We start from the raw sequence: 106,202 nt of genomic DNA on the forward strand, positions 1-106,202 counted from the left end.
GGAGATTCCGAAAAGATTAAATACCTGATGAAGCAACCAGGTATCGATGTGAATTCAATGGATCGAAATAAAAACACTCCTCTGCATTTGGCAGCTGAGAAGGGTCATGCAGATGTAGTCAAAATCTTGTTGGAATCAGAAGACATCAACGTAAATGCAAAAAACCTAGACAAGAGTAAACTGGCATACCCGGTGCATCCTGGTGATAATCCAAATCGTAAAAAACTTACAACTGGAAAAACTGCACTTTACTTAGCAGCTTCAAATGGCCATTTCGAAGTGGTTAAATTACTGGCGCTTCACAAAGAAACCGATGTGAATGCCAAGGATAAGTACGGCGAGACCTGTCTTTATTCAGCAGTCAGCAATGGCTTCAATGAAATTGCAAACTTTTTACTGAACCACATAAAAATTGATCCTAATGTACCATTCCCATGTAATGACCATTACACAGCTTTGCATACTGCAATCGGAAGGGGAAATATGGAAATCATCAGAGCCCTCTTAAATCATCCTGATATTGATTTGAATATAAAAGAGAAATATGAAGAATTAACTCCGTTCCACATGGCTGTTAGAAATGGTAAAATACCAGTTGTCGAAATCATGCTACAGCATCCGGGAGTTAATTTGAACTCTACTGACAAATACAGAGATACTCCTCTTTACACCTGCGCTGAAAATAACAATGAAAATATGGTTGAATTGTTGTTAGATGCTGGTGTGAAGGTCCAGGAGAATGTATTAAAGAGATTGACTTCTAATAAATATGGAACCAGCAAAGATTATTCTGCTATGATTCGAATGATTACGGATTATATGGGAGGAATTAAAAAGATAGACCCTAATAGAATTCTGTCGACGAACGAAGATCTTCTTGTAGCTGCACAAAAAGGCGATTTTCTAAAATTTCAAGAATTGTTGAAACGTAGTGATGTCAATGTGAATTGCGAGGACGAAAACAAAAACACTTGTTTGCATTTAGCTGCTGGGAGAGGTCATGCAGAAATCGTTAGAGAATTGCTGAAAAGATCAGATATTGAAGTCAATGCTAGTAACAGAGATGATAGTAAGTATATTTACCCAGTTCATGTTGGGGATGATCCAGGTAAGGGCGAAGTTACTTTCGGAAAAACTCCTTTGTTTTGTGCTGTGATGGGAGGCCACTTGGAAGTGGTGCAACTTCTTGTGAACCATTATAAAATAAATGTTAATGCTAAAGATAAATACGATAAATCCTGCCTTTATCTGGCTGCATTGAAAGGTTATAAGAATATCGTTCAGGTGTTACTTCGCCATCCAAAAATTGACGTAAATGCTAAATATACCTGCTATGATCATTTCACCCCACTTCACATTGCAGTAGAAAAAAATCAGTTGGAAATTGTGGCAATTTTGCTAAGTCATCCAAATATTGATGTCAACATTAAGGATAAGTTTTATGAATATACCCCATTGCATATAGCAGCAAGTTATGGATATACAGCTATTTTGAAACTCCTAATATCTCGTCCCAGAATTAATGTGAATTTGAAGGATAAAGTTGGTCGAACAGCTCTTCAACTGGCAATGCAAAATAAACATGAGATATTTGTTCAAGTCTTATTGAATATTCGAATACCTGCCTGAAATTATTGTCATGAATATTAAAAATCGTTTTTATATGATATAATAATAATATAATAGCTAGTTTTGGCAACATTTCTTATATATATTAATGTCAACATTTATTTCTTATCTGTATATTGAAGTGTTTTAAAATTATTTATAGATTAGAAAAAGATCTTACACGAGATATTCAAGTGATGTTGAATAGGATTCTTTAAAAGTCTTCTGAATATCCAGAATAGGAAAAAAGTTGCAATATTCTTTGTAGAGAAAAACAACAAGAATTAATAATAAACTACCCTTAGTATGCCCTTAAGTAATTTCGAAATTGGAAAACAGGTTACCCGTATCGCTTATTATTAATTTAATTTGTTAAAAATGTCTTTTTTATTATATACTAATAGTATTCGAAAATTTTCCTCTTAAAAGAAATGAAACATCTTTTATTTCTGAGAAAATGAGATCTATCTATTATCTGTATATGGTTTATAAATAATATATAAAAAATTTATTTGAAATTTTCTGCACATGATGAAAAATTTTCTATATACAATATGAATAGTATTTTAGTGATTAAAGTGCATATCTCAGATAATGATAGCATATTTGCTTTTTTTTTCCTCGTAAAGAGATTTTTTTAAACACTTGAATACAGATTTTTAAATATCTGAAATATTATATTCTTAAAAATATCCAAATTCACAAAATAATATTTATTATTTTCTTCCGATATTTTTTATTCAATGAATTTTTTTAAAAAAAAAATTTGTTACTTTCTAATTTCTTTTTTAATTTGTATATCAAAAAACCGTTTTTTGGTATTTATCTTGTTATGCTGATATTTAATTTTTCAAACCTTTTTAAATATACATGAAGTTTATTTCTTAGAAATGTACCTGAAATTCTGAATCCTAATTTTTTGATAAATGATTTATTAATAATTAATATATTTGAAGTCAAATGCATTCTTAATTCTTTTTTTTTTGTTAAAATAACCAATTTCGGTTATTTTATAATATAAAGGATCGTATATTCCTATTTTGATATAACATGAATGTTGAAATTATCAGTTTCTGAGCTTTGAATTTTTCTGATAATTCCAAGACGGTATTTTATCATTATCGCTGAAATTGCGTTACATAAATTTTGTTTACCATTTATTTATTATTTTTTATCTTCCTTTTTTTTGTTGACTGCTATTTTTTAATTTTATTTCTTCATTCGTAAATCTACATTCTGTAGAAGAATTGCATTTCGTTCTTATTTAAAAAGTTTGTTTGTTATCTAAATTTACTGAATCAAATATTAATTTTTCTATGTGGAATTGAGAACATAATTTTTGTTTATCTTTTATTTTGTCTGAAGTTTAAATTTTCTGGAAAATGTGGAAATTTATGAAGTTAATTTTATTGTTAGGATAATTTTTTAATCGAGACTATCTAATTTTCTTGATAATATATCAATATTTTTGATAGTGTTCTTGATAAATAACTTAGAAGATTAATTATGATACGAAGAATAAAATTTGAAATAAATAAAAATTATGTTTAAAAACAAAATGAATTAAAAGGAATAAAAAAGAAGGAATAATGAATCCGGTCTGAAGATTTTATCGTAACAGGCAGATCTCAGGCAGAGATTCAAATTAGAGATTTTTTTCTGTGAGAGTTCTGACTTTCTTCCAAGTATTGACCCCTCTTGACCCGAAAAATCCCAAGAAAGGATTTGAGGATTTGGATTTTCAAGAATTAATAACAATAAAGCAATGACAAAAATTACACAATATTAATAAGCAAAATAATATTTCAAAATTCAAATCTAAGCAAAATCACAGCAAAATTGAATCTAACTAAACCACTATAAGACCATTATCAAACTATCAAACCAAAAAACTTCAATGAAATGTAAAAGCAAATAGCATTGTGGTTTATTATTTTCTTTGGTAGTTTCTTATGAAGAATAAAAGATATTTTTGATGTATAAACATTTTTAACTGTATTTGGTTATTGAAAGTAATATGCAATAAATGCTAAAAATATTTTATTTTTTTGCATTTGATAGGAGAAATTAAAATATTTTAATGCAAATGGCGGCAAAATTTTCAATAATTCTGTACTGATTGTTTTTTACACACCTATAATAATAATTCATAAAATTAATTAAATGTTCCTAGTTTTCATGTGAAATATAATATCGATTAATCTGGTCTTTTTTATGCTATTTGAAAGACGGAAATTAGAGAATGCTAGCATTCTCCAGCGGATGTAGATATATTCCACATAGGTTAGTAAAAGGTCGAATATTTCATTGTGGTCTTTTATATTTCGAGCTACCTCTGGTGTATGTCGACAAGCAAGATCACCAGTGTTATTCCACATAGGTTAGTAAAAGGTCGAATATTTCATTGTGGTCTTTTATATTTCGAGCTACCTCTGGTGTATGTCGACAAGCAAGATCACCAGTGTTATTCCACATAGGTTAGTAAAAGGTCGAATATTTCATTGTGGTCTTTTATATTTCGAGCTACCTCTGGTGTATGTCGACAAGCAAGATCACCAGTGTTATTCCACATAGGTTAGTAAAAGGTCGAATATTTCATTGTGGTCTTTTATATTTCGAGCTACCTCTGGTGTATGTCGACAAGCAAGATCACCAGTGTTATTCCACATAGGTTAGTAAAAGGTCGAATATTTCATTGTGGTCTTTTATATTTCGAGCTACCTCTGGTGTATGTCGACAAGCAAGATCACTAGTGTGAACATACATAGATCTAGTGTATGTTCACACTGATGTGAGAGATAAAATGAGTAGACATGGTTAAAGAAGTGAATTTAACAGTTTAATTTGTTACCGAAAATAAAATTGTATAACGTTAATCACATAATTTTACATGTATTATTGACATTTCTCATTTGTAATTATTTGCTTTAGGTTTAACAGTTTATTTAAGAATGCTGTTGCTTAAACTTTCTATTGTTTTGATAATAAAATCTATTTTTAAAAATTGTAATTATAAAAAGAAACATTTTTATTTAACATTCTGCTTTCCGAATGTCGACATTTTTTCGTATTTAGAATTTATTGTATGAAGATAAACTTGGGTAAGGATATTCCGCAAAAATTTCAAACAATCATCAAACGGATATGAGAATGTTAACATTTGTCTGATATTGGCCTTTCATAGTAATATTCATGTGTTTTTTTGTTTAACAAGATGTGTTTTTGATCATTTGAATTCTATTGTCTCATAAGTATTTTTTTTTAATTTTTAATGGTGAATTTTATTGAAGTGGATGCGACTGCAAAATGGGCGAATTTAAAAGAGATTCAAACTCATTCAAATTAGTATTACAAAAGAACGGAAATAGGCATGTAAACTCTCTGAAAAAAAGTTTAGAAATTAGTGTGAGTTCTTAAACAGTTAAATAGAACCAAGTTGAACTTCGCAACAAAGTACTGCTATGAGGGGGGCCTTGATATATTTTAATGCGCTGTTTTTAAGGTAATCTAATCTTTTAATTTGATTTCATTTATAAAAATAAGGTAATTTCATTTATTTAAATTAAACCGCTTATAAATCAAGTTTTTGTACATTAATTTTACGAATTTTTTTTCCACAAATTTAATCCTAAAATGCATGACTTTTTATTTTCTTACAAAAAATGAATATGAATGCTTTGAATAACTGCATACAATTTAGGGAAATTATTAAAATAAATTTTTAACTTTTTTTTTTGTGAAAAAATTAAAATGTGAAAAATAGTTGCATTATGAATTAAACAATGTTGCAATGACACAAATCAGATTATAACAATTCCAGCGATAAAAATCCCTTTTTACCAATATATCTTTAACAATACAAGAAAAAATATTTTGATAGTATTTTTAATGGAAGAATAATTCACACAAGAGTTTTCTTGGTATTTTACAAAGTTTCCAGTTTAAATCTAATACTAGTACCATTATTGCCATATATTGGTCTTTTCTATAAATGTTTTTTAAAAAAAAACATTTGAAAAAGGATTCCCAATCACTCATTCTTGCCTTTAGAATAGTCATATGAAGCTTATAATTGGGAATAAAATCATGCAGCCAAATGGCTACACGATGAACTGTAAAGTTAACTGTTCCTCAAATATGATCCATTTTTTTATATAGTTGGCTGATTGACTCAAAACTCAAGAGCTATGGTATTAAAATATTTATATTGTGTTTAGAGAAGCTTTATATTTGGCTTAGTGCCTTGTTTAAGATTACATTGAAATTGAAAGCCTCTTTGTATGTGACACACTGAAATAATCTTGAAGGCAATCTGAAATAAAGTTTTTTTTTGTTTTTGTTTAAGTTTATCATAATATTTGTTATTTCAAAACTGCTAACGTGACGGCAAGTTAATTGCTAAAATATAGTTTTTTTTTGTAGTTGAGAAAGAGAAAGTTGACTATTGAATCATACATTGTATCAGATCTAAACTGCCTTCGCAGGTATTCTTCTGCGGTTTTCGCCTCTACTTTTGGGAGGTGCCAGCTCAGGTGTCGTCCTTGACATCTGACTGCGGTTCAAAATTACGAGGTCCGTCCCAAAATAGCCCTAGTGTTGCTTTAGAACGGGGCGTTAATATAACTGAACTAAACTCTCTTTCCTATTATTAGACTTTTTCTCAAAGTTGTGTATTAACTCTTCGACTGCATTTTTAGGAGGAATATTTGAGTTTAAACTGAGACGAAAATGCTCTCTGTGCTACCACGCAATAAAATATACCCAAGTTGCGTTATTTTCTAATACGGTCATGTATGATATATATGCTTTTCGACAAAACGCAACCCATATTTACTTAACTTGAATATGAGTATCAGGATACATATAGAAATATTTTGTCACCCAAAGGGATCTCGTCGCCTATTTTCTACTTAAATTGCCAGTTTTAAGGCACTAAATTCACCCATTTTGCTGCCACTTCTTAAAATATCTTGTAATTCGTAAGCATGTATCAATGCTCTTACTATATCATATAATTTTGTTTCACATATACATGAGTGAACCAAAATAATTTGAAATCAATTTTTAATGTGTCTTTTGTGTTGTTATTTACATAATCTATTGTAATATTTTTGAAAAATAATAGCTTATTAGTGGATTTGGTTTTTAATTTTTCAATACTTATCATTTTTTCTACATCAGTTTAGATAATTGACTATATATTTCTAATATGTTATAATTAATGAAATTCTAATACTAATAAACTAATAGTTAGCTGAATGTGTGTATAATATGTCTTTATTTCTTTTCTTTATTATTGAAAAAGAAATTCGATTAGCAGATTGTCGGTCTTTACTTGATACCTTCCTTAATATTGTGGGAGACATGATATATGACCATGCTGTATAAATAACATGTATGATTTATGGAATATTGCTGGAGTTCTAATAAAATAAATTTCTTTGATTTGATTATTTAGTATTTTGTTTTCATTTCTTTCTCACTTTGTTCGGTCCTTTTGAAAGCATCTTCCTTTTCAGAAAATCTAGACATTCCTAGAAAATCTAGACCATGCTAATTATCCATTTGTAACACGCCTTATTAGGAATTCATCGCCGTCTTATCCATATAGGTATGGACAAGGATTACATTGTTGCATTTTTAATTCGATAGTGAGGAAGATAATGAATTTCGTCAAACTGGCCCCAACAATTCTGGTAAATATCTCTACATGCATTATATGCCTTATGATCCTAAGGACAGGTTATTAGCCTAAGAGTTTTCAATTAAGTTGCTTGACCGCAGTGGCCTGGTGGTAAGATCTCGCCTTCAGGACCCAAGGTTCGAGAGCCAATTCCACCGAAGAACCATCATGTAAACGGGTCTGGTTCATGTTATATCCGTAGAGGCCAAATGTGTTCCTGCTGGTCTGATGTACAAGTTGGAGAGGGGGGGGTGCCAGCTCAGGCATCGTCATCGTCATCTGACCGTTCAAAATTACGAGGTCCGCCCCATAATAGCACTAATGTTGCTTTTAAACGAGACGTTAATGTAACTGAACTGAAGTGAACTCAATTAGGTAGCTGCCTAGGGCTGAAGGAGATTGAAAATTCTGAAAGAAAAGAATGGTTATAGGCAGTGTCTACTAAATAAATAAATTTGCAGACATAACACATTCTCTCGAACACTAGGATAAATTGAATAATAAAATTCAATTCTGAAATGGAACAATACATTTCCGAAAATGGAATGGCAAAATTCCATTCGATTTTTCGGAAATGGATTTTATTATTTTTGGGATCGTTTAATTTTTTATATAATAAAAAATCTACAATTTATTTTAATACCTTAAGGCTTTTTGGTATAAATTTATTGTTTTATTGTTCAATTAATCATATTTATTTTATATTTTGTTGTTTATGTTTGGGACAATTTATTATTTTAAGAAATTCATTCTTTCTTTTATCCCAATCTTGCATCGTGTTTGAATTAATAAAAGTAAAAATCTTTTGTCTTATGTAATATCTGGTTCATCACATACCAAATTTCATTCGTGTAATTCAAAGCCTTTTTTCAATAATCGTATCTACAGATAAACGGATATAATTTCAGAAAAAAAAAAAATGTAAATATCTTTTTTAGAGGCGGGAGTGTTTGAAACGTGGAAAGTCGTCCAACTCTCGAGGTCAAATTTTGCTCTTTGCATACTTGGTATATAAGGCAGTGAAAATCCACAATGAAATTAATCTGAGAATCATATTTGTAGTTTTATTAGTTAGAATAACGGAGTGAAGGATTATCAGGACAGAGTCAAAATATTCCATTTTCATGCTTCCGAAAATTTTAATTGTGAAATTTTTGTTAATGAGAATTACTTTTTTACTTGTAAGTAATAAATGTCATAATTAATGAAAAACACTTTTAAAACTTCAAAAGATATTCTGAAATTGATTTCAACGGTAATGTTCTAATTCATTAACATATATGCTTTTACTTTCGATAATCTACAAATATATTAATGACTATTTCATCGGGAATTATGCAGACTGTTCTAGTATTAGGGTAATTATTTAATAAAGTTTATGTCTTCTGAATAGCAGTAAACAAGTATCAGTGATCGAAAAAAGGTCTTAATTGTTCTCACAAACCTGGTATGGCATGGCACGAAGTATTAAATACAAATCTAGACGGCTTTCCTTCAAATGCTGGTTTAATGATTGTTAATTGCTATCATGATCATCATCAGCAATAAAACATGTTATTATTTCATTTTTAATTGGAAATTCTTGCATGTTTAATCATCAGAATCTTATAATAGCCAAGATTATTGTTTTGATATTTTACAGACTTGTGCTTTTGCTGCTGAGTTACAATAATGGAATTCATATTAACTCGAATATAAATACGCATCATTGTAAACTTCTCTAGGTGATAATTTATTCTTCTGTAAATTATCATTAAGTGACATAAATTCTGTGTCATCTTTTATTAACCATTTCGCTTCTAAATGCTGCTAATGCTTTTCAAGTTTCAAATAATACATTAAGGATCTTTTTTTTTTGAATTTCTAAGTATTAAAATTTGAATAAATAAATCAAACTAATAATGTAATTTGATGAAAAAATAATTTAATTTGGTTGAAACACAAAAAAGCGGAAAAACCAAAAACCCAAATTAAGAAAAACGTGGTCTAAAAATGAGTACAATAGAAGTGAAATAATTTTTTTAAATAAAAATATATTGTTTTATCGAAACGGATTTAAAAAATATACATATGATCAATAAATAAATTTTTTTAATAACTTATGAAATAATAATTAAAATGTAAAGTTGTCCGGCATCTTAAGAGTATAGGACAAAAATATCAAACGTCAGCTTCCAATTAATATCTTTGTACCCAGCAAATATAACATCATGGAATAAAATTTTCAACAAAAATTTCATATCTTCTTTTTTACGTTCCTATTTATACATAATGACAAACTGCCACGTTTCTAACATGTTAGACTGATGCATTATTTTTCTCAGTTATTATTTTTGGAGCGGATAATAATACTAATATGATTAGAATAAATAGAATTTCCATTGCATGATAGTGTTGTAGATTTGATTCGTCTATTTTTTTTAAAAAACTAGTCGCCTTTGTCGACCAGCTGATTCGCCAAGATTAATGCATGCTAAAATTTTCAATTAAATATTTTACATAACTTAATGTTTTAATAACTTCTTCAGTAAAGTGTTCTGAAGCTTCAATTTTTGATAGACATATAACTCATATTATTAAAGACTTACACATTACTGTTCAATATGTTATAAATTTAATTTTATGTCAACTCCCGTAAAATGTGAATTTAGTATCGAAGCAGAAGTGATTATATTTCAATTTATAAAAGAAAATTTTTTGCTGAAACAAAATATTTTTTTGCAAAATTTGAGTACAGTAATCTAATTCTTCAGAATTGAACTTTTTTGTGTACTATAAATTTTTTAAATTATTTATTCATTATTAATAATAGAAGTAAGTATTCAATGCTAATTTCTCCGATTCATTATAAAATCCAATTTTTAGTTTCACTTTTAAAAGCGTTTAAATGAAACAAGTGATCGTTTTTAATTCAATAAACCAATGCATTTTTGGAAACAATTATGAAGTCTTAAATTTTATGCAGTCCCTCGATCCTAAGAATCATATTCAGCGACTGTATCTGATCAAGTTATGAGACTGTATCTGACGAAGTTCATTATTTTAAGAAAACCAACATTTAATTTGAGGCCGTTCAGTCTTGAGAAAACTCAGGGTTCTGATTGGCGTATATCCTTCAATATTTATTATATATTCTTATTGCATATATTGTCGATGGAGAAGTCCAAAATCGCACTTTTCTATCTATAGAATACGGATATTCAAATTTTGATAACTCGGTCAGGTTTGGTCTCAAAAAACTGAGCTTTTTATTTATAATGTTAGAGACTCAAGAATATTTTACTAAATATGGCTCATAAGAACGAGAGCCTGTATAAAAATTTAACCCTTTGCACTCGGTAAAGTAATTCGATGCATAATTATTCTCCTTATACAAAGACTTGTTGATTGCTTCGAAAAATAAATATATAATTGTTTTAAGTTGAATTCTCCCGTGTAATTAACTTGCATCTTCTTGCTACTCTGCAGGTATTTTTAACAGTAAAAAAATAAATAAACAATTAAATAAAACGTCAAAATGAGGCACCGTGAACGGTGAGTAAAAGGTATATAATTTTGCATTTTATGCCTATTACTACCGTTTTAAAAATTAACTGTTCAGCTCTCTTTGGAGTGGATATCTTGTATATATATATTAAATCACGTTTACCTTAAATAAAACGAAATTATTTTATTAATAATATAGATATTTTAGAAGGCTAGATATTTTTTTTTTAGAAAATAGCATATTTCATTTTTTTACAGACAAATACTGAGAATTACACTTTTTAAGGTTTCGTTTGCTGTAAGAGTTAACTTATTCTTTTGATTTGAAACTATTATCATGTTGATTCAAGTTAATTCCCCCCCCCATGATCACATATTGTGCTTTTAGCAAGTTAAATTTTATTTTATTTTTAAATTGTGGAAAATATGCTAATTTTTTTAATTTATTGAAAATAGAAACAAATTTATATGTTAAAAAATTGGCATCAACGAAAAGACATTTTTTAAATTTAATATTCGTAAATTAAAATTAATTTATTGTAAATAAAAATTTCAGGGAAAAAAATAACTACGAGGTACACATTCCCACCCTCTAATATATATATGCCAAGTTTGGTAGCTCTGTGTCAAACGATCAATCAGCGCACGCACAAAGGCCCCTCGCTGATTTTCTTGATGCCAGAACAGAAGTTGGGATGAGTGCATTGTGCATCCAATAAAGTTGCAAATAAAAAGAGTGGCTATATTTTTAAACTCAGTCTAAGACGGCGGAAGTGGGACTCCCGCGGTGTACAATTATATATACAGACTCTCTGTTTTAAAAATCAACCACCATTTCTATAAAACGTTCAGTTTTTTTTCCCCTCACCTCACTTGAATTTACATTGTTTATTTGGCTAGATTTGTTAGGCTGTTTACTTGAATTTTATCACCTTAGGGTACGATTTCAGATTCTTATCATGAATACAAAGCAAATAAAAAGATAAACTTCAGTGGGCATATGAATATATTTTATTTATTTTCATGCAACATCGTTCTAATGATAGTTATTTCACACCACACATTTCGGTGAACTTTTCTTGAAACACCAAAATACTGTTTGAGGATTTTTTTTTTTTATATGACTATAAGCTTTAAAACCATTGGTTTAAGATTTAAGCATCTTTTAAGTCTTTTGATATTGGTGCTGCCATCTACTATTCATTTCTTTAATGATTTGATTTTGACTTATCTTAAGCAAATGCCTTTCATCTTTATTGGTTTGTACAAATATACAAGGAAATTGATCGATTTAGTCCAATTGATCAAAATTTAAATAAAACACAATTAAAACGTATCTATTTCTTCCATATAACTTTGTGCATCTTTATATTTCATGCAAAGAATGAAATTATATTTTTTAAATTAATCCGCATATTGATAAATGGCAAACGCCTAATTTGTTTTTTGTACCAAACATTAATATTACAAGCTATCATTAATGTATTATTGATCAATAATATTTTTAGTTTTTAAATCAGGATTAAACTAGTGAAAATATATTCTACAGATATTTTTGACTGTAAGATGTCTTTCAATTTAAGCTGCTGCTGACAATTTTTAAAACATTTTTATTTAATTAAACTTGTTTTATGGTAGTAACTTTTTTAATTTTATTATAAACTTTACACTGTGGTTGATAATTGATACAAGACTGATATGTTTTGGTACCAAAAATTATGAAATGGTTATTAGTCATTAATCCACCGTGAACTAACATTATTTAAAAATTTTTAGCAAATATCAAACAAGTGAAAATATTTTTTAGCTTGTATTAAAAAATTAAAAATATTTTTCAGTTTAAATTGCTTCTAAGCTTTTTATGCACTTTTATTTAATTTGATTCATTACAATCTTGTAAACTACATTTGTAACTTTGTTCTATGATTAATATGTAGTACATGCCTAATATTTTTTGATGCTAAAAATTTTAAGATAGCGACTGGTTACTAATTTATTATTGTAAAAAAAATTATAATTCTTAAATCAAGATCAATATAGTAAAAATGTATTTTATACTCAATTTTCATATAAAATATTCATATATTATAATTTTTAAATCAAGATCAATATAATAAAAATATATTTTATACTCAATTTTCATATGATATATATTTCAACTTGAATTGCTGCTGAACCATTTTGCATACATTTGCTTAATTTGTCTTCTTTTGTGTATGAAAGTTTCATATCATGATTTTCTTACATAACTAAACAGAATTTTGTAATCGATTTTTCAAAATTTTTCTGATTTACTATATTTTCAAATTTCTGTGTAATTCCAGGTGAAATTGAGAAAAAAATTAATACTTACATATTATACAACTATAGCGAATTAAAAATTATTAGAAACTTAAAAGCTGACAGAATTAAAATAGAAAATGTATAAAACAAAAAATATGTTTTGCAAGTCATTTTTTAAAGCAACACTAGGGCTATTTTGGGACGGACCTCGTATTTTTGAATCACGGTCAGATGACGAGGACGACACCTTAGCTGGCATTCCCTCTCCAAACTTCCGCATCGCATCAGAGGGAGGACGTTTGGCATGGATGGATTTAACAACCACCAGACCCTTTTACACGACTTCTTTTCGGTGGAATCGGGTCTCGAACCTAAAATGTCTCCGGTTCCGAAGCCGAGACCTTAACACCAGGCCAACACGGCCGATATGTTTTGTAAACTAATGATAGTGTGGTTTTATGAAAATGATATAAAAACAAAAATGAGTGATGGAAAATATCATCTTGTTTCTTCACTTTTGCTAGATAAGCATCATCTTACATTAATATCATATCGTTTTATGTTACTCGGTTATCTCAGTTTGTGAGAGAACAAAGCTGTTCTTAAAGCTTTTCAATCATTGAAAAAATAATAGAAGCATTTCAGATAACTTTCAAGATAAATATCATTTATTTCATAACGATTCATGCCTTTGATATGAATTGATATAATTGGTAAGGATGAGGTGAAAAATTGTTCATTAAAAACATTTCCCATGAATGTTTCCTAATCACGGATTTAAATGCATAAGATTTGCCTATTTGTCATGGATTTATTAATAAAGATTTGTCTATTTTTATAAAGAAATAAATAAGTTTAAAGCATTAAAAAATGTGCCCATTAGACGGAATTTAGAATTTTAATTAGAAATTTAATTAACTAAAGATGAAGAGAAACGTTTAGCATTTTCTGCCGTAAATGCTCAAAAATATTCTTGCTCAAAATTTATTTTTACACAACTTTAAAATCTGAAAAATTATCTTCTACAAAACACTATTTTTATTCTACTGAAACATTTTCCTGGTTTCTGACAATTAAAAAAAATTTTTAATATTAGATTTCATTGATGCAAATAGATTCAATTCTTTTTCATTTTGTCTTTAAATATTTGATTTTAGGATATTATTCCATTGTTGGAAGCTAAACGAACTAAAAAAGAAAGATTCTGTTTAATAATCTTGGTCAGAGCTTTTCTCTGTTTACGTTTTGACTAATATCAATTCTCAAAACATCTATACTATGAACGCCATTAAATATCTTATTATATCTTACATTACCCGCAGAGCAATACTTCAAACAAATTCAAAAGTTAAATTGACATGTGTGAAAAGTGTACGAACTAACTCCATTACATAGAGGTCCATGCTTAAAATTTCCTTCACTTAATTAATTTTAAGAGATAAATTAAGAGATTCGAAATTTATTTCACATGAAAAACAATTTTTGTTAATTCCCAACGGATTATATTTTTTTAAAAATATCGAACATCTCCAAATGAGGAATTTTCCGCTTTTATTCTCCTATAAGCAGAATTTTTTAAGCAGAGCCCGAAGGTAGAGGAGGCACTATTGTAATTTTAAACTTCGCTTTTATTCCATCCCTGGAGGCATAATCTATGTGCAAGAAAGGAGGGTGAACTGACGTTTGTTCACAGCACGGCAAAACAGCGAAAAAAGAAAAGAGCCAATGAAATATTTATCCCTATGATTATATACTGTGAGATTTTGGTAGAGGTTTCTTTACAGGGGACGATTTAGGTAAGAGAATTATAAGGATCTTTTAAAAGAATGAGTTAGATCGACATATTTTTATCCCTTCACTCGGAGTGTGCGAACTTGTCGATCTCAGCAATTTTACAGAGATTCTGCTGCATTAATTAAATAAAAAAAATGGAATTGGATCAGGATTGGAGAACATTTTAGAATGAAGTTAATATGGAGTGAATTAAGAAAAAACTTTGGAAATGAATTAGGATTAAATTAAATTTTAAAATATCCTTATATATATAAATATTATTTTGGAAATACACCAAACTTTTGCTTGATTTTTAATTAAAATTTAAACAAAAATTAAAGGATGCTCATTTTTACTCTCCAATGTATATATGTGCTAAATTTGGTATCACTGCGCCAAAAGGTCTGGCGTGTTCAGTGCCAACCCATACAGCCACAGAGAAATACACTCATTCAATTTTGTTTTTAATAAAGACAACAATATTAACTTACGCTTTTAACCACTCACTTTACCGCTTAAACTGAATTTAAAAAGGCCGAAAAGTATTATAAATGACACGGAAACATTAAATTAAAATGCTAAGCAATATTTTACTGCCATATAATTAGTGCTGGTAATTTTTACAACAACCCATTCATCATCACAATTCGTTGCTTCCCCCGATGAATTATCATTCTTATATGACGTTAATTACAGAGATTAAAGATGCCGATTCATTACTATAAATAATTCTCTTTATGTGTCTTTGATTCATTTTCCTTGTTTGACATTCTTATACGGTCCAAAATGGCATGGTAATAGTCGAAATAACTATTTCTAAAAATGCCGTTTATTGTAATTGGCGACTGTTTTATTTTATTTTAGAAATTTTATCTTTTTAAACTTTTCTCTTTATATGCGATTATTTTAATTTAAAAGAATGCTTCAACGAATACTGCACTTTCATTTGTTAATTAGCATGTCTCAGTATATCTAGAATTACTTCTGTGTGATTGAAGTTATTTGTAAGCCGATTAAATAAAGTAAAAGGGTGGGGCAGAGCAGTAATTTCACTTTAAAGGGCAACGGGGCGTGCCACCCCAAGCTATTTTGCTAATGCGATCTTTGAACTATAAACAGCGGACACAGAATTTTGAAAATTTAACATGAATCGTAAAGGTCAGAACTTGAAATAATACGAGACCTCCAATGAAGACGCTGCACGGATATTCGTAAGATTGTAGAAATAGGATCAAATCTAATATTAAATTCTGCATGATATTTACTTATGAAATAATAAATCTAATCAAATTATATGAGTTCTAAATTATTTTTAAGCTGAGCAAGATAATTGAATCCCTATTTCTCATCCACTCAGATCTGATGTTTTTAAGCTACTCCAGAGAAGATTTAATGACCTGTTAATCCAATTTGAAATTCAAATTTGTAAATAAACAGATGTATTTTCTCCATAACAATTTCGAATCATAATAAAGATGTTAGCGTCCTTCCCTTTGCATAAAAAATGTAAATTTTAAGTGAGGCATCTCGTAATTCGTTTAGTTTAGTTATATTAACGTCCCGTTGTAAAGCAACTCTAGGGCTATTTTGGGACGGACCTCGTCATTTGGAACCGCGGTCAGATGACGAAGACGACACCTGAGCTGGCACCCCCCTCTCCACGCCACACCAGCGGGAGGACGTTTGGCAGGACGCATTTAATGTGCAACAGACCTCCTTACACGACGGTTCTTCGCTGGAATCGGGTCTCGAACCTCAAACCCTACCGCTCACAAGCCGAGACCTTACCACCAGGTCACCTCGGCCTTCTCGTAATTCGTAGTATATTAGGGATAAAAACCCCAAGTAATTACTACGCTTTTGTCAACTAATTGAAATCAACATTTTACAAACTATTGCAATTTTAGTAACAAGATCACACTATATAAGTGAGTGAAAGTAATTACGTACAAGAATTAACTGGGAGCAGTCACTATAGCACGCATCGGTGAAGCTTTAGCGAACTAGGGAACATGTGTACTCTTTAACACATTCACTGCCATAAGCATCACCAGTGGGTCACATGTTCTTTCGAATTGTACCGAACCATCCATCTAATTGCCGGCTTCCTTGCATAGGGGTAGCGCATCCTCCCCGTGATCTGGGCGTCTCGGGTTCGAATCCCGGTTCGGGCATGGTTATTCTTCATCTGTATTCTATCTGTGAGGTGTGTGAATGTGTCCCCCTGTAAAAAGGGGTTGTGCAAGCGTTTCATCTTCATATAAGCTAGAAGTCAGACTTCTGCCCTCGGGTACTCGGGGTCTTTACCCTCAGAAGCTACTGCACCCCCTTTCCGTGGTAACGCGCACGCGACATCATCTATCTAATTAGATGACCCCTTATCGATTATAATTAAGGGAGAACAAAGAATGGGTCATTTATATAAATAGATGGTCTGAATATCAGGCTTTGGTCGTGGCAGTGAACAGGTTAAGGCATTCTAGAAGAAGATAATAAACATTTTACGTTTTTTTCCCCATGGAAATTTTCTAACTTCCTTTTATTTTAGTTGCAATCACATTCAAAAAAGTGAAACCATAGTCTTCCTCAAAGTAAATAATTCATTCCTTACATCGATTATTTGCAAGATAAGTTGCAAAGTTCTATATAATTCTCATATCTGAAGGATAAAACAATTAAACAAGATTCAGTTTACACTTTTGGACTTTCTCTTTAGAAACAGAATAGTGTTTTTCAGGTAATTAGAACCATCGTCGGGTAATGAGAATAGGCTTTTAATGTAAAATAAACTAAATTTTTCATGCATCTTGAAAAATATATGATAGAAAGTGATATTAAGGATTATGTAACAGAAAGTGATATTAAGGCTAGGAACACGTTAGTACCTGTTACTCCAAGAATATTTATTATTATAGGATAAATTAACTGATATTTTTAAAGAATATCATGTGATCTATATACGTAATTCTTTTCACAAGTGAAGGCTTGTTATTAATGATGATTTAATATTGATTGATATCGAATACTGAGTGGAACAAGAAAATTAATCCCAATAAACAAACAAAAAAATGTGACGCTGAAAGAGGAATTTCAAGATTAATTTCTTTTCAATATGAAATGGAGTTTTGGAGCAGAAAAAAGTAATCCATGCCAATATATTCATGGTTAGTCATGGTTGGATTTTTAATAAATATGCATATTTTGAAGGTATTACCAAAATAATAATCTTTTGTTTATTTGAGGAACCAATGTAATTGACCCAGATCAGCTGAATAACAGGTTTATAAAGCTGTATAAGACAGGTAATAAATTTTAATAAATTAAAATTTATTTTGGTGATTAAGGCAATTTACAACTGTAGAGAATTAGAAGTTATATACTACCAGTTCCTGAATTTAAGTAAATTTTTTTTCAATGAAGATATCAGAGGAACATTGGTTGGAGATTGAACATTCTACTTGAAATGGTAGCTCTGTTTACTAACAAATCTAATTACTAGTCCTTATCCCTTTTTAACCCTTTAAAGGGCTATTTTTTTCTAGTCATATTATGTTAAAATATTTTTTTGGCTTGAAATTAGAATAAGAAAAGGGATTCATTTAGCTTATTAGAAAAAATTAATTTAATTAATTAATTTTGTTAATTAATAATTAAGTAGCAAATCAAGAGGCATTATTTTGTGTGAGATAAAGAAATGAAGCATCTAAGTTTCTGTTTTTCTAAAAAAATTTATCAGGACTTATGCCAACCTACATAATTTCATACAAAGATTGAAAAATTTGGTGGGAAGCATACTTCCCACGGCCCTAGAAAGGGTTAATTTTCTATATTTTAAATATTTCCTTCTCCCGTTTCATAATGCTCAGCCATTTTTGTTTTTATAAAAGATCATTTCTGCACAATAGTTATTTATAAATTACTAAAAATGGAAGGTATTAAATAATCATAACAGCTTATATGCATATTCCATGAAACAAAACATTTTTATTACAAAAAACAGTAAAAAAAATAAAATAAATACTTTGGTGTGCATGGAAAGAGGAAGAAAAGTTCTATGGAAATAAAAAATAGTTTCTTATAATTACTAATATATTCTCCTCAAATCATTTCGTTACCGTTATCAGAAGCCAAAATAGTTTTCCTTATTATTTTATGCCCTTTGGAGCAATGAAAAACATCCTGAGGTAATTACGAACGCTATCGTATCTAAGACTGATTAATTAATAAATTAAGTTGGAAAAAAGAGCATTCTTTAATGAACTCTTCAGAATATGATTATGCATTTATATAAATTACAGACTTATTCTCTTTCTCTTAATAACATTTTAAATCGAAGAAAAGGAAAACCTTCGACAAAAATTTTTTGTAATTACCTTAATTCATCGCACAGAATTCCATTTATCCAAACATTTGTGTTTACATCCTTACAAATATACAAAAAATAGTCGGTCAACGCTACAGCGGTTTTGTCTCAAATCTTAATATCCTTTAAAATTCTAAAACGGCGACCAATCTTATCCAACTAACACCGAGTTTTTGCAGTTACGTGTTCACTAACTTAGACAGTGTAGTTTAGTTTGGTTATATTAACGTTCCTTTTAAAACACCACTAGGACTACTTTGGGACGAACCTCGTAATTTTGAACCGTGGTCAGATGATAAGGACGAACCTGAGCTAGCACCCCTCTCAAAACTTCCACACCATACCAGCGGGTGGACGTTTGACCCCGACAGATTTAACGTGCACCAGACCCACTTAAACGACGATTCCTCGGTGGAATCGGGTCTCGAACCTTAAACCCTCCGGTTCCGAAATCGAGGCTTTATCACTAGGCCATCTAGGCTCTTACTTAGGCAGAAAGGCATACTTTCTGAAAATGAATTTCGTGCCAAATTGCATATGAATTGACAACTTTTGTGTAAAGACCATGCACCAAATTTCATCCATCTTGTACCAAGTGTTTTTGAGTTATCGAGTTCACGGTTCCAAAAGTGTATTTTCGGATTTAGAGAGATCTGAAACGAGGGGATTCTTTAAAATGTTACATTCAATTCTTTTTAACCGGTTAGAAGACTTTCTTTTTGTATTTTCACATACGACAAGGTAACAAGGTCAAGACAATCCTCGCAATTATTTTTGCTTATGAGTATTCAAGACCTGATTAAAGAAGGTACTGAGAGAATTTTTGCCTTAATAATGCTTTCTAAAGGAACTCTTTTAGGGTCACAATAAGCATTTTCTAAGCTAACAGAAGTAAATCACTAGGCTTACCCCTGACTAATGAAGGTACCGAGAGAAGTGCTGCGACAATAATGCTTTATATAGGAATTCTCACAATAAGCATTTTCTAAGCTAACGGAAGTAAATCACTAGGCTTACCCCTGACTAATGAAGGTATCGAGAGAAGTTTTGTGACAATAATTCTTTCTACAGTATCTCTTTTCGGATCACAATAAGCATTTTCTAAGCTAAAGAGAGTAAATCACTAGTCTTACTCGATTAACATCTCAATCTTTTCTCAGAATATCATTAAAAAAAGATCAAATATATGCAAATTTATCAATCTGGAACATTACTTTCTTTGACGTAATAAGTGGCCAGGACTTAAGAAAAAAAAATAAATAAAAACAAATAAAATTATATTTCGAAGCTACGCCTAATCAATATCAGTAAGCACGCACGCTTACATTAATGATAAAATTATTCAAGAGCCAAGAATTTTATGGTCTGACCATGGCATGTGTACATCCCATTGTGTTGAAAAGTTTTTCCTTTATCATAAATGTTTTTTTCTTTTAAGAGAGAATTTAGCGATAAATGGTGGAAAATCGTAGCAAAAAGACTGCTCAAAAAACTTTTTTCATGTATATGAAAAGAGAGCATTTTTTTTTTTTTAGCTAAAGCATACTTATGCTAAGTACTTACTTCGCTTAATGATTCTGGGTTTATTGACTTTTTGTTCCACGTGAGAATGAAAACACTTTCACTTCCGTCAACAAAGAAAGCCTATTTTTTTAAAACTTGCTTAGAAATAACAAAATAAAAAAAACGCATTTGAATGTCCTTATTTATTGAAGTCTTTCTTGAAAGTATTCGATCTTTTTATATAAACGTCATTTTTATCTTAACATTACTTGATATATCTGATGTTGTTCGAGATTAAAATTATTTTTTATCCATAATTGTTCATTCAAATACTACCTTTGTATAAAATATTATAATGCACTAAGTCCTTTTATCGGTTGAAACGTTTTTCTAAAAAAAAAATTAAGATTAAAATATCATTTAAACCAGACGATTTTTAAAATGATCTTCGAAAGCTTATTTTTTTCCCATGTCAATAAACTAAATGATAGTTTTAGATAAAAATAAATTGGTTTTAGTTTAAATTTCCTGCTAATTTGTCCTAGCAAAAGTTCTTCATATGTATACTTGTTGTTAACAATAAGAACTATTGCACAGATTCTCTTCTAAAAACTAATGAAAAACGTTGCAAAAATGTTAAAAAAATATCCGAAAATATGAAAATAGAGTAGTTAAAAATCTCGCCAATGTTTAACAATGGAGAATCTATAAGTTTCCTTATTTTAGAATCTTCTTTATCTATTTCATTATTAATTAAATTTTAAAAAAATATGAAAATTGTTGGAAAATTGCATAAAAATTAAATTGGTATTATAGAAAAGGTAAAACTTTTATTTTAAAGATGTTAAAAAAATATTTTCTTTGAGATAAATTTCTCCAAAGTTACTGCAGTAAAACAGCAAAATTTCGGCTATCTTCCAATTAGTTGAATATTTGGTTAACTTTTACTCTTTGTAAAATTGACTTCATTCTTTTTCTTATTCTCATAAAATAAATGTGGCTTCAATGATAATTCTTCAGGGATGAGATTTTAAATATATGCGTAATAAACTTATATTTACATGCATACATAACTACAATACCTTTATTTATACTATTAATTCTACACAATATTAGTAATGGCTTTTCCATTATGGCTTCGAACCTGCAATATTCTTTTAAATTTATTTTAAAAAGTTACATTTTTTTATCAATTTTATTTTTCCACTTTCAAATTTTTTTATGAAATGTTTTATCAGATTTTAAGAATTCCCATTAAATTCGTCGTTAAAAGAAAAGAAACAAATTCTATATGATTTGCGCAGTGACTGAAATAATATACAACAGAAATTCCTTAGTTTGATGCAAAATAGCATGATAATTTTCAATCACTAATAGTAAAGACATTCTTAAAGAATTTCAGGAAAAAGTTAAAGTGACAATTTACTGACTTCTAACTCTCAATTATCTCTTTTATTAGAAAAAAAATCCACTTCTAAAAAAATGACAAAAAATTTATATAAAATGTTTTTTTTTTACATCTCACGTTAAATTAAATAGTGTTTTCATACAATTATTATGTGAATTAAGTTTACGATTTTACTTTTTTTCACTGATGCTCCATTTTGGTGTGAAAAATGATTCGCGATACCCGAAATTGGAAAATACATAAGAAATGCAAGCATTATTTGACGGTTAATTACGGTGAAATTCATTAAAAATAAACTTACTAAGAAAATTTTATAAATTCTTTTAGTCAAGATGTTTTTTTTGTGTTTTTGATTACACAAATAGTGAGATATACAAGCCCAATATTTTACTGTGTGGTTTTACAATTAAAAAAATATTATATTACTGAACTCTTAGACTGCCAATCAGAATTTCAATCAGAATAGAACTGTGTTTAAATACTTAGATGCTTGGCATTTTTTAAAAATTTATTTTTTAAATGCATCGTTATTCTTCAGAAGATATGTAACTTATCATACATTCGTACGTTAGCTATTATGTATAATGTTACGGGAAAATCCCAAATCCAGCTGCTGTGGGTACGGTGAAAAAAGTCCAATAAGTTTTATCCTATGGAAACCAGAAAAAGGATATAGCCGAAGAGTACACACACAGACACCAATTGCAGTAAATAGAATCGCATTAGCAATTAACAACTATTATACTACAATAACATCACAAAGCGTTTGGAAAGAACTCACAGAAGATCAACACTCTTGAGCTCAACTCAATTCATTGATTACATACTCCATTGTGTATGCGCCTTCCTTTTTATAGCTTCCGGAAAAAAAGCTTTGAATATTCCAGAACATATGTTAGAACTCCAATTCTAACGGTGATATAACCAAGATTTTCAAATATTTGAGATCCTTCATTTTTACTACCACGGCCAGAGGTCACTGATTCGTTATTTTAGCATCCGTTAGAGCTATCTGCAAATCCCTATTCCTTAACAAGAAACTAATTGCGAAGTGAAAAAATATTACAAATTCGTAAAAATACGTAGTATTAATAATATAAATTTAGATCAACTTCCCACGCAGCGTTTGCAAGAGTTTGGTGCATTAATAGGCCATCCATAGATACTGCATCGTTTAGTCGAAAAAGATTTAGATAAATAAATAATTCATAATTGATTCTGTTTTTTTATTTTTATATTAATTTAATAATTAAAAATAAGAAAAGAATATATCATCTCTCTTTTATCTGAAAAAATGTATATATCTCTTTCTGCATTGATAAATTAATAATTCTTATTAAGTATTTAAGATCAAAGTACCAAAATTTTGATTAAGTTCAATTAATGTAAAATTATGCATAACCGAATGTGGAAAGCAGGCATTTATTTAAATATCACAGAGAACTTATTTATTGCAAGAAATGAAATGAATTTAATCGTATATCTAATACGAAAACCTTGTTTAAATTTAATAAAAACTATTTTACATTATATAACATTATTTATATTATTTATTATTTTTATTTTATATTATTTATTATTTTTATTTTATATTATTTTATTTATATTATTTATTATTTTTATTTTATATTATTTTATTTATATTATTCTATATTAATTAACCATTTTAGGTAACGAAAAAAATTTGTGAATATCATTCGCCATTATAAACTTGATCTGAATATTTGAATAGCATTGTTTCGTTTAAATTTTCTCATTATTAATAAGAGAAGACTCAAAACAATTATAGAACAAAAAGTCTCAAGTTATAATAGCGCGTCATCGTAATTTGAAACTTTTTTCAAAACTAATAAACTTCTTTCACAACAGTTTCGAAACGAAAAATAAATCCTAATGATGGTAATTATAAGTTTTCAGTTTATTTAAGTGTGCTCTGGTATAAAAGGAGTTCTTCTATCAAACTACGAAAATAACAATGTTAACACCATCACTAAAATAGGAAGTGAGCTAATGAGTGAAAAATGAGCAATCGATGTTCAACTCTAGAGAACAGAGGATAAAAATGTCTGGACTATTCTCATCGATAGATTTTAAAGTATCTTTTATAGCATTTTTTTCTATAATTAAAGAATAAAATTCGTCTATGCTATTGTAGAAACTCGTCTATAGAATGACAATGATTTTCATCGTTATATCCGAAAATTTTTATTTAATTATCATAGTAGAGTGGAATGAAATAAAAAAAAAATCGTATTCATAAGGTTGAATGGTTGGTTAGATTTTATTGGCGCAAGAGCCATGTTTTGGCTCAACTGCGCCATCATATTGATAAGAAAAACATATCATGTAAAATATGTCACAACTATTAGCTTTTAAGATCAATTTACATATCACACATCTTTACGTAAATATAATATAGTATGAAATAAACTTTGTGAGGTGTGTATCAATCAAAACAACTATATCCACCAATTTTAACATTAATTTTTGTCTACAGTGTCTGTAACTTCATAAAAAGATATACAGATCACCTTTCAGTTAAGTTTAAGACGTTGACTGCATCATTCACATTTGCGTGACAGCAAATGTTCTCAGTCAATGTAGAATTTGATGCGAGTAGAACAAGCATATGTTTAGTTTATATCTCCTTGTCTTAACACTTTGCTTAACACGTGAATCACCCGTGATTCAAACATAATATCTAATTATATATTGTCTTTTCTACTGCAATTAGGAGAGAGGAAATAAGTAAGCATCTTATTAAACAGTTGTCCGAATCACGGGCATCAATCATAGCAATGAACGTGTTAACCAGTTTATTTTTCATATTTTCATAGGTCTCGTTAGAATTACTTTAACCCTTTCAAGGGCCGTGGGAAGTATGCTTCCCACCAAATTTATCGATCTTCGAACAAAGTTATGAAGATTGAGATAAGTTCTGACATATTTTTCAATAAGACAGAAACTTGGATGGTTCAGTTCCTTATCTAACACAAAATGCCGTGTTTTGATTTATTACTTAATTATTAATTAAAAAAATTAAGTAATTAATCAAATTAAATTTATCGAATAAGTTAAATGAATCTATTTTCTTAAGCCAATCTTAGTTCTAAAAATATTTTAATATATCCCAACTAGAAAAAAATGGCCCTTTAAAGTGTTAAAAAGACAGATAGATATGAGTTATGAGGAATCTGAAAAGGGAAAATTCGTTAAAATCTCGAATTCGAATTCTTCAACAACTGCAATCCTTTCTCTTTGTTTATATTGTATTCGAGAAGTAAAAAAAAAAAAGTTATATTTATTATTGTCATTTGCTATTTTGATTTCAACTATCGAAGATTTGTTTACATGAAAGATGTTTAAGGAATGCATGATCGGAAAGTGGTTTTATATTCAATTACCTGAAACTGCAATAAAACAAGAAAAATAGCAGCGTATATTACATTTCACAAAACTTTCATTCTATTTAAGGGCATGAAGAAGATTAGTAGACAAGATGATGTCATGTCTATTGATGGTGTCATCGGTGTGGTCCGCTTTTTCTGCAACTGATGACATCATCTTTGGTGACATTTGAGACATTCCTAAGCCTTTTCAAATGCATTTGCAATTTAAATTGAGATAATTATGATGCATCATTCTGAATGGTACTAAACTTTACATGATATTTTAAATGCACTATGTTAAGAAGGATAATTAAAATGCATTCTATGATTAGAGCGTAAGTCCCAGATCTAATTACTCTATGAAAAAAATGCGTTTGTATGGAATTGGTGGCAACTCATTATTAACTTTTACTTGTTTAATTTATAGCCTTTTAAGTTGTAATGTTAATTCCATTCAGTATTGTTTTTTTTTGTACTTTTTAAATGAGAATAAAGAAAAACAGTAAGCCAAGTAAAAGCCTGAAAGGGCGTGGCTTCTAAAGTACCACGCCTTATTTTAATTTACTTATTTTATTGCTGTGATCCAATTCATTCCATTAAATACAATCTAGTTTTTCGAGGACTTTAATCAGGTTTCACTTTCATTTGTTACTACGTAAGTACTGTTTTCAGGTTTATAAAATAAGAAGTTCTTCTATTTCTCCGAAGTTGACACGAACATTTTTTAGGACATGAAAATCTGAATCATGTAATTCACAGTAGCCTGCTTGCCTCATACACTATTCGACTTCATCATTTGTACGTCACTTTCATTCAGTCAAAAATTCTTGCAACGATTTGAATGTTTTTGGCTGAAAAATTGCTCTGGCTTTAAAAACCTAATTGGATGAAGTGGTCTTCCCAAAACTTTCTCGCATACTCTATAATAAACTTGTCTTACATGGCACTGGAGAACGAATAATAACTTTTGAAATGAATGTAACCTTTTTACTAAATTTTTTGTGTGATCCTTAGTGAGGGTTTTGGCATTAATTCTTGGCATGTGTAAAAAGTATCCAAAAATTGAATTTGTATTTATTTATTTGTATATTATTTATTGTAAAATTGAATTTGTATTTTAGACATTTTTCCAAACAGACTGAAACCAAAATTTGACACAAAACTACACTTGTAGTCACAAAATCCAATTCAAAATTTGATGTATTTAAGTCACTGAGTATTTAAGTTTCTGAGTATCGTGTTTACATGTTTCTCAAAGTACAAACCGACAGACAGTCAACCTATAGTTGGATTTGAATAAAAATTTGGCAGGTATGTACACTATAGACGTTAAATCTGCGCACCGAATTTTAGCAATCTAGCTCTCTTTGTTTCTTAATTATCGTGTTAAATTATATTAGAACAACCAGACAGACGGATTTTCTCAGAACATATTTTACACAAAATTTGATAGAAATCTGGGCATTTGATTTAGAGACCATATCCCAAATTTCAACCGTCTAGCTTAAAGAATTTGAGTTATCTTTGTCATATATAGACAGGCGAACATTTTCCAAAAAATAATTTTCGATCTCAGGGAGGTATGAAACATTCATCAAAATCTCGAGTTCGAATTCTTTGATGATAACTATACTTTCTCTATATTTCGAATACGAGAAAGTAAAAAGGGTTTGATTATCCAACATGAACAACAGAGCCACTTAAAGCGGTCTCTGACGATTCCATTACGTCATTTGAGGCTTCTGTTTGCCGACATAATTTACAGTGCTTCTATAAATCCTTTTTTCCCACTCCAGCTGTTATCGGGCTTAAATGTTGCACAATCCATTATAAAGTTGCGCCCTACTGACGTCCTAATCGCCTTTTAGGTGAATCCCTACAACGTCGTTTACTTAGCGGGAGATATGGACCCCACACGGAGTGGCAGATAACTGGAATTACAGTGACATCGTGAGCTCGCAAAAGAGGATATTCTTAATCGGTATTAGAGTATTAGAGACGGTAAAATCTGAATTTTGGATTCCCGGCGCCTAGAGGTCCTGATTCTGGTCAGCACGATCGATACAGAGTACAGCCGCGGATTTCTGACAAGGCAAACTAGGCAGTTACCTAGATGCTGGCAGATCTGGCTAGCTCATTGGATTAATTGCAAATAAACTAATTTGTGCAAAATCATGTTCTCTTAATTATAAAATATTTGGATTACAATCTATTTTTATATTTAATTATTGAAAACTTTATTAAATAAATTAAAGAAATTTAACAATATTAAATTCATAAAAGAAAAAATGATTTGTAATAGAATAGGATACTAATTTTTCATTAAATTGGTTAGACTACATTTCGCTTGACAAATCCAGTAAAATAATAATTTTTAATGTTATATTTGACTGAAATTAGATTTTTTTTAATTCATAGCATAATAATTAAATGCTTTAATTTGATGACATTAGTTAATAATGATAGTTAATTTATCATTTTAATAATTCATTATTGTTTACTTGCTCGAATACAAAAGTACGAAGTGTAAAATGGTATAATTGCACACAAACCATATACAAAAGTGGAGAAAAGACTACATACCGAATTTCCTCAACTCGAAATATTTTTGAGCTATCATGTTCAAAGACAGATAGACATAATTGCAAAAATGTATTTTTTTGATTCAATGAATTTCGAAATGCGAATATTTACAAAAATCAGGAGGTTGAATTTTTTGATGATTAGAATAATTTTTTGAGATAAAAAAAAAAGAAGAACTAAGATTTACTGATGTTAAATCCCCAGCTTAGTGGATATTTGCTAACATATACAAGGATATGAAGTGTAAATAAACTGGAACACAATTTTAAATTCAAACAGTTGCACTTAAAATATGTATTAAAATATATCTATTACATGTATAAAACTAATATGACTTTTTTTTGCTTCGTTTTAATTTCATTAAAAGGAAGCAAAAAAGGAAAAGAGTTATTCAGATAACGTCATTAAAAGAAAGTTCGATTAAAGATAATATCAAACATAAGTTTCACATAATAAAAAATTGAGAAATTGAAAAGTTGTCAACAGAGATATGTAATAACCTAAATTTTTATTATGTATTCTCTAAAGCCTAACTCCTTTATGATATAGACGTAAACCGTGGCTTTTGAGTTTAACATACTTTAGGGATAAAATTCAGAATGAGATTTTAATCGTTTTTAAGTCTTTTCACGTAATTCTACTTCGCTTATGATTCTGCATTGATAAAATTCACATAATTATTCTCTTATAACTATTTGAATAAAATCTCTGCACGCTCGTCAAACTCCTGGCAGACTTCAGCAAGCATTGTTGAGGCAACATCATTAATTGATGTCAAACTAATCGATTAGGCAAGGTCCGACTTTCGCCTCGTATTGGCTAATTATTAATCCATTATTTTCGATAGAAATGTTGAATTTAGGAATGAGGAATTCTTATAAGAAGAAATCAAGGAATTCTGCTGTGGAGTTTGCTCATAGTGTATTGTGAATTAGTTTTTAAAGATTTCTATCAATAATGGGAAGGGAGACAGCCCATTAATGACGACACATCTGAAATCATTAAATTTCATATGAAACAAAAATGATGAAGTCAAATCAGTGGTTGGAGTTGGAAGACTAGTTTTCTTAATCATTTTAAAAATATAGATTTCTTATAACGATTTTTTACTATCAAATTTATTTTGAAAACTTATGATCATTTTTTTGTTTTTTTGTTTCTCCAATTCAATTGCCAGATGGCTCTTTTTAAAACATAATCAACATTTAATTATGATTAAGAACTTAATTATCGGTTAATTGATTAATCTGGTAAAATACTGAATTGTAACCAGGAACACACAAATACACAAAATTTCTTTATTCTAATTCACAAGGAAATCATGAAATTTCGATAAAAATTTCTTTTCAACCACAAATTAGTGAAATACTAGCATATTAAACCGGCGATATAACAATTTAATTTTATAAAAAAAACTTGTAAAACGTTCATCGAATACTTTAAAACAGTATTGCCATGAATTAAAGTATTCAAATTAATGAATTAAAGAAAAGTAGTTCCCCTTTCTTCATAGTGTCTATCATCTTTCTTTATTTGCTGTTCACGTTAATTTGTAGCCATCAATTTTTTTTTAACCTTTGGCCCTAAACCCTATCATCTTGACACAATGTAATATTCATTGCTCTGAAGTAACAACTGAGTCAGTCGTACCTGAAATTCTAAGGAGCGAAAAAACAAATCGGTAGAAACTTGTTGTTTAACTGGTCACGCAACTGAGTATGTCATGGAATCATAAATTAACTAGTTATAGAAAAGAACGACTGGAATAAAAATGATAAATACTAGTCTACTGAACTAGTGCATATATTAAGCTTTTTATTATTGCGACTGGAATTTAGCATATTTGAAAAGGAACGAAAATCGTTTGTTTCCGTGCGGAAAAGAGAAAACTTTTAGTTTATAAATCGAACTGCCGAGAGTGGACTCTCTGACATCATTGTTAAGAATTCAGTTAACCACGTGATCTTCCTGGGCGGAGCTAGCTGCCAATCATGTATCACGTGGTCTCCCTGTTGTTGTTTAGTATATATACTATATTTTTTTCCATAGAAGGGGAACTTGACTCCTGTACTAAAGGGAGTGTGATCTCGGCTCTTTCTCTCCCGAGAAGTTTTATGTGTAGTTCTCTAGGTCAACTACACTATGGCGTACTCATGGGCCTTTTGTTGTTGATGTTACCATTAAACCCCATAAAAGACAACCTGTGTCTTCAAGTCATTTCACCCAGACCACAATCTTCACTATCACATGAATTATTGTGTAATCAAGAAAAGCAATAGTTTATTTGCAATCATTCGCATACTCGACCTTGAGTAAGTGAAGAACTCGCATTTTTGATGCCTTTTTATCGATCGACACCAAAATTCGATGCAGAACTACAATATTAGTATGTAAATCATATACTAAGTTTCATTTTATCTAAGCCTTTTCGTTTTGGAGTTCATTTTATCTAAGCCTTTTTTCACGTTTGTAAAGATGGCAAACCGACCCATGGTCAAAACTTTGACAAATTTGGTACAAAATTTGATACGAATCTACACTTCCTATGGTAAAGCCAAATTTTATCTATCAAGCTTTTCACATTTTGTAGATACCGTGTTCATTTATGCTGTCTTAGACAGAGTGACAAACTTTTTATGAATGAATTCGATTCAAAATTTGATAGAATCTATTACTTTCAAGTAAAGACAGCATACAAAATTTATCCATTTACCTCAAAGAGTTTGAGTTATTTATTCTATAGGCAATATATATAATTCCAAAAATGCGATTCATGGGAGATTTAGGGAGATCTGAAATGCGGCAAATCGATAAATCTCCAATTCGAATTTTATTATTCGAGTATAATATTTTCTCTTTGTAATATCTCGTAAATTTCACACGAAAATGTAAAAAAAATATACACAACAATTGTATCTCGATTTTCGCTAATTATTATATGCGACTTAACAGCATTATTACGGAAAATTCAAATTCCGAATGTGAGAATCAACAGAACAAGAGAAGTGGATGTACGGCGAAGCAGTCCGACAGATTTTATAATAAAGAATGACGCTTTGCTCCACACGATGACACAAACAGACAAAGCGTGCATAACAAGAGCACTTACAGTAAACAGTAGCACACAAGCAGAAAATAAGTAGTAAGCAACCCTAAACCGCATAATGTACTTTAGAGAGAGCTCCGCAGAAGAGAGACTTCAGACGACTATTGATGCCTCTTGAAATTCTGCTGTTCTGCATTCTCTACTTGACTGAGCTGAACTCGATTGGCGACTCGTTGCTAATGTTGTACTCAAATCAAAATAGGCTGACTACTCAACACACAGCTCATTATCTAACTTCATGTTGTCTGATTACAGTTCTGTGTTCAGCCATTTTATACTTTTTATGAAAAAGCAAGGAAGGTTCTCGAAAGATCAAAATTTTTGCTCTAATAGGCCTATCGTCAAGACTTTTATAACTTCTGGTATCTTCGATTTTGTCACTAAATTGTTACAAAGGACGAAGGTCACTAATTCCGAGCTTAGAATAGTTTTACAAATTCCAAGCAATATTATTTACTTTGCAGTATACAAAGTCTACAAGAATATATTTTATACTATAATTATTTAAAAATTTAAACCTCGAGATTTTGCAGATTTTTCACGTTTTAGCTTTCCCCTGAATCTGAAAAAGAAATGTCCTGACTTTTGCCGTCTTGTCTTTCGAATTCGATAACTCCAAAAGATAATGATCCAGGTGAATGAAGTTTGGTTTGTTTGATCTGAATACGAAATCTGAAATTTTATTCCAAAATCATAGAATTTTTCTGATAGTGGCCAAAAATTCTTTGTGGAGAAGTTTTGCCTCCCAACTTCCATGTGTATACGGTAATTTAATAGAACAACAAAATATCGATTTTAAGAGCCAAAGATTGAAAAAAAAACTTTTTTCTTCATAGATTTATTTTCAGTGTATATCAAATAATAATATAATTCGGGTAAAACTAAAAACATTCAAGTAAATATATTAAAAATTAATACCTTTCTAAAGTTCTAACTTGCTTTAAAATTTTTCATAAAATAAATGGTTCACCATATATCATGTGGACAATTTACTTGATAAGATTATATCGGCAATGCGTCCATTTTCATGTAAAATGACTCATTGGCAATGATTAACTAAATGACTCTTCTTCTTTCGGGTAAAGAATTACATACCATCCTTGCCCCCTTTCATTTTTTTTTCTTAATATCTCTTTTGAATGACATCCTCTGACTCAGAATCATGTCATGCATCTCTTCCCTTTCATATAAAAGTGAGAGAGGGGGTAAAAAAGATAGCCCACCCTTAAGCTTCAGATGCAACAGACCGAGACCAATTGGAGGTTTCTCTTAGATGACCTAGTGCCAGAAATGATCCTCTGCAACCAATTTATACCGTTGTAAAGAAGATCGTATAGAAAAAACTCAAAATGCCTGTTGAATTAGTAATCTTCAACATTTTCTACAATCTTTTCTCCTTTTTTCGAATGCAAATTATACAAACATAAAATATTCATAATCGTAAAACATTCGAACTCGAGATTTTGACCAACCCCCACATTTGACTTCTCTTTCATAAAAGACTTATTAAAATTATTCGCGTTTGTCTGCCAGTGAAAAGAATGATTCAAAAAGTATACAGCTAGATGAATGAAATTTGGTAAGCGAAATTTGGCATTTTAAAACTATAGCATTGGTGAATAAACAATATATATTGGATATAAAAATACTCGGATGCATTATGGAGTGGGCAAGGTAAAAGTAATTAGATTGTCTACTATATTATAATGGGCTAATATGCCACTGCCAAGATCCATATTGCGTGAAAAAGTATTCTATCCCCAGCGATCGCTATTGCTTGCCCCTTAGCCGAAGCACTCCAGCTTCTCCGTTAGTAGTGAAATGGTTTAATCAAACTCATCCTGTTTGGATGAAAAATGAATGATATAAAACTATCAACGTAAAAATAATTTTTGCGAGTAAGTATACTATTGAAAGTGTCTCTTAAAAAATATTTTATTAACCTTTTGTATTCGGATGGTGACTCTCACTCACTATTCAAGACAGTGCATCATTTTGACGTTTCATTTGTTTACTTAATTTTGCTTGTTAAAAATACCTGCAGAGTAGTAAGAAGATGCAAATTAATTAAACGGGAAAGTTCAACTTAAAAATATATATATATATATATATATATATATATATATATATATGTGTGTGTGTGTGTGTGTGTGTGTGTGTGTGTGTGTGTGTGTGTGTGTGTGTGTGTGTGTGTGTGTGTGTGTGTGTGTGTGTGTGTGTGTGTGTGTGTGTGTGTGTGTGTGTGTGTGTGTGTGTGTGTGTGTGTGTGTGTGTGTGTGTAATGATATTTTAATTCTAATTTCAATTTAATTAATTTCCAAGATTTTATTTAGCCCATAGTAACTTCATTCTAAAATATTCTCTTATTTCGTGATCCAATTCCAGTTTCGGTTTAATTCATTCCTCTGTAAAACTAAAGCGCCATCAGTACTACGTCTCAAATGAAAGTGAACCCTTCGGTGCCCTTGAAAAGGTATCAAAGGTCACCAATTGTATTGAATTGGCGTGTGGCCGGATATCCTATGTTATATAAGACTAGTGATCATTTGTTTCGCGCTTCTTTCTTACTTCTGCTTTTGTACCGCGCTGCGTCTGCTTGTAAATAAATTGCTTTCCCGAGATGGATATTAAAGAGAATTAAAAATACAACGTCTCGTCTATGTCTTCAAACCTGCACTCTGCTTCAACCAAACATTATATTATATATATATATATTCGGAGCAAAAAACAAGACTTTGCATTAGGTGAACAATTATGCATTAAATTACTTTTCCGAGTGCAAAGGGTTAAATTCCTTTTAGCGCGCATTTTTCCTCCACTGATTCCTTTTATGTGTTTTATTCATCAGCAGAAAATATATAAAAATGTAAAAGCAATGACCTTAACAAAAATATTCAAAGAAATTTGTTTCCATTATATTTCCACCATAATAACTGATTATCCTTCACTCTATCACAATCAGTACATTGATCCCATCGTCATTAAATAACAGAATACTCCTGTTAATATTATTTGTGAAACAGCACATGAACGATCATTATCGGAACCACAAGAAAAAGACTCATTTCCAAAATTTACCAACACTGTGGTTTTCATATTTGTCAAGATTTGGGGAAATTCAATTAAGAATGAAAGCAAGATCCACATGAACTTGCGACAGCAGATTCCGAAGTGACCAAAACGATAAAATGTTTCCGCTATTCAACCGAGCTTCCGTGGCAGTGAAAAATTTTCATTTCACTTCACGTTCAAGACATTTCCCGCTTGAGTGGATTTCCTCTTTTGTTTTGTGAGATACAAAACAAATAAAGGACAACGGCCACTAAAATAACGCAATTTGTGAACCGTTCACGGTTGTTTACAGAGATACGGATGGAAACCGTTTAATGGGAGGAGTTATTGAAGGATAGGATGCATTTGATATTGTGCATTCTTAAAGCCATTCTACGTGTATCTATTTTCCAAGAATCTATTAACTATAGCTATCTCTACTAATAATAAAGGTGTGTGTGTGTGTGTGTGTGTGTGTGTGTGTGTGTGTGTGTGTGTGTGTGTGTGTGTGTGTGTGTGTGTGTGTGTGTGTGTGTGTGTGTGTGTGTGTGTGTGTGTGTGTGTGTGTGTGTGTGTGTGTGTGTGTGTGTGTGTGTGTGTTGGCACTTTACAGGGCAAAGCATTTAACTTAGAGCTACTAAGCTTGGCACTTCATTACTTTGAAAGATCGAAATATGCATTTCAAAGCGATTTTTTTTTCAAATTTTAATTATAAATTAAGCTGAATTTTGGCGTTTTCTCGAAATAACTTCCTGAAGCATTATAGTTACAGTATCGTATAGTAAATTATTTCTATAACGTTAAAATGTTTAAAAAATCCCTTTCTCAGTGATGCTAAATATTCCGCCATATAATTTTTATTTTATTTTTAGTTAATTTTCAATAAATATTTTAAGCGTATTTTAGAACAATATATTTCTTCGTTGAAGTGAAGCTCGAATTATTCACATTGTTGCTACTAACTTTTCATTTTAACTTTTTTTTTCACTGCTGCGATCAAGATATGGAGGATATATTTTCCCATGTTTAATAGCTTCAGTGTAAGGCATACATTTAATAAAATTTTTGTTATACTTAAAACTAAAGCAAAAATTCAGAATCAAGTATTACAAAAAAAAAAAAAAAAAAAAAAAAATGTGTCTATTTTTAAACACTGCTGCTTTTTCTTGTGATATTTTGTTGTGTAAAGACGTAAGAGGAAAATTAAGGGGATGCAAAGCCTGATGAACAGAAAGGAGTAAGATTTTTGAAATAATATAAGTTATATATCGATCAAAATTTAAAATTTAAAAATATTTTGCTGCAGAAACTGTTGAAATTTAAGTGATCTTTAATTCCGGTGAACAAAAATATCGCCAAAGACGGTCGTTTAAAGACGGAATAATATAGCTAGAAAATAATGCATAACGAAGTCAATTTCAGCGCCAATTGAATATTTCGTTTAGTGCAATTAAATCAATAAAAATATTTTCGAATTTATTTCTTCAATTATATGCCAAACAACAATAAATGAATGAAAATAATAAACTTTAATTTCTGGATTGCAAGTACAGAATAAAACTAGTTCAAATACTCTACCAGGCAGATTCATGTAAACTCTGAAATAAAAATGTTATCCCCCTTCCTTTCGCGAAAAAATGCATACCTCGGATAAAGTCATGACCGTCATAAGAGCTCAGATTTTTGTTTTTAGAGTACTGCAGATAAAAATCTAAGGAAAATCGAATATGGATTTTTTTTCAACTTATTGAAACCATAACTGAGCACAAAATAACAATTTAAGCAACAAGATCACATACCAAATTTGTATTTAAGTCGTAGTGTTTTTGAATTATCAAACGGTCAAAACTTTTAGGGAATTTTTCGTAACTTTTTAAGTGTCTACACTTTAAATGATTAAAGTGTAGTACGCAACTATCGATCCAGAAATAAACAGTATGAAAATTATCTATATAAAATTTCCTGAATCTAAATAATAAAATATTCATTGTATTTAGAGAGTGCAAAATGCTGCTACAACTAAAACACAAATGAGGCTTAACCAAAATAGAATTAGAAATAAATCTAAATATTAAGTTTATAGTCAAAATTCAACAAGAAAGATAAAATGAATCCGGCCCGAAGACGTTTTCAAGAGTCACCCTCAGGCAAGGATTCAAACCAGGGGTTTTTTCTGTGAGGGGTCTGACTCTCGTCCAACAAACTGACCCCTCGTGACCCAAAAATCCCAGAAAATTGAGGTTTTGAAGACAAAATTAGTATCACAAGAATAAAAAATATACCAAAACAAGTAAAATTAATCCAGATAAGAACACAGCAAATCAAACCACAAAATACCATGAAAATGGAACCAAAATCATTTAAACAAGAAAGCAAAGTACTTACTACTTTTGGTAAAGTGTAGTACCATATTATGTACGAAATTCAATTTATCCAAATTGTTTTATTTTTAGCTACCACGTTCATATGCATGCGAAATTACAGACGAGCAGACAGACAGCCACTTGATAGATTTGCTTCAAATTTTAATACATATCAAGATTTTTTGTTAAATTTGTGCACCAAATTTATTTATCCAATTCTTTTAGGTATTGTGTTTACTAGTACTCGGGCAACCAGATACTTTCTGTGAATGCACTACGTTAAAATTTTGTGTAATGATCATATACAAAATTTCATTCGTTTAGATCAAAGTATTGTGAGTTATTTTTTATAGATAGATGGAGCGACAAACATAATTCAAAAATTGAACTCAGGTAAATTTAAAACGTAGATAAGCATCAAAACCTCCAATTTGAATTTTTTTGCAATTATTATACTTTATCTTTGTATATTTCGTATACGAGAGAGTAAAAATGAATGAAGACTGAACGCTACCTCTACAAAACTTCTGAAAAGTTAACTGAAATCTAGTCATCTAAAAATTTAAGCAACTTCGGAAAATGTCACATTTTTAAAGTATTATTTCCAAGTTTTTTTCTCCCTTTTTATGGTTGTTCAGTTTTATTTTTTTAGTTGATTCTTCCTCAAATGTTACAGCAGTTATTAGATAGCAATATGAAAAAAACAATTCTTTAAAATATTTTTATATAGCTTTTAAAAGTCTAGATTTTTTCAAGTAAATTATTCAGCTAGTACATTAATTATATCTTTTGAAATTTTTTCGTTTGAAGCAATTTAACACAAATTGCTGAAAAATTCCTGAATACTTGCTTAGTTCGTTTAATAAAAGATTTTCCCTTGGCTGCTCATTTAAAACATAGATCCATTCATTTACGATAAGTGGCTTGCAAAATCCTTATTCAGCGAAAAATAATCGAATTTCACATCATTTCATTGTTGTCCGCCGCGCATACGAATGAGGACAACTGCTATTATCCGGTCATAGGATTCCCACGATGAAACAAAAAATATTTTGCCTAATTTCACTTTTGAGACCTGTACGTCGTTTCTCTTAAATTAATGTAATGAATATAACATTTTCCTTGGAATGATTTCCATAGTAACGTTAATTTTGTTAAATGGCAGTCATTAGTTTTATTGGCGTTTCACAGATTGCTGAAAGTAATATAATTTCACGCATATTAAACGAATTTGTTTAATTTTATTAATTTTCTAACGTGATTTTAGTAATAATTAAAGTAAAAGTAAAAGATGCTGTTTCATTTCAAAAACAAAATTAAAATCAAGTAGACATTTTGAAGTTTGGAAATGATAAGAATATGTGCCAAAAAATTGAAAAACATAATAAAAAATGAAGTTCAATATTTAAATATCTAATGAAGTATTTTTATAAGGTGGTAAAAGAGAAAATGCTCTAATTATAAAACCTTGTCTTATAATCTCTTCTTTATATCTCTTATAAGACCATGTGAAATGGTCACTATTACAAAATAAATTCGTTGGGCCTTTTATAAATGTTAGAAATGCCAAGCGAAGTAGCAAGCATCTCCCCCCCCCCCGACTACACTCATTCTATCATTTCGGGTACCAAAAGAGATTTCATGTTGAGGCTGAATTAAACACGCAAATACTGTAAATGCGAGATATGTGCAAAAACATTTTTGAAATTACTCAAAATTTTTACTTTCACCATTTACTACTTTTCCCATATTTAGTCATTGTTTCCTGAAGTACGAATTTGTATTTGATCTGTAGCATTAATATCGCAATAAGTACAGTAGTACGCAATTAGTGCAACCGTAAACGTTGTTTTATAACACTGTAGAGCATTCTGTTATAATACTGTATTGCGCACAGATGTCATTCATTTTGGGACTCATTTCTTGAATCTTCCGTGAAGCTTACTAACTTAAAAACGTTCGGAATACGATCTTAGTTAATGATTTTAATAAATCTTTCAAGAATATTTTTGATAATATTTAAGAGAAAATATTTAATTATAGGATGCAATAGTCACATATATTATTTAATTCTTTTACTGTAGGGTTTACCTCGTTACTTAAGTAGATGACATCTTCTTGTTTGGGAGTTATTTTTGTGTTGATTCCATTAAGAATCCATGGAATACTTGCTATTTTATGGCTCCACATAAGTTATATCGAAATATGGCGGGTGTGAGAATGGCTTAGTTTTAGTTGAACTGTTTTTTTTTTAACTTAGTTTAATTTAGCTAACTCGCTTTCATTACGCTCGGTTTCATTTTGTTCAAAAATACAGTTATTCGATGCACGTATTACGATCGGTTAGCACGATTAAGTTCAGATTGATCTTAGTTACGAAAATGATTTTAATGTAATTTTTTTTCTTAATGTGGGATTGCGATGGTCTTTCAACGTGATCAAGGTTTCAGTTTGGAATTGAAGGGCTGTTACAGGTTCATTACCCAATTCTATTCAAAATCTTTCGTATTAATAGGTCATATGTATATTGAATCTGATGTGGAAAGCTGGACAATCTAATGCAGCGGAGAAGCTTAAAAACTTTGCCGGCTAAGATGTTGATCTAGGCAACAACCAGCTAAGGTGCAAAATTACAAGAATCCTCCAAATCAGACTTCGAGATGGTTTAAAATGGGAGATTTAATCCTCTTGCTGGGACATCTTTTAAACGCCTATTTCTTTAACATGTACTTTAGTGGTTCGATTAATGATCAATAGTCAGGCTAGAGGGTTAATATAACTTAATTACATTTGTTAAATATCACTTTATCTAATCCATGAGATTTTCAAACCCTTGAACACCTCTTTAACCCCTTCGCATACAATGACATGTCTCACACGCTCATCTAATTATTGAATTTTTAATTTTAAATCTGCAATTAAACAGCATAATTAAGTATTTAAAAATAAAAAAAAATCACATAGAAATGCTTTATTATGTCATGTCCCTTATATTGTTATAATAACAAATAAGATGCGTCTAAAATAGGATGTGCCATCTAATTAGGAAGTTAAATAAACTCGTATGTCAAAGGGTTAAAATAAAATGGATTTATTATATCTGAAATGCGTGTAAAGTTGGCGCCACATAATACTACAGATACCTTCTAACACAGGACACTAAATAATTTGAAGTCTCGGGTGGTAAGATTTCGAGTTATGAACTTCCAATGTCAAGAGTCGCACATTCTTGTTGGAAGATGGCCCGATTATTGTCAATTGTCTTTTATACCCATAACTCAAAGAAATAAATAAAACGACGGAAAGATGAGCCATCTTGAATGGATGGTGACCTAGAGGAGACATCCGAGTGCAAAGGGTTAATTGGCATGCAATAAAAACAGCATCAAATATATCCCTCAAAAGTGGCGGGCCGCGGTGGCCTGGTGGTAAGGGCTCGGCTTGTGAACAGTAGGGTTTTCAGGTTCGAGACCCGATTCCACCGAAGAACCGTCGTGTAAGGGGGTCTGTTGCACGTTAAATCTGTCATGCCAAACGTCCTCCCGCTGGTGTGGTGTGGAGAGGGGAGTGCCAGTCAGGTGTCGTCCTCGTCATCTGACCGCGGTTCAAAATTACGAGGTCCGTCCCAAAATAGCCCTCGTGTTGTTTTACAACGGGACGTTAATATAATTAAGCTAACTTAAGCCCTCAAAAGTGGCTACAAATATTTTTCTCACAAGGACTTGAAAAGAGTGCACTTTCTTGCTTCTGCTAGAATAAGTCGCTTTTGGTTTCATCCATTTATAATTTAGCCTCCAATGTTCCTTTCCAAAAACTAATTTTTATTTACTGGTCGTATTCGCCTCTTAAATTCTTTAAAAGGCAATGCAATTACTTTGAGTAACAATAAAAAAACAGTTGTGGTGATCTGAGTAATGATTTCTCTATATTGCTTGAAGAAAAAATTGCATTATATGTATTTTAAACATGAAGTATGATTATAACCTCACATCTCCACAGCGGCTACATTGAGTACTAAAGATTAAAAGAAAAGCAAAGTTAGATCATAATCACCAATTCATTTGGATATCTTTGAGTTTGACAGCTTAATAAATTGATACAGTTAAATTTTAAATCAAAAAGTAACAAAATTAGATAATTATTTTCCTTTTTATTTTCATCAAAAAGCATTGATAAATAAATGATAGTTATAAAGACTAAGTTGAAAATAGTACATATAATAACAAACCTTACTGCAATTATCTCATATTCAGTATCAACTAGAAATCAACTTCCTTACCTTTCTTTGTTTTTAAGATTTATTTCCTTCACGTCACATTCAGTACCATTTTACGCTCTTGTGTTTACTTTGAAACTTCGAAGAAAGTGTTTGTTTAATCGTATCATTCATATTTACCGATAAATTCTTTGCTCTTACAACTCAAGTCAGTATCAATAGATTCCTGTTATTAGCTGAAACCTCAACAGAAGTAGGAAGAAATACGAAGTATTTAAGGAGTAACTGATTTTGCTCAGCTGCTCGGGTTTTGAAAATTACAATAAACTTATCAGCTTATAAAATCTGATAAATCATTACAACTTATTTGCTAGAGATAAAGTGAATTCCATCTCCGATTGCATATTATAATGTATCAATAATTCTTTGAAATACTTACATTTGGAGGTGTAATAAATTCTTTCAGGATTTTTCTAAAAATTTCAAATAGATAACTTCTGGAATGTATTAACAAGGCTTAGTCAGCAATTCTATGCATTTTCCGAATTTTGATCTACTTTGTGTTACACTCAGCAAATCAGAAACAATGTGTAATGTCAACTTAGAGTTATGACGGGTTTACACTAGGCCAATTATAAGTTATAAGGCGGACAGTAGGCAGCACATGTGTAGAAAAGTTGAAAAAATACTGTTCGGTCCATGGCAAGTAATTGTCCGGACGAGACAACAACATGCCGCTGTATTGTATTTTTTTTCTCTTACTGAGCATGCGTTTGTTGAATTTGGCGGGGTTTTTTGGCGTGAAAAAATTCATTATTTAGTGATTAATTCCGACTTTTTTGCTCTTTGTTCTTTCTGATGCGAGGTTATTTGTGCGTGTGTGTGTATCTGTGCGTGTTTTTTTTTCTTTTTATTTGCCATTTCTTTTCTATAGTTTTCCAAATTTAGGTATGTTAACTTTTTATTTTACCATGTTTCTTTGTGTAAATATTCATAATTTTAATACGACATGCAGAGAAAGAGAGAAATCCAGGGATGCCAAAATGGCAATTTATAGCCAAACGTGGAATGTCTGAATCTATCTCATAAAATTGTGGCAAAAATAAATCAGTCTCTTTCTGATTTATGCGCTGCCTACTGGCCGTCTTTTAACTGACCTAGTGTAAGCCCGGCATTGGCATAAACTCTGAACGAATGCATCCCAAAATAATTTATTGAATGCATTGATCGGAGAAACAAATAAAAAGAACGATGAATAAAATGAAATAATTTAATCCATTCATTTAAAGAATTTTCCTTTAATTCATTCAAATTAAGTCAGTTTTCTAAACATATTGTACCGATAGTAAAAGGTGTCGTTTCGGCTTTGCAATCGTGGGATGCTGTAATATATCACGTTTGCTGGCCCGAACAACAGCGGGATCTGGTGATAAGTTATTGTTCTGCAGGTCTTTAAATCAAGATTCAGTCAGTGAAATAATAATTTATAGCATTTGATATTTTGCACATATTGGTGTAATGATTCAGGTTTAAAAATAATTGCTCAACGTGACTAAAGTATTTTTTTTTCATTTCATTTGTGATTCATCCTTATAAGCAAAAGTTAAAAATACTTTTGCATTTCTATATTTTCCAAATTGCATTTCTATATATTTCTTATCTTTTAGAAGTTATTAGTCGCCTTTGGTGACCAGCTGGTTTGCCAGGAATAATTCTCACTAAAATTTTCAATTAAATATTTATGTACCTTCGTCTTTTAATAGCTTCTTCAGCAAAATATTCTTAAACTTCAATTTTTCACAGTCATTAACTCATACCATTATTATGATATTCAGTATATTATATTTCTCCCTAATTTTCTGTCAGCTCCCATAAGATTTAATTTTGAATTTGAAATGGAACAGATAAAACTTCAATAAATTCTAAAACTTTTTTTGCTAAAATAAAGCATATTTCTTAAAATATGACTACAGAAAATTGAATCTTTCAGCATTGTAATCATATGTGTACCACAGAATATTTTTGTTACAATATATGCATTATTTCCAAGAATTATTCAGTAAAGTTTTTCTCGTCCATCATAAAATTCAGATTTAGCTTCAAAAAGATTTAAATGTGATAAATAATATTTTATATAATTTCAATAAAAAAATATACTTCTGGAAACAATTTTGAAGTCTAAATTTTATCGTATTCAGTAACATTATCTTTACAATCTAACGTTTCAATCTTCTGAGATCAAGCCTCACCGAGTTATAAAGCTTGAATATCATTATTTTAGAACAATCAACAATTACATTATCTTAGACAATCAGTCTTGGGAAAATTCCAAGCCCTCAATGGCGCATTTTCTTCAAGATGGACAATGAAGAGGTCTGAAATCGTGCGTTTTTATAGAATAGAGATATTCTAATTTTTATAACTCAATAATTTTACTTTTTCTTTAAAATATTAGTATCACAAGAATATTTTATTAAATATCACTCCAGAACAGAGATCGAAAATTCGTGATTCATCAGACTGTTTATTGATTCTAGAAAACATAAAATATAATTATTTTTTCCATTTAGACCATTTTATTAGATATATGTACCAATAAATAAAATTTTAGAAATTAACTGTTGGCCCCTGTTTAGAGCGGATATCCTGTATCTGGCCTTGAAAAAACTCTGGACATTGATTGTCGTATTTTCTTCAAGACGGTGGATGGAAAAGTCTAAAATTGTGCATTTTTATAAAATAGACCAGATATTCAGATTTTCTTAAATTGGTTAATTTTAGTGATTCATTTAGTTGCCTGGAGTTCAACTCATTTCATTTAAAACATTAGTATCTTAAAAAATATTATATTAAATATGATTCACAAGGCAGAAGACCAGTACAAGACTTTACAATTCGTAGTTCAGCAAAACATTTATTGATTCAAATGCATAAAATATAATTATTCATTTCATTTAGACCATTTTGTTAGCAGATGTATCTCCGTTACTAAAGATTTACAAATTAACTATTGGGTTTATATTATGGTTGGAGTGAGTAAACATAAATATAGTTAACTGTGTATGCCTAAAATGAAACAAAATTAATAGTATTTTAACTATTTTATATGTCACAGAAAATGTTTTTTTTTATATTCATTTTTTAAGAAAATGACACATTTCCTATTTATCACATTTCATGCAGGCACGTGATGAAAATTACACTTGTCTGTGTTTTATTTGCAGTGGTGATTAAATTTTCTTTTTAATTTGAGTTTTCTTCATTGCGATGGCAACACATCGATAAAAGCTAATTTTTCTCATCCCTCGAGGTTTATTAAAAAATCGATAATCTCATGCTTGTAAAAAAAATTGCGAATTTTTTCTTTAAAAAAAATTGGCACTTCCAGTTAAGATTGTATTTCAGGGCAGATATTGAAACTGTAGGGAGACTAAACATTAGCGAGTTCGCAAATTGTACAGACAAAGTCTATGGCAAAGGATACCGACGTGCTCTGATTGGTTTAAGCTTTGGCATATTTTTGGCAATGTTTTGTCAAAAAGATGCCATACCGAAATATATTTTTATAAAAATAAATAAAATATGTGAATTCCCCCCCCCCTTGTTTTTTTACGGTAACATTAATCTGGAACACATATACATCAGAAAAGATCAAATCCTGAAACCAAAATTCAAGAAATATAAAAATTACAATTTATTAAAAATATTTTTTATGTGTGTTTCTTCTTAATATTATTTTGATATAACTAAAAAAATTAGCTACGAAATCACATATTGCGTTAAAGCTTACATGTTTATACGTTTTGGGCATTAAGTAATCATCTTCCCATATGTAGTTGATGGGAAAGTAACAAACGTTCAGCAACAAGTTTCAATGACTGCATAAATTATCTAATAAAGGCACAAAAATCATAGAAAAATAAGAATTATTTAATTGCTGCATCATGAGTAATTACTTTCATATATTTTTTATACTTCTGTGCATAAACAACATTAGTTACTTGTATTACTAGTATTATTAGTAATATTTATTATTATTAATAATAATTAGTATTAGTAGTATTACTAGTAATATTTGGAGAAAACAATTATATTAATAAAAATTAGATCGTGTTGATATTCACTCGTATCTTCCATAAAACTAATGAAAGGTACAAGTTTGAGCCAAATAAGCGAAAACTACACTATTATGAGTGCAAAACATTGCCAAAAAGATGCCAAGGCTTAAACCAATCAGAGCACGTCGGTATCCTTTGCCATAGACTTAGTCTGTACAATTTGCGAACTCGCTAAAAATTATCCAAGCTTATATTGGATTAGAGAATTAGTGAGCACAAATCGACAGATAATGTTAAATTGTGATTATGCATATAATTGTATAATTAAAATGTTTTTAAAGATAGAAATAATAGTATTTTATTTTTGTAAAATCCAAGGAAGATTTGGAAAGTAAAAAAAATGTGGACTCTCGTTTGCTTGCACCAATAATAAACCAGCCTTTCTTATCACCTGATACTGATGCTAGACGCTTCAAAAGGGTAGGTGTAGTTTCTTTATGTTTATTAACCGTATATCAAATAGTGACATGTGACTGGATAATTTTTAAAAAATTCTAATTTTAATGAAAGTTTAATTATTAAATAATTAGTGAATTAAAAAGTAATTTTTAAATCTACTGCCTGGATATAAATAATTTGTAATAAAGAAATTTTTATTCAATCATTAAAAAATTAATTTCAAAACATATTTTTTCCTAAGTATCCTTACTTTAATTAATAGGGATTTATATAACTGTTTATCAATCTTCATCTGAGTGACTATATTTTAAGGACTTGTATTCCATTAAATTTGATAACTTAAGGGGTTATCACAATGTAAGGAGTCAAAATGGCGTATTTGAGATTTTTTAAGAAGTTTTGTTTTGGGGAGGGGATCGTGCGTTTTTATTCTAAGACAGGGTTCTATAAACAAAATGTTGCGATTTAAAATAGGATTATACGTACTAATATTAGTCTAAGAAATTTTGAAAGTGGCTGAATTTTAAATGTTTACTTGCAAAATTAAGTCTTGTTTATAAAAAAAGTTATTCAAATGTAAATAATTTCAATATTTTTTTTTAAAATTTTGATTATTATTAATTTTTGAATTTTTTGGCTTATGAAAGATTTTGCACTAAAGTTAAAAGGCATTCTCCAAATGTTTTTAGAATTACGATTTTCTTCAAGCTCTTTCTGTATTTGAAAAAGTGTAGGCCGTTCAACAGAAGGTTACTTCTCTACCATAAGAAGAGAAGTTTTTTTTGAAAAGGAAAAAGAATCTCAAAGAATTCCAAAATTTTGAAAGTGGCTAATTATAATTCTGATTTCTAAATCAGAATTATAATTAGCCACTCAGAATCCAACATTAATATAGGTGTTATTAGCGAATAAACATAAGATTACGGACCTTGAAAAAGGCCACAAATGCCTGGTATGACACTGGCTAACAATATTTATGAATTATAGACCTTTGTTGCGTTCTAGCATTTTTACTACCTTTCGATCTTTGGCGATTTTTTTTTTTTTGGTGATTACTCCTTGGCATGAGGTTAACGCAATTTGACATAGAAGTATAATTGCATTCATAATATCTCATATCAAATTTAATACATTTAAATCATTGCGCCTCAGACATCAAGTTTATGTTCTTCTGAAAGTACAAACCGACAGACGATCAACCTTTTGACTGATTTATTTCCAAGTTTGAGACGTATTAATGTTTTAGATGCTAGATTTAATTCTCAAATTTAACCTGCCTAGTGCTTTACTTTCTGTAGTTATTGAGTTCATTTGCAGTTGGACAGATGGACTTCTGAAAAGATGTCATTCAAAATTCAATAGATATCTACAAATTCCGTGTAAAGTCCATATGCAAAATTTCATTCGTATAGCTCAATCTCGTTCCCAGAAAAACAATCCCAAAAATGTATTTTGAGAGATCTGAAATGTGGAGTGTGGTGAAAAGCTTATAAGCCAATTAACAGCTACACTACATGGGCAATTGCTTTTGTATTGTGGTCATGTTACTCGGCTCCGAACCTGAAGGTCCTAGGCTCTATCCTCACTCATCCCAATTCACTACAGTGTACGATTGTTTACATTACAATCCGCCGCAGGAGCTTTGTCAAAACCTCGATATCGAATTTTTTGGCGATCACAGTATTTTCCTTGTATACTTCGCCTCTGGAAAAAAAAAAATAGGTCGCAATGTTTAGAATCTTGGAAACCCCTGGATTTAGAGGACTACCAAATATTTTTCACATTCACTAGATTATAAAGTATTGCAAATGTGACATTTTAAAGTAAAATAAAAAGAAATGTTTAGAATATTTTTGGTATCCATATAGTTTACTAGTTTTAGTCTTCAATTTCATATTCAAGTATTAATTTTTTAAGCTTTAATCTAGAAAAAATATTCAAATGCATCAAAAATGATTTTAAAAAAATTGACAATCATTCAATTTCTTTTCTTTTCTTTATTTACAATCAACAAAAATCGATATCACAACAATGCAACTCGGTAATAACTTCTACATACATCAACAGGAGTTATAAAAACATGAAATAAATGCCTTCAGCTTCGCATTTCATCACAAATGTAATTCTAAATGTGCTCACAGTGATGTATATATGCGATATTAAAAATGTGAATTGCTAGTGCATGTATACAGATGATTACGGTTACAGTATTTTGTTGTGATAGATATGAAATCTGATTTTTAAAAAAGTGAGAGAAATTTAAAACATCTAAATATCATCTTGGGACAAAATGATAACATAAAAGTAATTATTTGCATTAAAAATATATAATATAATACAACTGATTTTTATAATCTTAGAATTAAAAACCTCAACAACAAAAATCGAGTTTGTTTGGTTTCCAATAAAGTATTTCAAAACATGGTACTTAAATATTGCAAAACTGTTCATTTGATGCATATTCTTTTTTATACTATATTATACTCGATCGATTGGTGCATTGAATTCATTATGAGATGAAATAAAATAAAAAGTTTTAGTACCATTTCATGAAATTGTTTAAAATTGCTTCTTTTCCGAAGTAGGACAAGATATTAGATAATGTAAATGGTTTTCATCTTGCATTATTTTCGGCATTGAAAACAACACATCACACACACAAAAAAAATCAATTAGTTACTTGTATCGAAAATTTATTTTATATGAATTTTAAGATCCTCAAAAAACAATGATAGGCTTAAGAATTCAACATTGATTCTTAATTTTGGAATAAATGCTACGAATGCAACCTAAATGCATGGTTAAAAAAATTAGATAGACGGATAGAGGTATATACATGTTTAATAACCGATACAGTTATTCATTTGCAGTGCAAAAAATTGAATGGTAGAAACTATAGATTGAAATATTTAAAATATTTCCCAGTATAAATTTTCCATTTAAGTTTCTGGTCTTAGTGGAATAAGTGCAATACAATAAGAGAGTTGAAAATGTTGAAACAAAAATGGCACAATCCTATCCAATTTTCACTTATAACATTTGTCAACAAATAAACATTCTAAGCACGGTGCATCTTCTTTCACCTGCTGCAAGAATTTCAAGTTGATCCATATTTTGATTTAATTAATTTCACTATCTTTCTGGCAACCATCAAAGTGAACTTCAATACGATATAAAGACGCATTCTAATAACCTGAATTATTATTTCAACACACAAATATTTCTAAATGTCAAAAGTGGAAGAAACAATACAGCTTGGTCATTTGGTAAAAAAAGAAAAGACATCAGTTTGTCTTTAAATCGAGACAAAAATTCGTCCTTAATCATGAATTATAATACATTTTGTGGTCAAGCCAATACATATTTACTGGCAGTCTATTCAATCTCTATTAGACCTTGAAAAGGGATATTTTCACTAAACACTGGGTATATCAAGAATGATCCTTTAAATGGATATCTTATTATTGGCACATTTGTTGTGCCCACACCCTTTATGGTAGGTGATAATAAGTGTAATATGAAGCAAGTCCTTCAAAGTAAATTGAGAATGCAACATACTGAGAGATCAGGTCATTATGTCTCGTGGAGAGCGAAAAAAACGTTCCAACAAAAACTTGAACAATAAATTAAGGTGCTGTTAATTCAGTTTTCTGATAAACCATTTATCAGTTCACAATTCACCAACAGTTGCTTGCACATTCGAAGAAATTCTGTTTGAGCTGCACTGTGGAGTTGAGGATCTCCATCCACTTGATGCCGACATTGAAGAAGAGGCCATTGGGGAAGGGTGGGAGCTTGCAACTGTCCAGGACCATGAAGTCTATAATGTGTCCTTGCATGCCCTTCATGGCGTTCTGCAAGACTTGGGTGTTGCGGATGGTCTTGCAGAAGGCCACCGTTTCTATCCCGGCCTCCCCACTGGCCGATTCAGGTTTGGGTATTTCGAGGCATTCACAAGGATGGATGTCTTCTCTGCGGGGACAACCCTGTTTCAGGACTGTGGGAGGTGCAAGAGGAGAAAAGAGGGGGTTGCTGGATATAGCTGTCATCATTCGAGGGGGATCTGCAAGGACTATCCCAGCCAATAGTACCATCCTCACAATTAGTTGCAAAAAACCGTTCATCTTTCTCTGTTCTTGGATCTGCAAAAGGAAAACAATTCATTAAAAACAAAGAATAATTCAGTAAAAAAAAAAAAAAAAAAAAAAAACAGTTTTGAGTATTAACCTATGTATTTAAACTTCATGAAGTTCAAAATTTCTAACCACATTCTCATATTAGAATTTAAAAAAAAATATTCTTTATTTTATATTAGCCGCCTAGGGTTGCCAAATGATTTTTTTTTAAAATCACATTGATACAATTAAATTGTCTTGTTTTATTAGCCTTACACCTATTGTTTTTATCGTACTCATGAATCTACCTAAAAGCAGGGCCCGACTTAGCCTAATTGGGGCCCGGGGCAAAACGTCTTTGCAACCCCCTCTCTTTTTTTTTTTTGTCTTTGAAAAGCAATGCTAGTAAAAAGTTCATTAAAGAAGGAAATGTAAAATAAACTTTCTATTCGATTTGGGGGCCCTCCTCTGATGTGGGGACCCGAGGCAACTGCCCCGTATGCCCCTGCCTAAAAGAATCAATACATCACAAAACAAACCGCTCGCGATGGCAAATATTTTCATTGCCCGTTGCTCTAACTTCATTTTCTTACTTCCCTTATAATATACTTAGTTGTTTCAGGGCAATATACTGAAAGGGCATATTTTACTAATAATAAAACGAAATAAAACATTGCATCAATTTTCATTCGATCGGCTCAAAGTGTTTGAGTCATTTTTGTCACAGACAGACATAATGTCAAAAAAGTGTGTTTCGAACTCCGGGAGATCTAAAACATAAATATTCATCAAAATTTCCTTTTTTTTTTTTTTTTTTTTTTTTTTACAATACTTTCTCTCAACTTCGTATACTAAAAAGTAAAATTTAAAACATTGTAAAACTTGTTCAATTCAAGCAAGGAAATTTTATTTTTTGGCTGTTATTTAAATTCAGCTGGTTTCAAAACTACTTAAATATATATACAATTTACAACAGTGACTGCAAGTATCTTTTACCAGCTGTTCAAAATAGTTTCAAAATTAGACATGTTTGAAAAGTATGTGTGTATTTTTTTGTGAATCTCGTAAGTACAAGATGGTGAACAATATTGCTATAATAATTTAACGATATTATGCAGTATTCAAAATATCGAAACATTCTGGTGTTAGTGTCGTAAAATATCTTCCGCCAACAAGGACGAATTAAGTACCTTCAAAATATTCTTATGACATTCCAAACTAATCTTAACTAATCACTTATCATAAATAGTTCACAAATGGAAATCCCAATTAGTTCAACAAGAAGTCAATGCTAATTTTTTTTAGTCTTTTTTTTTTTTGAAATATGGATATGTAAAGATTATAATAAATGCATATTAGAACCAATTTGCTAACAAAAATTGCAAAACAAAAATTTAATAACCCATATAAAAACGCATGAATGTAATAACAACGTGAAAAATAAATTTAAAGTATTTGTGATGATAATGGTGCAAACTCACTTGTCCACAACAATGCAACATCAAGAGAAAAAAAAAACGTTCGTTTTCTTCGAAAACAACTAATAAATGCAAGTGCGTGCAGGTGTTTTTATAAAGAATGCAAAAATCGAGTCGGTTGCATTTATCTCTTACATTTAAGGTCTGCTGTTTAGACTATTTTCCGCGAAAAATCAAAACATTTCCCTTGACACGGGAAAATTCTCTTTTGTATTTCTCAATTATTTATGGCTCATTGTAAGGCTTCGCGAAGCATCTGCAATGTACGCACTCAATGACTCGAGAATTTCTTAAACGAGGAGCAGGCGTGCATTTCTCATTTTTATATTACCAACGAACAAAACGTGAGCAGTTTTGGGAAAGAGTTCAACAAAGCATTAATCAATGAAACTTCTAAACAATCGTTTAGAAAAATTTCTCTTATAATAGACAAGCATTTTAGAAATTAATTTGAATTCAAGGTTTTGTTTTAAGGTAGATGACTACGTTTAGAAAACGATTTTTTTTTGTAAAATTGTAAAAAAATTTTTTTTTTATTTCATGGTTTTTTTTTTCTTTTTGAATAGTTTTCTTTATAAAATCCTTAGAATTTTGTTTCTAAGTCTATGTTTTTTGGAAAGTGACACTGATTTTTATATTTGCGTTTACATAGTTTTTAATGCTTATTTTACATCATTAGATGATATTTTCTCAAATATTACCTTCGATAGAATTTTCTCACGAAAAACTTTATAAATTAAAATCCAAGCAATTTTTTTGTTCAAATTCGGTATATTAATTTCTCAATATGTTCTGAAGCTCTCCTGAACTACTGAATTAATCTATTCACATTTAGAAATATCTGATATTTGTTTTAGTGCTTTATAATGTGAAAAAAAATTGAAATTTTCATATTATTTATCAGTCGAACCCACTATTTAAATAATGGATAGAAATAAAGCTTATTTGATTAGTTCAGGAACTATAAATACTTTAAGATATCTGCAAAGTTTTAAGCAGATCATTTGATAAATCTCTAATCTAGAATATTTGTTTCATGCCTCTTTTTAGCAAAAAGGCTTTTTAATTTTCAAAATTCTTTTGCTACTTAACTGGCATATTTTTGTTTCCTAGATATTTTTACAATCTTATTTTTATGCAAATATTTAAAATATAATTATTTTCGAACTTTTTTCGAAAAATTCATTCCGAATAGAGTCGCATACCAAAAAGAAAAAAATATATTATATTCCCTCCATCGATCGTTCCAAAATAACCAGCGATAGGAATTTATCTAGTTTCATTGCATAATACAATATAAAATCCGAAATTACTTAAATCATAAGCAATGAAAACAATAGTTTCTAAATTACCTAAATTCTATAAAGGATTATTTTATGTTGTGTCGTTGCAATATTTTTAGAATATTATTTGAAAACAACTGGGGAAAAGGTCAGAATTTCCAGAATATCTTGTAGCTTTAATTTACAATGTAGATGATTTGTGAATTAACGCAAATTAGATATTTGGAATACATAATTAATTATCAATATAGTATTTAGAAAGAAAATAATACTGAATTTTCTTGAATATTTTATTTCCAATCGAAAAGATTATATAGCACACAAACGGGAAAATGTTTGACTGCTGTCATTCAAAGGGAGAATAAGTATTAAAAAAAAGAAATAAATTCACATATGAAAAACCTTTATTCTATCAAATAATAATAACTGATCTCCAAAATGAAAATGTCGCTTGTCAAATCTGTCAAAATTTTACATTGATGTAGATGATCCATAGCTACTTTCTATTCTCGAATTGTTATGATATGTGATAGTTGTATACTGTCACAAAATGCCGAGGTTATTGATACTAGCTATTGGTACTAAATCAGAGTGCCAAATCTTTTGCTGTGAATATTTTATGAGTTACATTACCGTGATAAAGCAGCGAAATTATTAGATTTTATAATGTTAAACATGTGGAATAAACCGATGAATTGCAACTTCTTCCTGGACTACGTTTTGATGCGTTGATCATTCCTCTGCACAAGGTATTCCATAGGCAATTCTACAGTATAATTATTTGCAACTTCTACATGGACTAGACTACGTTTTGATGCGTTGATCATTCCTCCGTACAAGGTATTCCACAGGCAATTCTACCATATAATTATTTGCAACTTCTTCATGGACTATGTTTTGATGCGTTGATCATTCCTCCGTACAAGGTATTCCACAGGCAATTCTACCATAAAATTATTTGCAACTTCTTCATGGACTATGTTTTGATGCGTTGATCATTCCTCCGTACAAGGTATTCCACAGGCAATTCTACCATATAATTATTTGCAACTTCTTCATGGACTATGTTTTGATGCGTTGATCATTCCTCCGTACAAGGTATTCCACAGGCAATTCTACCATAAAATTATTTGCAACTTCTTCATGGACTATGTTTTGATGCGTTGATCATTCCTCCGTACAAGGTATTCCACAGGCAATTCTACCATATAATTATTTGCAACTTCTTCATGGACTATGTTTTGATGCGTTGATCATTCCTCCGTACAAGGTATTCCACAGGCAATTCTACCATAAAATTATTTGCAACTTCTTCATGGACTATGTTTTGATGCGTTGATCATTCCTCCGTACAAGGTATTCCACAGGCAATTCTACCATATAATTATTTGCAACTTCTTCATGGACTACGTTTTGATGCGTTGATCATTCCTCTGCACAAGGTATTCCATAGGCAATTCTACAGTATAATTATTTGCAACTTCTACATGGACTATGTTTTGATGCGTTGATCATTCCTCCGTACAAGGTATTCCACAGGCAATTCTACCATATAATTATTTGCAACTTCTTCATGGACTATGTTTTGATGCGTTGATCATTCCTCCGTACAAGGTATTCCACAGGCAATTCTACCATATAATTATTTGCAACTTCTTCATGGACTATGTTTTGATGCGTTGATCATTCCTCCGTACAAGGTATTCCACAGGCAATTCTACCATAAAATTATTTGCAACTTCTTCATGGACTATGTTTTGATGCGTTGATCATTCCTCCGTACAAGGTATTCCACAGGCAATTCTACCATATAATTATTTGCAACTTCTTCATGGACTATGTTTTGATGCGTTGATCATTCCTCCGTACAAGGTATTCCACAGGCAATTCTACCATATAATTATTTGCAACTTCTTCATGGACTATGTTTTGATGCGTTGATCATTCCTCCGTACAAGGTATTCCACAGGCAATTCTACCATATAATTATTTGCAACTTCTTCATGGACTATGTTTTGATGCGTTGATCATTCCTCCGTACAAGGTATTCCACAGGCAATTCTACCATATAATTATTTGCAACTTCTACATGGACTAGACTACGTTTTGATGCGTTGATCATTCCTCCGTACAAGGTATTCCACAGGCAATTCTACCATATAATTATTTGCAACTTCTTCATGGACTATGTTTTGATGCGTTGATCATTCCTCCGTACAAGGTATTCCACAGGCAATTCTACCATAAAATTATTTGCAACTTCTTCATGGACTATGTTTTGATGCGTTGATCATTCCTCCGTACAAGGTATTCCACAGGCAATTCTACCATATAATTATTTGCAACTTCTTCATGGACTATGTTTTGATGCGTTGATCATTCCTCCGTACAAGGTATTCCACAGGCAATTCTACCATATAATTATTTGCAACTTCTTCATGGACTATGTTTTGATGCGTTGATCATTCCTCCGTACAAGGTATTCCACAGGCAATTCTACCATATAATTATTTGCAACTTCTTCATGGACTATGTTTTGATGCGTTGATCATTCCTCCGTACAAGGTATTCCACAGGCAATTCTACCATAAAATTATTTGCAACTTCTTCATGGACTATGTTTTGATGCGTTGATCATTCCTCCGTACAAGGTATTCCACAGGCAATTCTACCATATAATTATTTGCAACTTCTTCATGGACTACGTTTTGATGCGTTGATCATTCCTCCGTACAAGGTATTCCACAGGCAATTCTACCATATAATTATTTGCAACTTCTTCATGGACTATGTTTTGATGCGTTGATCATTCCTCCGTACAAGGTATTCCACAGGCAATTCTACCATATAATTATTTGCAACTTCTTCATGGACTATGTTTTGATGCGTTGATCATTCCTCCGTACAAGGTATTCCACAGGCAATTCTACCATATAATTATTTGCAACTTCTTCATGGACTATGTTTTGATGCGTTGATCATTCCTCCGTACAAGGTATTCCACAGGCAATTCTACCATATAATTATTTGCAACTTCTTCATGGACTACGTTTTGATGCGTTGATCATTCCTCTGCACAAGGTATTCCATAGGCAATTCTACAATATAATTATTTTTGTGGATATTCATCACGCTTTATCTTCTACAGATCTTCATACAAAATTGAATTTCATTCCATTCATTAATTTTAACTATAGATATCTCTAAACATGAAAAATTATTTTACGATATCCTTGTACATTTCGTCTTTGATATCTATGATCAATTTGCTGGCTTAATACTTTTTTTATGCAATGGCTACAATGATGAATGTTGTACAATCATAAGGATTTTTAGGGATCTTAATTTTTTTTTTTTAATTCGCCGCTTTACTATATGAAAAGTATTTATTTAGATTAGTTCACTAAATGTTCAAATTGTTCGCTCTTGTATATTAAGATTTCATAATATACCACATTTATGCAATATTTTTGAACTAGTGGTAGAGGTAGCTACAATATAGTTGTTCAAGAATTTTAACTTTATTTAAATTTGTAAAGAAATAGCTTAGGATTAATAATAAACCAGAAGCATAGATATCCCTAAAGCTTTCTCACACACTGCCAAATTAGGGTATTTTCACAGAAAATACCTTATATGCCATTGGCGTGCAATAGATACGATATATCAACCTTTGGCGTGAATTTAGCACTTATATTGAATCCTTGGCGAATGTTTTGATTATTAATTCTATTGCGGTTAATAATACCCGAAAATCGAATTTGTTAAACGCGTTTTTCCGAATCGAATGAGCTAAAACTTAACACAAAATTATACTTATATTCAAAGAAAAATCCCATATTAAATTTGATGTATTTAAATCATTGCATTATTGAATAATCGTGTTTACAAGTTTCTGAGGGTGCAGGACAATAGACAGTCTACTCCTTGTGTTTGGCTCAAATTTTGATAAGCGTTGGCTCTATAGATGTTAAATCTCTTTACCAAATTTTATCTATATAACTCTCTTCATTTTATAGTTATTTGTTAACTTACATTTGAACATACAGATTTCCTCTGAATGGAATTTGCTCAAAATTTGATAAAAAATCTACAAATTTGGTGTAATGACTATAAACTAAATTTTTTCTGTCTAGCTCAAAGGGTGCAGTTATCTTTAACATAGAGAGAAACCCCCCGGGGGCACCTCGAAATGAGGATGAGATGCTTCCGGCATGGTGGTTGGATCTCGCCACTCTGGAGGGGTACACTAATAGGTGGAGGATTTGACTTCTCCCATCGATGACGGGACGTACTTCCTTCGGGGAGGGTTGTACCATGGCCGGTGACGGCCCTTAGGACTCAACCACAGTTTCCGCCAATGTTACTGTTGCGGCTGTCCGGTCATTCAGTTTTATGGTTTAAATCGGTGTGCTTTCGTGGTGGATCGGAGAGTTAGATGGCTGACTTAACATAGAAAGACAGGCGAACCTTTTTCAAAAATGTGTTTTTGAATACAGGGAAGTCCAAAATGTAAAGATTTTTCAAAATCTAGAGTTCGATTTTTTAATGATTATAATGCTTCCTTTGTACCATGCATACAAAAAAAAAAGTGATTAAACAATAAATTTCACATTCAGTTATTGCTATTTTTGCATCGAATTGCAAAACAAATTCGCAATTTCCATTCCATATTTTTCCAAAATTCGTTATTGCGGTGTAAGTGCGCAACTAATTCTATCTTATACTCTAAAATACACGCACTTTCTTTTTTCCCCTCAAAAGTGGACATGAAACCTGTCACTGTTTCCGAATGAAACAGTATAATAATTTCTTCTTTGTTAACATTTTTTAACCAATAATGTATAAGTCTATTCTATTATTCGACTAGACACTCAAAAATTCAGAAAGAACCGCGAAAAAAAGTAACAAGTTAACAACCGACTCCATAAAATGGTTTCCGAGTTCAAAAGTGCGAAAATGCGCATGTCTTACTAAAATATTCCAGACTTTTCGACGATAACCTTCGCCCTTTTGACACACTAGACTGGTTTTTTGATTGAAACAAGCAAAATCCTACTATATCTATGAATAAATCCGGCCACAGGTGAAAACAGCAAAGAAAAAATCGCATTCTCCCAACCATGACCGGTGAGTCATACCCCTTTTTTTCACATCCTGGCTGTTGCGTTGGAAATCTCATTGTTGACAGATGGGCCTTTCTCTGCCACAATAAAAGATACTTTCCCTTATATTATTTTCTATGAGAGGAAAGTGGTTATTCATTAAATGCAGATGCTACGTTTCGCAAGGTCGTTCAGGCACTTGTTGCGCAGCCAGTTGGACATTTTGGAGATTTACTATACCGCAGGTTAGGGTTATTGTCTTGTGGCTATATTGTTACTATACCATAAAAATTGAATGTAGTTAAACCCCTAGACAGCGGTAACACTCCGCTCTAGGCAAAATCTGCAACTCAAATAGATTTTGCACTCTGTAGGGACTTTCAGAAATGAAATATTTAAGGCCTAAAAATAATTATCTAATACATTATTTATTACTTAATAAATTGTTTTATATTATACCTAAGCTTCTTTTTTTTTTTTTTTTTTTTTTTTTTTGGATTATGCGTAGATTGAGGTGATTTCTAATTTTAGTATACAAATAAATTAATTCGAATCGCGAAATGGAATTTCTACATAAATTTGGATTAACCTGCTTGCTGCTATGATTCATGCGTGTAATTCAGACCTCTAATAATTCGCTACCTCTTAATTATAATACAGAAGAGAATATCTAATTATACAGGTGTGAATCACAGGCGATTCACAAAGTGAATAAAGTTAAAACGAAGTGATAAACTAAACATAGTCGTGTTCTACTCGCATCAAATTCTACACAGAATGAGAACTTTTCCTGACATCCACATGCTACTCGTGTCTACAAATATGGATGACATATCAGTTAATGTGTTAATGAAAATCAGGTTATCTTATTTATCAGTTTTTATAGTAAATAAATAAAAAGTAATGAGGTATTAGCATATGAAATCAGGAAAGATGAGAATTGTTTTAGAAATCATTTTCATATAGATATCAGTTAAGTAAATAATAAACATCTATTTTTTAATGGTAGATAATGCATCCAAAATTGAAAGTATGCAGTATTATACAAGACATCGTTATATTCTGCAAAATTAGATGTTTTTTTAGAAAAGTTAGAGGCATAATTACTAAAACTAATATGTTTTAGCGTATTAAAAACTCAAGAATTTTCATTTATAATTGCATTTTTATTTTAAGTATCAGAGGCATCTAAAAATAGTTATACTATTTCAAAATAACTAAGGGAATAAATGCCTGTTTCAGTTTTAAACCTTTTGCGCTTATTAACTGCGCAAACGAAATTTTCGCAAATTCAGAATTTTTGTTGTTTTTATACATCTATGAATTATTAAAGGGAACAGAACTCGAAATTAAACACTACGCCAATATAACGAGAATTGTCATTTCACCCTGACATACTTTTCAGACGAAAAGTGATATGTTTACAAATGAAAAAGCATCTGCTTACCTCAAACATATGTCAAAACCATTTAAACCACAAAAGAGAGTAGCAAATATCGTCTGATGCAAGGAAATCTTAACGGCTCATTGGGCTAAGTTGAAACAGCAAGAAGAAAATGAAGAGTTACCCCAATTCGTGAGGCTGCTTCTTATCAACTCGGTTTCGAAAACGGTTTGACATATTTGTTCTCAACACAAAACACCTACGCTTCTTTTTAGGAAACCTACCGGTCAAATTACACTCGCTGACCCAAATGAACCAATAATATTCCCCGGTGAATATTGTCTGCTTGTAGCTATATTTATATTAAAAAATAACAAAAATTTCAAAATTTCTGTTTTTCTTTGATTATTTTATTCATCAAAATTTGGAATTTAGAAATCATAATTTGTAGTAACTTTAAACAATGATGCCTTAATTTTATAATTTATTACTGCAGAATCGATATTTCATGAAAAACTATTCTGATGTGGCAACATTTCTGAAATTTCAGTTTTCAGCAGAAAAATTGGCTTTACTTCTGATATAATTTAACGCATTTGTGCCACTTTTGCATATGTTAAATTAAGCAATGGTGGATTTTTCAGCTAGGCTGAATAGGTAGCTAGCTGCCTACGATCATTAGGTTGTGAGCGGGGAGGGGACACTGATTTACAAAATTATTATCCTAGTTGTTAAGTTTATAAAAAATAATAATTCTATGTAAAATAAAATGTTAGGATAATATTAACATTTTGTCAAATATTATCAGTCAAGTTTCTATTCAGTTTTCACCACGTTCACTAAATTACTGCACCATTTGCAATTACCGATCGTCTGTATAAGTAATATTGGGTAAGAAAAGTGGAAGCAGCTCTCTCATCTGTCATAGTAAAAATAAATATATCTTCACAAAGTTACTAAAATAAACCACTGGGAGTGCTTTACCCATACTCTCCTATAAAGAAGCATCTTCCCCCGCATAAAATTTTGGACCTTGAATAAGGCACAAATGCCTTCTATGGCATTGGAGAACAAGAGTTACAAAATATTGATCTTTGACCAGAAGATAACATTTCTACTGAATTCAGCGTGTGATCCTTTGGCGATTAATATCTGTCATTTAGCAATCCCTGGCAAGAGATTAATAATACACGAAATTATATTTAAAACATGTTTTTTAATCGATTGAAATCCAAATTAGACACAGAACTACAATTGCAGTCACAAAATAATGTACCAAATTTGATATATTTAAATAACTGAGCTATCGTATTTACATGCTTGTGAAGTATTAAATGTTATATGTCTTCGTTTTGTAGTTATATTCGAGCATACAGGCTTCCTCTAAATATAATTGCTCGGAATTGGATAGAAATGAGCAAAAATTTGGCATACAGACCATATACCAAATTGCATCCATCTAGCTCAAAGCATTTTTAAGTTCTAAGTTCACAAAAAAAAATGATAATTCAGAAATATTACTAGAAAGACGAAGTATTTTGTTTGTTGCAACAGAAAACTACAGTCATTGGCTTTAAATACTATTGTTAAATGGTATATATAAAACCTTAAAACTCTGAAGATCTATGACATATAGGAAGGATTCAGTACTTTTACTGCATCCCTCGCACGAATATTGCTCCATTTTTAGTTTTAACATTTGTCTTTATGAATTGAAGATCAAATTTCTGTTCATCAAAATAAATGTAATACTTTCAAAAATGTGGATTTAGGCGTTTTAGCATTAATTCTTGATAGAGCACCAATGAAAATATTAGTTTGCATCAAAATAAGAATTCGCCACTTCCAATTCAAAATATGATGCACTAATCACAAAAACTGCCAAAATAAAAAGAATATTGTATCAAGAAAATAATACTATTCTTTATTCAACTAACATTCTAATTGCACTTAACGCATTTGATTATATTTGCCATTCTCACTCCATCATTGAGTTTCTGTTATAGAAAAATGACAACAAAAAAACAACGCAGTCTAGTGGTTTTTTATACTAATGACACACTGCTTGTATTAAGACATACCCAAGTTCGAATTCTTAAGGAGATTACTATAAAAAAAGTGCGATTTTCTTTTATTATATGACCTTTTTTGAGGGTAAATTATATAATTTAGTGCAGTTTGACCTATAATGATCCTTGTGCCATAAAAAGACAATCAATCAATACAATTTGTTTTTGTACTATTAACATTAAAATAATTTCATATACATTCTCATATCCTTTCATACTTTTATGAATAGACAAAATCTCTTAATGCATATTTATAGACTGCAATTTATAAAAATTGAAAGTATACGATACTTACTACTTTAAGAAAAAAATTCCAATTCAGATATCTCTCCAAAAATCCGTTTTTGTATGTTTTGCTTAGTATTATAATCAATAGGATATAGCCTTTGGAATTCAAGATATCGATTTTTTTTATAATTAATTATATCGGAGCATTTGAAGTTTCGAAGACACCGCCGACACCAAGTGGCATCAATTACAATCAAGATTTGTTGTCAGTTACTTCAAATTTTGATGCAAAATATACATTACTGCATAATCATAAACCTACCATAAGTAATTAGATAAAATCTTGCGTATTATTTAGCTGATATTCCATTGTTTCGCAAGTTCATCTAATTATCGTTCGTCTAGACATATATTGTTTCCATTATAGTTTAATATACTCGAAATATGAATATATAAACACTTCTTATCGTACCGTTTCTGGATTAAATCGTAGAGATTACCACTGCCGAATTTCCAACAAGACAGAGTAGACAGCTGCCTCGGGTGTAAACAAAACGATTTAGAAACCTTATTTTCTTTATTTCCAAATAAATAGGTTCGTAAAAAAAAGATAAATTCCAAAAATGATAAAGTAATGGGATATTAATACTTTGTAGTATCCTTTATTATATTAATACATTGTTATTTTTAGATTAATTATTAAGATTCCAATATATCTCACTAAATTTATTTAGAAATAAATTATTTATAAAATGTGTATCTATTTCAATTATTATACAAAACATGAATGTCGAACAGTCTATTACCATAATAAAGAAAGCAATTTAGCAAAGCGACTAGCAATTTTTACTATCACAAGGTTGAGAGTAAAAATATTATTCTAAAATATATATAGAGAATGCTAAAAATATGCTGAAATATGGAACCTATTTTACCATTTTATTAAAAAGGGAGGGGCGTCTTAATACGTACTGCCTGGGCAGCAAAATATTAAATCCATCACTGACGATTAAGCAAACAGCGAAAATATTCCTCAAACAAAATGTACTAGCTTATAAAATAGTAAAGAAAAATGAATAGGTAGGTTATAATAAAGTTATGGAAGATATTAATTCTAATGATTTTCACAATATTTTTTTTAAGTTCTTTACTGACGCTCTTTTTTTTTAAGAAATATTTTAAGATGCCTGAAAAAATAATCCTGTGTACATTTGCTAAATAAGCGCGACTGAAATAATATGTGTGACTTTAAAAGATCGCTTTTTAAATAAACTCAACATTTATTTCTGTCGTAACGGGATATCTGTTCCATGGCCAAAATGGAACAAATAAAAATAAATTTTACAAATTACAACACCAACGCACAAAACAGCAAACCACGCCAAATTTTGAAACCAACCACAATATTTGAATGGAGCATATTTTTTTCTGAACGTGACTTTTAAAAATGTGAAGCTTCATTCACTAAAAGGAAGCTCGGCTTCCGGTACAGCGCTCTTGACACGTGGTTTCTTTCAATCTAAAGGACGTGCTTTTCTTTTTTTAATTCTTCCCCTAAGACATGCTTAGAATGCTTTTTAAACCGCAAGGTAGAAAATAGCATAAGAAGATAATGATCACTAATCCGTTACCCTTTGAGAGATTCTAACCTGATTTAATCCACAGAAGCTTCAGATCTGACTGATGTATAGATTTGTCATTAAGTAATCAAACTGTCAAGCTTACTCTTTTTTCAGACATAATCAAACGTTCTGAATTAGCCTCGTTTGTTTGGCGATTGAAAACCCGAATCTTGTTCAAATGTGAATATTCTTGGATTTTCTTTTGCTTTATATACTAAGTACAAAGCAGCGGAAGCGGTCTACCCAATATTTTCTCGCATATTTTCTAATAAAGGTGTTGTCCTAGAGAACGCCTTGCATGATACTGGAGTACGATAACAATGAAATATTCATCTTTGGCTTGAATAACATTTTTATTTTCAGATTCATGAGCGTTACTAATAATATCGCATTCACAAAAATAATTTTAAAAAATGGATTGAATCTAGCACTTGAAAATTTTTAAGTTACTATTTAAGCTCCTATTTTTTAATACATCTTTATTCTTTTATATTTTTGCATTTGCACTTATGTTACTTCTTTTATATGTTTGCTGGTATCATAGTGAATTATTTCAAATGGGAATAGCGGAATATACATACTAAATTATTTTTATTTAAGATAGTTCGCTTTTTTCTATTGTATTTATATGCGAATTTACTAATCGACAGACGGTCGGCCCTTTCATGTATTTTGTTCAAAATTTAAACAGATTAAACTTAAGATTATGTATGACAAATGTTATTTATCTAGTTCTGTACCTTTTATAATTATTGGGTTCACTTATTCTAAGACATTTCCAACCAACAGATTTGTTCAAAATTTGATAGAAATTTACAAATTTGTCTTAATGAGTGTGTACCAAATTTCATCTGTCTTGCTCAAGACATTTTAGCGTTCTCACATATAATTCCAAAAACTCGAAGAGGTCTAAAACGGAGATTCAGCCAAAAAAACTCGAGTTCAAATTTGTTAATGGATCGAATATTCTTTGTTTATTTCGTATTCTGAACAATTAGAAAAGTACATAAAAAACAAGCAATTTAAATGAATTTATGCAAAGAAAATTTATAAAAAAATAATTATAAAAGTGCATGTTTTATACTTTTTTCTGCTTCCGTTCGGTAAATTTTTTATAGTTATTTTTATACTTATTTTTTGTATGAAGATTATTCTTTCCTCAGGGGAAAAAAAAGAAAACCTCTTTTCTTCCTCAGTTTTATATTTACAGAGTTACCAAATTTCCTCTTTATCTAATAGGATAAGATATTTTACGTTTGACGGAACTTGTCACAGAATAATCGGATTGTCAGTTTCGATCCTTTTCGTGAATTTACAAGCTTATGGAGAGAAAAGTTCCTCCGTGGGACGACAGGTGAGATTTGGATTGACAGCAGACAATGAGATAGTTTGTTTGCAAACGCAAAGGAATGCTTTAAAAAAACATTTTTTATTTGTATAACCAGGAGAGAGGGGGAAAGTGAATAAATAGTATATAATCTGTTGGTAATGCTTCAGGATTGTTGTCAGACTGCCGTTGAAATGTGAGGGTTTCCAGGTTTTTCACGCGGTGACAGATTTACAACTGCTTTATTTATCTTTATTTTGGTGACAAACTACTCTTAAAGCATTTTTTTTCTTGTTATTATCAGGCGACTTGAATTTTGCCACGTTTTATTCCAGAAAAAAAAAAAAAAAGAAGGATTGTCTACGATGGAATTATTTTTTCAAGTTCTGAAATCCTACTTTAGGGGTTTCTTATCGCGGATTTATTCAAAAAATTTTGTTGTGTCCTTATTATGTTTATTTTTTTTAACTGCAAGGAAAACATTCCTGAAGATAGCTTTTTTATCTTATTCAGAAGTAAAATTTTCCCATTTCTTTGTTTCACTTAAAGTGCAATCTAACTCAATTTTTAGCTTTTCTTAACCTATATGCGCAGTGTATCTAGCACAAAATTAAATTTTTACTTTTTTAATACGGAGCTAAATTTCATTCTAGAAGACAATTCTGTGTATTTGGGAATGAACCTCAATAAATATTTAAATAATTTTTAAGTTAATGTAATAGGATGGATTTATTTCTTATGTTTTCTTATTATTATTCAAAATAATTTCTTTTTCCTATTCTATTTTACAAAAATTTAGTCTTTACTTTGACATAACTTGGTTCTCAAAATAACTTAAGTCATTACTTTAAACATGCTGAATTAATTAAACTCTATCTCACAGGATATTGCAATATTTTGTTTCTTATAACCGCAAGCAAATGAAGCTCAACTCTGACTCAAAAGTATTTTACCTTTGCATTCCTGTTTGTCGATAAAAATTTCAAATACCAGAAATGGCAGTTAACTATTTTAATCAACATAGAAATTAATATTTGTCAATTTTTATTATTAAAAGGGTCCCCCCGGGAGGGGCACCTCAAAATGAGGATGAGATGCTTCCGGCATGGTGGTTGGATCTCGCCACCCTGGAGGGTACAATAATAGATGGGGGTTCTGACTCCTCCCATCGATGACGGGACGTACTTCCTTCTGGGAGGGTTGTACCGTGGCCGGTGACGGCCTTTAGGACTCAACCACAGCTTCCGCCAATGTTACTGTTGCGGCAGTCCGGTCCTTCAGTTTTCATGGTTTAAATCCGTGTGCCTTCGTGGCGGGTCGGAGAGTTAGATGGCTGACTTATTATTAAAAGGGACCTCTTTCAAATAGCAATGATATTTTTGTTAACAAAAAAAAAAAAAAAAAAAAAAATCAAAACCAGCTTGTGGTTTCAGTTAACGGAAAAAATCAAACCAGCAGCATATTTCACCATTTTTTTAAAGAAAAAAGAAAAGAAGTCCTATTCGGATTTAAATCTTTTCACGTAAGCTCCAACTTAATTATCTTACATCGATAAGAATTCACATAACTATTCCGCTATAACCCATTTCAATAAAATACATTCACGCTTTTCGAACTCACTGGCGTGCTTCTGCAAATTTCGTTGGGTCAGCATCATTAGCCGATGACAAGCTACTCAATTATGCAAGGTCCAACTTTAGCCTTCAGGTGGTTAATTATCTATCTATCCATCTCGATGAAGATGGAGAATTTTGTATCGGGGAATATATAACAGGTTTTAGTTCTCCTCCTTGAATATTCTCTCCTTGATTCGATTCCCTGAGGGTCAAAAATCGTGTCTCAGGTGTCAAAATGCGGAATGAACTCATAGCCGTAAGCATACATTATTGATGAATCTAAAGATTCGGAGTGAATATCTTAAAGGTATCCTCCTCAGAGGATGATTAGGTAATCAGGTTGCACAAGGAGAGGGGATTTTGAAATTATTTGTAAATTGTATCTGTCATATTGAGCAGAATAACACTGATAACGGAATAAAATAGAAATGCTTTAAACCTAAAAAAAAACATATTTTTTAGCACGCTTTTGTGTTTGAATTCATGCATTCTTTGTGATTATCGTATTTAAAAATATTTGTTTGCTAAGACTTTTATTGGCATTTGGAACTTATAAATGTAAACATATGTATCTTTTTTTTTATTTTATTTTTTTAACTACAGACAGTCACCACGTAACAACAGAACTAAGACGTATAAACAGAGATCATTATATCATTGTGACATGCTGTTATGCTCATCAACTATCCAAATTTTTGCATAAAAAAACAACGGTCAACAAAAATTTAAAGAATCTTCAAACTGTTAGTAAAAGACTAGAAACATTTCCCATCATTTCTTCTAATGTTTTTAAATTTCCAGGGTATTGTAATGTGTTAAAAAAATATTGTGTTACTATCCATAATGAGACTTCCTCTAATTTCTTTGAGTTCGACACATTGAGTAGTGCTGAACTGAGCCTATTTCCCTTCATATACATGTGTTGTCTTGCAGCCTTCCGAATCTGTAGAAGTATTTAAGAAATCTCCCATGTCTGGTTATAATTTGCACTATAATCGGGTGAAATATTCATTTTATAATTTTTGGTTCCGGTTTGAATGCATATGTAATGCGCCTTTCGCACGACATTGTCCATCTATCTTGTCACTGCATAGTCAATTCTCTTCTAATTTCCTTCTTTAACATTTGGAATGATTTTGGGACTACATTATCTATTGGGTCTTTTTGTGCAGTCTTTTTTGCATATTCATCTGCGCTTTCGTTTCCGCATATACCGACAGGAGAGTGTAGTGAAAGCTTATAAGCCAGTTAACAGCTACGCTATACGAGCAAATGCTTTTGTATTGTGGTCATGTTATTGGGCTGCGAACCACAAAGTCCCAGGTTCTATCCTCGCTCAAACAATCCGCTACATTCTGCGGCCTTTTTTTGTGTTGCTGCGTCAAGTGAGTCTGACGTCTTTGGGTTGAAGCAGTCGAACAGAGGAGGGAGAGTCTGTAGTGAAAGTTTATAAGCTAGTTAACAGCTAGGCTATATGAGCAATTGCTCGTATAGCGTAGCTGTTAACTGGCTTATAAGCTTTCACTACAAGATTATATATTTGCCACTAAAGAAACTTCATCCAAGAGAAAAGCCAAACGTTGCAAATTACCTACTGGAGTTGTAATTCTTTTTGTGTTCAAATGATTTCAAAAAAGTTCATGTTTTGGAAATGAAATAAATAAAACCTTAATAAGTATTACAAAAGTTAACTCTCGCAATCTAGGATTAAACATAGAGAATACTGTGTCCTATGGAATTGATATTTGGCTACAGAAAAGGCAGATTTTTTCCTATAATGTATAGTGCAAATTTGTTTGCCAACTGATTCTAAAACTCTCCACGCTTTGAGCATGCGTAGGATATTAAAATTAACATTACACATGAAGTGCTGTTACACGTAATGTAAAACAAAAATTATTAATCAAATCAAAATTATCAATTCCAAATACAACTCAAGCTTTAAATAATAGTAAAACAAATATTAATAATTCATTGTATTGCAGATCTAAAGGTATATTTTAGTTAGATAAATAATTGTGTAAATTATGGGAAGTGTTTATACTATGAAATAGCCCACATTGGTTTCATGCAAATGAATTTTAGACATGAAGCAGTGACTTTGATACCGGGTTTTCAAGAAAGCACAAAGATTCCCAGACGCCACTTTTAAGAAGGGAAAAAGGAAGAAAGGGGATAAGAGTTTGCTGCTGTATCCCAAATTCGTTTACTTCACAGCATTTTGAAACTGACTTTTTTTTCTCTTATTTAAAATGGCTTATATTAAGTTTAGCTTACCATCTAAGTTACATTATTAAGCTCTTAGTATGAACACTAAAAAATTAAATTCCTTTTATGGTGTATATCGCTTAAAAGAGAATTTAAGGTCAGACAAGACGTTGCAGTTTGAAACTTTATTTCTGTGATCTAAAACTGGTTGGAGATTTTTTTTTTTAACTTTATTCTTTTGAATTTTGACATTTATAAAATGGAATGCCGATTGCATATAATTGACACCATTTGCTTTTTGCATTTAATCGAGGAGTAAAACCCGCAAATCTATTCATCAGATTCGTGCTATGTATAGCAAAAATAATAATAATGCAATCCAGCTTTCGGACTTCAAAAAAATGCAAATGACTAAATGAAGAATGAATGACGGAACTTAGAAAAATCGACATCAAACGAACAGAGAAATAAATAAAAAAAATATGAAATAAATTTCAAAATTCAAAATAAAACTGCAAAAACCTCATGAATTATAAATCAAGCAAATACAACATCAAACGCTGTGCTATTTTCTTCAATATATCTCCCAAACTATTTAATTTGGTTTTAATTCACCGTACATTAAATATTCATTATTTTCAAGCAATGTCTGAATTAACCCTGTGCAAAATTAATATTAAATAGCGAAAGAGATAGACTGCTTTGCGTTATTCAGCTAAAAAGTCACGCAATTAACTATATCGTGAATTTTGTATTCACTAGTTACACCCAAAGAGCTATAGTCTAAAGAATAATTTAGTTAGGAAACTCATAAATGAAGCATTCTTTTTATAGTAAGTTGAATCTAAACTAATATAAATAATGTATTACTTGTACAAAGGGACTTTTTCAGAATCTTGAATCTAAAGAATGTTCTTTTTAAATGATTTACTCTCCAAAAACTACTTGTAATAAAGCAACTAAAAAGTTTTTAAATATTATTTAAATTTGGATACCAAGATAATTATTCTTTATTTCTTCCGGATTGAAATCGAAAGCTGTGTTGTAGACAATAAAAAATCTTTATATTTTATTTACTGAATATAAAATGGACAGTGTAATGAATAAAACTATAAAAAAGAATGTTTAAATGAAGTGCAATAGACATTTGTAATGAATAAAACTATAAAAAAGAATGTTTAAATGAAGTGCAATAGACGGTTGTAATGAATAAAACTATAAAAAAGAATGTTTAAATGAAGTGCAATAGACGGTTGTAATGAATAAAACTATAAAAAATAATGTTTAAATGAAGTGCAATAGACAGTTGTAATGAATAAAAATCGGAAATGGGGTCATTTCATGATTCACTTCGCGTCTCAGAATTTGCATTTTAAAATCTTTCTCACTATATTAATTATTAAAATATTTCATTCTTTTTGTCGTATACACAAATCAATTTTCCTCCTTTTCACTCAGACTTTAAAATAGAAAGTATTTTTTCTTCTTCTGAGAATGCAAACGATTATTAAAAATATATAAATGTATACTTGTACAACTGTAATCCAATCAATAATTCTTTGTGAAAATCAAGTTGTTTTAGAATACAAAAACAAACTTTTTTAGTTAATAAAATAGTTATTTTTTATATAAATTATTTCGACTCTTCCGTTTATTTTATCTTTTTGATCATTTGAATATATCTCAATTTTTAAACGTAATCGTGATTTTTTTTTTTGTCCATCGTATTTACTGGTTTGTTTATTGTGCGTATGTAATGTGATGTAATTATGACTTAACTTCATAGAAGAAATAGTTTTTTTTTTTATCTCATTGCTTAATAATCAAATCTAGCTTTCTAAATCTTTCCGTTTCTTTTACGTTTAAAAAAATTCTACTGCTCAGAAAGTATATTAGTGGCTTTTGGAATAAAAGTATTACTATTAAACAATTTGTTAAATTTATTTTAAGTATGTAACGATGGAATTTTAAAATTGCCCTTTCATTCCTTATGTGCCAGAATTCTAAAATTCTTCTGACTCGAATTACATTATTATGCAAAGTCTTGGTTTCAATCTTAGAAAGCAAGCATTCAAAATGCATATTCGGTGTGTGGTACTCTGAAAATAAAAATTGAGCAATCATGGCGCTCCCGGCCTTATCAACGATTTTAAGTGAGAAGGATATAACTTTATCAGAGATTATGTGAGAAAATTTAGAGGAGACCTCTCTAGATGATTCCAAAAATATTCACCAACTACAGTAAAAAACTTGTTTAAATATTGTATTTCATCCGTAGAATTAAAAAAATTAGCACGCATCTATGAATTGATATCTATACATTTCGAATTATATGTTTACGCTTCTGTCAAAAAAGATTAGTATCTTATTTTTTGTTCTGGCTGTCAAAATAAGAAAGAAGGATTTTTGAGTCTGACACGTTTCTTTGAGATGAATATCAGGATTTCTCTAACAGTTTCAAACTATCTTCCCCGTGATCTCTAAGACCCAACCACTGGTTGACAGTTTTATCTACCTTTGGCATCTCTTTACTTCATAAAAGCGGGGAAAGTGGGAGAAAAAAAAACTTCTACAGAATATTCTTTGTTTGTTAAAGTTTCAATGCTTCTTCGACAGAAAGGTCATAAATCAATTTAAAGTATCCTATTTTTATTTTTGAAAAATGCTTTTATTTACTTAAAATGAACAAGTTTGCATCCAAATTATATCAAAAGTTTTTTTAAAGTTTCAGATGACTTCATCTTATGTAAAATTCTAATTAATAAAATGCATTGCCAAAAAGCCTTACTTTAGCATGATATATAGAATTGCTTTACTCTTTAAATTTGGCAGCAATAATAAAAACTTTCGCTTTCTGTATTAGTTGCATGATTTATGAGGCTAATGTCATGAAAATATAAACAGAGATTGTACTTTAACATGCTGATGGAACTGAAATGGAACTGAACAAAAAAACCTGCAGAAGCTATAATTCTCTTTATTTACAAGGTCCCTAATCTCTAAAAAGGCACGATAAGTGCTAAGCAAAATCAAGGCTATGTTAACCGTCTTCTCTGGTATTCGATATTCGTGTATCAAGAGCATGCACCAGGTGAACTAACAGTGATAAAACTACTATCAGCAAATTCTTCGCCAACTCTGTGATGCAGGAGGCGCGAAACCACATTTTTAGATGGTGTAAACATTACAATTTGCGCCATGATAATACCTTAACATAATAATCTGACCCGATATATAATTTCCGGTCGTAACATAGAATTATAGTCGTTTCCCAACCTTCTAATTCTCCAGACTTAGATCCTTGCGACTTCTGATTCTTTCCGAAGTTGTAGATGATATGAAAGGATACTATTTTGAGAGTATAGAAGATATAATGCAGAATGTGACAGCTTAAATGAATACTATTCCAAAAGAAGCCTCCCAGGGGTACATTCGGGTGTGGAAGAAATGGTGGGCTTTAAGTGTGTGAAGGCGCAAGAACCCTAATTTGAAGAGAATTAGGATCCCAATCTTATCACTTAAAAGATATTTGTTTTGGGGTGAAAAGGTCGATTTTTTTTTATATATATAGCCCTCGTATTTACTGTTTGCTCATATTTTTAATATAATCAAGTTTTGAAGCACTGCTAAAACAGAAAGGTCAGTTTCAGTCACTCAGTTCTGTCGTCAAATCAGTTGGATTATTTATTTCAGTTATATTAACGTCCCGTTTTACAGCAACGCTATAGTTATATTGTGACAGACCTCGTAATTTTGAGCAGTGGTCAGATGACGAGGACGATACCTGAGCTCACACACCCATCATCAAACTTCCGCACCACACTAGCTGGGTGAAGTTTGGCCCCTACGACTTTAACGTGTACTAGACCCGCTTACACGACGGTTCTTCGGTGGAATCAGGCCACGAACCCGAAACCCTCTGGTTCCGAAGGCGAAATCTTACCACCAGGTCACCGCGGCCCTCAGTTGGATTATTAATTGGACCAGCAGTGCAAAAAAAAGGTATTTTAACACTGAATTTAACAGTTTTTCTACTTTGGAATAATTTAGGGCAAAATTAAAGAACTTCTTGTAAAAGAAAAATTAACTTTCTATTAAATTGGTAATTCAAACTTTTCTTTTCAACAAATAAACGCACTTCCCCTTTTGCTAAAATTAATTAATTTTACATTTAATTAGGAAAAATAATTTATTTCTCAAAACCGATCAAGTTACTTATCAGTGTCGTAATTGGCCAAAGTATGTATTCGGTCTATACTTTAGTGTTAAAAAATATAAATTCAAGAAGTTGCATTTCTCTTAGTTCACATTTGTGAACGACATTTATAGATTCACAGAATTTATAAATATTAAAGATTCTACCAGTATTTATTTAAGTAGTATCATTTTATATTTTTATTATTCGGTTTCGTATACTGCTCATGGGAACTGTTAGTCAGCAAAATAAAAAGGCGGTTTTCTAAAGTTTCTGACAGAAAAAGTCGGCAAATCCATTTAATTAACTGCACAAGAAAACGGAAGAGAGCAATAGAGATGGCATCCACCCTTTGAAAAGTCGAACGGCTCGTTGGTAATGATTAAGTAATTTACTCTCTTCTTTCAAATTTTTACACACACCGCCTTCCGCCCTTTCTTTTTTCCCCTTCTCTATCTTTAATAACCCTTGTCGGGTGATATTCTCTCACTCAAATTGACGTCATACATTTCTTCCACTTTATAAAAAGGCGAGAGAGGGATGCAGTAAGAAAAGTCTCAACCCACGCTTCAATCGCAACAGACCGGAACCAATTGGGGGGTTCTCTACCTGAAGACCTGGTGCCAGAAATGATCCACTGTCATTACCCTTTGGCGGGAACTTCAGAGGCAGTTGCGCCCAGCGTACCCCATTCTAAAGAAGGCCATGAAAGAAAACACAAAACACTTGTTGAATTAGTCATCTTTGGCTTATTTCACTATAGATTTTTTTTTTACTCTTTTTTTTACAGTGGAACTATGTTATCACGAATCCGGAGCCTGCCTTTAATTAACAGAATCTCCCCGCATCAAACAAAATGATTTCTTCAGTCTCAAGTGACATAATAGGTAATGCCAGTTAGTCATTTTGTGGCTCTAGGTAATGTATGTTATGAAGTTCTTCCTTTAAAGGTTGGTCAATTTAACTTCGTATTTCAATAAATATTTAACTTAATTAACATATTAATTCATTATTTTTATCTTGCTAGATTTGCGAAAATACATGTAAAAAATGAAAAGATATCTATATAACGTGAAAAAAATGGCTGAAATATTATAATTCTTAAAAACTTTATCATAATTATTAGTTAAAGAGTTTTTACAAATGAAAATTTTTAATAATTACATTATAAGGAAACTTCAAAAAAATTTTACAGGATAAATAATGAGGATTATATGGTAACTAAAACTGCCATAGGCTGCTACCTACTTAGCCTAATTCACCAAGACTAATTCATAATGTAATATTTTAAAAAGTAACCAATTACATTTAGTGATTATAAAAAGATGCAAAACCACGCTGTAGTCCTAATATATTATAATAGATTTTGTAATTTTTAGAGCTTTATTTGATAACTAACCAAATAGCATTTTTTAAAACAGTCGGTTTGATGCCTTTCTTATTAAAGCAGCCCTAAGTTGCTACCTACTTAACATGATCGAAAATCAGCTACTCGGAAAGTCATCTTCAACAAAAAAAGCCACTTCTAAAACGTATAATTTAATAAAATTGGACAGCTAAAGCATTCTTATATTATTGTACTTCAATTTTTTTTCTTTTCGAGGTGCATAATATTTCTTTTTTAGTTTTCTAATGAAGTCTTCATTTCCATTATAATTAGACCAGCTATTTATAGCTTTTTACTAAAATATTGATTTCCCAGTAGTTAAAAAAATTTATACGAAATGCATTACTACTTATAATTGCACCTTTGTTGTTTGATAAGATTTTAAAAAAATGAATTTAGCGGAAAATGAAATTTAAAAAAGGTAATTTATTTTTCCCCATAATCTCTGTTGTCAAAATAAATCATTAAAAGAACCATTAGATTTCACTAGTTGTTGAAACTAATGCCAGATATGGATAGTTAATAATCGAAAAAATTCTGATTCCGCAAACATAATCTGTTTCTAATCCAGCCAAAATACCTTTAAACAAAACATTAATTGTCCGATTCTTCAAAATAATACATTTGGCGAGTAATAAAATTTGCTTTTCATTTCGTTAATTAAAATTTCTAAAGAAAAAGAAGTCCAAATGACAGTAATTGCTGAAGTATAATAAAATCAAAATCTCTAATTAAAAGATAAATAAGTGCTGCATAAAAATATCGTTGCAATTTAATATGCCTCTTCAGTTTGTCAACTACAGTTACAATACAGCAAATAACAGTTTTTCTAGTAACCGCATTCACAATATTGCTTATCTTGCGAAGCACTTTGATTTTTGACTTGGGTAACATTAAAGTAAACCTAAATCGAAAATATTTCACTTTCCAAATGAATTAAAATCACTTCATTCCATGAACCAGAATAGAGACTAATTAAAAACTGTGCAATTGCAAATAACCGAAAAAATATACTTCAAGTAAATCTAGGGGATATCTTTTTTTCTTCTAATTTTCGCTTCCTTTTTGTAATTCTTTGAACGAATAAAAACATTGATATATAAAATATCAAAAAATTAAACCAAATATCGTAAGTTAAAACTTGGGCATATCATTTATTTCTTCGTGCAGCATTAATTATTACGAAACTGAGAACATTAAATTATCTACTAGTTATGAAAAATAAAATTTCGCCTTCTGCAATTTGAATAATATGGTTGATAAAATTTCATCTGTATATCACTTCAAACTATGAAATTGCCTTGACTTTTTTTTTGCATGTGTATCATCTTAATCTTTAACTAATGAAAACAAGGAGAAAAACTGTATTTTAGTTAAATTACTAAAATTTATTTATTTATTGCTGTTTTGTTTTGAAGATAGTGCAAATATCACTTTTGCGAAATAATACTTTCAGAAAATATAGAGGAAAGTGAAAATCTAAAGAAACAATAAAAGTCTTTTTTTTTTAATTATTTTTAAGCATTAAGTGACTGAATGTCAAGGTTAATAAAAGAGGAAAGACATTCAAGGTTATACCCAAACAAACTTTATGCAAATTAATAGTTTAAAATAAGGATAAAATTTCATAATTCGAGAGCATTTGTTACAAACCTGTTTGCTTTTTCTTTATTCAAGAACTGAAAATTCATTTTTAAGAAGAAATTGCGAAAAATAATTGCTAGGTTGTAATTGCTCGTTGTAGTAATCGACATTTCCGTTAAAGTAAACAATTTTTGATGAAAAGAAAGAAAATTAAATATACAATGTAATGATTCATTTTTTCCCTCTTGAATTTGTATGCACTTGTAGTGGATGAATCACGAGTTTATTTCGATTTTGCCCGCCATCTTTTACAGATAACGAGATATCTCGTATTTTCTTAATCTCCTCCTTAGATGTTCTTTGCTGTGATCTATTGCTATTACTTCTCTATTTCGTATTTATATTATTAACCAATGTTTCGAGCTTCATTTATTTCTCATTTTCATCATTTTATCAAGATTATAGGTAACAAAAAGAAACTATATGCAATTAATGTTTTATAAGGCGATTCCAGCTTTTATATTTAACACTTGATGCTTTTAACAGCCAGCTGGTTCTGCGGAAATATCAGAGAGGTTTACTTTGAACTAATTTTTTTGCATAATTTAACGATACCTACCCCAAAAAAATATTTATAGACGCCAAATTGTGACAAGCATCAACACCGAGTTATTTTAATAGCCTTACACCTGTTTTATTCCTTATGCTTATGAGCCATCCTAATAAAGTCAAGGTCCATTACACAATAGTGATAAAAATGGAATTGTCTGCATAATCCCATCTTACGAATTTCCAGATAAGGTAATTTCAATTTTTCTTCATGTAAACTGCGCAGATAATAAACAAACTTCTTATTCAGTGCATTTCAAAAATGGAAGAAAATGGTGTCATTAAATATTTGGCGAAAAAATGAAAGCAGTTTGAGTTTCTGGTCTACAATAAAATCTATTGTTAAAATTTTTTTTAAAAATTGAGCCAAATTCACTCAAAATTTTAACGACAGTATTTCAAATTAGCATCATTAAAAAGACAATTTTTTCAAATTTAAAATGATGTAAAAATCAGTTTTGTGCAATATTTGATGGAATTATTGCGTAAAAGTCAAACTTCGCTTACTTTGTAATTAAAATCTAATTAAGTTTTTTTAAACCATTCCAAGATGCACATTTTTCCCGTCTAAAGTACAGGTGTTTGTAATTAAAGTTACACTTTGAAATGGTCATAAAAGAAAAACTACGGGACCAAATGTTATCAAACTTGGTAACAATTTGAAAAGAAGGTGATTGGGTTTTTTCCCATCAAAAAAATTCAAAAAATTACCACTAGGGGAGCAATGGTGCTGTGTGCAATATTATTAATCAAAATAGGACAAGAAGACGTTGGTTAAAAATGTGTATCATCGTTTCTGAAACATGTCACAAAACATGTTCAATGTGTGTTATCTCAAAAAGCACTGTTTATGGTGATAATCTCAAAAAATTGGCATTACTGAAAGATGCGATACACCGACATGTGCATAACATTCCTCCTGATATGCTAAGAGCTATTATTGAGAATGCAGTAACGCGATTTAACTTGCTTTCAGAAAATGGTGGAAGCCACATTGAACATGCTTTGTAACGCGTTTCAGGAACGATAAAACACTTTTTAAACCAATGTCTTCATGTCTTATTTTGATTAACAATATTGCATACAGCGCCATTTCTCCCCAGGTGGTAAGTTTTTGAACTTTTTTGGTGTGAAAAAAAACCAATGATCTTCTTTAAACTGTTACCAAGTTGGATAACATTTGGTCCAGTAATTTTTCTTTTATGACCGTTTCAATGTGGAACTTTAATTATAACCACCCTGTATATCCATACAAAATTTAGTAGTTCTAGGTCAAATAGTCTGTTCTATAGAGCGCCGATTCGCAAAAACGCATACATTCCCTTTTATTATTAACAGGGACTGAAGGTTTAAAGTAAATACAGTAAACTCTCAAATCTGTGGTTGTTAATCTTCTGTGTTCTATAAATCTGTGGTTGTTAATCTTCAAAATTCTATAAAAAATTCCAATCACGGATAAAAAAAAAGAAGATATTTTAACACATACACACACAAAAAAAAATTCCTCCTGCCTTTTTCCACAGAAAATTAAAGGATTCAACTTTAAATACATAAATCTATTCCTTAATAAATTGCGATTACTTGAGTTGGTACTTTATTGTAAGTAAAAATTGTTGAAGAGCATTCTCTTGTTAATTTGTGTCCTCTTTAGGGCATTTTGTGAATATCTGAGGTTGCAGTATCACCAATTCTGCCAATAGACTAGACTGCACTATATCAAAAAAAGTTTACCTCTTTATTTGTTATAAACAAATAAAAAAACTGTGGGAACTCTCCGAAACTTCCTTGCATATTCTCTAACAAAGAGTTATTCTTCGCATAAAATTGTAACCTTGGACAAAGCTATGAATGCCAAGAGAGCTCAGATTTTTATTTTCCAATTCCCTTACTTGTGACAGCTGTGTTTCGTGCAACAGAATATGCATTTCTGATATTTTTTTTCGGCCGATTTAAACTAAAGCTTGACATAGAATTATAATCATCATGCCATCATATGACTTTAATTTATTGTATTTTTATCATATACTAAATTTTGAGTTATCGCGTTTGCATGAATGGAAAAGTTCCGACTGATAAATGGTAAACCTTTTCACGGATTTGTTTCAAAATTTGATAGTGATATATAGGTAAAGATAGTAAAATTATGATCCAAATTTTATACATCTGGCTCATTTCTTTTTATAATTGTATTCTTCTCAGACAAACATACTTCTGAGAATAGATTATGCTCCAAATACTACAAATATGGAAAAAGAAATATACAAATGTGGGGTCAAGACTCAAAAAAAATTTGATTCATCTATTTCAAAGCGTTTTTTAATTATCATGCATACAGATATCTTAGATACAGAAATTCATCAAAATCTTGAGGTGAAATTACTGTACAAGCTTGCAATACTTTCTCTTTTTATACTTCGCGTACAAAAAAAAAAAGTTACAGCTGGGGAAAAAATCAAGTCATTTTTAAAAAAAATATTTTTAAGAGTTATTCTTCGAAATAACTAACTAAACCATAGAAAGGAAGCGACGTGTTTTACACTGTAAGTGATTTAATCAGTTATTTCATGATATAACCAGTTATTCTATGGAACAATAGATTCCATTCTTTAATAATAACACACATTCTTTAACCCGTAAGATACGGTTCGAACACATCTTCCAGTGTGGTTAGGTTATCAGTTGACGAAACGAACCTTCAATGCAAAAACCACGACGATAAATTTAATATGCACCATTAAAAAAAATCATTATTTGTTTCACAAAGTAATCATGCTGAAGCTGCATCCATTTCTCTGATATTACTAACTGCTCCCGAAATTCATTTATAATGTTAAATCATTAATCACTTATGTAAGCACTGATTAATGTAAAATAAGTGAGAATACATATGTATTAAGATCTGTGACTTTTTCTATTATAGAATGGTAAAAAAAAAAAACATTAAAAGGCTGTACTTTTAAGCAAATTAATAGCTCCTTGGGGAATTAAGGACCTAATTTTTATTAATATTTCTTACCACATTGCTGCTAATAAATAACTTTGAAGTACATTAATCAAAATGCTGTCATTTTTATTGCGTGTTAAAAGATGCATTAAGATCTTTCAAGTAGATTTATCAAGAATTGTTGCGAGATATTCTTTAGTCATTAAGAGTAGCTCAACTAGTATAGTTTTCTACCAACTTATTTACTTATTATTTATTGAGATAAATTAATTTATCTTAAGTGGAATTAATCACTTTTTAAAATACTAATGAACGTAAAATTATTTCTTCGGATGAATTATATGAAAAGTACATAGTTTATTGAAATTTCAAATAATTATATCATCCGAAAAATTAAATAGATGTGAAATTTCTGAAAAATTTAAAAAGAATGAAATTTGAATAAAAATTACGAGAACTTATTCGATTTTTGAAAGTGTTAATTTTACATCATTCAAATTAATTTAAAATTTTATTTTAAAATGGCAATTCCTTGTACCACTATCGGTAAGCTTAAAAATAAAAAAAATAAGATCGAATTACATTTAGTACAACAACCAGTACACATAGGAATTTAAAAAAAAAACATAATACCGGCATTTTAACAAAAAAAAAGGCAATGGATTAAGTAAATACTAAACAACTTCAAGTTTCAAATCTTATCACAAGTTGTAAATTAAAAAAAAAAAATCCTCTAGTCAAGCTGTAATGCAAAGGTAGATTCCTTTACATGTAAGTTACTATCTGGCAACATAAATTGTGGATGTTAGAAATGGTCAAAATTATTGATTGAAAATCACTTTTCAGCCCCTAACTTCTAAGATGTTATAGCTATCGAGAAACTTTAAATACAAAAGTTGTTCGTCTTAATGAGACGCTAATTTAGCTAATTGGATCCTCAGTATTAAGAAAGTTGTAACGAAATGAAAATTTGACACATTCCCACACCCACCATTTTCACCCCCTTTCAGCTAGATAGGCCATTTACGAGCTCGCAGAGCTGACTAAGGCAGGGGCAGTTTCCCCGGGCCCCCACATCAGAGGGGGGGGATCCCCAAATCGAATAGAAAGTTTATTATACGATTCCTTATTTAATGAACTTTTTTGAAGCAAAATATCAGTATAGTGTAAGATCCGTCAGTTTTATGTTAGCTTCTGCATTAATCTATCGTATGAACACAAAAAATCTATATTTCGTAAATCCATGGCTTTCTAAGACGGAATTCAGCTAAATTTTCGCAATTACGTTGGACAAATTTGAACAATCAAAAGCATGTATCTTTACATATCGCAAATTGCAATATATTTACAAAATTACGGACTTCCGATTGGTTTAATTAAACCACCGTCATTGTAAAAATTTAGCTGAATTCCGCCCTAATGTCAGCAAGGATATAAATTTTTCACAGCTAGACAACTAGTTAACTAATTTTACGTTCTAGTCAATTTTATTGTTATATATCTATAATGAGGTGAAAATTTTAAATACCTCCATAAAGTTCGATTCTTCATTATTTAAGTAGTGAAGCAGAGGGGGGGGGGGCAAAGAAGTTTTTGCCCCGTGCCCCAATTAGGCTAAGTCGGGCTCTGCGAACTCGCTCCAGATTTTTACATTTCTAAGCCAGTTAAAATCCAAGCAAAATCACTAATTATCCTATTCACAATGGGCAAAGAGTTATATGCATTTTAATATAAACTTTTGAAACCGAGTCTTTAATCTTGTCATGTCATTTGAACTATTGCAATAGGTAGTCTTCCTACAGGAATCTACCTAAAAGAATTTGAGTACTTAATTCAAAATAGAGATTGATGAAGTTTTTAAAGTCGTCACCTCAACCATCTATTCTAAGAATTTCCACCTCACAATTTTATTGTGCCGCGCCCGACCAAAAAAGAGTTTTGATCTTTTTGAAAACTCTGTAATAGAAAACGTCAGTTAATAGCAATTTATATGAAATAGAGCATATATGATCTTTATCTAAACCGCAAGAAAAAAATACAAGTTCCTAGAACTGACCGGTGCTGCAATTTGGGACTTGCTTAACTCGCAATATTTGGGGAAATCCTATTAAGAACATAAACAAGCATCCGCATGAACTTGTAAAAACGTATTCCGATGCTGTCAAGATGATAAAATCTATTCTCTTATTCAAACATGCTTCCTTGGCAGTGAATATTGAACTTCCCCTCACGTTCATGACAAACCGGGCGAGTGGTTTTCCTCTTTTGTTCTGTGGAATGCGAAGCCAATAAAGGACAACAGCCATAGAAATAAATAACGAGGAGATAAGGACCGTTCGCTGGAAACCTTTACAATAAGACGGATTGAAACCGTTTATCAGGAATGAATGCCAGTAGGAAGAAAATATTTAGCTATTAACCTTTTGATCTCTATGGACCATTTTAATGTTCTTAAAGTTATATGCATCCATTAAACAACCAGCGGGTGTGGTCTCTCGGAAACTTTCTAGCATACTCACTAATAAACTTATACTACAGAATGCCTGAAATGGCTTACAATAGTTATGAAATATTTTTTTGCGTGAATTTAGCATTTTTTACTGAATATATCGGGAAATTCTTGGCGAGTTATTCAGTGATCACTCCCCGGCATGCGGATAATAGCATCCAAAAATCGAATTTGAATTTTAAACGTTTTTCACAACCGATTGAAACAAAGATTTGACACAACAATACGCTTGTATACAAAAAGTTTTTATACCAAATCTGATATACAGGGTGTTCATTAATTATTGTCGGGGTTTCCGTACCTCATAACTTTCGAATAAAAAATATTACGCAAAAACCGATTACGTATTCGTAAATTACAACTCAAAGAATTTTATTAATGATATTAAAGTGTAAAGCTTGCACAATTTGCACTTTGTAGGTATTCAGCTGAAGGTGTTTCTTTGAGTTGTACTTTACGTATTCATAATTCTTTGAGTTGTACTTTACGTATTCATAATTCTTTGAGTTGTACTTTACGTATTCATAATTCTTTGAGTTGTAATTTACGTATTCATAATTCTTTGAGTTGTAATTTACGAATACATAATCACCTTCCGCTGAATGCCTACAAAGTGCAAATTGCGCAAGTTTTACACTTTAATATCATTAATAAAATTCTTTGAGTTGTAATTTACGAATACGTAATCGGTTTTTGCGTAATATTTTTTATTCGAAAGTTATGAGATACGGAAACTCCGACAATAATTAATGAACACCCTGTATTTAAGTAATTCGTTTTTGAGCTATCGCATTTATACGTCTCTAAAAGCATAGACCTACAGATGGTCAACCCCTTGTTGGATTTGTTTCAAAATTTGATAAATGTCTGAATTATAGATGTTTAATCAGTGCTCCGAATTTTATTTCTCTCTTCGTTTGTCGTTATCATGTTAGATTATATTCAGAAGTCGGACAGACACTTCCTATGAATGGATTTTGGCTCAAAATTTGAAAGAAATATACAAATTTGCTGCAATGATCATATGCCAAATTTCATTCGTCTACCTCAAAGCGTTTTTGAGTTAACTTTAACACAGACAGACAGGCGGATATTTTCCAAAAATACGAATTTTGAACTCAGGGAAGTTTAAAATGTGGAGATTCTCCAAAATCTCGAGTTTGAATTTTTTGACCTTTATTATACTTTCTCTACATTACGTATAAATAAAAATAAACAATATGAATACGATGTTGGCAATGAGCGAAATACATGCATTATGTGACTACATAATTCTCCAACAAAGTATGAACATTTTGTTGCATTTTAATTCTTTACAAAAGTTCCAAAGTAAATGGTAATAATGTTCTAAAATATAGCAAAAAAAGTACATAATTATGAACTTTTTGTTACCATGGCAACTATATGAAATTCAAAATTCCATTTCAGTTTCATTTTTATCTACAAATAAAATCTTTTCTGTGAAAGAGCTGTTTATATTTTATTTTGTACTTCACTACAATTTTAAATGCATCTTTTAAACCTTTCTAGGGCCGTGGGAAGTATGCTTCCCACTAAATTTATCAATCTTTGTATGAAATTATGTAGGTTGGCATAAGTTCTGACAAATTTTTTTAGTAAGTCAGAGATGCTTCGGTTCTTTATCTCAGACAAAATTATGTGTCTTGATTTGTTACTTAATTATTAATTAACCAAATTAATTAATCAAATTAAATTTATCTAATAAGCTAAATGAATCCCTTTTCTTGTTCTAATTTCACGCCTAAAAATATTTTAACATAATATGACTAGAAAAAAATGGCCCTTTAAAGGGTTAAATAAGAATCTTCCATTCTTTATTCTTCGTTTATGAAAGATAAATCTTTATAAAGCATGTCTAAAGTATGCAAACAATATATAGGATAATAGTGAGTGCGCATCATGAAGCCCTAACACTATATACTATCAGGAATTCTTTAAAAATTTTATTGCTGAATTCATAACTGTTTTTAGCATTGACAGCATATACTAAATAAGAAAAGTTCAAAGGTTTGATGCGGATTGAAATCTATGTCTCAACACAATTCAAGGAAAAATAAAATCATCATACAGGGTGTTCATAGATGAATATCCCATTTTTGAAGAGTTATTAAAAGAAAACAAAACAGTCTAAAACAAAGTTGTGATCATCAAAAATCAGGAATAATTGAAAGTTTAAATTCAACACACAGTTGTGTTCAATGCTAGTTCTTCCAGAAATAAGAATGATATTGTCGAGGGCGGTATGATAACTTTTTTTCGTCATATCTGTCTGGTGTGAAAACTTTGAGAGGTCGCAGATATGCAAGTCACGCTCTTCATCGTCGGTTGGTAGCAGTGGAACAAGCACTTACTGTTCAATGTAGATCCAGAAAAAAAAAAAAAGAAAAAAATGTCGACAGTCGTCATGCATGCTTATCTGCAGCATTTTAACCCTTAACACTCGTAAAAGTAACTCGATGCCTAATTATTCACCTAATACAAAGATTTGTTTATTGCTCTAAAAAAATAAACATACATAATTGTTTTTAGTCGATTTTTTTTTGAAAAATTACTCTAAATCTTTTTATCATTCTGTAAGCGCTTTTTAATAATCAAAGTTGAAAAATAAATAAAATGTCAAAATGATACACGATTTTGAATGGTGAGTGAGAGGTACTACCCGAGTACAAAGAAACAAACATGCAGAAAAACGTTTAGATTGAACTCTCATATCACCTAGGTAATATGTTTCGTACTTCTGGAGGGGCTCGCACTGAACACATACAATTGTACTGAATTTAATTTTCCACTCATTTTTTATTTCCAATTAGCAAGAAAATTATACTTTGCTATTTTTTCAATAGCTCGGTAAAAATGGTATATCCATTTATGAATACCTTGCCAGGCAGCAATTAAATCTAATTTTGTAATAAAAGTAAATGTATTCATCTTTTAAGAAGATAGAAATCAGAACATATTTGTTCTGCGTAACTTAATAAACCGTTTAAATCTGCATTTCATTGATTAATATTTTAAGATATTGCTAACTCCTTAAGCTACTTAATAAATTAGTATAAGCTATTAAGCCTCTTTTCTCAATTTCTTAGATATAAATGATTAGATATATATAATATTATTAGGTATAATATCTTAACTTATTAGATATATCTTAATACACATTTAAAAAAATGTTGTTGTATGGAAAAGATTTAGTTCAGTAGTTTGTTTACTTACTTCAGTAGTAACTTGCTTCTTTCCTAGACCTTAATAAAAAGGGCAAATGATTATTTCAATTTCTGATTATTTGCCTTTTTTACTCTCTCGCATACGAAATAAAGAGAAATTATAGTAATTGCCAAAAAATTCGAATTCGAGACTTTGACGAATCTTCATGTTTTAGACCTACCCGAGTTCAGTAAACTCATTTTTGGAAAGTGTTCTTCCTTTTGTCTCTGAAAAAGATAACTCAAAAACGATTTGAGCTAGCTATACAGTTGAAATAGTTGACTATACAGTTGATACTCCAAATCTGCAGATTTCTATCAAAATTTGAATAAAATATGTTAAGAGGAAGTCCGTATGTCCGTTATATATGCGAATATGCGTTAACACGATAATTACAAAACGAAGAGAGCGAGACAAATAAAATTCGATATACAGATTTAACATTTACAGTTGCCGGCGTCCTGGTATAGGGGTAGCGCATCTTCCCCGTGATCTGGGCTTCCCGGGTTCGAGTCCCGGTTTGGCCATGGTTGTCCTTCCTATTCTATCTGTGAGATGTGTGAATGTGCCCTCCTGTAAAAAGGGGTTGTGTAAGCGAATGAGTGATGCGTGAGTAGTCAAGTCGTATTCTTGGCCCAAGTTGGCACTAGGATAAAAACAAGAGGCGCCCCCTCCCCTTAGGCTTAAATCGGCTGTCTTTGAACAGCAGGCTTGTCAGTGGCAAGTGCCATAAGAAACAACAACAACATTTACAGTGTTAAACACCTGTTAAATTTTAAGTTAAATCCAAATACCGGTTGACTAGTAGGTCTGTACTTTTAGAAACATGCAAACACGACAATTCAAAGTAGCAATGACAAATATATCAAATTTGGCATGAGATTTTGAGACTACTATTGTGAATGAGTTTTGCGCCAAATTTTTGTTTAAATTAGTTCATGAAAACGTGTCTGAAATATAAATTCTATTTTTGGATATTATTAATGCATGCGAGTGATTAATCGCCAAAATACTCGCCAAGGATAACACGATAGATTCAGAAAAAATGCTAAATTAACGCCAAAAGTTAAAATTTCGTAACTATTGTACGCCAGTGCCATGTAAAGCATTCTCTGGCATGAAAAGTTTATTAGAATGTATGCGAGAACTTCTGTTGGCAGCAAACGCAAGCTATTAATGGCCATAAAACATTTAAAAGGCCTTTTCCTAATAGCTTTTTTTGTAGCTTCAAAAAGCTCAAGAATTCAGACAAATTAACTCAGGAACGCATTATTTATAAAAATCATTATTACTGGTAATTGCAAACAAATTGCATTTTTTTAAAAAGACAATCCTAATTCGGAAAAGTCAGACCAACATTGCTGACTTTCAGGTCTACGAATTCATCAAAATTATATTCGGTCATATTCAACGCATAATAGACGAAGGCCATTTCATTGTTAGATGTCACGCATATCAATGAGGACAACTGCTATTATGCCGTCACAGGATTCCCACGATGAAACAGAAAATATCTGTTTCACCTAATTTCACTTTTCAAAATTGCGAACTGCTACTCTAAAATGACCGTAGTGAATACAACGGTTTCGTGTGAACGCCCTTAAAATTGTTGGCAAGGATTTTCAATCGATTTGAATGGGAGCGGTCTCTATTTTGTTCAATTGCAGTAATTCAGTTTGGAGCTTTTCATAAAAAGAAATATTGCATTTATCTTCTTTGCAATACAAGTAACCTGTTTTTCAATGAAACAGTAACCGTTTAATGTGGTTAAAACTTTTCTTCCAACACTCAAGATATTCTTGGTTAATACTAGGAAATGTATTCCATTTGTTTTTTTATGAATTCCCATTAAGCTTTAACCAGTCACAGACTTAATATTAGTGAACAACTTCAACTTCTCGAAGATTTCAACAACAGTCAAATATTTTAGTTTAGTAGTCACAATCTTAAATAGCAAGAGGAAAAAAGAATTTTCACTTGAGAAACATTTTATTTTTGGAGATTTGTATTTGAAATTTTGTGGATTGTCATTTTTAGCGAGTTATCGTTTAAGGGATACTCTTCGATGTTACCGTAATGACTATTAATTAGATATTGTGGCAGAATCGGTATTAAAATTTTGAAAAAAGAGGAAGAATGTGTAGTAAACATGGGTCTTAGATCAGACGCATTTTCTGTAATAGTGAACACAATTTTCTTTTGTCTTCAAACTTCGATTATTATCTTAAATTGGTAGCATGTTAATTTTATTCATATGTTTTAACTAACAAAACTCGTATGGTTTTGCCTGCGACATGATAAATATTAGCGACATCAAAAACACATCAACCTATAAAACATCTATGAAAAGAAAATAAAAACTATTGAATTTTTTACTTATTTTTCCTCATTTTTAGAGAATTGCAAAAGATAAAAATCAAACTAAATGATTGAAGATCAAGATGCTTTAAAAATAAAAAGAGAATACGTCTAGAACCTTTTTGAGATTATTGGTTTCCAAATGTGGCAAATGGCTAAAATAGTATAAAACTACTTTCAGCAGAACGACAAAACAACAGCAAAATTCTACGAACTTATCAGGAAAATAATTGAAAATCAATGAATGAAAGCATTTCGATCGTTCTCATTTTAAATTAGAGAGAAATGTTCGAAAAATCATTTCAAAAGGTGAAAAAAGAATATTGGACACCATAAATTTAATTTTAATTCTTAAAATGTTTAAAAAAAATAACTCATTTTTAAATTTCTTAAAATTTAGTGAATTAATACAAAAATGCATAAGGCAAAATTTTTTAGAACGAAAAGTTTTTGTTCTCTTCAACGATACAATTTTTTCCTACAATCGTTAGAAATGAGTAAATACGTCCAAAAATCATCTGAAACCCTCCACAGAAAATTTAATGTCATTTTTTATACTAAATTTTAAAATTCGTGCTTCGAGACAGATGGAGTCACCATTGCATTACAAAAGTGCCAAATTTCATGGCTAGAAGTGTGATAAACTTGTCTGAACACCACACACGCATTACCCATATAGATGGTTTCAGGACTTAGAGATATATTGACGTTTGTTTATACTTCGCAAAGGAGTGGTACGCAGCAATTATTATACCTCGCAATTCCGCAAATAATCCAGTTCCTTTTCCCAATATCGCTTTTCATCTTTCCTCACGCTTCTTTTTTGACGAAATAAAGGCCATTTGGCGCATGAAAAGAAGTATGGAGGGTTTCAGAGTTCGAGAATGGACAGTTATCTGTTGTAACATAAACATACCACTTATAAAGAACCATTGAAACAATGTCATATTCAGGAGAAGCTAATATATATTTTTAATGATTAACATATTTTATAAGGATGCCTTTTGACTGTAAATAAGTTCATATTCATAGTAATTAATGCCACCTCAAAATGAGGAAAAGTAGAATTTATCAATGAAAGAGTATGGTGCAATGAAAGAGTATGGTTCAGCAATCATGGGTTGAAACAATGACCATATAACCATGGATTAATAATGACCAATAACAGTGACATGCACCATAACCCTAAATCTATTTCAAAAATATAATCAGGAATGTTGAAATTGCTAGAAGAGAATAAAACCAATGAAGAATTTATGCATTTTGAAAGCGTAGGTAGTATGTATTATGAGGCCCTTCTTTTTAAAAAATGGTTAATTTAGCTTCACATTTTTAACTTTTAAATTATTATTTAATGGACGCTAAATGTTTACAAATATTTTCGTTCCTAAGTGAGCCTAAAAAAGTAGAAAGGAATTTACCCAATTATACCTGGCATATTGTTAATATTATTTTAATATTTTATAATTCGCAACTTTGTATTTTCTCATAAGGGTAATAACGTCTTTTTATTGATTTATTTGCGTTCTCTTCCTCAAGTAGGCGTAGGCAGTAGCCAAATTCACCTACCAAGAAATCCAATAATTGATACAACAATAATACTAAATGCAAATATTAAATACCACGAAACATTGCACTGGCATACATAGTATGAAACATACCGATAACTTTGTCTCTGATATTCAGACATTTTAATAAGGCAAGCAAGCCCAATGAAAGCAACTTTCTTATAATTTATTTAACCATTTTTAAATACATATTCACAGTTTTGAGTAAGATTTGAAGGCTAATCTAGCGATGGAGAGTTAATTTTTACTTAAAAAAACCGCTTAATTATTATTATTTATATATAAAATCTTATGGTGACTATACTTAAAAACTTTCTCGCTTTAAAAAAGACCGTAAACAATGCATGGAAATGTATTTGAAAATCTTCTACTCTAAAAAGAAAAAAATAGTCAATACAATCGGTGAAAATTAGAAATTATTCTATTTTAATCGTGGAAGTGCCATCATGAACAAAAATAACCCAATAGAAATTACTTCAATTCATTCAAATGATGAATATAAAAATAAAAGGTGTCAAGAAACGATGATGTTTTTAAATTCTTAATCATATGAAAAAAGATACACTATAATTATTTAAATTGAACTTACATATTTCTTTCAACTGAACTAACCAAAAATATTGCCCTTTTGTAAACCACTCATTAAACTTCAAATATTCTAAACTCTGATGCAATGACTGTTCTTTCAAATGATACTGTATAAATCAAAAAAACGTTTTAACCATTTATAAAACACAAACATACATAATAGTTTTAGCAAACATGCAAATAACATAGTTTTAACATACATGAAAAATGAGATTCATATAAATTTAGAGGAAATAAACATAACACAGATCAAATGTGCAAATAAACATATATACCAAAAACACAAAACGGTCATGAAAATCGTGAAAAAATAATACTCCCCAAACTCCAAGGAGGAATATATTCAAGTTCGTAATCACCACATTCATTTCCAAAAAACACCAACTTAACCAACTTAAGTATTAAGCAAAAATAATAATAATAATTAATAAATAAATAAAATAAAAAAAATATTTAATGTATTCCGCTTGTTTTTTCGTTAATCTTTCTGATCAATGATTTAAAAACGAAAAAAAAACCCCAAAAAATGAGGATTTACTATTGTTTGAAGGTTATTTTTTGATTAAAAAGGACAAATGATGCAACTTTGTGGTTTTTGAATAAAAGCAACCTACAAGTGTTCTTAAATGTCAACACTTGAAGTTTCCAAATGTCTATTCAAAACATTTGCTTTAGTTCCCGACTCTACATTTTGTTATTCTTTGAATCTTGATGAAATACACCAATATTATTAGAAAAGAAATAAGTCCGTGAAAGTTAATTTGGATTTCATAAGTGTAATTTGTTTACTTTGGCGGGACCACTCCATTCTTCGAATTCAATAGCAGATGAAGTCCAAATTTTCAAGGTCGATTGATGAATAACTCGCACTCAGAATAGAAATCTATTTTTATTTATTTTTGTTTTTAGAATTTGGACAAAAGAAGCTCTCTTTTGAAATCTTGGCAAAGTAATCGAGATTGTTGGGGATTTTTTAAAGAGTTTTAACTTGTTCCTTTTATTTTCACCCTTATTATTGTGTGCAAAATCTAAATGTCCATTTGTATAGACACATAAATATATTCTCTCGTTTAATTTTAAAATCTGTCTATCAATTATTTAGAATAAAATTTGATGATATCAAATTCAAAGTCATTCCATGCGCCAAAATGAAATAAATTGGGTTTGAAGCTCATGGTGTTCACGTACATAAACTATAATTCTAAAACTTCATCATGAAGTCAAATTCATCCTGGAATAGAAATTCCGTACAAAAATAAGGAAAAATCACTACTTTTTCCTAATTCTGTATATATGCTAACTCTAAAATCCAGAGCTAACAAATCTTTCATAGATTTTAAAAAGCTTCATTTAGAAAAAAACTGTACAAAGATGGCTGATGCATGAAAAGACTCATACATTCCTCAATATTTCATGTGCAAGTTACAGATGTTCGAAATGTGTACCGCTGATCATCCGGTATACGTATAGATGCTAATTTAGTTCTTTTCATACGTATACTAAATAGCATATTCCCACTAATGTTCGTCAAAACATCAGCGACATAGTCCTCCAGGTCTTGCAGTGCAGCGACACATTAATTTGGTTAACGTTTGCATCATTTCATGCATCGACCATCTTTATAGTCCTAAATAAAATGTAATTAAAACCAAGTGAATAATTTATAGTTTGGCCATGAATCATTATAGTTAGGCCATGAATCAATTTATAGCCATGAATCATTTAAGTTAGCTCTACATATCTGTTCCTGTGGGGAGCATCTCAAGATATAGAAATGAAAAGTGGACGGGTACGGAAACGGGTTCTTGCTTTTTTCGAAGTTATTACATTTGTGGTGTGATTATAATGATCACAATCCGATGATAGGTCATACATCCTACGGGAGAAGTTGTACCTGGGCCGGTGATGGCTCTTTTGTAACTGACCATAATACTATACACAACAACCAATATTCAAATGCTAGGACGGATTAAAATTTAGATGTTACCTCTGTGTAATTGATGAACACTTTTGGTTCATGAAAAATGTTAACTACAAAATTATATATAATTAAGTGCGTATTGCCATAGGCCCTCTTGGCAGAGACACTGAATATAAGATTTGAATTAAATTTACTAGAAGAGTTTGAAGAATCTTCACTTTTCAGAACTTTGAGTCCGAAAAATGTGTTTATGAAATATGTCTCCATCTATAAACGCCAAAACTCGAAAATGCTTTAAACCAGATGGATGAAAGTATGTGGTTTTTACATGTAGATTTCATCAACTTTGGAACGAAATCCATTTCCGCGAAGTCTGTATTTGCCTAGTTGTCCTACTAAAAGTGAGCACTAAAATTAAAAAATGTAAAGAGTTAGATCAATAAAATTTGGTGCACAGTTTTAGCAAATAATTGTATATTCTTATAGAATTTTGAACTAAATTTGTCAAAGAGCTGATCTGCACTTTTCTATGAATGTAAAACTCTAAAACACAGCAGCTGACATGGATAAAATCTGATGATTTAATTACTAAAATTGTAGTTATCAAAATTTGGTCTCACTCAAGCGACAAAAACCGTGCAAGATGCATTTTCGATTTTCTTCGCTAAAATATGAAGTCCAAAAATGCATGTTCTGGGCTCTGAAAATAAAACTGAGCATTTGTGGCGCTCGTGGCCTAATCCACGGACCATAATTTTATGTGGGGAGGGGCGAGTGGATAACGTCATTAACTCTTTGGCACACAATGGCGGTCCTCACATGTGCAATGAATTAAATTTTTTAAAATTTTAAATTTGCAAATTTGTAAAAGTATTAAGTAATTTAAAATACAAAAAATCACTTAAAAACACTTTAATACCTCAATTTCCTAATATTATTATAGAAATTAAAATAAAAAATGGATATGTTGTTTAATAGGGAAATTAAATAAATTCATAGATCAAGGACTTAAAAGAGTGCAGTGAATAGTGTTACAAACTTGTAATTTGCTTCCCATCACGGCTAGTATCACCGTAAGAAAGACCCTTTGTAAGATCTGTCCTGTGCGTCAATGACCTGTGAGCTTGGCGACCATTTGGCGACTTGGCGACGAATTTGGCGAGTTTGGCGACTAAATGGATACTACTGGAAAGTTCGAGAACTTTCACGATCCATCCACGAAGACCCGAGATACAGCCAGGTACGCCCTGATTGGTCTGAAGATTCCAGCCCCGCCTCCCGGAACTATAAAAGACAGGCAATCTGAATCTGAAGAAGTCGTGTGGATCGTCAGAAATGGTGTGTGCGAGTGGTCGGAGTCGCTGACGAGTAAACAGATTTGAGAGGATCAGACAGCAAGCAAGCTGTTGAACTATTAGAGATTAAATGCGCTGCGTCATTACAATTGAGTGGCGGTATTTGTTGTAGGAGGAAAATTTTTGTAACAATAGCTTATAAGCCAGTTAACAGTTACGTTACATGAGCAATTGCTTTTGTATTGTGGTCATGTTACTCGGCTACGAACCACAAGGTCCCAGGTTCTATCCTCGTTCATTTCAATCCGCCACAAGAGTATGCGCGAAGGTTTGGGGTAGATAGATCACTCACACGGGTTTCATTTTCATTCTTTTGACAATTTCTTTCATGCGTCTTTAGTTAGTGGCAACGTATAGTTTTTAAATACTTAAAACAATTTAAAATGCATAGTTGGAACATAAAAATTTTATATTAAGGAATCGAGACGATTCAGTCAAATGTCTAATGCTTTTTCTTCATGCAAGATGTGCAGTGAACTCCAGAATTAAATGGGTGTGGTGCATTTGACGTTTATAAAGCGAGTCCATTGATTTTATTGGATGCGATACAATGTTTCACTTTCTACTATAGTTCATTAACCCATCACAGGAACGCGGAATCATATTAAAAAATCACTCACGAAAATTTCAATATAAAAACTGAATGAACTTTCCAATTAAATACCAGATTAAAGGTCAAGGTGGTCAAAAATTTTATTCATACTATCAAGGCTAGGTAACTGTGGGTTGGTTGAGGTACATAATTAATTGCCCAGTTCATACACACAGCATAGGAATAGCTTCCACATAATGTACACAGTTTTTTTTTTATCCACGAGAACTTTGAACTCTGAGATAAAAGCTGTCAAAATAAAAGCTATTTGCAAGACGGAGTTCTCAATTCATATCCTCTTTTCTACTGTAATTACTGCTCGCTCTAAACAAGAATTTTCACGCGGCCACGTGCATGAAGTCCTTCAGTGGTCTTTTCACAGGAAAAAAGAATAAGAATTTTAATGCTGTTTCAATGCCAACACTGACGTTTTCCTGCACTCTAAAACGCACAGACACACAACACAAATTCGTGACAGACACAAATCATATTTGTTTTGCTTGTTCTTTTTTTTTTCTTTGTAAATTCGTACGTTGCAACATTCAAAGCTCGTTCTGAGGAGGAAATACGGATACTCGTAGGTAATTTGTGAATGTCGCGTGGACGAGATTTCAGAATCAGTCACGATAAAAAAAAAAAAAAAAAAAAAAAAAGTTAAATGGATTTTTGAATTTATGAACAAAGCACAATGAAATATGACATATAATATTTGGTGTAAATTTTTTAAAATGCAGAACGTTATGAATGACATAAATTTAATGCTTTTCACTCAAAAGAGAGCAGTGATCATTTTACAATTTCGTAAATTCTTATTTTTTTTCATCGTTTTCTATAAACTATGGCTTACGAGGAAAATTAGCCTTATCGAAAAATTCGTAATGTAATCTCTGCCGAAAAAATACCGAGTCATGCAGTTAAATTGCAGAAGACATTTGATACATGTTGCAACATAACAAGACTTGGTGAATTATAATGTAATCAAAGGGGCTGGGGTTTTTTTAATAAGGCATCTTATGAATCCTATGTCTCTGAGATTAAAAAAGCCCATATGCAGGTCAATTAAAAAGCCATTGTTTAAAAATTTGTAAAAAATACAGTGATTTCAAAATACTATACTAATATTATGCCAAGTACTATAAGCAGTCAATTTCCCACCTATTTCATTATGTTTATTTAGTAATTAGACTCTTTGTAAATATCGAACATTTGCTTACATAATATTATGGATAAACACGGAAACCACGCAATCATAAATCATAATAAATAAATGAAAACATTTACAATTTCACAGATATTAAAATAACTCACCGGAATGGTCTCCTCAGAACTTTCTCGCATATTCTCTAATAACGGTACTTCCCATTCCTTGCGAAAAATCGGGGACTTTGGGTATGGTAAAGAACGCCTTGCATAGCATTGGTGTCTTGCAATAACAGGAAAGTTAACCTTTGGCCAGAATTTTGTATTTTTACTGAATCTATTGTATTATCCTTGGCGAGTGTTTTGGCAATGAATCCCTGATATGCGGTTAATAGTATCTAGAAATCTAATCTGTATTTTAAAAGCATTTTTTCAGCGAACTGAAATCAAAATTTTATAAAGAACTACACTTATAATCATAAAATCAAACCGAATTTGATGTATTTCAGTCATTGAGTTCTTGAGTAATCGCGTTTAAATATTTCTAAAAGTATAGACTGACAAACGGTTAAATCCCGATTCGATTTGGCTCAAAATTTGACAGATGTCTATAATATAGATGTTAAATCCGTATACTGAATTTTATTCATCTAGCTCTCTTCGTTTTGTAGTGCTAACTTATATTCAAAGAACCGAAAAGGCAGATTCCTGCTAAATAGATACTTGCTCAAAATTTGATAGAAATCAACAATTTTGATGTAAAGACCGTATATACCACATTTCATGAATCTAGCTCAAAGCGTTTTTGAGTTATTCTTGTCAGATTTCAGAGACCGAAATTTTCCAAAAATATGTTTTTCATACTGAAGGGAAAAATTCGTCAAAATCTTGATGTTCGATTTTTTTTTTTTTTTTGGCGATTACAATACTTTTTATACATTTCATACACTAGAAAGTAAAAATTGTTAACATGTGATAAAGTTAAAACTATGCTTAAATGTGAAATCAAATTGATTAATTCATTCCAAAAGATCCTCACAATGCGCATTACCTAAAGCCGAAAAATACCCAAAATACAATACCGAGTGTAATATATAATACAATTCGTTCATATAATGTCATTGTCACATGATAAATTTGAGTTATGTGAGGTGTTGAGGACCGGAGCAAACCAATCTCAGCAAAGCATCATATTAAAATGGAAACTTTTTTTTCTTTCTCAAAACCAGAAAAGATTAAAATGAGTGTCACATCATCTATGATAAATAACGTTTGTCAAATACTTCATTTTCAGTTTTTAATATACGGTATCTAGTTTAGTGGAGAGATGTGCTCAAAATATGCGGTGGATTCTAAATGTGAATCGGAGTTAACATGCATTTATGATAGGTTTGTACCTACATGAAGTGATTTTATAAGGAACTAGTAAAAAATGTTATTGGAATTAACACTTCAAATGTAATATAAATTACAACAGTGTCATTTCAAAAACACATGATACTCATCAAATGTGTCCCATCTCTTTCACTTTCGAATAATTTGCAACACCTGGTAGGAGAAAAAGCGCAAGACAAATTAAGATAAAAGCGCAACTGTGTTTGGCACTTGCTTACATTATGATATAGATTATATAAATAATTAAAAAAAAATAATAATGGCTGAAGACATTTAATATCTTAATTGATATATTGATTGTTTTCAAAAAATTTAATTCAAGTAAACCCAAGAAATTATTTTAAAGATTAAAACATCAACTCCAAAACTGATATTCTATGATTTTAGATACAGGATTATAACGTCGAAAAAATTACTTCAAATAATTCCGCATTGTTTTAAGATAAAATTATTAAGTTTATTGAATTGTCTGTTTCCAATTAAGATACAAATTATTCTGAAAGCAACGAAGTGACAAGTAAAATTAAAGTTATTTCTGTAAAGTGAATGGCAGTACTTCAGCACAGAAGAGCAATAAAACAAATAGTATTAGAAATAATGGCAGCTTAATTGGTTTTAAAGTTTCATTTCAAACGAAATATGTTATCACCAATGCATCCAAACATTCATTGTAATTTATTTATGAATGTCATTTAAAACAATCTACAGTTCTGAAGGTTGGGTTTTCCTTCCATTAATTGTTTGAAACAGTGTGAAGGATTTTTAAAGCTATCGGTATGTCACAATACCGCAAAGCTTCAATTAATTTCCGAAAAACAATGTGCAAATTACTAAACAATGCATATTCGATTAAAGATAAGTTCGGTAAATTATGTAGTACATTGACAAAATACAAATTTGAATTTACCATGAGCATTTCCTGTCGATTCTGGGAATTTTACGCTTATCTACGAATTTTGTGTAAACTCATTTCAAGCGAGACGACTTTCGTATGCTGAGAAACTTCACTTATCTTTTTAAATACAAATTAATAAGCATATAAGAATCTAACAAATGTTGCCCTTGGAATAACGAAACTAATAGAGCTGGATTATAGGAATATTATATTCCACTTCGAAAAATAAAAGGCGATTATTATAGTTTTGAATTTTAAGTGAAATACTGAGATTGATGCACTCGCTGATAGGGGGAATTTTATTTGCTTTGAAGCAAGAAATGTAATTACAAAAACCTTATTATTCTTGTATCGAACCGAAACCGGATTGTGCTTGATTAATGAGTTTTGCGATTGTGATTGTGTTATTAATCAAGTATGTAAATTTTGCTATATTACCATGAAATAGGCTAAAGATAAAAAAAAAAATGTTAATATGTTTTTTGTTTCTTTCACCAAGCTACATAATCACAAACTGATTACTCCAACCTGCCGGAAGACGCACGGAAACACTTGAATGACCACCCCGCCATGACGGCAACACTGGCGGGAACTGTGGTTGAAACATTTGGGCCATCACCGGCCACGGTACAACCCTTCCCTAAGGAAATACGTACTGTCATCAATGGGGGATGATGGGGATTGACCCCGACCTTTTTTTATGTACTCATCAAGGTGGCGAGAACCGTCCACCATACCGGGATCTCATCTTAGATAAGGAGGTGCCCTCCCCTTGGGATTGCTTCAAACTGCATAAAATATTAGCTCGAAACAAAAATGTTCCATGTAAATTATCAGGCCATTTATAATGTGAAAGTTATCCGATTTTTCTTAAGCCTTACCATATGAATAAAAGTTAAACTTATACGTAATATCTTTTTTGTCCCAATATGCAAAACTATCTAATATAAGAAAGTAAGAAAATTCGTATTTCTTATGGTGTTTGTTCAGAAAAAAATGAACTACGTATAAAAGAACAAGACTACTTAATTATAATATTTAAGCATGTTGTTGAAAAGAAAACGAATCGCCGAAACTAAAAATATTGAATTTAAAAAAAATTTCTAATATTTCTTTAAAAAAATGCAAGTAAAATAAATAAACCACTGCTTTAAAAGTTAAATTTAATTCATTGTTTTTTTTTTCAGAAACAAAATACTATGCAAGGTAACCATTCAATTTCTTACAATTTGATGCTCTCGTGATGCAAAACAAATGCGCCGCGCCAATTTAATTTTAGAATCCGTAGTGGATCTGGCTGAAAAAAAGAACGTTAAAAGAGCATAGTGCAAGATAACTTGTCATTAAATGGTAATTTTACATTTGTCAGACGATTACGATGACATTTGAATTCATTCCATTATGCACAATATAAAAATTTCAATCACATTAAAAATTAATTAAAATAATAAGCAAATTTGTTTAGATTAGTGTTTCGTAATCCATTCTTCACTAGGCTCAAAATATTCGATTTCCTTTACTCTGCTATTTTATAATTTTAATTCATACAACTTTAATTTTATTTATTTATAAAATTCTTCATATCCCAAAATTATTTAGAAAAGATTAAATTACAGCATATGATAAATAATGCTTCTTTCTGTTCTATTTAATATCTTAACGACTCGAATAATTAAACTCTAATTAATCGAATCATGAGTAGTTATCCGAAATACTTTTGATATCGCAAATCTAAAATGTGGGTACTATATTGTGCAAAAATAATCATTATATTTTAGTTGCCATAAGATTTCTTGTACAATTCAGTAACTTTAATGTCTGCTGATATCCTTTTAAACCTTTAGGTACATTTGACGTATCAGAACGTTCCATATCTGTTTGAATTTATGCTTCCATTTTTTAAAAATTCTAATTAGGTTAAGTCATCTCTATATCATGGTGCAGTATATATTCTGCATAATAAGAAAAAATAAATTCTTACGTAAAAGCTACTGCCTTCACATGTTCAAAAAATTAAATGCGCTTCATGTACAAAAGTCATTTCAAATAAATGAGTAGTCAAAGGGTAAAGATGGGAAATTGCTATTCCAATTCATGGAAGGAACGCAACAGGCAAACTGAAATTTCTGAATAAGTAATCCATATACTTTAAACCAAGCGCATATCAAGCATAAATTACGATATGCTTTATAGTAATTCTAAAAAAATAATTTTAATAAAAATCAGAAGTGTAGCTTACAAAGAATTCTGAATTCGATTTATATTAAAAACATTCCAGAAATACTTATTCTAATAATATATAAAATGGTAATTGATGTTCTTAGCTTCGTAATCCGAAACAGACTCCTTTTCACTAAGTTTGTATTGTATTTCATTTTCCTTTTTTTAATGTGTTTATATATATAAATCGATTTAATGACGTGAAAGAATTATGGAATTTATTAAAGCCGAACTAAGTACCCGGATAGAAAAAACACAAAGCATGGAATAGACAAATTAGTTGATATTACGGATTTATTCGCCGAGACTTTATCCAGAACTTTCATTGTATAAAAATTACCATCTGATATGACTATTGACTTTATTTGAAAAATTGCATACTGTTAACCCATTTTCTACTTCAATTGGATCAAGATAAATATTAATCTCTTCAACGGAAGGAAGACTGGTATTAAAAGTTGATTTTTAATACACTAGCATAAAGCTGTCCTTGAAATACCGGAATTTGTTCAATTTTTCGAGTATTCTACTGGTTTTTTTTTTCAAAAATAAAAGACAATGAAAATTTAAATTTTCTATCTGTCAGTTTTCGAATCAAAGTAGACAGGCGGGCTTTTGTTTATTGTATTATTCAAAACATATGAACCAGTTACAAAAAATTGTCGTCACTCTGGAATATTCACTGCTAAACACGAACTTGTTCATGTTTTCCCCATCGAATGGAATGCGAATCTCACGTCGAATACATTCGATCTCATGCATTTCCGTTCCTTACTATGTTGAAATAGCTTCCCCCCCCCGCCCCCCTATTAGAATGTGTGGAAATCGTTTGGCAGACATTTTTTGGTGTAACAAAACGAAACGATGCAATTGTTACTTTTTTTGCTTCGAATCGTTGATAATTCGCTCTTCTCATTAATTTCAAACAGTTTTTAAATATTTTAAAATATTTCAAGCAATTATAAAATATTAAATGTTTTCTCCCTAATAATAATTATAGTGTAATGTATTAAAATTTGAAAAAAAAATGGCAACAAAGTTATAAAATGCTTAAAACTATATTTATAAAAAGAATTCTATCAACTTCTAACTCGAAATAAAATTAACAATATTCCGATCGTTCACAAAAAGCAGTTGCCAACCTACAGCTTTTAAATACAAAATGAATGATATTCTGACAGTGCAAGCTTTAAAATGTAGAATATAACATTCGAGTGTTCTGTTACTTTTATAATAGAACAGAATAAAATTTAGAAAAATGATACTCATTGTTAAAATAATCTATTTCAATTTCCACACATGAAAATACGGAAATAAAAATGTCTTGATGCAATATTATTAATATATTTTTAATTACATTACAACAGAAGTTATATATTGATGATAACCCATTATATATATGCATGATACCCTATATATATATATAGCTCAAGAAAATTAAAGAATTCACACTGCAATTTTTTTTAACTATTCACATATCTTATTTATTATATTGTTTTATTTTCCAGACTATGAATTGCTATACTTAAAATATCATGATTACGTACATAAAACAATGCAACAATACCAGATATATTAAACATGCCAGATATATTTTGCTGCTTTTTCATCCTTGGCATTCAAATACCGATCCGAAATTCGATTTCACTAAAGATATGTCTTGTATGGAAATCTGGTGCACATTAAATCTGACGTTATGGGCCAAATGTTCTCCTCATTGATGTGGTGGGGAAATTTTGAGAGAGAGGACGTTTTTGATGAGGACTTAAATACTGTCTTGGGTTACTAAGGTACAAAATTATGAGGTACGTTCGAAAATAAGTCTAGTGCTGTTTTATTTATCTAGTTATATTTACCTCCAAATATCGAGCATAAATAAGATCTTTGAGATGGCATCCACTCACCGAAATTCACACTTCTCCAAGAAAAAATGGTGATAATTTCAAGGCAACTGATAATTAACTAATATATTGCCCATTTCGCATGATTCCACGTGCGATTTGCATCGAAAAAAAGATTAAGGATATATCCGAGAATTAGTTTAATTTTGAAGTAATATTAACTCTCCGTTTGGAAGCGACCTAATACTAATTTCAGATGAACCTAGTACTTTTGAGACCTAGTTAGATGACAAGGATGACTCCTGAACTAGAACTTCCTTCTCCACAATATCGCATAACATCAATATTAAGACGTTTGGTATCCATGACGCAAACGAGTATACACCAAACCAGCATACACGATGTATTTTTAATGGAATCGAATTTCGAACATAGAGCCTCCGATCCGAAACCGAAAACTTAACACTAAGTCAGCGGCCTACAAAATATCTCAGAAATATACTGATAGTAGCACACACGTACCTCTCACCGAAGTAAAGTAAGAGACAAGTGATCAGTGATACTTTTCCCTAAAAATCAAAAGTCTAGCAACCGTGTATTTGCTAAAAAATTTGTAGGCTTTACACTAAATTTGTAAAAATTTTATTTTATTATAATAAATGAATAATTAAGTTTTGAACAAAATCCATTCACAAGTAAGTGCAGTTGAGCATGATCAAAAGGCAAAGAGTTAGATCTATGTACAAAATTTTATTGTTCTATCAATTAAATTTTAAACGTGTATCAATTTTAGAACCAAATCCATTATGGAAGTGGCCGTCTATCGGTCAATGCATTCTAATCCACGTAAATGTTATAACCCAAAAACGCAATGTCTTTAGATTAATAAAGCTTGCTATACGAGATTGTAACAAATATTGTAGTTGTGTGTCGAATTTTTGTTTCAATTAGTCAATAAAAAAACTCCAAAAGGAATACTCGATTTTCTTTACTATACTACATAGTACAAAATCGGGAATTCGATTGAGTTTTTTTACGGAGTTCACAATCTTGTATAAAGCCTAAAGCCCATAAAAAAAAAATGTTTACGCTGGGGATATGTGTGTGGGGGGGAGGGCATAAAACCTTCATGAGGGAATATGCAAGAAAGTTTTGGGAATATCTTTTTTTCGCTGGTTTTAAAATATTATAAATAATAAAGCCTGAGGATTTTCAAATAATTCATAATGAATGCAATTCCATATCTATCAAATCCATAATCAAATTAAATACTTTTAATATTGTGAAAGCTTTAAATATCCTAAAAACGCTATAGTTGCTGCTCTTTAATTATGAATAACTAGCCGCCTTTGGCGACCAGCCGGTTCGCCAATCTTAATGTTCGTTAAAATTTTAATAATTAAATATTTTATGCAATTTCTACTTTAATAGCTTCTTCATCAAAATATTTTAAAACTTCAAATTTTGATTATCATATAATTCATTCATAATATTATAAAGGCCTTCAGTCATAACGTAATATGTATCTCTCTCATTTTCTGTTAGCACCCGTAGAATTTATGCTTTAAATTAAAGTGGAAAGAATTTATCTTCAATTAATATAATAATATTTTTTACTGAAACAAAGCATTTTTTTATAATCTGATTACTGAAAATAGAGTCACTCAGCGTTTAAACTTTATGGGCATTAAAGAATATCTTTTTTAATTTATGTAATATCTCAAGAGTTGGTCAACAAAATTTTCTTAGATTCATTGTGAGCAGATCGATTCATTAACAATGTTTAAATTTAAATGCATCAAACACTAAGAAAATAAAACGAATCGTTTAAAATAAACGGTTGAAAACAGGTTTTAAAAAAACTACTTAAAAAACGATGTACTTAAAACTATAAGCATATACAAAAAATATATAACTAATATAAATACAATTTACTTACAAAAGCATGCAACTAACCCAAAAATAATTTAAATCATCCATTGATAACGTTGTCATGGCAACAATCAGAACAGAATGCGCATGCGTGAATTTTCTTCGCCGGTTACGTAACGCAAATACGTGATTTTTTCTACGCCAGTTGGGGTAACGCTATGAGGATTAGAAATTTTTAATTTCCTTTATTCTGTTTTATTTTAATTCAAAAGTACTTCAGAATGAATCTGAAAGATTGATTCATTAACAATGTTTAATTTTAAATGCATCAAACATTAAGAAAATAAACAGAACCAATTGAAATAATCCGCCGAAAAATTTTAACCCTAGCCTCATTACTGTTGGGAGAAAAAAAAAACTGAAGCCTTTCTCGTTTGGCGCTGGGGATAATGGAAGACTTTTTTGGCGGAAAAGTTGGCGGTGGGGAAAATGGAAGATTTTTTTGGCGGGAAAGTTAGTTTTTAATTAATAATTAAAATTCTAATTAAAAATTCGAAAAAAGAAACCCCAGGTGCACATTCCCAACCTCCAAGGTATACATGTACCAAATTTGGTAGCTGTAGGTCAAACGGTCTGGCCTGTAGAGCGCCAACACACACACACACACACACACACATTGAGCTTTATTATAAGTATAGATATAGATAGATTATCATGAATGTTGGAAACATATAGCAAAAATAAAATAGGAAACTCGCTAATTTGGGCTGAAAAGGTCAAAATTTCAATAAATTCCTTTCCTTTTCTTTTCTTAGATATCATTAAGATTCCAGTTCAGTAAAGTTCATTTTAAGATTCCAGCTCATTTGAACTTCGAACATCACAATATATAGCAAATTTAACATATAAGGATGTAAATTGTCACAAAGGTATATGTATTGTAATGCAAAAAGATATGTAAAAGAAAAAGATATTTATTTTTTTAATTTCTATAATTGAAATCAATGAAATTTTAACTTTTATTATGTCAAAAAATATACAATTAAATTAGTTTTTTCAAGCATTTTCAGCTAGACAAACAAAATAATGTGATGCGATTCTTCTCTAAGTTTGTAATAGAATCAGAGTTTGAAATGAAACTGAAGCGTGTTTGGACTAGAAGAAACTTTTTTGCCCCACGAAAAATCCGAAATATAAATGAGATCATTCTTTTCTGACATCCCCCCCCCAACACAATTTTGAACAAGGACAAAATATAAATTCCCCGTCCTACATAGATCTACTTTTATAGCCTTTTATTATAAAAAGAATTTAATATTTACATTAAGACCTTTTATAAATAAGCTTTATACTTTCGTATCTTTAAAGTAATTGATTTTCTTTTACAAAGGAGTCAACATACGTTTTAAATATAATAATAAACAAAGCTGTTATTCGGGCACTCCAATTTATTCGCATCAGATTCTGGATAACATAAGCAAGTAGCCCGGAATGCAACATTCCGGAAATGCTGTCCTCCATGAAATATGAAAATATAACCTTATATTTATAGACTCATTGAAATACCATGAAAATTCATTTTAAATTTGTCGATTCAAGAATATTCAGACGAATCGTCTTTTCATAAATTTATATCATTTATTTTTCAAAATTTATCTTCATACGAAATTTTCTTTGCTTGCGCTTATCTAAAAATAGATGCCATTTCAAGTCAGAAATCTCAATGATCATTGAAACTGATCAGTCATTTCCAATTTTTTGAAGCAAAACATTGATATTTATTATTCTGAAATGTTATTTATTTAAAAATAAAACAACTGTTTTGGTTAAGATAATTTTATTAAATTTTTATAAAAGAATATCGGTATCTTTATATTACAAATATTTCATTTTCAAATTTTTCTTCAAGTCTGTTTTCCATATTTTTTTTAAAAAAAAACTTTGAAATAAAAATGTGTTCAAGAAAAAAAGTTAATATCGGAAAGTATAAATATCACTTACTATTTTCTGTATCAAAAATAATCTGTAGACATTATATATATTGGGAAAGAAAAGTCATTGAAAAACTCCAGATTAAAACATACCACTCTTCGATCAAATTAAAAGAATACATGAAATATATATTAAGTTAACATGAATATATATTTAGCAGTTAAATTACCGTACTGATTTCGCAAATGAGAGTGCACGATTTTCTAATTACAGAATTTAAATGGCGATGATTGCATTCATCGAAATTTCAAATTAATTATTTTTAAGAGACTGTACTGTAGACTACTTAAGGACTGATACATGACTGTGTATGAGGCAATAATTTTATACAACCACACAACTAACTTTAATCGCAGAATTTACCAAAAGTACATCATAAAAAACAAAATCTCTTACCTCAGCTGCACCCCAACGCAACGGGAAACAGAAACTTCCAACTGCTTTATCGTCTGCTCAAAATCCGGAGAACTTAAGGTAACAAATGGTCCTCTTGAGAAAACGCACTTTACTCCACCACAAGGAGAGTTCACGATAAACACCCTCAAACGATTTAATAAATTATCCCTTCTCCCTCAAGTGTTCGCAAATCACGCACCGCTCGCTCTTTTCAAGTGACCGCCGTGCACTCCCTCCGCTCAAAATCGTCTGCCGAAGTCGTGTTGCTTACTGGACGAGTCAGTTTTACCTGAGTGGCAGGTGCTCTCTGTTTCCACTAGGAGCAGGCGATTTTTGGGAGCTACTGCGTCTGCGCGGAACAGAAAAGGTGTTTTCGGAAGTTTGAGTGTTTGGCGGGTGATTTATATAAGCGGATGACTATCTCAGAGAGGAAGGAAAAATTCCGGAATAAATTAAGAGAATCGTTTTGTCAGGTACGATTCAAACTAAATATGTATTCATTCGTTGGTCTTCCGTTCTATTTCTGAGGTTCTGATTGATTTTGGGTGTGCTTTAGCGTAATATCATTCGATGTTTCGTTTTGTTTTTGTGAATATGAATGAAACATTTAAGAAAACGGTGGTTTTCTTTAGAATAGTGTTGGGTTTCAGGACTGATTCTTCAAAATAATACGAGAATTTTACTTCTCTCCAGAAACAGATTTCTGACTTGATAATTGTTTAGGATGACAGGGCTCAGGTGGAAGGAGGGAGGTACCAATAGGTCAATAAATTCAAGTTTTAATAATAGGTCAATAAATTCAAATTACCAATTCAATAAATTTTCAAAAAAAGGTTAAGTTATGTGAATTTTTAAATAATAAATAAAGTAGGATAATGTCGATTTGCTAAGAATAACTGATCGTGTTCCTCTCTGCCTAGATTACGTTCATTTAATTTTTATAGTAATTGTAAACATCAGGTGACATTTTAAATATAATTGCAACCAGATGCAAACTATGCACAATTATAATTCATAATCAGGAAAACCATTGGGAGTGTTTTCTCCAAAACTTTCTGGCATACTTCGTAATAAACTTGTCATACAAGGGACCACCTTACATGGCATTGGCGTACAATAGTTGGAAAATATTAACTTTTGGCGTGAATTTAGCATTTTTACTTAATCTATTATATGATACTTGGCGAGATTTTTGGCTATTAATCCCTGGCATGCGGTTAATAGCATCCGAAAATGGAATGTGTGCATTACACACGTCTTTCCGAACCAATTGAAAGAAAACTTTAACACAAAGCTGCACTTGTAGTCACAAAATCCCACGCCAAAGAGGAACTTCCTCTAAGCAGATTTTACTCCAAATTTGATGTCAATTTGCAAATTTGGTGTAAAGACCGTAAGCCAAATTTCATCCATCTTTCTCAGAGTGTTTTTAGTTATCCTTTAAACAGACAGACGGACAATTTCTAAAAATGTGTTTTTCGATTTCAGAGAGGTCCAAAATGTAGACATTCGTCAAAAACTTAAGTTCGAATATTTTGACGATTAGTATACTTTCTCTGTACTACGTATACGAAAAAGTAAAAAAAAAAAAAAAAAAAAAAATGTACATTTTTATGAAGCTACAAAAATAAAATCTTTACCTAAAGACCAAAAAGGCCATTAATATAATTCTACTATTCCAAATGAGTTGAAATTAGAAATCAATTTCACAATAGTATTAACTTTCCAAGTCATCATTTTGCGATTTCTGATGGTTTGAAGATAGTCTACTTTCTCTTGTATCCCGCTATTTTCGTAGGCAAATGTGTTTATTTTTTATTATATAATGTCAAATTGCATTACGCTATTT

General features: G+C 30.6%; 2 protein-coding genes across 3 annotated transcripts in view; one reads left to right on the forward strand and one right to left on the reverse strand.

Annotated features, from left to right (window-relative positions):
* LOC129963711 (ankyrin-3-like) overlaps window positions 1–2,019 on the forward strand; it is a 3,568-nt gene extending 1,549 nt beyond the window's left edge. Inside the window, exon 1 of the mRNA XM_056078232.1 lies at window positions 1–2,019. This exon is cut by the window's left edge and continues 1,549 nt beyond it. Coding sequence (XP_055934207.1) covers window positions 1–1,629 — 1,629 coding nt within the window. The 3' untranslated portion in view covers window positions 1,630–2,019.
* Window positions 2,020–47,330: 45,311 nt separating this feature from the next.
* On the reverse strand, window positions 47,331–104,667 carry LOC129962613 (uncharacterized). Of its 2 annotated transcripts, none has more exons than XM_056076438.1 (2): window positions 58,761–58,897; window positions 47,331–49,474 (listed from the first exon to the last, which is right to left on the reverse strand). In XM_056076438.1, exons 1-2 carry the CDS (start codon window positions 58,767–58,769, stop codon window positions 49,010–49,012), a joined length of 474 nt encoding a protein of 157 aa, XP_055932413.1. In that variant the 5' UTR covers window positions 58,770–58,897; the 3' UTR covers window positions 47,331–49,009. The 2 variants fall into 2 exon arrangements, with proteins under 2 accessions (XP_055932413.1, XP_055932414.1); XM_056076439.1 differs by lacking the exon at window positions 58,761–58,897 and adding an exon at window positions 104,354–104,667 and having other exon boundaries at window positions 47,332–49,474.
* Between the last annotated feature and the right edge of the window lie 1,535 nt (window positions 104,668–106,202).

The sequence above is a fragment of the Argiope bruennichi genome, chromosome 3 (assembly GCF_947563725.1).
Source record: "Argiope bruennichi chromosome 3, qqArgBrue1.1, whole genome shotgun sequence".
NCBI lineage: Eukaryota > Metazoa > Arthropoda > Arachnida > Araneae > Araneidae > Argiope > Argiope bruennichi.